Source organism: Tachypleus tridentatus, chromosome 10, assembly GCF_004210375.1.
Source record: "Tachypleus tridentatus isolate NWPU-2018 chromosome 10, ASM421037v1, whole genome shotgun sequence".
In the NCBI taxonomy this organism is placed as follows: domain Eukaryota; kingdom Metazoa; phylum Arthropoda; class Merostomata; order Xiphosura; family Limulidae; genus Tachypleus; species Tachypleus tridentatus.
The window spans coordinates 178,321,364-178,453,823 of record NC_134834.1 but is presented as its reverse complement, the minus strand read 5'-3'; the positions used below and the strand labels follow the sequence as shown (position 1 = coordinate 178,453,823).

At 33.8% G+C, this 132,460-nt stretch overlaps 2 protein-coding genes and 1 long non-coding RNA gene across 8 annotated transcripts; all 3 read right to left on the bottom strand.

Moving 5' to 3' along the window:
* Positions 1 to 21,324: 21,324 nt before the first annotated feature.
* On the bottom strand, positions 21,325 to 32,008 carry LOC143231024 (uncharacterized). Of its 5 annotated transcripts, none has more exons than XR_013016754.1 (4): positions 31,926 to 32,008; positions 31,133 to 31,255; positions 29,410 to 29,516; positions 21,325 to 25,339 (listed from the first exon to the last, which is right to left on the bottom strand). It is a non-coding gene; the product is annotated as an uncharacterized LOC143231024 (long non-coding RNA). The 5 variants fall into 5 exon arrangements; XR_013016756.1 differs by lacking the exon at positions 31,926 to 32,008 and adding an exon at positions 31,758 to 31,910 and having other exon boundaries at positions 31,066 to 31,255; XR_013016753.1 differs by lacking the exon at positions 31,926 to 32,008 and adding an exon at positions 31,758 to 31,907.
* Positions 32,009 to 42,147: 10,139 nt separating this feature from the next.
* On the bottom strand, positions 42,148 to 98,690 carry LOC143231022 (uncharacterized). Of its 2 annotated transcripts, XM_076465490.1 has the most exons (8): positions 98,339 to 98,681; positions 71,034 to 71,067; positions 69,080 to 69,223; positions 67,995 to 68,237; positions 52,826 to 53,022; positions 52,639 to 52,741; positions 51,784 to 51,947; positions 42,148 to 42,651 (listed from the first exon to the last, which is right to left on the bottom strand). In XM_076465490.1, exons 1-8 carry the CDS (start codon positions 98,339 to 98,341, stop codon positions 42,529 to 42,531), a joined length of 1,011 nt encoding a protein of 336 aa, XP_076321605.1. In that variant the 5' UTR covers positions 98,342 to 98,681; the 3' UTR covers positions 42,148 to 42,528. The 2 variants fall into 2 exon arrangements, with proteins under 2 accessions (XP_076321605.1, XP_076321606.1); XM_076465491.1 differs by lacking the exon at positions 51,784 to 51,947 and having other exon boundaries at positions 98,339 to 98,690.
* Positions 98,691 to 102,396: 3,706 nt separating this feature from the next.
* On the bottom strand, positions 102,397 to 130,603 carry LOC143231020 (uncharacterized). The gene is made up of 11 exons (XM_076465489.1): positions 130,375 to 130,603; positions 127,392 to 127,618; positions 126,394 to 126,509; positions 121,945 to 122,113; positions 119,962 to 120,170; positions 117,388 to 117,474; positions 111,068 to 111,156; positions 107,487 to 107,709; positions 106,882 to 107,004; positions 103,199 to 103,373; positions 102,397 to 102,905 (listed from the first exon to the last, which is right to left on the bottom strand). Exons 1-11 carry the CDS (start codon positions 130,477 to 130,479, stop codon positions 102,713 to 102,715), a joined length of 1,716 nt encoding a protein of 571 aa, XP_076321604.1. The 5' UTR covers positions 130,480 to 130,603; the 3' UTR covers positions 102,397 to 102,712.
* Between the last annotated feature and the right edge of the window lie 1,857 nt (positions 130,604 to 132,460).

The window sequence follows — 132,460 nt, the reverse complement described above, 5'->3', positions numbered from 1 at the left end:
CAAAAACATTAAAATTGACGAATGTCTTGTACTTAGATTTTGGCGAAAAAACAATTATTTGTGAAGAATCTCTTAATATGTACACAGACATCAAGTTGTTTTACAACATATTAGTAGTAAAGGGCATCGAATAATTTTGTAATAGACTATAGGCAGAGGCGTTAAGTCCTTTTGTGATATATTATAGACAGGGATATTACGTTGTTTTATACTAAATCATATTAAGGGACATTACACCTTATATTACATGTATCGGATTTTAAATATCATGTATTTATTTTAATAACTATGTTTGTTTCAGTTAAATATATATTTAGAAAATGCATGTTACTTATATCGTTAAATGTGTATTGCGAAAGTCCCGCCTATTCTCTAAATTTGTAGAATAATCTCGAGTGTAAAAATCAGTAATATATATTTTACGAAAGTGCTAGCGTGCCTTCAAATGTTGTTGCCAGCTGAAATTTCTAGAAAATCTTCTCTCAAAGGTAACCAACGTAACTCGAAGGAACTTTATAATATTGTTAGTATGCTACAGTTAATATACTATAAACCTCGGAAGCTATAACTGTGATAAATGCTTATTAATATTTTTCCAAGAACGTTTATAGATTTCGAACATTACAAACCGTTTAACTTTAGTAAATTAACTTCAAACGTTAGTACTTATACCAGGACATTAGATATTTTTGTTGGAAAAAAACCCAAGTGTGAACAAGTTAGTTAGCTTCCCGTCAAGTGAGGCGTACCTGTGTATCAACATAGAATTAATTCGTTCACCATGAACCGTCGGTAAAACATTGAGTTCCAGACCAGATAGAAGATTCAGTATTATTTGTAAAACTTTTGTATATAAAATATTATCTGTAATAACCGTTATTATAAATTATATTGTAGTTTGTATATTAAAATATATTTGTGTTAAGATAGAAAGCTGTGTATATCAATCTTGCGAGCAAATATAAATAAATTTAATACATATTAACATCTAATTAACTCCTAAATTAAAATCTGAGGCTATTTTAAATTGTAATACGTAACATTATAAATCGGAGACTCGTTCGAAATAAGTTATAATATGTAACATACATTGTAGAAAGGGACATTAACTCTTTAATATTATATTATAGTGATATGTAATAAGTCATTTCATAATATATTACAGGAAAGGATATTAACTATTTTTATAAACAGCAACTTTAGCTCATTTTATAATACACTATAGGCAAAGACAATAAGAATTTTTATAAGATGAGGAAGTACATTAAGTTTATTATAATACTTGTATATTATACAAAGGGATTTGTTTTGTTTTTTATAATATAATATATGTACGGATGTAAAATCTTTTTTACTGTAGACAAGAAAGTCGCGTTGTATGTAACCTACAAATATATATGTATTATAGACAAGTATATTAATTCGTTTTGCAACATACGTTCTAGAAACAAAGACAATAAGTCATTTCATAATATTCTTGGTATACAAAAGGACAATAAAGTGACTTTTTAAGTATGTGATATTAAGATGGACATCAGGCTCTTTAATAATATTCATATTATAGACGTTACGTTGTTTATGAAAATCACACTATGTATGTGTTTAAATACAAATTTTGTCCGAAATAACGTATATTTATATAATATATATTTACAGACTTCATTTAATAATTATCAATTTTATGTCACATAAATATAAAAAATAAGTTTTAAGAAGTGTTGAGTTAATAAACATATTGTTGGTTTGAACGTGCTTTATAGTCATGAGAAAATGTGTTCGATGCTTTTCATTACCCTATGTAACACAAATGTTGTTCCTGGATAGTATGTGTTATTTCTTAATTGCTAATGTTGTAAAAGTACAGAAAATGGCCATTATTCCCTTCAAACTTTGCTTTTGTGACCTGGATAATGAAATTTATAAATTAAGCTACTTTCTATGTAAAAAACGTGCGAATTTGCACATTTTCATTTACATAATGTCTGAATAGAACAATGTATGAATCAAGAGTTACATGTATTTATATTAAAGTTATACAAAAATGTTTAGAAGTGAGTAGGTTTTCGAGATTTGCGACTGTAATGTAAATCACTTTCACGTATCAGCCCCCAAATATAGTCTCGCATCATGTTTTTGTTATACGTTCCCAGGTCACAGAAACGTTTCAGAGAAAAAAATGTCTTTTCCATTTACTTTAGGCATAAACAATTGGGAAATAACACTTTCTGTCCAGGAACAAGAAAAAGTAGAAATTGCATTACATAGTGTTATGATTTTAGTGCAGCTTATCTGTCTTTGGTTAACTTGTGTTTAGGGTTACTGATGAGAAGTGGAATTCTGCAAAACTAGTATAACACATTAACACACGTTGATCAAAGGTTAAACTGGACTTTCCTTGAACATAATCATTGAGATTAAACAGTTTTTGGAATACTGAGTTTGTCTATTATTGGGTTAATACATCAAATGCGACACTGGTATAAATCCAGATCACTAAAGACAATCGTAGTAGGTGTTGAAAATGCTTCATTTTTTAGGAATGATCCAACTGTACGTCATCATTAATATAGTGTTCAGTTAACGCGCTGTCCGTGATAGCTCTTATAAAGATTATTTGAGAACTGACAGTGACTGGACCACCCATGGATATCTGCTTAAGCATTCCCCACCAACGAAAGTTTCTCGGTGATGTACGCCATTTTCTGCAGTTATCGGAAACAGATTACGACGAAAGTTTTTTTTATATTTATGTATACGTTTGTACGAAGTTGAAAAGTTGACCGTACAGATATTAGTGTCTGTTTTCTTGAATACGACAAATGATAAAAAGGAACAAAATTACCTTTCAACAATTATGTAATACGAAACATTCTGAACAATATCAGCTTTTGTGTCTACATTCTGCATATAACCCTTAATTTAAAAATGAGTTCTTTTTCCCAGTTTATGTAAAGATTTGTTTGTGAAAATTCATCTCTTTTTTTCGTAGTTTTACCTATAGAAGACCTGCTTTTAATGTTAAACTAGTTTCTCCCAAAGGGGGACGAAGGCCACCTACAGGAGTTATCTGTTTTAACCACTCGTAATGAGTTGTCTGTCAGTTAGTCAGTAGACACTAAAATGGCGTCACATGAAGAACACTTGACGTTGCAATTTTTACTGTCGTGACGTCAGTAAAACGTGCGCATGCCATGAATCAAGAGAAGAATTATGCATTCTGTGGGCTACAACAAAGCATGGCATGTAAACTTCAAAAGCAAGAAATAAAAAATATTTGTTGCTCTTAATTTTCGTTTAGTTTACTCTTGGAACAGAAGACTTTCGGGAAAGTGGAGAAGTACATCTAGTCAATATACACGAAGATAATGTCTGAAAAGGCATGTTTACTCAAGTCTCAGTTGTACGTGTAAAGTTGGAAAGTTTACAGTTTACAAAAAATGCAAAAGCTGCGGATGCTGCCTCGTTGAAATTAAAGATATCAGAAAGAGATTCAAATTAAAAGGCGAGAACAAAATTGTTAAGTGAAGGTATAATAATAATAAGATACGTTGTTCCTCTCATCCTAACAACTTTCGTATAGTTTGATCGTTTAGTGACCGACAAGCTCAGCTTATTGTAACATATGAACTCGCTGTGTTGTTTGACTCATCAGTGCTTTATTTGATTTAGTGCTTATTGTAACATATGAACTCGCTGTGTTGTTTGAGTGCTTTATCAGTGCTTTGTAACATATGAACTTTGATTTAGTGCTTATTGTAACATATGAACTCACTGTGTTGTTTGACTCATCAGTGCTTTATTTGATTTAGTGCTTATTGTAACATATGAACTCACTGTGTTGTTTGACTCATCAGTGCTTTATTTGATTTAGTGCTTATTGTAACATATGAACTCACTGTGTTGTTTGACGTTATCAGTGCTTTATTTGATTTAGTGCTTATTGTAACATATATAACTCACTGTGTTGTTTGACTCATCAGTGCTTTATTTGATTTAGTGCTTATTGTAACATATGAACTCACTGTGTTGTTTGACTCATCAGTGCTTTATTTGATTTAGTGCTTATTGTAACATATGAACTCACTGTGTTGTTTGACTCATCAGTGAGTTTATTTGATTTAGTGCTTATTGTTAACATATGAACTCACTGTGTTGTTTGACCTATCAGTGCTCGTATTTATTTGACTTTATTTAAACATATGCACTGTGTTATTTTATGCAAGCGTTTAGGTAGCTTTATGTTATTTGATATAGTGCTTATTGTAACATATGAACTCGCTGTGTTGTTTGACTCATCAGTGCTTTATTTGATTTAGTGTAACTTATTGTAACATATGAACTCACTGTGTTGTTTGACTCATCAGTGCTTTATTTGATTTAGTGCTTATTGTAACATATGAACTCGCTGTGTTGTTTGACTCATCAGTGCTTTATTTGATTTAGTGCTTATTGTAACATATGAACTCGCTGTGTTGTTTGACTCATCAGTGCTTTATTTGATTTAGTGCTTATTGTAACATATGAACTCACTGTGTTGTTTGACTCATCAGTGCTTTATTTGATTTAGTGCTTATTGTAACATATGAACTCACTGTGTTGTTTGACTCATCAGTGCTTTATTTGATTTAGTGCTTATTGTAACATATGAACTCACTGTGTTGTTTGACTCATCAGTGCTTTATTTGATTTAGTGCTTATTGTAACATATGAACTCACTGTGTTGTTTGACTCATCAGTGCTTTATTGTTTGATTTAGTGCTTTATTGTAACATATGAACTCACTGTGTTGTTTGACTCATCAGTGCTTTACTTGATTTAGTGCTTATTGTAACATATGAACTCACTGTGTTGTTTGACTCATCAGTGCTTTATTTGATTTAGTGCTTATTGTAACATATGAACTCACTGTGTTGTTTGACTCATCAGTGCTTTATTTGATTTAGTGCTTATTGTAACATATGAACTCACTGTGTTGTTTGACTCATCAGTGCTTTATTTGATTTAGTGCTTATTGTAACATATGAACTCACTGTGTTGTTTGACTCATCAGTGCTTTATTTGATTTAGTGCTTATTGTAACATATGAACTCGCTGTGTTGTTTGACTCATCAGTGCTTTATTTGATTTAGTGCTTATTGTAACATATGAACTCGCTGTGTTGTTTGACTCATCAGTGCTTTATTTGATTTAGTGCTTATTGTAACATATGAACTCACTGTGTTGTTTGACTCATCAGTGCTTTATTTGATTTAGTGCTTATTGTAACATATGAACTCAGTGCTGTGTTGTTTGACTCATCAGTGCTTTATTTGATTTAGTGCTTATTGTAACATATGAAAACATATGAACTCACTGTGTTGTTTGACTCATCAGTGCTTTATTTGATTTAGTGCTTATTGTAACATATGAACTCACTGTGTTGTTTGACTCATCAGTGCTTTATTTGATTTAGTGCTTATTGTAACATATGAACTCACTGTGTTGTTTGACTCATCAGTGCTTTATTTGATTTAGTGCTTATTGTAACATATGAACTCACTGTGTTGTTTGACTCATCAGTGCTTTATTTGATTTAGTGCTTATTGTAACATATGAACTCACTGTGTTGTTTGACTCATCAGTGCTTTATTTGATTTAGTGCTTATTGTAACATATGAACTCACTGTGTTGTTTGACTCATCAGTGCTTTATTTGATTTAGTGCTTATTGTAACATATGAACTCACTGTGTTGTTTGACTCATCAGTGCTTTATTTGATTTAGTGCTTATTGTAACATATGAACTCACTGTGTTGTTTGACTCATCAGTGCTTTATTTGATTTAGTGCTTATTGTAACATATGAACTCACTGTGTTGTTTGACTCATCAGTGCTTTATTTGATTTAGTGCTTATTGTAACATATGAACTCACTGTGTTGTTTGACTCATCAGTGCTTTATTTGATTTAGTGCTTATTGTAACATATGAACTCACTGTGTTGTTTGACTCATCAGTGCTTGACGTAGCTTCTCATCTCATTGTGTTGTTTGATTCAGTTTTTATAATTTTCTTCCTCACATAGCTGATGATTAACCAAGTATTCAAGCAGAAATCCTTGTTAGCATCGATGGTTTCTGAATAAGATGGTTTTTAAAGCATTATTTAAAGCACAGTTTACTAATTTACAGTACTTTGTTTATTTGCTGTCGTTTTATTTTTCCTTCCTAATTTGTTAAGGCAGTCGAGAAAACAAAAAGAATCACTGACGTTCTATATAAATTATAGTGAATGGTCTCGATTCAAGGAAGCCTAATTATCGTGTTGTGTAACCAAGCTAACGAGGAATATGTCAACATCTTATTATGTATTTTTACCCGAAGGCTCATCATTTCCCGATAGGCTGCGAGTGATATACTCTCTCGACTGATGAGCGAGCGAACACGGAGACAAGCATCTCTCCACACAGGAGAAGCTGCAGTACATGCCGTTGTCAAGTGGAGACCTGACCTCGTTGGCTAGCAACATCATGTTCGCGTTGCTACTATTAAATAAGGCTCGACTTCACACAAGTATTACGCACTGTATCCAATTGTAGGTTGGTGGCTATCAATCAGTGTATTTAACATCAGTTTGGTACGCTTACAACGTTTTTAAACAGACTAAAGGGCCACGGGAGAGATACTCACATCTGAACCGACAGGAAAAAATCATTTTTGTTCTTTTTACTCCAGAGTATTGGATGTTTTGTCAATAAACCAATAGTATGGTTCATTGAAGTAAATCAGTTTGGAAGGTTTTACAAAAGGTTTGGACATCAAAAATAAACTTATCTTTTGTTAATGTTTTCATGTTATTTTCTGATAAATTGTCGAACATAAATCATAACAATGTGAACTGTTGGTGCAATAATCCGATTAGTTAAAAAACGTTAAATTATTATACCATAAGTGTAAATGCACATTTTAGCTTTAAAATCTAGAGTAATGTAGGAAATACATTCTTTGAAAGAAAATATCATAATATTTATATCTGGCAAGTTTACAAAGTGTGATACCTCCGATCACAGAAAGCTATTGACTATAGCTAATTAACTATATCATTCGTACTTATACAGGTTAGAATGCATCGTTTCATTACTTGGATATCCTCACTGTTAAAGCCCGGCACGTTATCCGAGAATCGCGTGTTCGAATCCCCTTCACACCAAACATGCTCCCCCTTTCAGTTGTGGAGGCGTTATAATGTGATGGTCATTTCCACTATTCGTTGGTAAAAGAGTAGCCCAAGAGTTGGTGGTGGATGGTGATGACTAGCTGCTTTCCCTCTAGTCTTAGACTGCTAAATTAGGTACGGCTAGCGCAGATAGCCCTCGAGTAGCTTTGAGCGAAATATAAAACCAAACAATGCAAAATAATATCTATATAACATCTATATAAAAACTGAAATAATTAAAAATAAAAATATTTATTTGTTTGGAAATGCCCTCAGTGGTACAGCGCTATTTCTGCGGACTCCACCGTTACGAACCGGGTTTCGATACCCGTGGTAGGCAGAGCACAGATAGTCCATTGTGTAGCTTTATGCTTAATTCTAAATAATTAAATAAAATTGTTTGAAATTAAGCACAAAGTTGCAGAATGGGCTGTCTATGCTCTGCCAACACCGGATGTCCAAACCCGGTTTCTAGAGATGTGAGTCTGCAGACATACTGCTGTGCCAATGGGACGCACAAAGCACCATTAGAAAATGAATAGAGCATACTTTTTTACAGAACATATACCATGTAAAAATACCATTAAAGAATGAATAGAGCATAGTTTTCTACAGAACATATACTATGTAAAAATACCATTAAAAATGAATAGAGTATAGCTTTTTAGAGAACATATACCATGTAAAAATACCATTAAAGAATGAATAGAGCATATTGTTTTATAGAGCATACACCATGTAAAAATACCATTAAAGAGTGAATAGAGCATAGTTTTTTACAGAACATATACCATGTAACAATACCATTAAAGAATGAATAGAGTATAGTGTGTTTTTTTAATATGAATAAGCACTGTTCTATCTTTTCAAACTTTGTATTGCAGAATTTATTAAGAGACGTGATTTTGTTTTCATTTCTTACAAAACTGGGGTACAAGAACATTTTTAAAACTTTTTCTAGAAAGTTTAATTGGCGCATAAAATTTTTCACATTGCATTTCAAGGTTACAGCGTAACTTTTCATGTTACATTCCAAGGTTACATCAAAACTCGTGTTGCATTCCAAGATTAACAAAATATGTTCATTCATATTTTTGCAGGAATAATGGTCGAACCAATAAACCTTCATCCTTTGTGTTGTCAGTGAAGCGGTGAGATGGTCACACTTCACTTCTTGTTTTCCAATATTATTTTACACATTTGAAGACCCTTCAATTTTTGCGACATGATTACTAAATAAACATTTAAGCCTTTTTTTCATTACATTCTAGAATTAAACATTTCATTTCTGATGTTGCAGAGTTAATAGGTATAACAAACATTTTAACCAAGTCTGTCCTTTGTGTTCCAGAGACAATTTGTACAAACGCATCATTACAGCTATTCCATTAATATTCTAGAGCATTTGTTTACAGAAGTCTACAGAAATAATAAAAATACAAGAATAATATTTAAAGGTTTGTGAGGCACACAATTAAACTAAAAACAATGATTGGGATAACGTGTTAAAATTGTTATTGGAAAGGCATACTTCACTTAAAATTGTGCATATTTTACTCAAAATGAAGCAATTGTGCATATTCGTTTTAGTTTGTAATACACCTTTGACAAAACTGCTGTGATGAAAACCTTAAAACGTTTATTATTTCAGTTCAAAGTAGTGGTTTAATCAACACGGGTACACCGAAATGTTTTCAATTATGATAAAATATCGAGGCTTAGTAAAAAGAGGCTAGAACAGAAACGATTATCTAGGTATTCGTTTTTAAAATATTACCGATAATCCATTAGGTTTTTATGATAAACTACAAACATAGTTCATATAATGCACTATATATTCTTTTAATTCAGGTGTAATATTCAATTTTTCTTAATTTTTACATACAAACGTAGGGACGAAGTGCCTTAGTATTTAGTCTTCGATATTTCCTAGTGCTTAGTCGTAGTGTCTTTTATCAAGACACCTTGCTCCAGAGTTGCTTCCATTTACCCATCTTTAACTTTTGAGAACTTGAAGAACCATCTAAAGAGAACATGTAACCATTGTGCACTGTAACCGGAGTCAATTAATAATCACCAGTACAATGCACCTTTCAGGAACAGATTAACTCACTTAAAGTAAAATTAAGTGTGAAATATTCATCAGATACAATTAATAAACACCAGTACTATGCACCTTTCAGGAACAGATTAACCCACTTAAAGTACCATAAAGTGTGAAATCCCCGATTTTGTTTATATCTTAGAAAAACTCAAGACTTTAACGGAAAATGTTTTATAGCTCCCAAGGCTAAAAAAAAAACAATTTTATCTTATCCGGAATAAAAACAAACTTAACACTGGACTAAATTTGGAAGAAAAGTCGTAATGGTCTTTTAGATTAAGAAATTTTGATTGAAAACTCCAGTTTCTGAAGCCTTTCTATTTTTTGTCTTTTCTTCACGAGTAAAGTAAATATCAAAGTTAGGCAGAATATTCATAACAAATCTCACTTTACCTGTACACTTCTTAATTTGTGTATTATTACATGGATACCTTTTAATCAATATATTGGTAATTAAGAAGGTAATAACTTCACAACGAGGGGAATCAAACCCCTCATTTTAGTGTTGTAAATCCGAAGACTTACCGCTGTCCCACTGGGGAACAAGGTGACATGAGAAACGTAAATATATAAAGCGCCAACTGCTTGTTATAAACCCGTGAGAATATAAGAAAGTATTTGTTAAATTAAAAGCAACTTCTTACCATATGGTGTGAACTTTTCATTGTATTTCTGTTTAAAGTGGGTATCGAAAACCTCTTTAATCAAAAGCCACGTTCTTTCCAATTACTGGTTAACCGTCAGATATAACCCTTGAGGAAAATACGGTAACCATACTCTTAAAGCTTCCACATTTTTAATAATGTTTATTCCAACTTAACACAAATGCTATCGTTACTTGCTTTGTATTATTCATAATTTTCAGATACTTGGAACAATAGTTTTTCCACATTTGTTTTCATAATACTCACGTTTTCAACATAGTTCCATAAAATCAACGTTTTATCTCGTGATACCAAACAATTTAATAAACTGAAAGCACATATACACATATATTGAGCACATTTACAGTAATAAAATAAACTTTGATAACTATCTCATGCAACAATTTGAATAAGACTTACAATCGACACAATATACTCAAATAAAGCGTCCTTTTGTGTAATCGATGGAATCCAAAGGACTGATGATAAATGTGAGATTTAATTATGTCTAAAATTCAAATAGACTCAAATAAATGGAAGGCAAAGATGTATATTAAGGCACGAGAATAACTATTAGCGATTGTTGTAATTTTTTTACGAGTTTCTTGAGTTGTTCTAATATAATATCGTTTAACAACGTCTGAAGACGGTTGCTGAAACCGTGAGTAAAAGTTACTGGAATCAATAAGACAGTAGTATAACAAAACAAATCACGCGTTTATGTGCTAATACACGTTTTAGATATCAGTACTATATTTCTGTATGCTCGTGATGTTCAGAAGCACACAGGATCAAAACGAATAACAGCGAAAACAAAGTTCCACCAAAGAAACACTATAATAACCCAAGAGTTTTCAGAAAGTGTACTTTCTATCGTCTGGGATAGGTGGCAGAACTACCCACTGTGAAAGAAAGTTCTCTTTCCGAAAATGCTCAGGTTATTCTGATATACCTTTGATATTTGTTTCAAGTCAATTACCACGATACTCAACGAGTTATCTGTGATCTGACCATCACGGGTATTGAAGCCCAGTTTCTAACGTTGTAAATCTACAGACATACTGCTGTGCCACTGTGGCACATATTTGATTTCTGTCTGAACATACAAAAGGTATTTAAGTGCACAATATAATTGTATGTATGTATGCATAATAATTTCACGAATATTTTTGTTTAAATATTGAAATATTATATATATGCATATGTATAAGAATTATGCGAAATTTTTTAATAAGTAATATTATTGACGAGTAAACTGGAAAGAAATAAACTGCCTGTCGTTAAAATACATGTGTAGAGGGCGCTGTTTCGAAAGTCTTCCATCTTCAGGTCAGTGGGTAAAGATGTTGTAGGTCTTTATAGTAACCTGACGGAATGTGAAGGATGTGTTATGATTGGTTTGTTTATCCATGGTTCTGATTGGTGGAAATACTGCATGAGATATTCACCAGCGGTAGCCGTAGATTGCTCACCTCTAATCTAGAATCTTTGTTTAATGAAAGTTTTATTGTGTTAACGTATAAAGATTATTTAATTTTTCATGTTTTCCTAATTTGTGTGCGTCAATGATTTCAGTTTTATCCCAGTTTATTTTGTGATCAGTTGTATGGTGTATGGTGGTTCAGTAATGGTTAAATAGTTTATTTTCACGAGTCTTGTGCTTTCTTCGTGTTGGCCTGGCATGGCCTATCGCGTTAAGGCGTGCGCTTTGTAATTTGAAGGTCGCGGGTTCGCGCCAAACATGCTCGCCCTCTCAGCCGTGGGGGCGTTATAATGGGACGGTCAATCCCACTATTCGTTGGTAAAAGAGTAGCCCAAGAGTTGGCAGTGGGTGGTGATGACTAGCTGCCTTCCCTCTAGTCTTACACTGCTAAATTAGGGACGGCTAGCACAGATAGCCCTCGAGTAGCTTTGTGCGAAATTCAAAAACAAACAAACAATTCTTTGTGTTACTTTTTTCTTACTCTAACACTTCTTTCCGTTGCTGCAATGTATGTTTCATTGCATGAGCACAGAATTCCATAGTTGAATATGTTTGGGTTCTTCATTGGTAGATTTATGTTTGCCTTTCACTAAACTGGATTTTATTGCCTTCTAAGATTTCCACCAGACATCTGTGTTGAACGTCTTATCTATGAGTTTTAAGTTTTTTCACAGAAATTCTGCATGTATGGAAAGTAACTGGCAGTAGTGGTGATGTTTTTATATTCCTGTTCTCTTCTTCAGGGAGTTTTTGAAGAAGGTAGGCGTGTAACTGTTCTGTTTAAAACACACTATGATATTTGGCGTTTTGTATTGAGGAATATCTCGTTTAAAATATTTTCTGCACTCTTATTAAGGTATTAAATAATACCATGTTTCACCGTTGTTGGATGATGTAACTGGAAGTGTAAACATCCATCAGTGTGAGTGAGTTGTCTGTTCATTTTCCTTTTTTATCTGCTGATGAGTATGTAAAAAAAGGGAACGTTGTTTTGTCGCTCTGTAAAGACCTGTATCATCTTATACCCTGACCTGAAAAAGAAAGACTTTCGAAACGTCGTCTTCTTATATATTTTTAATCACTCTAAACAATCTATCAGAGAATGAGTAACATATTTATTATACAATTTATTTTGGTAGATGGTGCCACTTATACCTATTTACTCTTGTTTGCTTTAAACGTACTCACTTCTCTTTTGGTTGTTATTAGGTGCAAAGCTCCATAATAACATCTGGTATTGAAGCCGACTGATGTTAAGAATTATAAGCCACAAGACGTGCCACTGACCCACCGTGTTTGTGATAATACAAGCATTGAAACAAATTTTATGTAAAAATACGGTCAAAAGATTTTAAAAACAAACCATTCATACAGTCACTAGTTCGTGTTTTGCACTTTTCAATTGCAACTTTTTCCTAAAATGGTCATGGAATTTTCCAAACCTAACTAACTTTTAAATAAGCAAAGGAATTTTACCATTGTAGGACAGTCAGTGATGTTTGTTTGACAATAATAAAACAACTACGAAGGAGGCAATTATAATAAATCTACAGCATTTGTCAGATGTATTTATATAATGATATATAAATCGATTATTTCAACCCCCCACTAGTACAGTGGTATGTCTCCGGATTTACAACGCTAAAATCAGGGGTTCAATTTCCCTCGGTGGGCTCAGCCCGATGTGGCTTTGTTATAAGAAAACACGTGATTATTTTAATATTAAAAGATTTTTATTTTAAATAAGTATTATTTTGGTTTGACAGATATTAAGCTCTAAAGGATTTTATAATTTTGCCCTTTACACTAGTTTTTTTTAAAGGTTTCCCACTCTCTTTTTTTTTTAGTATTCTTTTTATTGATGGAAGACGCCAGATGGCGCTGGTAAAATGCTCCACTTTCAGTAGAAGTTTTCTTGCCAGGCTTTAGGTTCGGCAGAGTGGTAGATCAAGTGTCGTACTTCAGTTATCGGAGTCTCTGCTCCTAACTAAAATAATTCTACACCCACAGCCTCGGAGACATTCGAGATTAGAAATCTCTTTAATCAGTCACGTGTTTAGGTTTTTAGGAAAAAAGACATTAAACCATTTATTTAGTCACTGTCTTCAAGCTACACGTACACAGAAACGTCTTGTTAATTAGGGTGGTTTCACGTATTTCCATATAAAAGTAACGCATTGAAGAATTGGTCTAAATATACAGAGAAAGATCACTTCGATAATTAACAATATGAAATTTCACCAACTTTGTTAAACAAAGGGTTTCATTAAATCTACTATGTATTCGTGTTCTTAAAAAGATGTCAAAATAATGTTTTTTTGTTAAACCGTTTACAAGCTCAACATAGTGTGTTATCTGTTATCTTCTTTAACGCGTACTTTAATCATTATGTTTCATATACCATCGATTCTAAATACGAAACGCGCATATGTGGTCATTACTACCACAATGATTATTGACGGTAAGTTAATTTCTTCATTATAAAACATCTTGTAATACTTGCTGGAGATTAAATGTTAAGGTTTCTTATCGTATGAAGTTATATTAAAAGCATGGTAGCAATAAAATGTCCATTTCCCCAAATATTATACAGATCGACTTTTTTTCTTTTCTATTACTATTAAACAACAGTCTTAATTTGTCAGGATTATGCTAATTATAGTAACATTTTAAATGCACTAGTTTTTAAGTTGTTATTCATGTCTAATACTAATCTAAATTAAAAGTTTATTTTTAGCCACTTTATTTGTGGTAAATTGCAATTTGTTACTTTTATAGTTACACCAATAGGTGAGTGAGCGGAGTTTTGTACTAGGTAATTTCAGTTTTATTCATCCAGTGTTTCTCATCTAATAATAAAAAAAAAAGGTTTGAAATTACATTAATTTGTTTACATTCATAAATGAGCTCTATACAAGATTAATTCTTAGTATTGATTATATGCTGCTGAACGTTATGTATACAAAATACAAGGAAACGTAATACTATAATGCTTTGTTAAACGATTTTACCTTCAAATACATTACTTTTGGACACATTATCTCATCTCAAAACATATAGTGTCAATATGTTAGTTACAATTTTAAAATTATTTGGTATTAAACACAAAACTACACAAAGGGGTATCTGTGCTCTGCTCACCACGGGTATCGAAACCCGATTTTTAGTGGTGTGAATCCGCTATTGGGGGAGGATATGACTTCTGAAATAGGTGATTACTTATAAGTCTTCAGAACTGCTACGTTCATGTTTACATTTATCTAAATTTAACCCCATAATATAGAATTTCTGTTTAATTAAAGATATCTCGCAGGCAGCATTAATTAAAGATCTCATATATTTCCCAGTGACAGAGCGGTATGTTTACAGATTTACAACACTAGAATCCGGGTTTCGATACCCGTGGTGGGCAGAACACAGATAGTCCATTGTGTAGCTTTGAGCTTAACTTCCAACAAACAGAAAACAAAAATTTTCTTATTTTTGATGCTTATAATCAAACTTAACGTGGATGTCGAGCGTCAGACGAGATAAAACATGGTGGTAGATGAATTAATCAGACCTTTATTTTAATATGCCGTGACGCCACAAGTAGTTAAGTGAAAAAAGAAAAAGTACCTTTGGTCATGCCCTAGATTTGCCTCTTCTCTATCAGTTTACTAGGGTTAAACTTAATAACATCGTAGAATGAATCTCGAACACTAAAGAACAAATTGCTCTGGGCCTTCTTTTGATCAACCGTGGTTGTCGCACATTGCATGCTTTATCTATCGTAAGTTGGAAATGGAAAATCAGTTCCAGCCTGGAAGCTTCGTGACAAACGCAGATTAATAAGCCAGTTTCTAAAGTGCACTCGAAAACCAGGCTTAAAGTTGGGTCACCAACGGCTCTTCAAAACGCTTTGTTGACGAAGATGTCTAGCCTAAATGGATCGGATTGAAGAGTGGTTTGCAATTATACTGTGATTGAAATGGGAAGATTACGTTTTTTATTTCAACTGCTTATTCTTATCCATTTGTAAAGAGTTGTTCACTGTAAATTTGTGGCATCGTGCATGTCAACTACATTTTGCCACGTTTGTATAAAAAAATGACTATTTTGAACAGTCCTGTTAGACAGCCTTCAATAAAGTAATTTCTCGAAATAAAACTGAAACTCGTTATACCAGAATTAATGTTATATCAACTTCAGCCAAATGTCATCAACCATAAAAATACTAATAACAACAAAAATCACAACTGCTAAGCGTTTTATAATGCTGTACCGTAAATATTAATGTGTTTTTCTTATAGCAAAGCCACATCGGGCTATCTACTGAGCCCACCGAGGGGAATCGAACCCCTGATTTTAGCGTTGTAAATCTATAGACTTACCGCTACATTAGCGGGGGCGTAAATATTACTAAACAAATAAATTATCAGACTGTATGATCAGAGTCAGGGATTCAATAAACACAATAACTGTATCATATATGTTGCTTATCGTTCTAACGACAATATATATTGTATTTTTCACAAGCTGAAAACAAAATAACCCAGAGAAAAATAACAGAAGAAACCTGACATTTGTGATTATGAAATGCATAAATCGTGGATAATTCTGTAGTTTCAACAGAAACACGGTATTAAAACATTTTGGACCCTCGCAATGTGTCTACACCATGTTACATGATCGGTGATGTTCTATCCGACGATAGTGCATCTTGACATATTTTCAGTTAGAAAATGCTTCGTTGTAAAACTTTCATGTCGAAAGGACACTACTTATTCCTGTTTTCCTTTCATAATCCACCAAGTTTGCAAGGTCGAATATTTTACGTTTGAATGGGCAGTTACATACGTTTTCCAAAAGCAATATATTTTGGCCTCATTATACTATCTAAAAACTACCAATGTCAAATTTTAGTTCCGTTACATAATGTTCCATCCAAAATGATATTAAAACAATGCTAGAGCCTTACATAGTCTTTGCAGTCTAAGTCACATCATCATTATTATTATTTCTGACGATAGTACATTTTGACAGCATATTTTCCATTTTAAAAGGCTTCGTTGTAAGGTTGCCATGTTGAAAGCGCACCACTTCTCTTTGCTTTCTTTCCATAATCCATCTGGTTCGTAAGGTCGAGGACTTCCCAGTACTTATTTTTACATTTCGATCACGTTGTATCTACCGACTTTAACATGTCATTTTTATAGAATTGAATGAATGTCTCTTTCATTTTCCAGCTGTTTGAGGTATGTGAAGGTGTAATAAATATTAATATTATGACACATTAAATGGTGATCCTTCTTGATTACTTTGCACGAGTAACGTGAATGGATTATGTCACTAACCTTTGGTTCGTGAATTCTCACCTATTCAAGACGCCACACTTTGCTTATTGCAGTTAGGGCATGACTTCTTTGAGGTATCTTTCTAGATGGCCCTAATACCCGAAATTGATCCACATTCCATTTTTCCAATGCTGTTGAATACAGAGGATATTCTTGTGTTGGAAATTTTAAATACCAAATCTTTATTATTTGAGTGTGTGAATATTTTGCGTCTCAATGAAAAGTTACCTTTTCCAAAAGAAACATATTTTTGGCTGGTTCACACTATCTTTAAAAACACACACCAAAGTCAACATTTTGTTCCGATATATACTGTTCCATCGCAACTTTATTTAGGCAGTACGTGACGTACTGATTTGCACACACGAAGTAGTTTTAATATACTCAACGCTTTATATATTTTAAACTAATAAATAAAAATGTATATATGAAATATAGTCATTGAGTTCCACAAAGCTACACAACGAGCTATCTGTGCTCTGCCTACCACGTGTATCAAAACCCGGTTTCTAGTGTTTTAAGTCCGTCGACATATAGCTGTGTCACTGGGATGCAAAACAGACGGTTATGTTTTCCAGTTCTTGAAGACCAGACGTAAAAAAAAGACAATTTTATATATTCTAAAGGGAAAACAAGAAAAGCATTTGAATAATTTACATTATTAAAGATTTCGTGACCTGCACAATAAAAATGTTTGTATACAAGTAAAAATCGCAGTCCAAAAGGATAGACATAAAGAGAATGATGTAAAACCTGAACATCATGTATTTGAATGTTTGATGTAAGACGTGAATTAATATTGTGAAAGGCTTGTAATTATTATTGAGCGTTGTGTGGTTTATTTTCGGTTCGTTCAAGAATCTTCAGAATACACAGCAGAACAGCACATCTCTGCTTACACAGACACATTTTCTTTAGTGATCTAATGTTACTTTTGATAGCGTAAAGAAAATCGTAATAGATTTCTAAAGGAAAACAGTTACAGTCTATCAGGGAAGAAGAGTTCACGTGCGGTCGGATAATTAAACTGTACATATTGTACGATTATTTAGGTAAAGCTTAAAGAAACGGAGATTCTATTCAACCTGAACACGCGCGCCCGAGGAAGGAAAGGCCTACAAGAGCCTCAGTTATATGAGCTCAAGTTCCAGCCAAACTGATGTTCTTCAACTTGTACCCCAAAACTAAAACGAGTCTCATTCGCCTAACACCACCATTAATAATAGTTGAACAGATAACTTTGAACGAGATTTACCTTCAAAGATAGGCGAGGTATCTTTCGTAAAGTCGTCACATTGATTTTCTATGGATAATAGGCTATCGAGACCTAAGTAGAAGTCGGGTATGAAATAAAACTCCGAAACACGAATAGATTTACGCTACTCGGAGGTCGAACGTAAAAACAACGCCATAATTCATTCAGTGTTAGAATGGAAAAACAAACTGCAGAATAAATGACAGTTATTAATATATCTGAACCTCGCGCTAGATTTCAACCTAATTTTCACTAGTTATTTTTTAATCAGGAAATTATTTACTTGTGTAAGAATACTTCAATTTCAAAACTCTGGTCCCCAAGAATGTCAACGGGAAGTTTATGAACTTATAACGCTAAATTACGAGGTTCGAGTCCTCACTGTAAACAAAGCGTAAACTATAACGTATATATTGCCCATTTCAAGGTACAATTAATTCACAACTGTCTATTATTGTTGTGTCATTGTTCCAGATACTGGTTCGCCCGCCATTAGGCCAACTGTCTGTATACGCCAAAAACCTAAACGCCAAAATCAGGGTTTCGATACCCGTGGTGGGAAAAGCAGATAGCCCTTTATGCTTCAACTACAAACAAATATAATGGTTGAAACTGCAGGTTCGAATTCCGTCATAGAAATAGCTCACCTATGGGGAAGATATATTACGGTCAATCCTACTTGTTGGTAAAGTGTAGCCAAAAGTTGACGGTGGGTGATGTTGAATAGCAGCCTTCCCTCTAGTTTATCACTTGTAAAATACGGATGTTAGAACAGGCAGACAGAGATAGTTTGTGTGAAATTTAAGAAATATTAGACAATACGATTTTAAACTTTGATTTACGCCAGGATTATTTCAATATTATATTTTGCAAGAAAATGTTAATACAATATTATTTCCAACTATACCCATGTTTACCCTTGTATTTATCCTGAATGAAATTTCTTGCTCTTTTAAACATTCGAAGCAATATATTAATTTTCATTGGGATTTTAAATCTTCATTCTTATTTTTCTAAGAAACAGGGAGAGTTGGATATTTCACACTTTGCTTTGCTTTAAATTATGCGAATTTTGTTTTTGTTCTTTAAAAAATATTTTCTTTTTTATCAAAACTATCAAAAACTTGATATTCTTTAAAATTTCGGAACATTTCTATTTTGATATTATTGGACTATAAAGATGATCTCAATGTATACTTTTCAAAACCGAACTCTTTTTACGAAAGCGATCAATATTTTAGCCTTGACTTGTGAAATGTCCCAACGAATATCTTTGCTTTACTATATTTGTCAAGAAAAAGAAGTTAATACAAGATCTTTAAAAAAGTTATTTTCAATACATTTCCTGAATCAGTAAGATTATTACAGCTATTTTTCCAAATTTATCCATCTTTACCTTTCTATTTATTCTCAATAAGATAAATGTTTTTGTAACTTTTCAAGGATATAATATTTTTAACTCTCCATATTCGAGTTTTTCTAAGAGGAATATTTGCAATGAAAGTTTTCTAAAACTAAATTGTATGTTCAATTTTTAAATAAATGACCTTAGTATTTATAGTGATCTTATTTGTATTTACCTTCATATTTAGTGTGAATAAAGTTTCAGAGCATTTGGGATAATTTTATGTTTACCATGACCCCATGGATTTACATAGCAGTAGAAATAATAGCATTAAGTGACCTCTCAGTGGTTGTCCAATGAAGGTGAAATTTTGAATTCAATGTTATATTGTATCAATGATAGATTGTAAAATATTACAAGGAAACATGAAGGAAATTCATATTTTTGATTTTGAGGACCACACCTGATACATATATACAAAGCAAATAAACACACTTGAGAATAAAAATAATATTTAACGATACACAAGAGTAAACATAATATGCAATATACATGCGACATATACATGATACACAACACAGAACATATGGAATACGTTTTTTTCTTCCAGAAATGGAATCTAACATTGAGAAATAAAGCAAATGAGCTGGAGAAGGAAAAATCTGTTAATAAAGATCCAATTTCTGTTAAATGAGTCAGATTTATTTGATGAAGGGATTCTGTCAAAGAAATTTGTTAAGAAAGTTTTGATAAGATTTCAATGCTTCTGACAGAATCTCTGTACTAAAAAACCAGATGGCTGCAAATTTAGAACCAGCTCTTCTTGATTCAGTATTATGGACAGATCAGGAAGTAGCTGGTGAAAGTTCATCAAATGAAGATGTCATACAATCACCCAAGTCAGGTACAACAAGGCAACCTACATCACCATGGAAGAGCAGAGCTAGAGTGTCAACTAGGACTGCTCCTTCAAAACAGAAGAAACCTCTCACCTACAGTGATACCTAGAACTGAGTGCACATCACCAAATAGGAACCTCCCCATTTACTTCCATTCAGTAGAGATGAACCTGTGTTCCCACAGATTGCCTCTATAGATGAAGTTAACTTTTTAAACTTTTATACTGAAATTGTAAACTGTACTCTTATTAAAACAAATTGATTTGCATAGTCTGAACAGCCACTGCAAGAAGGTGAGCCACAAGGAAAACACAGTAAAACAAACTGATGTGACTTGTAAAGATTATAGCATGTTTTGGATTAACAAGGGCTGCAAAGCTCAAGCCTTACCTTTTTCTTTCTCACAAATAACTTACCTATCTTCCTTTTCACACTTAGTGGTTGCTAGTACTCTTTCCAGAACTGACTAACTATGACAGGCATTTTAAGGTTAAACCTATCATAGACCATCTACTAAAATTGTTTCCCATTACTTACTTAGTAACAATGAACTAACTATACATGAATAGATATAAGGGACAAGTGGTAAAAATTGTTTTTCAGCATTTACCAAATACTAGGAGCCACCCTTGAAGTACATCAACAAATTACAGAAGCAAGAGGTTATTTTATATTTAGTGTATATATATATCTTAAGTACAAGTTTCTAATTTGTTTACCACTATATTTTTTGTATGACAAGCATAATAAATGTAAATTGATTAATAAGACAAAGAGCATGTTATGTGAAACACAAGAATTTATATTTAGCAGTTGCTTTGTATTTACTTTTAAATTAAGAAATTAAAACATAATACTAAAATTTAAATTGTAAACAGTTTTGATGCCAACTTTGATATAAATAGTAATGAAGTTACTTAATAGATGTTGATTACATTTCTCCAAAATTTCATATGTGCACTTTAACCTATCTGGAATGAAAGGGTAATCTGTTACGTTAATACTAATAGAGAAAAGTATCATTGAGAAATGAATTTAAATCACAAAAATGATTCAGTCACTCAGTATTTTGATGATAAATTGTATCAGTTTTAATTTTAACAAAAAATAAACATACAACGTATGTTAAATAAATTTTTCACTTTAATACCAACATTTCTTAATGTGCAAGTAATACATTGAATATACTTAACAATACCAACTAGCAGCTTTATGACAAACAGGTTTTTTCCATACACATGTCAAAGGTTATCTACGTAGCAGTCTCTTACAAAAAAAAGAAGTTTTGACATTGCTATAGGTGAAAATAAATTACAAGTTAAATTATTTAAGAAAGAAATCAATGATAAATTTGCAGCAAATAAGGCAAGAAAAATAGTTTGGAGTTAGTTTATCTTAAGTTATTGTGATCAGATATTTATATCACTTTTGTATTTTCTTCTGTACACCTTGATAATGTGTTAATGTTACATTCTTCAATTTTCATTTCCAAATAAAAAGGTAGTTATGTATTTTTGATTTAGTTTTATTTTTCTAAATTTTTCCGTGTTACATATTGAATAGTTATGCAACAGGTGGAGGTTAAAAATGTGTTTGACTAGAGGCCCCAAGAGTTTGAACATGGCACTGTTCTAACATCTCACAAAACTACTGCAAATTTTTACAAATTACTTTCTTCTTATATTAAAGGCTTTTTTCTCCATGTTGGACAGTCTCCTTTTACTTCTGATGTTGTGCAGTGAGAAGGCATCTAAACAAATACCTGGATTTATTACAAAAGTGGTAGTGTTGTACACTTTTGTTACTTATTAGCTATACTGGGTTGTTTTACTTGTTGTGAGAACAGGAAATATACTATATAGTTTAAATAAAAGTGGAGAGTTACAGACTAAGTAAATTATTTTTGCTTTTCATTTGTTTAACTTTGGCAAAGTTTCAATCACTCTTGTCTATCATTATGGTAATTGTCATCTACAAGACAAACCATTAGATTACTTCAAAAAACTGGGTGATAATTTCCAAATGAGGACAACAGTAAAATGAATGATGAGTGAAAGAGCACCTGCAGCAGACAAAGGTTTACTTACATTCTCCAAGACTTCCAAATCAATAGCAAAGGCTGGCACCAGCCACATAATACAAGTGAATCTTTGATTTTGCTAACAGTGTCCGTTATAATTTCAACTGTCATGAATCAAAGTGCTCATGAAAGTACTCAAATCATTCCTTTGAGCAACTCATCAATAAAGGTGTATCAACGAAATAACAATGTTGAAAAACAACTAATTAACAATTACAAGTTAGAGTTTACTCTGCAAATTAATGAATCTTGTTTACAGGATAATAAAGCCCTACTGATATGTTTGGTTTTTGGATGATAATCAGCTTAGAGGAAATTATTTTTGCTTGAAAGCTTACAGACAACAAAGGTGAAACAATCTTTGAAAAAGTGAAAGTTATTTTAAAGAAAACAATATTGCTCTTGAAAATATAATGGCTTGTGCAACTGATAGTGCTGTTTCAATGGTAGGTAGATACAGAGGATTCTATTGCTCATTTAAAAAATGTTGTGCCTTACACTGCATGGTTTGCCAACAACATTTGGTTTCAAAGAACTTGAAAGGACATTTGGATGACTCTTGGCTAATAGAGGCTGTTGACTATCAAATTTCGTGCACTTCAAGATAGTCTTTTCCAACAACTTTGTGAAGAAAAAGTTGTTTGAACACCTAGTAATGCATACACTTGGTTATCAAAGAGAAATTGTCTTTGCCATGCTGTTGCACTCTGGGACAGTATTGTATCATTTTTAAGTGATAAGCAGCTTGGAGAAAAGATAACTTCTATTAAGTGTAACATATTGTATCTGTCGTATTTTTGAAAAGCTGAATCTGTTTAACAAACAATTACAAGGAAAAAACCGTAATCTTATATCCTACCAAGAGATTATTACTGCTCTCCTTGAAAAGCAAAAGCTGTATTGGAGTAATATAAGATGTTGCAAGTTCACAATTTCCTTCTTTATTCACTGTTGATTGGCATTAAACTGCAAGATGGCCTTTTTGTGTACGTGTAACATTTAAAACATTTATATGGTGATATGCAAGTTCAGTTCAGTGACCTGCTGGATATGAATATTCTGGATTGGGTGGTGGATTCATTTGGGGTGAATGCAGTTCATGTTGACAGTAGATTACAAGAATGTCTCATCTAACTGCAGAGTGATATAACAGCCCAAGCTAGATTCAAATGTGATAATTATGTCTGGATAAGTAGTGAATTAGCTAATAAGTTTCCACAGCTATGGTAGAAGGGAAAGTTGTATTTTATCACTTTTCCCACATATTATCTGGTAAAACTTTGTTTTAGTCATGCGACTTATTTACTATCAAAAATATGTAACCGGTTACCTTGATGTTACGAAGAGAAGCTATCTTCACTTATCACTGACCACACTTTAATCACACATTCAAAAGCTTTAACGTGTTCATCAGGCCCAAGGATCACACTGAATAAAATGTCGATCATTAACAGAATATTTTTACTTGTGCAAGTAAATAACACGATATAAAACAAAACATATGGTGTAATGGCATCTACAAAGGATGGGGCCAAAGAGAAATGAAACTCAAAAGGGGGCCCACAAGCAAAAAAAAAAAAGGTTGAGAAACACCGAGTTACATGATGGTCATGTGCAGTCCAAATATTGTAATACAGTCAGACAAATATAAAACCAAAATAAACAATTCACTCAAAAGTTGTAATTTGCTTTTTTACTTCTTTGGTGACCCACGTAGTAGTGAAAGCTTTTTTGTTATCAGAGTGGTGACCTTGATGTCATACATTAATTATTTAACAGTTAATTTACTGTTACTACTTAAAAGGCAAAACAGGATTGTAAAGTATGTTCAATAGTATTTTGTAGTTATGATGGTAGAATGTCTTACTGGATACTCAATTTGTTCATCCATGAATATAGAGATGTAAAGTTCATGTACAGGATTATCCCTTACATCACACACAAGTCATGTTCCAGTGACTTTCTCCCTCCGTGTGTATCTTTATATGTATATAGACAAACACACGTAGAAGGCATTTTATATATCCAAAACAGGGAATTACAATGTTGCTAAGTGTTTTTGAAACTGATAATGGAATTAGGAAAAAATATTTTTCAAAACTTTAATTCAAATTTATTTTTGCATTACCATATTTAAATTTTCACTATGTCAATCATTTTAAGTACTGTACAGATGCCATCTAGTATAGTGATAAATTTTCTTGTAAAATACTAAACTTTCTATTACCTTCATTTATCTAGTATTAGAATGAATGTTTTCACTGAATTATGTACACGATCTATCACACACTGTAGTAAGAATCTGAAAACAATTATTTTGAATGAGAAATTAGTTTATTCTCTTAGTTTAATAAAAGATATCCCAGTTCTCTTTAAAAATGCTTCACTTTTTTCAATAACTTTCTTTGATAATAATTAAGATATAGGATTATTACCAAACTACTCTTTTCTCAACTTTACTGGTTCTAATTGGTAATGCAACATTTTTTATACAGCATAACACCCAATAAAACCTGAGAATGCAATGTTTAATGTTTGATATATTTTTGATTTATAAACAATGTCACCATATGTTTATTTTTTTTACCAACAAAATTTCAGTAGTTATATTGGTGTGATAAGTCTGTAGAGGAATGCAAGAAATGGTATTAACTGTATTTGCAGGTTGTTATAGATTTATTTCATTGTAGATATAGGTTCATGCACAATAGTTTAGAATTCAAAAATTAACTTAATCCTAAAGATGCCCATTATATTAAATGAAGGGTAGCTTCAAACTTGAAAATGACTTTAAAAACTAAAACTAAGTTTAAAATATTAATACATCAATAATTTTACTACAAGATTAAAAAAAAAATCTGTACATCAACTTATTGGTAATAAAAAGATAATTTCATGGCATCATTTATTTCAAAACTGTATTAAATCTTACATTATAATCAACTTCTTCCGTAACTACAGCACTCTATTGCAAAACAAGTGTCCTGAATTAATAATGAAACCTGCAAAAAGAAAATGCACTGTAATGGACTAGTTTAGATATGTTAAGGCAAAAATTAATTTTTGATATGCATTAGTTACTGTGTTTCTAAACAGAGAATGCCATCAGATATCACATTTAGTCATAAATAAAATGTCCTGGGTTACCTTTAAGGAACTTTTAAAGCTTTCTTAATTCCTTCTAAAACTCCCAAGGAATTTCATCTTTATTTCTGCCCTTCTAAAAATTTCTGCTTGTAACTTGTAGGCAGAATATTTCTAGATGGGCAATTAAGTCATGTATAAAGATAGTAAATAACTTTATATTAAGTGATATGTAAAAACAATCCTGTTTCCAGGGTGTGCCACAGACATCTCCTATGAGTAAGATTATCATCATTGACATTCTCAACAGATTTCACTGAATTTTCTGGAATAAGAACACTAATACATTTTAATTACTAAAGTACTGACAAGTTGACAAAAATGGTTTTCAGTTACCATTATACATTTTTTTGCTACAATAAAGAACAAATTATCATAAATATTGATGTAATCTCATGTAGGATGTCATTATGAATAATTTTAATCTAAGTATTCTTGTTTTCATCACTAATATATTCTTTTATTTCAATATGTGAATACTATTTAACAACTTGCGTTTTTAATGCAAGATCACAACACGGTATCCTTTAGCATATCTACCCAAACAATTTTCACTTTATATTACAAATATTGTGGGGCAATTAGCAGATTTGATAATTAATCACTGGGTTTATTAATCACCTGCTTACAACTAGTCAATTATTACTCAAACAAAATTAGTTGAATAATCAGAAATGGTAATACAAATTTTGGTACCACTATAGCATCTGGTCTACACAGATGCTATCACCATTTCAATGGTTCACTAAAACATACTTTCTTGTTAAATTTATATCTACATTTTTTAGCTCAGCAAATAATTTAATAAATTGTGTTTCATGAGAGAACCTTAATTTTATAACTAGTTTTGATTGTTGGAATTTATTCCATTACAATTACACTTGGTCCAAAAAAAAAAAAAAGGTATTTTGCGTTTTATTAGTTTAAAAGCATTATTTATAATAAATGGTGCTAACTGCAAATAAATGGAAGTTAATACAGCAATGATGATAGTACCTACAAAGACTGCACACCTTTTATTAATTATCTTTAAGTTGTGACAAATAACCTAAGCAATCTGGAATTCATCAAAAATACAAAAAATTATAAAAAGGAAATATTCCAATCAAGTGGATAGTTGGAATAATCAGAATAACTTTATTTTCATAACAATATTCAATGCTCATGGGTAATTGATTAATTACCCAGCTTTAAGTATTTGAGATTGTAGCCCAATTATATTGAAAATTTTATCAAATAAATTTATTTTTCATGTTAACATACAGCAGTTAACATTCAAGACTCAAATCACAGATTTTGACAGTTACAAACCTTAATATAAAAACTGCTGATAAAGTTTGTAAATAGAGTAGCTTTGTAAAAAACCAGAAGGCAGACAAATTCTAGCCACTACATTCTAACAACCTTCTATAAAATTTACCTGAACAAGGAACTGCAATTATATTACAGTTATGATCTTTTATTACCAATGTTTTCATAACACCTCTATTAATTGGCAAGTTCAAACAGAAAATCATATAACATTACCAACAACTAGACCTGGGTAATTAGTGAAATTTGCTAATCAATTACGTTTTAACCTACCATTCTCACAAACTAATCTTCCTAATTTTGGCTTGCTGCAGGTTTGTTTAGACATTTTTAAACTACTCTTAACATAATACAACAGAAATCTTTAGCAACAACAACTTAAGATTCTTTAATACTAAACTGTTGTACACAAAAATGTATCATGTACGTAATGTAATACAAAACCTGCAATATTAATTTTGTCCTGGGGATTTCTCCATACTCATTTTCAGAACACTATTTAAACCAATTCTTTGTTTAAAATACTTGTCCTAAAATTTTCTGTGATAAAACTAGCAAAATTCTTCTCAATGTGCAATAAATAAAATGTAGTTCTGTTAAAACATTCACAATCTTAGAAATACACATAGGGTAAACTATTTACAGTTTGCCAAGAAACCTTGTGATACAAGAACTTGTAAAGATTAAAATGATTCATAAAATGGAAATTTGCTGTGTAAAAGAATATTAAACGTCACAGAAATATGAATAATCTTCAATTACAAACATTTCTCAATTTTGTTTCCTATCTTTATAATCAGTTACAAATTTGAAATAATTAACTTTACAAATATAAAACGTCATAAGCTTTACAGAGAAAAGTAGTTAATATGGAATGAGGATTTGAAAGAACAGAAAATTGTGTTTTGGTTTTACATTATAGGCTAGAAGAAACTTGTGTTAATGTTGTTTATTTCATGTTAAGCACAAAGCTACACAATAGGTTACCCATAAAGTGAGCAACAGGTATTAAAACCCAATTTTTATTGTTACAAGTTTATAGAGACTTACTACTGAGCCATTCAGAGGTTTAGAAAAATGAATAAAGTTAAATAAAGCTTACAGTACTAGACACTAAGTAACATGACATCAGTCACATTTGTTTCCCATTTGTTTTTCCTATATAGCTAGAGCTAGACATTAGACACATTTGGGTAAATAGCTTAACAATATTACATATTCTTAGCCTATCACTAGTCCTCATCTTCCAGCTTCTTGTGAGCAAGTTATTCAGTAATTACATATTTCTGAGCTAATAATGAACAACAAGTACAAGCTTGTCCAACTACTTTATAAGAGGATTTTTACCAGAGGTAAGTTATATTTTTATCTTTTAACAAGGTAATATATTAATGCCAAAATCATTATTTAGATTTACAAGTTAAACATGAAAAATAATTACTATGGCTATCTTTGTACTCTAAGGCTACTAGGTGACAAACTTATGAACCGTGTACAAGTAGAATGCATCTATACTGCTCCACACACTCATACCATGACAGAACTAGTAAAGACTAATATTTCAAATGCATGAACAGTTAGTTTCGATTTAGTTTTATTTTTCTATCTTTAATTAATTGAAAATTTTTTTTACAAGTCTTGACACTAATCAATTAAGTTAATAGCTTTAAACTAAAAAATAACAATGACAAAACCATAATGAAAATATAATTACTTGAATAATTCGAATAATCAAAAATAGTTTTGATTAAATGATTGTTAACAGGGTGTTGAGTGATTTAGTTGGAATTTCAATTAAGAGATTTTAGATAACAGTAAATTATACTCATAGGTAATCAACCCTCATAAGAACCCATTCCTTTCCAAGAAAAAATACAAAACTGCATACAAAAATTTATAAATCAAGATTCATTAAGTGATTAATATTTCTTCTACATAATTTAATATTTTAGATATCCTTACTGGACAATTAACTTTTGTTAAAGATAAAATAAAAACACATCAGGAGTGTTAATGGTGGATTTTGCTCAAATGACTAAACACTAAAAATATACAAGTCAAATATTAAGAAACCCACAGTTCCTCAGAGTACCTTTCATTGCAAAACTTCCCACTTCTGTCATATGGCATTATTGACAGATGGTGATGTTATTTTCTTTAACCTTGTTTTACTTGCAGTTCTTAGGTTTAGCTACAACACATCCAGTTGCTTCTTGATATATGAAACATTTTACCAGACAAGTTTGTGAGCTATGTTTTGGCAATAAAATCCATATTTGGATAGGCAATAAAATCAATTTCAGAAGGAAGTGTCCCACTCTGAATACTCTTAGAGGAAAAAAAAAAAAATGGTCCAACATGATTTAACCCCCTTATATAAAAGACTAATTATGCAAATTTTGTTACTGTATAAATCATGGTTACTAGTTGTTTTTACAAAGCTTGAGATGTTTAAGAGCAAAACCTTGGATTTTTCAATAATAGTGACTAACAGTCCTGAAATAGTTTAAAACACATTTACATACACTAAAAAATCCATTATTCACTACATTGTTTTAAAACCATTGATAAATATTTTAAAAACTTGTATGTTAAGATGAAATTGAAATAAACTCACCTAAGTTGTCTTTAACCAATTTAAAAAAACAAAAAAACAATATATATTCACTTTCATCAGCTGAGCAAGTTTTGAAATTTCAATTCCTGTAACAGTCCAGTGACCACCTAGGACAACATAACATTAGCAGAAAGAAAAGTTACCATTTAATATCTTTCTCAATTTTACAGGTAAAATTTAAAGAAATGTATATAATGAGAAACCAAACTAACATTGAGGTAATAAGAAAATATGACAATTTATTACTTTTACCATTTCTGACTGGGAAAAAACAAACAAACTAGAATGTCCTGTAACCCTTGTTTTGATCTTTAACTCCTTAGTAAGCTAAGCAAAATACACACAATACTTGACAGAAGGGTTGCTCACTTTTCAGATATTCAAAAGTGAAAAAAAATAACCCATCACAATTCAAATCACTTATACACAAAGCTAACTATCCAAGTTTAATAAAAAGAATGACACATGCTACATCTTTTAGACTTAATCCCCAAATCACATTGAGCTAGGCTAAATGCCTAACACTTCCAAATAGCAGAGAGGATACCCCTGTGAGTATTCATAAAGAAATAAAATGGCCCAAAATGATACAACTCTAAGTGTAAAAAAAATAAATTGACATGGGAACTTAAGACTGAATAAGACGCTAAGCATATAGGATGCTAACTTAATCTTAATATTACAACTACAAGGCTCTAACTTTATGAACAGCACCAAAGAACACGGCACAAGGTTACCTCTACTAGTTCTACTACCACTAGCTAATAGCAATACTTTTAGTTTTACTCCTGAATAAAATTACACAAGTTCAAATCTTGAGTCATTTTACATAGCTTAAAAGTTAAATGTTTTAATTACAAATATGAATCATTATAAGTTGTGGTCAAATATTATTAGTAACCTTTCTTAGGCTCTAGAACAAAAACTTAGTTTCAAACTTAATGTTCCGTATATGCTGAAGATTTGAAACCTTATTAAAAGTTACAACTTAACAGTACTAGTTTAAGATCTCTTTTCCGTTTGCACTAAAATTCTTGGCTTAACGATATTACTATTACAGCATTAGCACTACTATCCTAAGCCTAAAAGTGTAAAATACTTAAGCTTTAGTTTCAATTATGAAATTCTTTGCGCCTAATATTACATCGCTTTGACAAGCTCAAATTACTATTATTAGTACTAATCTTAGTATTAGTAAAACCACGACCCGTAAATTTTATTTTACTTTTACATTATTCGCGACTACTATTCAGTAGCAACGTACCATTTTGCTATAGCAGAATTAGCGTAATATTAATAAGACAAACAATAATGTGAAGTAATGTTACTAAAAGGAATATATCAATCATACGTTTTTGCTTCATAAATCAAGTAAATATCAACATCCAATAAATACATTTACATTATACGTCAACCGTAAAATAAAAGAACACAATTTCACTTCTCAGTTCACTACTTTCTACTTTCGAGCTTCAAGAGTTCGCTATAAGCGTACGAGCGCAAAAAAAATTTTTTTTAAAGGATACCCGATAGATTACTTAAGCTCGATTAGGCCGGGACCAAAGTAGAAAGAAAAGATACAATTCGTGATGACGAGAAATCAACTTAAAGTAAAACTGTATATAGGAACGGCTGGTATGGATGTTTCACTTTTACCAAAATAAAGCAGAGAATAACGTTTCCACCTTCTTAAATCCACAAAGACAGAGTACATGTAACTTACCATTCCCGATCACTAGTCTTACGAACGAGAATGTTAGCGGGTACGTTGTTGTAGAGGGCGTCACAATCAGTAATCAGTTTTTTTCATCCGCGTTAACTCTACACTTCCCAACATTAAGTTCACCTGTGAACAGTAAAAAAAAAAAAATTAACCAAATAGCATTTCTCAACCTCAAGATCACAATAACCAATACACAATTCAAAACAGAAATCCACAGAAAAGTCACCCGTACCGGACTATACATTTGCTGGAACTCAGCACATGAAATAAAATAAAAACTCAACAGATTAAAGAAACCAAATAAACACAACCACAAAACTTTGCTCGCCCGATAAAATTAGCAATGAAATCAACAAAATAAAAGAACACATCATCAACAAATTTCTTCCAAAAACTGTTGAAAACATTACACGCACACACCTAGATCAATAACAAACAAACGATAATATACCCCAAGATACAACAAACTACAAAACCTTACACTGCTTCATACCATACCTTCCCGACATAATCGAAAAATAACCAACATTTAGAAAAATTTATAGAAAAACATAACATTCCAGCAAACAACAAATTTATTCAAAAACCATGTACAAAACTAAAGCCCATACTGTAAAAAACCTACATGACAAACACAACACCAGCATTATTTGCAAAATACAGCGCAACTGCCACAATTTCTATACTGAAGCAATAAGCAGAAAAATGGAAAATAGGTTCAATGAAACAAAAAGAGATTAAAACAAACTTAGCACGCTTTTAAACATTGCAAATCAAATAAACACAACATAACCATAAAGAGCACGCAGGCACTAAGTAGGGAAGCAAATGCAAAATCGAACATGCTGCACTTATACTACAACTAACACCAAAATTAAAGCAATATAAAAGAACACTTTTATTTATACCTGTACTAATTAATAATCTAACATCTTACTGCAACTCCCCCCATAATCCCGTACCCGATTTCAATATCGTCCTTAACAAATTCGACCGGTAGGTGTCGGGTGTAAACTCTTTTGTTAATTAAAGATGATATAAAAAGAATGTTCTCTGCTTCATTTATCTTAGATGTGAAAGTGAGTTTTGTAGGCTGTTATCGTTTCCCACCACCCTCACAGCAAAATTTCCTTGATTGGATCCAATAGATCCCAACCCTGAAAACGACTATCTCAAGTAAATGTAAACTTAAGTAAAAGTAAAGTTAACCAGTTTAAGCTTAAATAGCAATCTGCTTACCCGTTTATCTTTATATCCTTTACTTCTTTTTCTAACTAAGCAGACGTACACATCCTGCATCTCGATGAACTTTAACCAAAGATATGAATGTTATCACTAAATCTCTACGAATCAATTGAACCTAAAAATCATTCGTCGCTAGTGGGGCGAAGAGAAACAGAAGTTTCTGGCCGCCCCTGGTTGTTTTTCATTCTTTTTCGGGGACTAAAAGCATAATTCAACCAAAATCACACCAAGCCTTCGGCTGCGGCTCTGCTTTATTTTGATAAAAGTATTAATACCCAGAAAAAGTAAAATATTATTTTCCTAATTGTATCTCCAATCTGTGCAGTAGAGGCCCGATATTCTAAATGTTATTGTTTTATTTTTGTTCCTAATTAAGCACAAAGCTAAACAATGAGTTATCTGTGCTCTTCCCACAATGGGTATCGAAACTCTGTTTCTAGGATAGCAAGTCCGCAGACATACCGCTGAATATGTTTAAAGATGAATAATTTTTTGTAAATGTTCAGATGATCGATTATTTTTAATTTTGATATTAATTATCTACTATTTTATCTTAACATAATTTCTTACAATAAAAATTGCTCTAGACCTATAATGATAATAACTTAAAAAGATGAGTAATTGTGAGGGACACACCCGCCGACAAGACTGGAAACACATATGATATAAAAAATGCATCTTAGAACGGCTGGTATGGGTATTAACGCTCTTTTTGATAAGCAAAAAACAACGTTTCGACCTTCCTAGGACATTTTAAGTTAGTTGTTACTTTAGACGATCCTGTGCAGAGATAAACATACTTTCCAATAAAATTTTGTAACCCATTTTAAGCTAATTTGGATGCACTGCATTCAAATATTTAACTTATTAAAGTTTAAGTTATTCAGCAAAGGCCCAGAATGGAGAGGCAAAATACGACAGTCTTTCTTCCGTAAATTTAAGAATTACGTTGACAAAGTAAATATGTTTGTTTTCTTTCATAAAACCTGGAAAAATATGTTTGATATACACGTTTTATCTTCCGGTATTTGAAGCATAAATTTGCTTTTACCTTATAATACTTCCCTATGTAGAAATGTGTTTAACAGGAATAATTGGGTTGGTGAAAAATTAGAAAACATCATTGTTAATTGAATTAGTTTAAGCATTTACATGGAAGAGATACATTTGACATTCAAGAAGTTGGAAAGAGTACTGTTTCTACTAGGGTAAAATGAAGTGAATTTAGTTATAATGAATCTACTCTTTTGAGCTAAAAATTTTAGCCCTTGGTTTCTACAAATGAGGAACTATTGGAGAGAAGGAAAACAAAAGCGTCAGAGAAAGATTTGGATAAGGATGTTTTAGGTGATTCCTTGACAAGGTGTGAGGATAGAATAGTCTGTGAAGTAAATATGGAGAAAAGAATCACATTATACCAAGCAGAGGCACATAAAACATATAACTGACAGAGCAGAAGGTATAATAAAGGAGGCTGACAGAGATGTAGTTTTGTGGTGCATGTAGGGGGTTATGATGTTGATAGAGGTAGATCAGAAGGCCTAATTAATAAGCACAAAGGTTTGTTAAAGGCATTTAAAGAAAAAGGCCATAACATAATTTTTTCAGGGCTACTGTCCAAAATTAACTGTAGGGAAGAAGTTTAGTTAGTTACTAGAGCTAAATGTTAGGCTTAGGTTAGTTGGACTTGCATAATTGGTGCTGTGGAAGAAAGGGGCATTTTGGGATGGATGATTTACATTTAGATAGGGTAGGAGCTAGCTTGTTTGCCACTTACTGCTATTTTTTGTCAGCCCTTGAACAGTGGGCAGGTACCAGAGAATTGGAAGCTAGGTAAACTCTTATTTTCAAGGAAGGTGATAAATTTTGTCCAATAAATATAAAACCCATTAGTCTTGCGTCACTTGTGGGAAAAGTTTTGGAATGTCTGCTAAAAGATGCTTTATAAAGTCAGTTTAACAAAGTTCAGAATTTTATTGGATAGTCAACATGGTTTTAAGAAGAGAAAATCTTGCCTTAAATCTTTTGGCATGCTTTGAAAATGTTATTGCATATGTAGGTGAGGGTAGATTTAATGTATCTGTATTTCCAGAAAGCATTTGACAAGGTGCTACATAAAAGACCTAAACATATTGGTTCTATAGGTGTGGAGAATAAGCAGATTGGATAGAAGAGTGGCTGTACGAGAGACAGCATATAATGTTATAAATGGAATTCAGTGAAACTGGATTAACGTTTCAAGTGGGGTATTTCAGAGCTCAGTCTTGGGACCATTGCTCTTTTTGGTTTACATCAATGATTCAGATGGAGGAATGATTAATGAATTATTTAAATTTATTGATAATATTAAGGTATTGGATTTTGCTAGTTGTTAAGAGGATGCAGCTGATTTACAAAAGGATTTAGATCAATTATTGAATTGAGCAAATAAACAGCAGATGGGTTTCAGTTAAAAAAAAAAAAAAAAGCAAGATGTTGCATGTGGGATATCATAATTTGAATCATGAGTATAATTTTGATTGAAATAACCCTAACAGTGCCAGGAAAGAAAAATATCTTGGTGTAATAGTTAATCAGTCTCTAAAGCCATCCAATCAGTGTGCTGTTGCCAGTGGTAGGGTGAATAGGATTTTAGGTTGTACATACTAAAACATTAAATACAAGTTCAGAGATGTTACTTTCATTGTACATGTTGCTGGTTAGGCCATATTTGGAATATTATGTTTATTTTTGGGCTCTTTACCTTCAGAAAGACATTGAATTGTTGGGAAAAGGGTTTACAGAATGGTTACTAGAATAGTGCCTATGATGGAGAGATTGTCACATGAGGACAAGCTGAAATCTCCGATTGTTTTTTCTTGAAAAAAGAGAGGGGGGGATATGACTAAGATGTTTGAGACAAGGGAATTGACAGTATTGATGCATTTTTTTTTCATATTTAACAGTGAGAATAGTAGAACTAGGGGACACAAGTATAAATTTTGGCAGGGGAAGAGTAATCTTCAGCTAAGAAAATTTTATTTTTCTAATGAACTGGTTGGCTTTTGGAATGGGTTGCTTTTAAATGTAGAGGCAGTAAATTTAAATGAGTGTCAGAAAATGTTTATGTATATGAAAGATAATGGCTCGCTTTTAGTTTGTTTGTTTAAATTTATTTTAGAGTGTGGGATGGCCAAAATGGACTAATAGGTCTTGTATTCTCCCCAAAACGTTGTTGTTGTAGCTGTTAAGTAACACATTACACAAGTAGCTATCTGTGGTGTGCCAAACATGGTTATCGAAACCCAAATTTTTGGTATTATAAACCTGCACACTTATTACTGAACCACTGGGAGACAATTAGAATTCCCTCAACACTATTAAATTACAACCTTAGATGTACTTAGGAACATATCAAATAAAGTATTTATACAGAGGAGGAAATGAAGTAAACTAAAATTTAACACAATTAGCATATTAGGCTTAATTTATTAATGTAGTGTGGTTAAGTACTATGATAACTGTAAATTTTGGATCTGGTGAACAGGTTTGAATCTGTAGTACTACAAAATATTCTCTTAGCATGGACAATGGATTGCAGGTTATTTATTCATTGTTTGTTTTTGAATTTCGTGCAAAGCTACACAAGGGATATCTGTGTTAACTGTCCATAATTTAGCAGTGTAAGGCTAGTAGGAAAGCAGCTAGTCATCACCATCAACCACCAACTCTTGGGCTACTATTTTACTAATGAACAGTGGGATTGACTGTCAAATTATAATTGCTGAAAGGAGAGCATCTTTGGTGCAACAGGGATTCAAACCTGTACCCCTCAGATTGATAGTTGAGCATCCAAACCACCTGGCCAGGCCTTTATTTATTCATTCAGATACCCAATATTATTCTCATGTTTCTGGCATTTATATGGTCCAGTACAACAGAGGTAATATTTCTTGTATTCATAGCATAGTGTTCCAGAACTTTACACTGACAGATTATGAACTACAAACAGTTGACTAGAAAAATGTGCTTTCTGCATCATGTTACCCTCTAGTGGTACTGCAATATGTCTGCAGACTTGTATTGGTAGAAACCATGTTTCAGTACTTGTGGTGGATAGAACACAGCCCACTGTGCAGCTCTAAGTACAAACAAATAGAACATGCAACATAATTATGCAATTTTTATTTCTACTTCATGGTGTTAACTACATAATACAATAATAGCAGCATCTCAGTATTGTACAAATATACTTTATAAGGATATAGATCTGGAAAAAGCTAAGAGGCAAAATTTCAACCTGTGAGCAGAGTTAGATTAAGGGGTCAATTACACCTTGAGATCTTGGATCGAAGGGTTGAATGTTTTGAATTTTGCAGAAAGCTACACGAGGACTATGTGCACTAGCTGCCTCTAATGTAGCAGTGTAAGGCAGCTAGTCATAACCACTAACTGCCAACTCTTGGGCTACTATTTTACCAATGAATAGTGGTATTGACCATCACATTATAATGTCTGCACAGCTAAAAAGGCAAGCATGTTTGGTATAATGGGAGTTGAACCAGCAACTCTCATATTACAAGTTATGCACCCTAACCACATGGCCATGTCAGGCCTTAGAAGTGCTTTGTTGTCTTGGTAAGGCATGATTTGCAAAACCAGGTTAATTTAGTAGGTTTTTAGCTTTCTGATTAAGAAATGCTTTGCTAACTTGTCAGTAGCGTTTTATCCATTATGGAGTAACATGTTATGAAAAGTGAATATTTCGAAATTAATATTGAAATAATTAGAGCAAATATACTAAATGCTTGATTGAGTTTATAGCTTGATGGCAGGAATCTATGAAACGTAATAGCATGTTTTGAGTAAGCATTAAGGTAAGGAAGAAATAGCAAACCCCTGAGAGTTTGGAACAACTACAGGCTAGCCTGTAAGTCCCTACCCATCCATATGTTATTATGTTATATTCAATTATGCATGTATTATAAATTTTTCTTTTTTTTTTTTGAGAGAGATATGACTGATGTAAGCCCATTTACACTTGTAGAGCATATTGTGACAAGTACATGGGTACATGAGCACAAGAATACTGGTGACAGCACACAGATACACTGGATACACAAGATATATGGATGGGTAGGGACTTACGGGCCACCCTGTACATATGAAAATATTTCCCCCTAATGATCAGTAGTAAGTTTATGGACTCCCAACACTCTATCTAGGGGAATCAAACCTCAAATTTTAAAGAGTGCAGATAGGCTTTTGTGTACCTTTGTGCTAAAATAAACAGACATCTAAAAATGAAAGGAAATGATTTCCTTCAGTTTCATTAACCTATCTGTTAATTTCATTGTCTTGAGTCTCTGAATTCACAAAGATTGTAAATGTTCTTTGAAATGAACTTTTAAAACATTGTCATCAGTGTCCTTGTAAATTATTGGTTTGAATTCTAAAGGGCAGGGAGTGAACAAGGTTTATTCATATAGAAACGCATTAACAAATAAGAGACAGGCATATTTACTTGTAGGTAAAACGTTATTTGGTTAAACAAGAAGTGCTTTGTTTGTGTTTGAATTTTTGCGAAAAGCTACACAAGCCGTTCCTAATTTAGCAGTATAAGACTAGAGGAAAGACAGCTAGTCATCACTATTTACTGCTTACTTTTGGGCTATTCTTTTACCAATGAGTTGTGGGATTGACCATCACATAAATAATGTCCACACGGCTAAAAGAGCAAGCATGTTTGGTGTAACGGGAGTTAAACTACAACTCTCATACTGTGAATCGAGAGACCTAACCACCTAGTTACGCCAGGTCATATCGAAGGGAGCCTCGAGTAAGAGTAATATAGATAATCAAATACTTGGTGTCTTATTGCTGAATACATTTTTGTAACTATAACAATATCAACTTTATTTATTTCATATGAACCTATTGTAAAGTTTCATTAACATGATTTTCATCCCACACGGGTACAACGGTAAGTCTATGGATTTACAACGCTAAAATTAGGGGTTCATAGCAGATAGCCCGAAGTGGCTTTGCTATAAAAAAAAAACATGCATGTAACGCATTCTTACAGCTTGACCACTCGTTCTTTCATAAATATATGGTCAGTCAGTTAAAAAAAATCACATTATGTGATGGTTGGTAATTTAATAGTAACCGTGTGGGTGCTACGCCAACATATAACTTGTAGAATATACATGTCTTGTCAACTTTAAATGAAAATTAGAAGCCTTTAGAAAAAAAGTTTGTTCACCTAAATTTTGAAATTTGGCCGACTCAAAGAATAAGCTAACAACTTTTATCTAAAAATGTCACTACCTGCTTTGTCTAACTTCCTTTTCTGGCTTGTTCGTTAAACCACGGTTGCTTAGCGATAGAATATGAGTTTATAACACCGAAAATTAGGTTTGATACCTGCGGTGCACCTAACTTATTATTTTGCTTTATACTTAAAATAAATAAAATGCACAAAATTACTAGAATGAGTGTTAACCTTTCTCTTGCAATATAAGAATCTATTTGCCAGTAATAATTTTTCCTGGTTGCTATCATGCATTCCAATAATTTGTATTAAGTAAATATAGAAACTTCGTAGCTGAATAAGGTCACGTGTTTTTGCATAAAGTCTCGCATGTTTAAAATATTTCAACATGCGCCAGTCACAGGTGATGTAGTTAGCTAGGTTTATCTTGATTCTCTGTAGCCAGTTTGTTGTGCAATAATTGTAGGTGGGATGGAGTTTAGTAACTGTCTTTTTTGCAAATTGAGCATCAAATGGTCCACGATGAAGCTGTTGGTAGTCCCCATCTACAGTCACAATGAAGGAAACGGCTAATGTTTTGGGATCTTATTGCTGACCTAGATATTCTGATTCACTTTAATCAAGTGAGTTATAGTAAATGGATCTAACTACTGGTGATTGGCTTTTAAATAAAATAATTCTTGTCTTTGAAAGCTTAAGTATAAAAACTCACAGTTGAAGTAAGCTCTTTGTACTATGCTCAGCATGTATAATGACTGACTAGTTAGTGAAAGTTATGTTTCTGGAAAATATTTTGGGTCTGTGAAATGTTGCCAGATAGCATGGTGGTCTTGTGCATTAAGTGGTATTTGAATGTTTAAGGTGTTTTGCACTTTATTATACCCTTGCTTAAGTCTACTATTACTTGTGAAAGTGGTCTTTTTGTTGAGTATGCTTTGCTGTTCCAGAGGCATGGGTCATACCCATACCTTAGTCAAGCTTTATAGAAATTTGTATGAGTTTGAGGTTAATTCCTTTCCGTCTCTGGTATAGAAAAATATTATTACGTCATGCATATATTAGCTGAAATAGCCGCAGCTCGTTTTTATGTGAAATCATAAGCTGGACAACAACTCATGAAATTTGTGCAATAAATAATTATTTGTTTGTTTATTTTACATTCGTATTTGAGTATTTATTTTGTTGTTCATAATAAAGTTAATATATCCTAAACAAGTTTTCCGCCCCCCGCCAGTACAGCGGTATATATACGGATTTACAACGCTAAAATCAGGAATTCGATTCCCCTCGGTGAGCTCATAAGATAGCCCGATGTGGCTTTGCAATGAGAAAAACAATTTTTTCGAAAGTTCCCAGAAGGGCCAGCATAACCAGATGGTTAAAGCACTCGACTCGTAATCTGAGGATCGCAGGCTCGAATTCCGTCACACCAAACATGCTTGCTCTCTCAGCCGTTATAATGTGATGGTTAATTCCACTATTCATTGGTAAAAGAGTAGTCCAAGAGGTGGTGGTGGATTTGATAACTAGCTGCTTTTCCCCTAGTTTTACACTGCTAAATTAGCCCTCGTGTAGCGTTGCGCAAAATTCAAAGAACAAAGAAGTTTCCCATATTGCAGGCTTAAAAATTGGCTAGTTTTAGCTGACAATATCAAACATAAGATTCTCATATTTTTTTAAGAATCTTAAGAATTCTGTTTAAGAATCTGTTAAGCTGAGCGCTTATACTTTTGTGAATTCACTGAATGAAATTTGTTAAGGAGGTGAATGGAAAGAACTTCATATTTGAGAGATTAGACTTAAACGTATCTCCAATATACAAAAAAATATATATACATTTTTCTATACATGATAGTGTTTTGGAGCTCAAAAATGTTTATGTTGTGACCAACTGTACGTGCTTGTGTGTGTGTGTGTATATATATAGTCACCTCCAAAACCTAGGATACATTTTATAATCCCACGTTGTAGCTTATACCTTAGGATTCTTTTTTTAAAAAAATATGCAGCGTATTTTTTTTCATGTTAATGTGTTTTGTTTATGACTTAAAAGTTTATGGTTATAAACTTGTATATATTGGATATTCATTTTAATATACGCAACATACATAATTAAATTTTAATTTTATTCTAAAATATGTCTAAAAATTGAATAGTCAAATATTGACATAAAATCTACAGATGTATGCAGTATTTTTATATTGTGAGAGTTACATTTCTTGATCATGTTTTTTATTCTTTTTAGTAAACCCACTTTGGGCTATTGCTTGTTTCCACCGCGGGAATCAAACTCATGATTTTAGCATTGTAAATCCTTAAACTTACCTTTGTCTACTAGGGGACTCTTGTTTATGAAAGTAGTATAGTATACGTCATTACAGGTATGGCGAATCGCAGTCTATGTTAACGCTTTCGTTGATGAATACAAACTTTGATATATCGTTTAGTATAACAAGATAATAAGCCTTAGAACAATAAGATGTTTTGTATAACATTCTACTACAATTATATCATGAAAATCACTATCGCACAAAATAAAGTTGTTTTACAGCTAGTATAACAACGTATGGAACTCGAGAGCTGAATGTACAGGGCTTAAAGCTATAGTTTAATTGTGTGATTTATGTCAGTCAGAACATTGGATAGATCATTACAATGGGACTATTTTATCGTTTCACGGCCATTTTGTACCGTTAATTTGAATCTCAATAAATAAGCACAGACAGGTCAAACACTAGAGGTATTCAACCGTGAATGAAACATAAACAGTTCTTCTTGTAAATGTAAATAGCTTAATTTTACTTTCATTTAAACTCGTTTTAAACATTGGGTTTGAATCAACTTGTTTTGAATTTCGCGCAAAATTACAAAAGGGCTATTTGCGCTAGCCGTCCCTAATGTATCAATGATTGACTATACAGGAAAAGCGGCTCGTCAACAACATCCACCATCGCTAATTCTTTGGCTTCTCTTTTACCAACGAATAGTTGTATTGACCGTCACACTGTAACACCTCCGTGACTTAAAGGGCGAGCATGTTTTGTGGGACGGCAATTCGAATCTGTGATCCATAATTACCTCTACAAGGATAAAAATGTCTGTGATGTTTCTTGGTACAGTTTGTCATAGATCATAACAAAATTTGTTTGTGCACTTTTCAGATACCGCGAAGACTAAAAAAAAATTGACTCTGAGCACACAGCTCGTGACCCCCTAGAAACCTGCTTGCAACCCCTAAAAGGATCGCGACCCACCGTTTAAGAAACATTGGAGTAGAGGGAAAGGCAGTTAGTGAACAAGACTCACAACCGATTCTTGGTCTACTTGAATTGAATAGTGGTATCAGACTACTACTTTGATAACACATTCGCTGTCTCAACGTCAGGATCCGGATTTTGCAACAGTTACGTCACTCGGATTTAATTTACAGTGTAGCACGTAGCCACCGGGCAACACCTGGCCAATTTCAAAATGAAACTATAGTATGTGTTTTTAATAGATTTACTTGATACGAACTACAAGTTATGCACATTTATTTTGGTTAAGAGTAAATATACATTTTCAGGAATTCTGATATGCAAATATTTTAGCTTTATTTTGTTCGCTTGCAGTAAATTCTTAGTATGCAATTAGGAATTTATATATTTATAAGAATATCGAAATAATTCTGAAAGTAAATTCTTTGATTGAAATCTAATCAAAACTAACAATAAACAAAACCAAGGATTGTATTTCTTGAACGTCATTGTTTTACAAAACACGAGTATAAAAAATTAGAACTCGGGTCGAATCTTCATTTCTGTTCTCTTAAGAGATAGGTCCCAACTGTTTCTTAATTGATACCAGTATATTCCTTGACCAACTGGTTTGACAAGCCCATCAGACTGGTAGATTCCGTTCAAAAGACACTTGGTACAATCTTTAAACCACCATGCTGCTTGGTGAGTGTTAGAACATTGGTTATTATGGAACTTGTCTTTTGTTGAAAAGTAAGTGTCGTTATGGTAGGACAAGGAGTCCCCTGAAATTAATAGCGTTAGAAATATAAGTTGAATTAGTTTTTAGAAGTCAAAATTCTGTTTTTTGTACAGTTTTTAATGCAACTTAACATTTATTTAATAATAATAAAAATAATTTAAAATTAAATAACGTTTAAACCACAAAATACTAAATATCTGCATAAACTTGTGATTATAGTACAATATCATTGTAATTGAATACATTTGAGAACAAATGAATCTTAATATTAAATAAAATAAGTATTTTTAAAATGACTAAGTTTTTTCTCCGAGAAACATTTGATGATTTCAAAACGTTAAAAAAAGGTCATCTAACTTCTTAAGCTCAGGTTTATTTTTTATTTATATATAAAGGCCCGGCATGACCAAGTAGTTAAGGCACTTGTAATCTGATTGTGCGGGTTCGAATCCCCGTCACACCAAATATGCTCGCTCTTTCAGTCGTGGGGTGTTATAATGTTACTGTCAATCCCACTATTCGTTGGTAAAAGAGTAGCCCAAGAGTTGGTAATGGGTGGTGATGACTAGCTACCTTCCCTCTACGGTGTAGATTCTTGTACGTGACGAGGACACTTCCAGGGAATGTTCTGTTCTTTTAGTTTACCTCCTCTGGGGTCTAAATATCCACCCACGTGTTTGCCGTGCGTGGCGACCCGTGAAGGGAAGGAGAGGATCCTGGTGGTTGAAGGGTCCAACCCTAACACACCACTTTGGCCTTGAATTCCTGTATACGGGCGGCCCCTTGGGTCAATCGGCTGGTCTATTTGGGCTAGGTTAAACAAATACAAGTGTTGGATGTTCTCAACAGGTGTTGTGGACATTGTATCTGATGCTGATGTTTGGTATAGTGCTCACGAAACCCTAGCATTGCCGCAGTGTTCTGGTTTGACATTGTAGTGCGTCCCCTCGTTGGGCTCCATGGAGGGTGGATTCAGTGGGCACCAAAATATTCCTTTTTTGTTATGGATCCTCCAAATAAAATAGTGAAAAACAGTTCATAGGTAAACGACTATGTCTTGAAGATTCTGACCAGCAATCTTCAACATCTGTAACACCTGTTGTACCTCGTTTTCTTATCCTACATTCTCTTGCAGACAAAGCTTTAGGGCAATTGTCTCCCTTTTTCATTAAGAAGGGACATGCTGCTTTTCGAAAGGCTGTAAAGAAGTTTCGATCTATTGACATATTGGTGGACTTCTCTTGCATTCAAAGGTGATTGGGGATATACCTATTTAGGTTACACCTCATGCTACTTTGAATTAATCATGAGGAGTTATTCTTGAGAGGAATTTGAAAAACATCCCTGAGCCAGAGATTCTCGCTAGTTTCTCCACTCGAGGAGTTTCTTCAGTGAGGTATCTCCACTCGCAAAGATGGAATTACAGTTACGACAGAAAGTGTTCGTATCCCTGCGTCGTGAGTAGTTTATTCCTCATAACTTAAAAAAGTATCACGATTAGGATAATGAAATTACAGTATATTATAAATACTATACTAACACACATATAACATATACATGAATTTCTATGTAAATTGAACGACAAATAAACTGTTTATAAACAAATAACCAAACATAGGAGGGCAGAAAGTGTTCGTGCGTCTACTTTAATGGTCAGTTGTGTAGCCTTTCAGGTGAATTACTTGGCGCAATCTCTCCTTATAGCCCTCCATGATCGTTTGACAGTACTCGACTGGTATTTTCTTACATTCTTCTTTATAGAAGGCACCCAACTCTTGCAAGTTTTTCGGGTGACGCTGATGAACCCTGGTCTTCAACTCATACCAAACGTTTTCGATTTGGTTGAGATCGGGTGACTGCGATGGCCACTCCAGACCACTTATGTGGTTCCTTGGTGTGTGCTCGTTGTGGTGGCAAGGACCATGATGCTTATGAGTGTAAAATGGATCCTCATTGCGTCAATTGCAATGGCTCTCACCCGTCCTACTTTCGTTCTTGCCCTAAATGGTTGGAATAAAAAGAGGTGCAACGTTTGAAAACGATTCATAACATTACTTATTCTGAGGCTCGAAAGTTGCTGTCCATCACTTCATCTTGGACTTGTGCTGCTGCACTTCGTTCCACTACTATAGTGGGAGTACAGACGTATCTCTCTGTGACTCCAAAAGAACCGTTCTCAAAACAAATGAAAAGTCTTTTGACCTTCATGGTTGAAAAAGTTATGAATCAACTTGGACACCTATATCTGTCCCTTACATACACATGCCAACAACTCCTAAGATTCACTTCCTTTGGTTCTGGGTACAGGCATTTCCTCGGATAAATATTCCTCTCCCACCCCAAGATACAAAACGATTTTTCGTTCACGTCCTCATTCACTAGAATCCTCTTCCAACAGCAAATACCTGCCCAATTGATCAAGGGCAGGATCCATGGAGGTCGATAGACCTCCCTGGAATAAAGAGAGAAAAGAAAAAAGACGTAGTCGTAAACAGAAGGATTCTCCTCCACATAAATAAAAATGGCCACCTTGATAGAATGGAACTTTCGAGGTTTACGTTCTAATCTGGATGATATAAAAACACTGATTGCTTCCTACCATCCTGTATGTCTTTCCTTACAGGAAACATTTCTGAAACGTGTTTTCTCTGTACAGAAATGACAGGCTGTGTGATGGACGAGTACATGGAGGGGTGGCACTGTTGGTTGATCAGCATGTGCCCACCCTGTCTTTGTCGCTCAACACACTCTTGGAGGCCATAGCCATCCGTGTTTCCTTGGATCATACCATCACTGTTTGTTCTCTTTACCTGGAGAGACATATGATCAATCAGACCTCAATGCTCTCATTGAACAGTTGCTGTCTCCTTTTCTAATCCTGGAAGACTTTAATGGACATCATCCTCTCTGGGGAAGTGCTGTTATTGATGGGAGGGGTAGCTCTGTAGAGTGTATGCTCTCTGATCACAACCTTTCTCTTTTCGATACTGGTTTTTCCACTTATTTTCACGCACCTAGTCAGTCCTTTACTGCTACTGATCTCTTAGTTTGCTCCCCTTCATTATTCTCCCATTTTTCGTGGAGGGTTGACAATAATCCATGAGGCAGTGATAATTTTCCTATACTTTTGAGAGAGACTGGCCGTGGTCGATGCCACCCGACCCGCGTGCCCTGATGGAAGCTGGATCAGGCAAATTGGCCCTCTTTCACTGCTGTCGCAGAACTTGATCCTGCCATCATCTGTAAGCCATCTATATACGACTGTGTGGCAGCGGTAACTGACTGTAATATATAAGCAGCTGCTCAATGTATTCCTAAAACCTCGACGCGTTTTCCACTATATTCTCGTCCATGGTGGAATCCTGCCTGCCACATGGCACAGAAGGCTGAAAAACGAGCATGGGATACTTTCCGTAGATATCCCACACTCTCGAACCATATTGCTGTCCAGTGGGCCCGTGCACATGCTCGATGGGTAAGACATCAAAGGCAGAAGGAATCTTGGATTAAGTTCACAACTAGCATATCTTCTACCACCAGTTCCAAAGTTGTTTGGGACAGCATTCGAAAGGTCAGTGGGCAATATAATTCTGTCTTCCTTTTGATCTTGCTTTCTGATGGCCAGGAAGTAGCTGATACTCGGACTATCGCCGATACTCTAGGTGAAAGCTTTTGCCAGGTATCTAGCACTTCTGCTTCTTTTTCTACCTTCTTAGCCATCAAGACTCGGGAAGAGCAATCAACTCTTTCCTTTCGCGCTCATTGTCTCTGTGACTATAATCGTCCCTTTACACTGGTGGAACTCAAACTCGCCCTTCATCAGTCTGGCAGTACATTGCTTGGACCTGATGATATACACTGAGATGCTGCACCGTCTATCTTCTGCTTCTCTTGCTATTCTTCTGATTGTTTTTAACCGGATCTGGCAGAGGAATGTTTTTCCTGATATCTGGTGCCAGGCTATTGTCTTATCTTTCTCCAAGCCTGGGAAGGATCCCAAGATTTCTTCAAACTGCCGTCCAATTGCTTTGACGAGCTGTCTCTGTAAGACCTTAGAGAGGATAGTTAATGCTTGTCTTGTTTGATTCCTCGAACCCATCCAGTGTGGGTTCTGACCACAGCGCCCACTGCAGACCACCTGATTCGACTTGATACGTCAATCAGAGAAGCTTTTCTCAAATGACATCTTGTACCAGTATTCTTTGACATTGAGAAGGCTTATGATAGAATATGGAGGAATGGTATTTTGCGAGACGTCCATATATATGGGTTACGTGGCCATTTGCCCATTTTTGTTAAAAATGTTGTAATGGACAGGATATTCCAAGTTCGTGTAAGTTCGACACTTTCCCTTTCTTTTCTACAGGAGCCTGGAGTCTCTTAGGGCAGTGTTTTGAATGTCATACTTTTCATTATAAAGATTAGTGCTATCACTAAACAACTCTTTCTCACTGTTGCAAACAGGACCTATGTTGACGACTTTCACATTTCATGTCAGTCGTCGAACATGAGGTATATTGAACAGTAGCTGCAGACTGCCCTCAATCATTTACTGAAGTGGATCACAGCAAACGGCTTTAACTTCTCTCTCTCTCTCTAAAACCATTTGCATGCACTTTTGCTGCCAATGTAGTATTCACCCTGATCCTGAACTCTGTATCTGTGAAGTTGTGCTGCCTGTGGTCTCTGAGACCAAGTTCCTGGGGCTTATCTTTGACTGTAAGCTGACCTTTATACCACACATCAATGAGCTACGAGTCAAATGTACAAGAGCACTGAGCATCCTCTGTGTCCTATGCTAAAGACATATCATGCTCTTATTCGATCGAAACACGACTATGGATCACTGGTCTATGGCTCTGCCAGAACCTCAACCTTAAAGATGCTAGACCCCGTTCATCATTAAGGACATTGGCTCTGCACTGGGGTTTTCTGCACTTCACAGTCAGAGCTTATACATAGTGTCATGAGCCTTCTCTGCACCTCTGCTGTTTGCAACTGTCTTTACTATATGCTTCAAAACTTCGTTCCTCACCAAAGCATTCCGCCTGGGGTTGTTTTCCTTCCTCGGTGGGCCGTACATTTTCAGAACAGAAGATCTGCCATTACTCCTTTTGGCCTTCGTGTCCAGGCGCAGTTGGATGAATTGGGTTTGTCCTTGGATAACATTGCTGTATCTACTGGTCAACCCATCCCACCATGGCTTCTTACAGTCCCCAAATGTGATTTATCTTTAAGTCATCTGAGAAAAGCAGACACTCCCGATTGGAAATAATGTCTGTTATTTGCTGAACATCTTTCGAACCATCCTTCCATTCCTATTTATACAGATGGTTCGAAATCAGGTGACTGTGTTTATTGTGGCTCGGTGATTGTGCACAAAATCCCCTCTACAGCTTCTGTGTTCATTGCTGAACTGTACGCCATTTCTCTTGCCCTGGATCACATAGAAGCTAAGCAGTACTCAAACTGACTCGCTTAATTCTCTGGAATCGCTTCATGTTAGTTCACACCATGTTCTCGCCGATATTCAAAACCGGCTGGCCTATTTCTCTTTAGCATCTACTTCTATCCAGTTTTTTTTATATACCGGGCCACGTTGGTATTCGCGGGAACGAGCTCGCCGACACAGCAGCTAAATGTATCTGCTCTGGCACTATACCCCGGTGTCTATTCCATAAATGAAATGTGGTCCTGTATTCAAGGCTCGGCCGTGCCAGCTGATAGTCGACTTGGAGTGAGCAACGTGAAAACAAGCTTTTCCAAATAAAGCCCTATATTGGACTTCGGCTGTCTTGCTTCCGTAAGGGTCGGAAAGAGAAAGTTGTTCTAACTAGACTACGCATTGGTCACAGTTTTTTTAACTCATCGTTTTCTTTTATCTGGTACTGATACACCAATATGTTGTCTGTGTAACACTCAGGTCACAATAAGCCACATTTTACTGTCTTGTCAATGTTACGACTCTCAACGACAGCACCATTTTATGTTTTGTCCCAAGGTTTATTCGTAATGTTAAACAGTGTTATTGGCGATGGTGACACTGTCCATCTAAGAAATGTTTTTAGTTTTTTAAAGGCCATTAATCTTTTTAATGCTATTTAAGTTTTTTAATTTATACATTATACCTTTTTTTAATGTGATTTCCTTTTAAGAATCAAAATACATTTAGCTTGATTTGAAATTAGAAAAATGGCGTAATGTCAAATAACTCGAAACCAGGACTGAAAAGGTCAACTTCAGGTGACTAACGCCACTGTTTGAACTACCCGCTAGTCATCCTGGCGAGTTATAATAATTTAAATCTTACTACAAGTCGTTTAAAATTTGCATTACTTTATTTTCTGAAAATGTTCATAACGTCAAATAACTCGGAACCAGGACTGAAAAGGTCAACTTCAGGTGACTAACGCCACTGTTTGAACTACCCGCTAGTCATCCTGGCGAGTTATAATAATTTAAATCTTACTACAAGTCGTTTAAAATTTGCATTACTTTATTTTCTGAAAATGTTCATAACGTCAAATAACTCGGAACCAGGACTGGAAAGGCCAAATTCAGGTGACTGACGGTGGTTTTTGTCTTCCTGGCGAGTTATGATAATTACAATTATGCTACAGAAAGTCCTTTACAGCTTGTATTACTGTAGTTTATCTCTTAACGGTGTAGACTAGATGTAAACATTGGTTTTATGCTATTTATGTTTTTTTTAAACTTTGTTTCACTTTACCTTAAATTTCATTTTATGAATTTTATTAAATTGTCTTTAATTTTAACTTTAACTTTTTACCGGATGTTTGGCGCAGATAACCTAGCTACTTTGTGCCATAAAACATCAAATCAACCAACCTTCCTTCTAGTTTTACACTGCTAAATTAGGAACGGCTAGCGCAGATAGCCCTCGAGTAGCTTTACGCGAAATTCAAAACAAACAATTAATATATAAACCATATCAGATCTTTCTTATAAAATGATAAAAACCATGTAATCCATCTTTCTTCTAATTGGCGTATCCCTTTCTAAAGGACTATGGTATAAACAAAGTTAAATGGATAAACTTAACATACATGAAAGATACATCTGATTGAAGAAAAAAATACCAGTTGGTATCACAAAATATACATAACCACTACTTGAACTATACCTAGATGGAATGCAGCTTATAATGAACCAATGGAAAGCTCTTGCATGTGATATTTTGGTTCATAGACAAGTTCTGATTTGAAGGCTTAGCTGCGAGATGAATGTGACAGCTAAGTGTTTTTACTATTTTTACACAAAGCTATATATAATAAGGGTTATCTGTACATAGCCTTCTCGTATTTTGAAGTGATAGACTAGAGGGAATGCAATTAGTCGATATTACACTCTACTTAATCTTGAGTTACTTTTGTATGGCTTACAGTGGGATTCGATTATCACTCTTATACCACATCCTCCATAACCCCAAGATGAAATAGCAATTGGACATAAGCTCTCGGATTTATGGTTCGGGCACATTAATCAGTAGACCAAGCCCAGCCTAACTCGTGAGGGACAAAGTTAAAATGGTGCGTTACTTGATGCTCAACATAAACGTGAATTATGCATAAGGTGTTGAATAAAGTGAAAACAGGAAGAATAATGAAATCAAGTAACTGAAATTAAAAATCATAGTTAGTAAAACAAAACTACTTAAAGTGAGAAAACTAGTGGAAGCTTAAACCAAGGAAAAAGTCATTTTATAATAAGTTGATGAAGGACTAAACGGGAACATTTTCTAAGCCGGTATTTAAAAAAGTGAAAAAATAAATAAGTGTATTAAAATAAATAATATTGTATTATCAATTCCTTCCTGGAAACCTGACTTGTAAATTATTTAAATAACGTTGATAATCATAATTCACGTGTGTAATAGTCTGGTTCACAAACTAAAATGAAATTTGACAACATATATAAAGCGTCTAGGCCACCACTATATCGTATCTCAGCTGACTTGATGAGTTCTGGTGTTATATGAAAATCCTCGTCGCACTGGGTAAGCAGATGTAGTATGGTTGGCTGATTATAAAGTATTATCCTTTACTTCCGCTTATTGGTTCTTAGAATTTAATAGTTTGAGTCAGAAATATAGCTATCAATATGTATGAATACTCAAGAGGCAATTTCTCTGTAGTTTGACAAACAATGAATTAGTTTGCTAACTGCGTTAGAGCCAATATTTGATATGGTTTTAATATAAAGAAGCAAATATTAAGTGTAACCACTTGTTTATATTACTAATGTTTATAGAAAGCTGGAGGTTTGGATATAAAGTTATCAAATGCACCGGATGGAATGTTATTACCAGTTGTTTTGTTTTTGGCTTTTTTTTTTTTTTCGCGTTGAAATTTATTTTTAATCATGGGCATCGTAGTTACCTCTCGTTTATAACCTGAATGGTGACACCCGTGAGGTATATTGTCACAAGTTTCAAATGGTCGATATGCTTCTAAAAATCTGTTTAATGTAAACAAACAACAACAAAACACGTTATATGTCTATTATAAGATATGCATGTAGTATTATGCCATAAAAAAATAAACTTGAAATGATCTCCACTAACTGTAGTGAAAATCTTATCATGATATAATACAACATATACGTGAACACATAAGTAACGATACGTGTTGATTACATACAATAAGTGACTATAAATATATAAATAATTGTACTCATATGAAACATATAAACAGATAAAATTACTGTTAATCACATATTTCACGTTTATGAGATGCATTAAAAATAGACACAGTATTTATTTAGATTACGATAGTAGTGTTCGAGTAAATTGTAAATTACTACAATCTTATAAACGTTCAAAGCCTTGGATACTTCCCTCACCCAGAGTTGCTGTTAAAATTTTCTTCATTTGCCGTACTAATTTCTTCGTGGAGGGAAGTATCTAAAGAATAGCTTCCTACACTGTTGAAGTACTGATTTTAGAACATTAGTTAAGCCTTCTTGGATAGCTTAGGCTTAAGTTATCATGGAATTATAAAAAATAGATCATCTAAGACCAATATTATACACTTTTATCATTTACAGCATTTTCTAAACGAGAGGTAAATAGTTTCTTTATTTTTGTACTATTTTGAGTTATAAAACGGTAACTTGTTATATATTTTATTTTCACTCTTGCTTGTTTCGTTTTTACCTGCAGTTCCGTGATAAGCTCCAAGTAGCAATTTGTAAAAATCTCTCTCGCCACGAACATGAATCCTCCATACTCAGCATAAGCCTTTTCTCTGTCGAATGTTTCAAGGTCTACCCGCAGCACCATGTTTTCTTTATTTGTTAAAGCAAATATAATATCATTTCCTGTTAAAATAAGCAAACCTTATGTATACGGAGGCTTCTTACCATAAAAATATAACTCGTAGAAAGTACAAGCAAGCTCCACGCTCCTAAACAAAGCGAAAATTTATAAAATGTTAATAAATTGTAAATTCGATACAAATATTTTACAAACCAACGTAACAAAATAAACGTTGAAACGATCTTGTTATAAAATTTGCCCACGATGTAAAGAAAAGCTAATGTTCATGAAACACTAGATAACTTGAGGTTTAAAATAAAGTTGCTTATCCCCAAATATATCGATAGTTCAATGTAGTGTTTGCTTGTAGACCAACATTTCTAGACTTTCAATTTCTAAAATTATGCTTAAAGAATGAGTTTAAATATAACCGTGTTTTTCAACCATTGAGCTTTGTAGGATGTAATATATAAGTGAACAAATGTTTCCTTTACAACCTAAAGATCGTATCGCAAAGTGCATATAGTTTTTAAATATAACCTTGTAGTTTTTTTAAATATTCAGTTTTGTTGGGTATAATATAGAAGTGAACGTATATATTTCTCTTACACTGTACAGATCGTATTACAAAGTGTATACACATATGCTACACCTTAGTGTCATAATATTATTAGCATATTATATTGTAGATATTATATTTTATAATCAGTAAGAAAGATTCTCGTACATGCCAAAAAACAATTAATTTTCTACCTATCCAAAATTCTCCCGTTATGTTCCCAAAACCATGTTTATAGCTGGTCCAGGGGAGGTTGAAATCTTGTCTGGGTTCTATATCATCTCTTCTCTGGATGACCTGGAATACGAAAAGAAATTGCATGAAATGGAACGTTTTAAATAAAAATTATTTTAAAACACTAATCAAGAGCAGATGTCTGACCGTCCATCCTCCTCCTTTTGTCACCATGTCACAGAATACTTTAACAGGCTGGTTGAAGAACCGAGGCCAAATTATGTACACTCCACTCTGGAAGAATCCCTGACGTCGGACATCGTAGCAGTCGTTGGGTTTGCAGTTTTCCTTAATATCTAAGGAAAAGCTTGCTTTGACAAGGAGGAGATTCGATAAGAAGGCAACTGGAATAGGAAAAAACATTGTTGTTTATGTCGTACTAGTGAAACTACTATCAACATTTATAATTCTCCAAAATATTACGAATGTCAGTATAAACAAGTAGGCTAATATATTACGGCACATGAACATTTCAGCTACTTACTATGTTTTGATGCAAGTGAAATAAATTCATTCTTTTTATGTCTTCAAACATTAAGAATGCAAACAGTATATATATAATAAACTTTATTGTAATGAAAAGACGTTTCAAATTTCGGTAGTTTCATATAAATAACGCACACACTTAAGTTTGAAAAATGAGCATGTTTAAAGTAATTAACGCTGTTTCCTTTATGAAATCTATAGTTCTTAACAACATGTTTTGTTTATCAAAAGATCGCTGTTTCTTTTACAATCACGCTTTATTCAGTTCTTATCATGAAAGGAAACCAAAACCCTATTCTGCGCAGAACAAAACGCTACTTGTCAACCACCGAACTTCTCATACTTGTCACAAAGCCCCTTTAACAACATTCTTGAATTAGTAGCTTTAAATACTTTCCCTTAAATAAGCTAAAGCCACAGTCATAATTTCCACTTTTTCTCCTCGAATCAGATGAGTAGTTTGTCTTTCCCTTTCGGAGTGTTCTTTTAATATCGGGACAGGTCAAGTAATTTTAAAGCAAGCTAGCATATAGATATTTGAAAAACCCTTTTATTAGAAATTTAGTGCAAGGTGGAAAATGAACTTTAGTGGCTAAAGTTATGCATTTAAAACCCACCATCTAATTTACGTGAAAAGTGTGAAGATTTTTTTAAAAAATCTTTAGGAATTTCTACACATCAGCGTTTTATCCAGCCCCTCTTTACTGTGATTAACTTTCACAGAATACTATTTCATGTTGAAAATCACTTGTATATTTTGTCAAATGATTGATCCCAACAACAAATATATTATTACGAAGTGAAAGAAGATTCAATCTACAGAATAAAAAACAAAACAAAAACGTATACGCACGAAAAGGCACAAGACAGTTAGATATTCATAACTTTAAATCGGATTTGAAGTTATATCCACTGTTTTTTATGTTTTACAATAAAAATAAGTACTATTAAAGGATTTTGGGTTCGGTTATGTTATATCGGTTGTTGTTATTTTGGGTTTTGCGCAGAACTACTTGAGGATTATCTGCGATGGCCGTCCCTAATTTTCAAGTGATAAACTAAAAAGAAACACATCACCTACCGTCAGCTTGTGAGCTATTCTAATCCAGCAGTAGGATTTAAGCGTCACCTTTATAGTATATCCAAAGTGTGGAGTTCTGTTTGTTTCAGGTTTTTACGGGCACGAATCCGATATTAACAGCCCGGCACTCTAATCACAGCCTACACGTGTTGTGACTTTGTGATATCAGGCTATTCTACGGGTTTTCCATTACTTTTAGTTTCAGTGTAAAGTTTACGCCTACTATAAATCCCTGGTAATAATATAGCATTCTTCATGCAGCTTTCCAGCTTCAACTTTCGAGAAGTTGTCGGCAAATTTTACATAGTTTTACATATAGTTTTAAAGATGTTTGACATATTTTACCAGACTTTAAACAGAGCTTAACTTAGAATTCTAGGAGAGTTCTACATTGATGATTGCAAGTTTTGTTACTAGGTTTCTGCGGGCTACCTAAAGAGATCTTAGTGAAAACTTTAATAAAAGTTCTCTGGGGTTAATATCTACTTTTATGTGTATGGGAAGTTGGGATGTCCATAAGTTTAGTTTATTGAGTAAGAATATAAGTTTCCCTTTGAGTGAACAGGGAATTTGTTTACCGTATTTATCATCATCATCATTATTTTGTATTATAGTTGGTTCTACACATTTATAATTACTTGGGAACACTCTCTTATAGGGTAAGACCAAGTTGTATGATAGTCTAGGATACAAGATGAAACACGCTAGCAAGAGCTTCTGGTTTAAAAATCTTCAAAGTTCTGACTGGTCACGTTGCATTCTTGAGACGGCTGGTATGGGAAGTAAAACTTCAATTGAAATAAGGATAACCTAAGAAGGTAGAAACGTTTTTTTGTACTTTATTTTAATTAAAGTTTCAATACCCATACCTAGGGCTGGATTATTTATTAGGCACAGTGCTTAGGGCCTACATAGACTATGGGTCCATTGTCCTTAAAAGTTAGACTTAAGGAGCCAAAAAATAATAAACATGAATATACTTTTCTACATAAGTATTAGTTTGTGTACTCACATTCACATAACTATACAGCCAATATTTAACTACAGTGTATTAATACACATAAACAGCAATTATCCATTATACGCAGATAAATACTTAAATTTCAAACCAGAATTTATATGACTATAATTTACCTAATTTTTGGTGTAACTGATACAGTTGGCAGGGCCTACGAACAGAAGGTGCCTAGATCCCACACTGCCCATACCAGCCGTCTTGAGAATACATTTTCACTACAAGTGGGTATTTCGTCATCATGAATGGCTAGTCACACTGTTCTGATGTTGTTTGCACTTACAGTATCACTTGCAATGCTGTAACCTATGGTATTACTTTCAATTGTGTATTGTTGTTTGTATTGTAAACGGTTGTAACTTTCATTAAACATTTGTATTCTGTGTGAAACCTGTCTCTTATTTGTGATCCATCTGTAGCATCTGTTGGAAATTAAACACCCACATACGAGATTCTATAGCACCCTGTTATTTGCAGGTTTAACTCTTTTGTTCACGAATAGTGGGATTGACCGTAACATTATAACGCCCCCAGGCTGCAAGGGCGAGCATGTTTGGCGCGACGGGGATGCGAACGCGCGACCCTCAGATTACGAGTCGCACGCCTTAACACACATGGCCATGGTAACACGGGCCCCTCAGATATACTAAACTGGTTCAGTAAAAATATTTTTGGCCGTCTTTAAAATAATATTTCAAACATTGTGTTTTGTTAATTGTTAATCTTGAAGTATAGCATTATTTCAATATTTTCGAACAAGTCCTAAGAAGAAAACCTCGTGAAATAGACGTTAGTAGTTAATCCTCAAAACTGTGTAAAAAGAACCTCAAAAAACAATTATATATATAAGTTATTACTCATACATGTTTTAAAAAAAAAGTTAACCTGACCTAGTGAATGAGTTAGATTTAGTTAAATAGTAATACTGCCATCGGTGCGGTTGTTGTGACGTCACGATTCCCGTCAATCCTTTCTACTGGCTAAGTTACTTCTTGTGACAATAATTATAAAGGGTAAAACCACCAATTTATGCGCAACATCACCACACCTATTTTAACAAGTTTTAAGAGCACAGTTATCAATTTTTTCCAGAATGTTTTTAACAAGACGAGAAATTTTATAAATAACAAAAAGCACATTCAGTTACCATTCTTTCAACATCCAAGTTTGCTTACTGAATATTTTGTTATTTTTTAAAGTTAAGCACAAAGTTTCATAATGGGTTGTTTGTGATCTGCCCACCGCAGATATCGAAACCCGCTTTCTAGGGTGGAAAATCGGCAAACATACCGCTGTGCCATTGGAAGGGAGCTTTAAAAAAGTTCAGCAATATGAAAAATACGAATTTTGTATTTTTTCCTATGTTGATGAAGCTGTTATTACATTTGGATATCATTGTATGGTGTTGTGGAAACATTTATTTTGATGGTATGCGCACATCTTGAGCAAGAAGTTTATCGGAGAGTGAAAAAACTCCTTTTTTGTATGCAAAACGTATTACAACATAACTATATTGAAAATTGAGTCTTATAGAATTTGATAGATAATCTGAAAAACTAGTTTATTATTGTATGGATAAGGAAATATTTTGTTTGTTATTAAGCGCAAAACTGCACAATGGTCTGTTTGTGTTCTGCCGACCACAGGTATCAAAACCCGATGATAGCGTTATAAAAGCCCTAAGAGGGGCATAAGTAAATCTAACTACAACGAATTACACTGATTTTGTTTGAAGTACTGGTATGTGACGTAACTCTTAACCTTGATGCGGCAGATTTAGTTCCATTACCACGTGATTACAAAAACGAGAATTATTCATAAGTACCGTAGCACTCAGCTGAAATGTTTATGTTTCAAGCAGCTTTGAGAAGGAGTCTGACGTTCTGGAGATGAACACAGAAATGGTTTTATCTTCCATATTGTTCTAATTTCTCTCTCTTTTTCTTTCTTTACTTTGCAGTTGATTAGTAGTTAAAGAAGACCGTTAATAGCTACACTAAAGCTTTCTTATCCATATTTAGAATAGAATTATATTCAAATTATTCACCTATTCATGTGACTTATTCCTTACTCTATTATAAATATATTTACCAAAATTGTTGTTATGAATTCTATGTTATTTTATTTCTGCGGTTGTAATACACTGACAAGCTGCATTTATTTTGTTTTCCTTCGAATGTTTAAACTTCTTCAAGAAAGTAAATGTAATGAATGGCTGCTGGTTTTATTAAGCAAACTTCAAATAGCAGTGTAAAGATGGCGCCATGATATATTCTGCAATATCCACTTATCCATCACAGTTACTTTAAAAGTTTTGGATTAAAAAAAATTAAAATTCTCATCAGTTTAGTCTAGCTTTTACTCGAAATAAATTAACGATTATTAAAAATTGTAAATTCAAATATTTCACGAAAAATAGCATTTGTTTGGTTGCCCAACGTAGAAGGAAAGCATAAAACTTTTACAGTAAATAAATTGAAAACAACAACAAAATGTTCGATAAAGACAATAATACAATAGATAAAATAAATTAGTTTCGCATATAAACAACAGTGAAAAGGGGGCAGTCATGACATTTCAAGAAATATGAGAAATTTTATAAATAAATATGTTACTTTAACACCTGGACCTTCCAGGCCCATCAATAAATAAATCTTATTTGTGTGTCTCAGAGCAAGAATAAAATGATAAAATTATAAAAGGTACAAAAATTGGGCTTGTAACAAAATAAAAATACATTTACACCTAAATATTGCACTAAAACTCATGAAAACTGGTCTGTAGTAGTAACATTATGGTTAGATTTTAGGAAAAGTGAAAATCCACAGTGAACTAAAATATTTCTAATGGTTTGGAAGCTTCAGATATTTAAACCGTAACTTTTAATGTGTTATACTGCATAAATAGCTTTTGTTTGTTGTTGTTTTTAATTTCGCGCAAAGCTACTCAAGGCTATCTGTGCTAGCCGTCCCTAATTTAGCAGTGTAAGACTAGAGGGAAGACGGGCTAACCATCACCACCCACCGCCAACTTTTGGGCTACTCTTTTACTAACAAATAGTGGGAATAACCATAACGTTATAACGCTCCCAGGGCTGAAAGGGCGAGCATGTTTGGTGCGACGGGGATTTGAACCCGCGACCCTCACATTACGAGTTGAACGCCTTAACCCACCTGGCTATGTCGGGCCAATTAACGTTCGAGTGAAACTTTATTTTTCATCGTCCAGCCGCCTCCCCCGCTAGTACAGGTACAGGTCTACGGATTTACAACGCTACAATCAGGGGTTCGATTTCCTTCGGTGGGCTCAGCAGATAGCCCGATGTGGCTGTGCTATAAGAAAAACACACTCATCGTCCAACCAGCCCAACAGTTGCTGGTGTTTCAGTGCTAATCTAAAAGCAGTAACTTGCGTGAGAAAGGCAGATCTAAAATGACAAGTGAAATAATCGATCTGAAATGGTATAATGGTTTGTCTGTTTGTTTTTGAATTTCTTGCAAAGCTACACGAGTACTATCTGCGCTGAAATGGTATAGTGACAAACTTCTTATTTTGAATCCGAAATGCACAAATTAGGAAGAATATGAAGATGCAAAAAACAAGCATCTGCAGTTTACGAGATTTTAACTGAAATTTGTAAGCTTTGGTCTTATATCATCTCATAAAATGGCTTACTTACTTACGTTGTTAGCAGCTGTGTTTGAGATTATATTAACCAAAGAGTACATTTTTTCGGTAAGTTAAGAGGATGCTTTTAATTTTGTAACATGTACATATGGCTATTCACTAGCAATTTCAGAATCTGTTTCGACCAAATTAGTGATTTCAAAACAGACCAGACCTTCATTAGATCAATAACAAGTTCTCTTTGGCCTGGATGTCGTTACTCACAAAATATTTGTATTGTTTTTTTTTTTTTTAAAGTGAATAACAAGAAGTAGGTCCTGCATGGCCAGGTGGTTAAGGCACTCGACTCGTAATCCGAAGGTCGCGGGTTCGAATCCTCGTCACACCAAACATGCCTGCCCTTTCAGCCGTGGAGGTGTTACAATATTTCGATCAATTCCACTCTTCGATGGTAAAAGAGTAGCCCAAGAGTTGGCGGTGGGTAGTGATGACTAGCTGCCTTCACTCTAGAGTCTTCCACTGCTGAATTAGAGACGACTAGCGCAGATAGCGCTCGAGTAGCTTTGCTCGAAATTAAAAAAAACAACAAACAAGAAGTGTATCAAGTGAACGTGAAAGAATAGTCGGTCATCACATGACTGAACGGATGTTCGTCAGACTTCTTCCTTCCTTGTGAATTCATGTTTCATAAACTCAGACATGGGTTCTAGCACACGAAATGCTCTAAAATTCCTCATTTCGCTACTATGTAAAAATTAAACATCAGTTAGAGAGCTTTGAGTCAATACAATCTATTTGTTTATGAATTTTGCGCAAAGCTTCACGAGGGTTACCTGCTTTAGTCGTCCCTTGTTTAGCAGTGAAAGACTAGAGGGAAGCCAGCTAGTTATCACCACCCACTGCCAACTCTTGTGCTACTCTTTCACCAACGAATAATGGGATGGACCGTAAAGTTATAATGTCCCCATGGATGAAAGAGCGAGCATGTATGGTGTGATGGGGATTCGAACCTGTGACCCTCAGATTGCGAGGCGAGAGCGTCCTAACCACCTGGTCATACCTGACCAAATAAATTATAGAGATTCGTGAACAGTACATAAAGTTCAACATCCTGTTTTGAAAATGTTTCAATTATAAAATCCGGACTATTTAGCACCAACATTTTAAACTGTTTTACAAAGAAATATGTATTACGTAGTAGAAAAATTACAATAACCATTTATGGCCATAATAAACGTTTATTTAAAAATGAATAACAATTACAAATGTGAGAAACTACATTTATGAGGATGTTTATACATAAATTGAGAACAAATTGAGGAAGTACAAAGAGTGATTAAGAATGGTTAACAAAATTTTATGTTAAGGAATTAATTAATTATCGGATTTGTTCACGACTCAAAATTAAAATGAAAAGAAATAAAAGCAAACTATACAAGGTCATCGCTTTCAGACACATTTCTTTAATGTATATATAAAAAAGACAGTTTGAACGTATTTAAATGCGAGGTCTTATATCCTACAATTTTTGAGTTGATAATTGAAAATAATTTGAGAATAGTATTGGCCGTGAACATTACTGTTACTATTTGCAGGATGACAAAACTTATAATTTCATTCATTTATTATTGATTGGTGATCACTTGGTGCTGGAATTAATTTTTCATTAATCTGCATTGATTCTATAATTCTACACTACATACATTATTTATATCTTGCATTATAAATATATCACTACACAAGGTGAGATTTACAATAGTGATAACTGGTATTACGTCTAAGTATTGTTTTAGCTACATCATATTTGCCCACATCTCTTCTATATTTCTAGTAGAGCTGACATAATTTTATTAATGTAAAGTATGTTAATTTGGAATACTACCGAGTCATTCCATGTCAAATCATTCAGATTTTGGAAAATTTTCCAGGTGACCCTCCCTCAGAATGCCTTGAAAAAATTCACATGTGCTCATCTACCCATATAATGAAAAATTGCCAAAGATTAGATCAATATCTCTAATAGTTTCTGATTTACAGCCATATAAAATTTAGGTAGTTTTTTTTATTTTTGACAAATTCATTTTCAGCAACTATGGCTGCTTAAAGCTGCAAGAGTAATGGTGGTAGAAGGCTGAAATTTGCTACAATGACTGAATTAATCTCACAGAATTCAAAAATGATCTCAAACCAAGTTTATCTCTCATAGGATTTTCATAGTGAGGTTGTAAAATCACCTGAAAACCCCCCCAAAAAAACAAAAACACAGCTCTAAGACTTAATATGATACAAAGCTGAATTTTATTTTCAAATTTCTTATAACATATCAGTTGATAAATCAGCAACTGTTGTACTTAAGTCTGTTAGACCTGTAAAAAAATTTAGCTGCATGCAACTTTTTATGATTTAACTAAAAATAGCCCTACTTCAGGCCACAGTTTGACCATGTCACCAGTAATTCAGCCTTTTCAGATTTTTACCATTGTTTTTTACATCTCTGAATATGGTCTACAAAAAAAATCAAGATGGTGTTCAACCTAATTTTTGAGTTATAAATTTTTAAAGTATCCTCCGACCATACGTTTTTTACTTGAAACAAAAAAACTTCAATTCAGGTGTGTTACTGTGTGCAAATATATCCATACAATTTTGAAATAAGTTATGAATCCCATTGAAATATTCTAATCAGCCTTTGCCACATATTCTTACATCTCTGAACATGATCCTCAAAAAATGCAAGGTTGTGTAAAATAATAAATTATCACTTTGTGTCTCTGATATGTACCATTGGGCAAAGGACCACATTCAGTTCTTTCTTGTCAATCAGGAATCAGTCCTGCAGAATTGTGTAAAGTTTGATCTACTGGAGCACTATGAAAAACACAAAACTGTGGCAGGTATTAGGTCACATCATAGCTTTATTCTACCAACACATTCTATATGAGAAGGCTATCAGATGATGATGTGTACACAGTTGTAACTGTTGGTAGTAGCAGTGAAAGTGATGCTGCAGCAGCTCAAATAGAGTCTAATGATAACAATGATAATTATCAGCCAGGAAAATATGTGGCATGCATATACAATCATGAATGGTATGTGGGAAACATAAAAAATAGATCAGATGAACATTCCGATGTGTTGGTGTCATTTATGAAGAAGTCGAGAAACAAATTGTTCTCATGGCCTGCAAGGGCATGTAAAAATGAAAGCTGGATTCCTTTCCAACATGTTCTTTGTCTGATAAGTGCACCTGCTGTGCAAGGCAGTAGTGCTCACCACTATGTTCTAAGTCAAAGTGATCTCAACATAATCAAACTCTTATTTCAGATATTTATTCAAGCTGTCTGCACACAGCAATGCTTATTTGATGTTGTTAAGGCTAATTTATTGCCAAAGCAATTTTTGAAACTTTTCACTGTCACGATTATTGCAGTTTGGTGTGACTATAATCTTTCTCAGTTATGCACTGTTGCAGCACTGTGCTTTTTGTGTCTGATTTACATTTGTATTTATTATATTATGAATCTTAAACTCAGCCATATCTACATAACTGTAATGCATACACAAAATATTTGCATTGCCATGTGATCTAACTAGTTATGCCAATAAACTTGTTCAGAAATGAATTAATTCTTTCTTGTTTCTTACAACTTCATTATTTAACATTGTGAAAGGCTGGTTAGAATATTTCAGCAGGATTCATAATATTCTGACAGGTATTTTTCAAAATTGTATGGATATATTTGCACACAGTAACACACTTGAACTGAATTGCTTTTCAATAAAAATCGTATGGTCAATTATAACTCAAAAAGTAGGTTGGACACAATCCTGATTTTTTTTGTAGATTATATTCAGAGATGTAAAAATATATGGTAAAAATCTAAAAAGGCTGAATAACTGGTGACATGGTCAAACTGTGGCCTTAAGTAGGGCTATTTTTAGCTAAATCATAAAAAGTTGCATGCAACTACATTGTTTTACAGGAGATATAATAGACTTAATTATAACAACTGCTGATTTATCAACTGATGTTATAGGAAATTTGAAAACAAAATTCAGCTTTGTATTATATCAAGTCTTAGAGCTATGTTTTTTTACGATTTTGGGTTTTGAGGTGATTTTACTGCCTCACTATGCAAATCCTAAGAGAGATAAACTTGGTTTGAGACCATTTTTGAATTCTGTGAGATTAATTCAGTCAGTGTAGCAATTTTCAGCGTTCTACCACCATTACTCTTGCTGCTTTAAGCAGCCAAAGTTGCCTGAAAATGAATTCGCAAAAAAAACAACAAAAACAAACTAAATTTCACAGGGCTGTAAATCAGAAACTATTAGAGATATTGATCTAATCTTTCGCAATTTTTCATTATATGGGCAGATGAGCACATGTGAATTTTTTTCAAGGCATTCTGTGGGGGTCACCTGCAGCCCCCTGGATGATTTGACATGCTTTTCATGAAGGGGGAAAGGTGGGTTAACCTGCATTAAATCCATGTCGCTGGTCTTATGAGTTCACAATATTATTAATCTGCTCTAAGTGTATATCATTAAATTTCTGGTTGGTGGTTTCATTAAGTATTCACCTGTCTTGTATTTTTATGCTTCACTAATACGTTAATTTAATATTTCCAAGATTACAAGCTCTCAAAATCCTATAATTTAGGGATTTTTTTTGTTAATATTTCAGATCAAAACGGAAGCAAAATAAAACATGAACAATCTCATTTTTATGAACGATGCATTTTTTTTTAAACAGAACACTTGAATATTTGCACTATTTACAATATCAAATGATTGCCATTTTTCAGAACAGAATGTATTATTTAACTATAATACCATTAATATACCTTTTGTTATATACATGGACACTGAAAGGAAATTACATGTCAAAAACAATTCGTTTTAAACGGCGCTGCTGACAAAACACATTATCCCTGAAGAAAACATTTCATAACCGTTCTGTGTTGGACTCCAACAATATTCTTTTTTGCTTTTTTTTTTAAAACTATGGTTATTAGTGACCCTTATTATACGATGGCCAAAGAATTTTCTTTCGTTTTATAATAATAATGAACACAATCTAAAATTAATCGTTAATTTCTTTCTTAATGCCTCTATATTTTCTTTATGATGTATGACAGAAATGAGGAAAACAAAGACAATTGTAGGCCTCGCAAACATTTCATATATTACAACCATAGTCTCGCCAACAGTGATTTCATGTGACTTCGATCTACACGTAATAATACTTTTACTAGCGAAAAGAACAAAATCAAAAAAACGTTATCGTAGTAAATGGAATATTACCGAGGCCTAGAGTAATCTTTCTTTTTTCAATTCAGTAATTATGGAGTTTTACCAAGAACCACTAGCTTCACGTATAAGTTATATAATTTTCTTCGTTGTATATCGGTAACACACTTTTCGAGACATTTTAAATTTATCAAAATGGAAACCATCAATCAACTACAACTTATTAACTTTTCTGACAACAATTAAAACCGAATAAAAAGCAGTGCAACTTTACATGGTTAAACTGTCCGATTTACATATTTCGACTTCGAAAAAAATATTTACTGTGTTTTTTGAACTATCGCAAAGTTATCAGACTTGTGGTAAATGTGATCAAAACATAAATCATGAACTTCGTTACTGATCAAAATCTATCAAATCTCAATCTAACAGTACATGTTATCATTGTACCATACTCTAACTTTATTTTTTCTGTATCGATAAAAGTTTGTCTGTTTTTTTTGAATTTCGCGCAAAGCTACAGCAGGACTATCCGAGCTAGCCGTTCCTAATTTTGCAGTGTAAGACTAGTGGGAAGGCAACTAGTCATCACCACCCACCGCCAACTCTTGGGCTACTCTTTTACCAACGAACAGTGGGATTGACCGTAACTATATAACGCCCCCACGGTTGAAAGGGCGGGCATATTTGATTTGACGAGGATTCAAACCCGCCACCCTCGGATTATGAGTCGAGTGCCTTAACCACCTGGCCATGCCGGGCCATTGATAAAACAAACATATAAATTATTAAAGTAACAATATAGAAGACTATAAACACACCATTTACTGAGTTAGTTTCTAAAGGTATCAAACACACAAAAGAAATTTTTTGTTACTAGAACAATTTTTATGTGTTAATTCACAAAACTCGCAAAAATAAAAATCATCACAACAACACTGTGGAAAGGCTTTGCTTATATGTTTAAAAATATTACCATAAAAGTTAATAGTAAAAAGATACTAAAAAGTTAAATACTGCCGAAACGTGACTGTCTTAAAATAGTTAGAGTCTTGAAACCATGTAACGAGCGAAACGTCGAAGGTACACTAAAACACGCCAATGTTAGGAACGATTTTGGTTTCAAGTGAGTCGACCCACAGTTTCTTATTTCGAAGAGGTGAGAATTGTGACAAATTCTGAAACACAGATAGAATATTTAGAAGTTAGTAACACAATCTGAGTACAAAATCAAAACATTATAGATGGAAAAACGATTAAGCCATCGTACAGCTTCATACTTTGTTATACAATAAGGGTTAACATACTTAAAATATGCAGGAGTTGTAAACGTTAAAAAAATCACCCATTTCTTGCATAAATTAATGAACATATGTACGTATATAAACTTTTAGCCTAATCGACTTAGATGCCAAAATCAGTTCCCTGTCAGCTTAACTTACATCTAACATATTTTTTCAATAATACGTATATACACATGTAAACGAAACACTAGGGAATCTTCAATAGCTACGGCACATGAAATTCGTTTCAACAAGATAAGAGCAAATTAATTTGAGACGTTTTTTCCCCTTTTTATTGGCTATATTTCGTGCACTAGCAATACCAAGCTTGAGGCTCGCGTATACCCGATTCGATTGTTCATCAGGGCCTCTAAGAGCCAACACTAAAACTGAACTTCTTTTAAACAGGATTAGAGTAAATTATCCTACGAAATCTTAAACGTGGTCAAATACACAAGTGGAAAATGTTTGAACTGCTGAGTCCAAAACAGTAATTAGATTTCATATCGATCAAGAGATGACGCAACTATGAACTAAAAGATTGTAATTGTAAAACTGAAAGCCGCGGCGAAAACTTCAGAAGTTTAAAACGACCAAATAACAATGAATGTTTGACAGAACGTTAAAGGTCCTAATACCTTCCAAAGGGAAATTATCCATTTGTGTTTATACGTTATAAATACCTATTATTAGCAAAGCATAGCGAAATACATTACTGATTTTATTAAAATTTTAAAACTATTAATTAATACCTCAAAAAATAAGTATGATATCAGATCAAGGTTCTTGCGTTGAAAGAAAGAAAAAAACAACTAAGTGGTTTCCCAGTGGGGCAGTGGTAGGTTTACAGACTTATAATGCTAAACTCAAGGGTTCGATTCTCTGCGGTGGACAAAGCAGATATTTCAATATGTCTTTACTTTAAAACAAACTAAGGAATAAGTGTTTGTACCTTACAATGTTGATTGTTAGGCGTAACAAACTGATGAGTAAATTTGCACTCGGAAAGAAATCGTAGATTAACTTTCAAGTTAAAATTTTGGGCGTACGTATTTACTTTAAAAGTTTATAAAGTAAATAAGCCACAAATTATGAATATAGAAATTGTATTTTGTATAATTCATTAAACAAACACGAATCAATGGGAAATGAAGAACATGCTTGTGAAATTTATTTTTTAAAAATGATTTACAAAAAAGTTATATTATTCGAGCGAAAAACACATTTACTATGGTGACTAGAAGCATATAAAACCATCTGAGCAATAGATTGATGCAATTTTAATAACGCTATTTTAAGAAATGAAAATAATTTTCTTCTATTCAAAAGATTTTTCCGAGCTCAATAAAATACTTTTAATTTACGTTTTGCAAAACAAATAGACTACGTGTTAGTAATCTCAAACGTATACTCACTCATACGATCAATAGATTTGATTGTTACTCTTTAAGCAGTCACTTCGCAACTGATAATGTCAGTTCTCGAAGTTTCTGCAATCAAAATGGTAAACCTAATACAAAGCGTGTTACGTCCGTGTCGTGTCACTGTAGTTCAAACAAGATAAGGTACTTCTAATCAAAAAAGGCCACCATTAATGAAGCGCTTTCAATCAAGGATAGGGAAAATTATTTCATAAACCACTTAATGTGAAATGTTGAAGTTAAAAAACGTAATTTAATGATCATTTTTACTTGAAATTCGACACAATATTTAAATAAACAACAAGATATATTCCACTATACGGTTAACTGAATATTTTTCAATATTAAAATAAAAATATTTTGACAAACATATATATAGAATTGTTAGCTCATTATTTTACATCTTATTTCAACGTTTCGTTTCTTTTCGAATTCACGCGTTATGACACACAAAATTTGGATATCAAGCATAGGTAATTCGAATGTAGTAAATTTGAGAAGTTAGGCAGTAAATATAAAATATTTAAATTAAATTATTTAAGAGCTTGTATTGAAAATAAAGCTGCAGTCCAATATAAACGATGATTATAATGTAAATACTTTATTCTGGTAGATTAGGGAACAGATTTCTGTCTTCTAAACCCTGTGTTTGATTGTTGTTAAATTCAAAGCTAAAGAATGGACTATCTTTGCTGTTGTCACCTTGAGCATCAAAACCCAGTTTTTAGAGTTATAAACCTTCAGACATTCTACTGAGGAGCAAAGCGTAGAGTTATAATGACCATAAAAATCTAATGTTCGTAATGTATTTTTGATTAGAAACGTTTGTGGTAGTTTGTGTATACGTTTTTGTTTGTTTGTTTGTTTTTTGCGTAAAATTACACAACCGAATATTTGCGTTCTGTCCACTACGGAGAGTCGAACTCCTGATTTTAGCGTTGCAAGTCCAGGGGATTTGTCAGGAAGTTGAAGTAAAATTACTCTGAAATTTTGTTATTGTTATCACTGTTTCTTTGATTGTCCGTTCCTGTAACACAAATCTAATACAGGCTTTTAGCAAGTTCACTTCAATTTAGATATTTGTTAAACAAGCGCTGGATAATAACGTTTTAAGGCTATAATTACTTAAAGTTTATCTTATACAACTCACCTTCATAATTCACTCGCCCATCACCGTCTACGTCGGCCTCCTTGATCATGTCTTCTACGTCATCCTCTGTGAGCTTCTCGCCAAGATTAATCATCACGTGACTTAGTTCTGCTGAACTAATGTAACCGTCCCCATCCCTATCAAACACCCTAAAAGCCTCGCGCAGCTCTTCCTCGCGATCAGACTCTTTCATCTTCTTCGACATCATAAAAAGGAATTCGTTAAACTCGATTGTTCCGTTACCTATATATATACACGCACACACACACATACACAAGGAAGAAACGTATTAACTATTATATTTAACGTCAAAACCATATTATTAAATTATATGTAATGTACAACGTTTAATGAGTTACTTTTACATCTGGAATTCCCAACATTAAAAACATCCTTTTAAAACTAGATGAAGCAGAAAACCTCAATCTCAAATATTATCATTGTGCATTGTAGTTTGTAGTATCGTGTAGCAAATATCTTAAGTTTTGCATAATGTTTGTTTGTAATTAAGCACGAAGTTACACAGTGGGTTATCTGTATAGAAACCAAATCTTAGAGTTGCAAGTCCGCTGACATGTTGCTGTGCCACTGGAGATTTTCTGTACAATGGTTTGAATTTTGCGCAAAACTATACGAGGGCTATCTGCGCTAACCGTACCTAATTCTGCAGTGTAAAACTAGAGGGAAGGCAGCTAGTCATCATTATCACTCACTATCAACTCTTGAGCTACTCTTTTACCAACGAATAGTGGAATTAACCATCACATTATAACGCCCTAACGGCTGAAAGGGCGAGGATATTTGGTGTGATGGGGATTCGAACCCGCAACCTTCAGATTACGAGTCGAGTGCCTTATCCACTTGGCCATGTCTCTATAATAACGGTGAATAATATAACTGGTGTATACACATACAATTAACACAAAATTAAGAGAATGTTTGTGATTTAGTATCTATTAATTTAACTAGTTATAAAATAAGCTCAATTTTCTAGGAAATCGAAACAAGTGTGTGTTCATTATTAAGATACTCTTTATACTAAATAATTTTCAAAATTTGTTGTTATCGATCACAGCGCCACCTACCGTCTTGATCAACCATTTCAACCATGTTACACAGGTCCTTTTCTGTTGGCTTTTGTCCAAGGGACCTCATGACAACTCCTAGCTCTGTGGCTGTTATCCGACCGTCAGAGTCCTTGTCGAACAGCATGTAAGCCTCTCTAAATTCTAATAGAACATAAAATAAAGTGCTTTATCTTAATACTATTAATATTAGACACTGGTAATGCTCAAATAATTTAATACTTCCATGTGTTTGTTACCATGGAGTTAAAGTTTAAAATATGGCTTTAAGAAAACTCAATTCGATGTATTCTTTGCACCACGAATGACAAACTTCAAGATATCCGTTTCTTGTTGTTATATGTAAATTTTTAATATGTACAAAAGTGGGTGTTATCGTACAATGTTTCACAAATCTTAAGCTTTTTAATTTCGTGAAGTCTCGTTCGTGGTGGAATTTCACGTGAACTTGATTTTGTTTTGATCCTTTTTGGTAAGAATTAATATGGTGGTTGTGGTTTGTTTTTAATGTAATGTGTTTGTCAAGCCAGAATTCATAAGAATACTTTGTACATTTACTTTACAAAATCTCTGTTTCGCAAGAACAGCGAAATGAAAAGAAACTCACTTTAATTGTCACGTGTTCACATCCAACAATGTAATACGTGATCACACTCTAACACTGCAATATGGGAGGCCCGGCATGGCCAAGCGTGTTAAGGCGTGCGACCCGTAATCTGAGGGTTGCGGGTTCGCATCCCCGTCGCGCCAAAAATGCTCGCCCTTTCAGCTGTGGGGGCTTTATATTGTGACGGTCAATCCCACTATTCGTTGGTAAAAGAGTAGCCCAAGAGTTGGCGGTGGGTGGTGATGACTAGCTGCCTTCCCTCTAGGGACGGCTTGCACAGATAGCCCTCGAGTAGCTTCGCGCGAAATAAAAAAATCCAAACAAACAAGCAATATGGGAATACACATTTAACTGTCACGTAATCGTTCTAACGGTATAATATCTGAATTCATATGAAACAGTCACGTAATAGTTTCTAATAGTACAATATGAGAATATACGTTTAATTGTCACGCAACTACCCCTATAATGTGACGTGTGAACACGCATTTAACTGTCACTTAATCACTCTTAGCAATGCAATATGTAAAGAAACATTTAATTATTACGTGATCAACCGTGATAGTGCAATATGTAAAACAGAATCATAACATAACGAGTTGACCTCCAACAGCTGACTTTTTAACAACGATCTCAAAGGAAGCCATATTCCACAGTTTTAAAACTGGACCCGCTTATAACGTTGCTTGGGCACTACTTTGACAAGGTACCAGCTTTGTCTGCGTTGTAATATTTCAAAATATTTTTAAAAGTAAAATTAAAGTTTTGCGTTTTTATTTATCAACTCTTCCCCTTTTTAAGTAAGTCTGCATAAATTAGAAGAGGTAACAACTAAAATTTATGCAGTCGAAATGTTTTATCGATTAAACATTCGAACATCCTGTATATAAAATGTAAACACATGTGATTCAATCAAATATTTTAAATATTATACACAATAATATATATTTACATCTGCGTCATAAAAGACAGACGTTCCTACTGATCGTTAGGATAGTTGGTTTGGTTTATTATGAATTTTGCGCAAAGCTACACGAGGACTATTTGTGCTTGCTGTCCTTAATTTAGCAGTGTAAGACTAGAGGGAAGACAGCTAGTCATCACCACCCACCGTCAACTCTTGGGCTACTCTGTTACCAACGAATAGTGGGATTGACCGTAACATTATAACGCCCTCATGGCTGAAAGGGCGAGCATGTTTGGCGTAAGGGGATTTGAACCCGTGACCCTCAGATTACGAGTCGAGTGCCTTAACCACCTGGCCATGCCAAGCCACTAGGATAGTGACTTCTGAAATAATATTTAGAGTTTCTACAATTTTATCAAATATGAAATTATTGTTCATACCTGCAATTTGCTCGTCTGTCAGTCCGTATTCTGCCTGGAAAAAAACAAAAGAGCAACAAAAACGAGTCATCAATAAAAAATAACCTGCACAAAGACATTACTTACATTATTACCACACAAGCCTAATTCACATCATATGACGGGAAATTATTAATTCTTTTTTCTCAAAATGATATCTAAGTAAATGTTCTACGAAAATATTTTCTAAAAAAAAAGACATTTTAATCAAGGACCAACATATCTTTAGTATTTCAGGAAAACGACATTTTTTATTTATATCTGGTCATCTCTACCAAGTATTGCTCGATTAATTCGTGATGACGTGAAACCCACTTTAAGTAAAAATTTATCTCATAACGGCTGGTATGGATATTAACACTTACTAATAAAGCAGAAAACCACGTTTCAACTTTCTTAGGTCTTCATCAGGCTAAAAAAGAGGTTTGTTGATCAAAAGATGACCTAAGAAGATCGAAACATTGTTCTGTACTTTATTACAAGTTCCAAAATCGATACCAGCCGTCTTTAGAATACATTTTTCCTAAATGCTCATTGTTTCTCCTTTCAACCAATAATTCATTTTGACTTCTGTATATTCTTAAGTTATATTCAAATGTTCTTATTTATAAATCCTTATATATTGAAACATACGAGATAAAATGATTCTCGAAGACATATTCTTACTTGGTTAACTGTGCGAGCCTACAAATTATTAATTGCTATTGTAAAGGCAGTGAATTTTATTTCGAATTTCGGAGCCTTCCTGAATTTGCCTTTGTTACACTGCTGAGCTGCAGAAGTGCGCTTTAATTTGGGCATTTTGAAAATTTAAATGTGCCGCGGGTAATTATAGAGTTGCAACTGAAGATTCCGATTGGACAAAATTTTGTGATGTTGCGTTAATATGTCGCCTTGACAACCAACTAAAAGTGATGGGAAATTTCAATCAATTATAATGATTTGTTGTGCAATACTCGACTTTACTACTCATAACGATCTCTACCAATCTACCCTCAAATCTAATTATATGACCAAAATATCGCATCATCCATTTATATATGAATGGAATAATTTTAAAAAGATACTTTTGCTTGTCGTGGCAGAAAGTGCTATCTTTCTTAGTATGTTGCGTGTCGATCTGTATCGCAACGGCTGAGATATCAGTGGCTTTTCGTCTTTATATAGTAGATATTCAAAATTCCCACAGCTTTAGGTTAACGCTTTAACAATTAGGTATATAATATATGATGCATTGTATAATTATTCTAGACATTCGAGGATTATTTAGATTCAATTAAAAATTCTTGTTCTGTCTTATATTATCTTATTTTTTCATTGTTTGTTTGTATCAGTCCAAAACTATACCAAAGGGAATAGCGTTATTCCCTTTGCAATTTAGCGTTACAAATCTCTAAACTTACTGCTAACCCATTATAGTGTGTTCGTACACGATGATATGTGTTGAAATTTTCTTCGAATTGGGTTCTTACTCAGGATTCTACTTGTCGAGTAGGGTTTATTTTCGAAGGTTGCGTCTCCATTTCATTAGTCTGCATGAAAGCATGTTAATCAACCACGCCATTCCACATGAGGAAATGTTGCAAAGAGACTGGTGTTTGATTTTGTACTTGTAATTAGAATTTACAAGTGATTATATACAGTGATTAAATGATTTAGCTGGTTAGCATATAATTATTCTCAAGTCTGTTATGGTTTTGACTAAAGACAATAAACTAGTTTTGTAATTAGTACGGGTTAGTTCCAACGTTTTTGTAAAAATGTAGTTTACATTTAATGGCAAAGCTACTAAGGCTATCTGCCACCGTCCCTATGTTTGACCTACTGACCAAAGAGAAATAACGTTATTAGTCAGGAGTATCTTACCTCTCACCATCTAAGATGAGACTTTGATTCTCATAGCTGTAAAGAAAATATTTTGTAGCCTTTCTGAAGGAGTTTATTAAATTCAAAGTTTACACTTCTTGTTGGCTTTCTTCAATCGATATTTCACAAATTATGCAGAAAATTTTTTCCCTAAACATTCGCATACATATTTACTTTTATTGGCCGTACCAGAAAAACACATCGTGTGCTTATTTACTGTTATTTACTTTGTCGGAAAAACTTCGTATGTGACTAAGAAATGTAATTAGTGATGAACTTCTAATTACACGTTGAGATCACGAAGCCATTACACAAGATGAAAGATAACATGTAGGTCAGAGTAGTTCAATAGAATATCACTAGGGGATATTACTCCACGATTATTATTGTGAGGTCAAATAAGTTAAATAAGATTTGGCAAGAAAGCGAAATGGTGATAAGATAACACGTACTTTGTTTAATTCAGAAGGTTATATTGGAAAACATTTGTAAAAAATATGATCTCTGTTTTGGAATTAATCACAAAGTTCTACCATGGGCTATCTGTGCTCTGCCGAACACAGATATCGAAACCCGATTTCTGGCTGTGTGACAACAAACTGTTGATAACCCTACATGATATTTGTTATGGCCATTGAATGGCTAGATTTGAATCTCTGTAGACGTTACCATGACTGAAAAAGAAATTCACGCAGACAAAATCTAAGTATAAACTTCGTTTCGAAGAAACGCTATAAAATACCTTACGTTTCAGATTATATATATATATACACACATACAGTACGTTTCTTAAATATGAGCTCTACCGATAACTTTCTGTGAACTTGGTTATGGACTTGTTTGCCAAAACTGGTTTTGGTTTGGTTGGATGTTCGCTCAAAACTACACGAGGGATATTAGTGCCAGCCATCACTAAGTTGGCAGTGAAAGACCATAGGAGAGGTAGCTAGCCTTCTCCAGCCTCCAATTTTCGGGCTACTCTTTCAACAAATACTAGCGAGATTGAGTGTTACATTATAACACCTCCACAGTTAAAAGGACGGGCATGTTTGGTATAACGGGGATTCGAACATACGGGTTCAAGTCGAGCGCCCTAACCATTTATGCCAGGCCTTTGTTAAAATTGTAAATCGGTTACACTATGTAACAAAATTTTTACTTTTTCTTGTACCTGGGCAGAAAGCGTCATTTCCCAATTGCTTATGCCTAAAGTAAACGGAAAAAGACCTATTTTTCTCTTCAAACTTTGTTTTTGTGACCTGGGAGCGTATAACAAAAACATGATGGGAGACTGTTTGGAGGCTGATACGTGAAAGTGATTTACATTACAGTCGCAAATCTCGAAAAACTACTCACTTCTAAACAGTTTTGTATAACTTTAGTATAAATACATGTAACTCTTGATTCATATATTGTTCTATTCAGACCTTATGTAAATGAAAATGTGCAAATTTGCCCGTTTTTACTTAGAAAATAGGTTAATTTCTAAATTTCATTATCCAGGTCACAAAAGCAAAATTTGAAGGTAATAATGGCCATTTTCTGTACTTTTACAACAGAAGCAATTACGAACTAACACATACTATCAAGGAACAAAATATGTATTACATAGTGTTACATTCATCGTGATTCGTTTCCCTGAATTAATACCAGAGTTATTAATAATCAAAAAGTAATAGTCGTATTATTTTGTGCATGTGTGTGTTCAGTAATGTCACACTAAAACCGATCTTATGGGTTTACATAAATAGTTGTGGACAAAAACACAAACTGTTATTCTTTACCTAATTAGATGAAGTCTCTTTACAGTTGATGAATATGTGTGCATCATCTACAAACCATTCGCTCTTCAAATATCTAATAAAGAAAAGTAGGTTTATACCTAGAGTATATAGGTGGAAAACACACCAGCTATGTTGGTGTTTCAGTACTTTATATTTAAAAATGTCAATGTAATATTTTTGGCCTGGCAAAGCGGCTCATAGAACGGCTTTGAGTTTTTGTTTAGAAGCACACACTTAGTTCATAACTCCATCATTTCTTGATCAATTTTAGATCCAACTGCAATTTTTGACTTAGGAGCCGAACTCTCTCGACTGATGTATTTAAGCACGCCAAAAATCTTACTGATTTATTTACTCTGATACTAAAGTACATTAATATTATAAGAATAAATGATTCTGATCTACATCGATAGTTTTCGATATTTCTCAGTTTTTTGTTTAGCTTGCTTGTCATGAAAAAAAGTTACGAGCATTAGAAATATGCCATATTGAGGGCTCAAGCTTTAAACAGGGTAATAAATATCCTTGTTTAACACTATGCTACAAGACGGGTTCAGAATTCATATACATCTGAAACGCTTTTAATTCTTCTCAAATCTGTTATGGTTCAGGCTAAAGACACTAACCTAGTTTTTGTTGTTTTGTACTAAGTACGGGTCAGTTCCAACGTTTCTGGAAAAATGTTGTTTACATTTAATGGCAAAGTTACTAAGGCTATCTGCCATCGTCCCTATATTTGACCGACTGACCAGAGGAAAATAATGTAGTCAGCAGTATCTTACCTCTCACCATCTAAGATAATACTTTGATAATATTGTACAGAAGGCTCGGCATGGCCAGGCGGTTAAGGCACTCGAATCGTAATCTGAGGGTCGCAGATTCGAATCTCCGTCGCACCAAATATGCTCGTCCTTTCAGCCGTGGGGGCGTGATAATGTAACGATCAATCCCACTATTCGTTGGTAAAAATGTAGCCCAAGAGTTGGCGGTGGGTGGTGAGGGCTAGCTGTCGTCCCTCTAGTCATATAGTGTACAGGGCCCGGAGTTGTAATCCGAGGGTCGCGGGTTCGCATCCCCGTCGCGCCAAACATGCTCGCCCTTTCAGCCGTGGGGGCGTTATAAAGTGACGGTCAATCCCACTATTTGTTGGTAAAAGAGTAGCCCAAGAGTTGGCGGTGGGTGGTGATGACTAGCTTCCTTCCCTCCAGTCTTACACTGCTAAATTAGGGACGGCTAGCACAGATAGCCCTCGAGAAGCTTTGTGCGAAATTAAAACAAACAAACTTATAGTGTACAGAAAATATTTTGTAGCCTTTCTGAAGGAGTTTACTAACTTCAAAGTTTTTACTTTCGCTGGTTTTCTTGAATCAATATTTTATAAATTATGTAAAAAATTATCTCTCTAAACACACGCGTAAATATTTACTTTTATCGACCGTGCCATAAAAACACCAAATACGTATTTATTGTTAGTTATTAACTGTGTCAGGCTCTTCGAATACTTATTTAATGTTATTGCGTCAGAGAAACTTCGAGTACTTATTCAGTGTTACTGAACGTATCACAGAAACCTCGATTACTGATTTACTAATGTGTACCATGTCAGGGAAATTACGAATACAGTAAACTCTCATTGTTTCGAAGTCGCTAGAACCGAATATATCACTTGTATCGAAGTTGGTGACTGGTCCGGCCAACTGTCCATATAAATACATAGTAACAAAAGCCCCTTGAACCGAACTGCATGTATCGAAGTGTCGGCTTGTAACGATGTATAATTATAGTCCCTAGGGTGTGAAAAGCATCAATATTACATCCTTTGTATCGAACCAGGTACGAAGATATTTATTTTTCTCATTTCCCTAAATTAATTGTCACTGCTGCCGACCACCCGCTACGCCGCTAGCAAGGGCAATTAGTCAGTCTCCGCGCAACAATGTGTGGTGCCACCATCAAAATCTTACACTTGAGAAATAGCGGACTGCAGATGGGGTAGTAGATTAGCCTAGCAATGTTTTTACAACAATTATAGTCAATAACACTTTAAACCCCTGCCCGCCCCAACTCACCCGCCCTCCCACCAAAAATTAGCTTAGATATAAAATTTTCAGATTATGGCTTGAGTAGATTATGCCTGGGCAGCCTGCACGCTGTGGCCTATAAAAGGCTAATCACAGTCAAATTAAACAGATCATTAATCATTGATCATGGCGAAGCGCAAGCTTGTATCGATAGAAACTAAAATTGCAGCAATAGAAGAAGTTGAAAAAAAAGTTAAAACAAAAACAGAAATAGCAAAAGCATTTGATGTGCCTCTGAACACTTTGTCAACATGGTTGAAAAATAAAGAGGCCATATTGTCTTCTCGAGACAACTTTTGTCCCAATAGAAAACGCATGCGAACTGCAAAACATTCTGACCTAGAAGCGGCATTGCTTCTGTGGTTCAAAAATGCTAGGTCAGAGAATGTTCCTATCTCTGGGCCTGTTATGCAAGCAAAGGCAAAAATACTTGCTGATCAAATGGGAATCACTGACTTTTGCATGAATGATGGGTGGTTAACCCGAGACTGCTGATAATGATCTGATCACTAGCGCGCCCCTGACAGACAGTGATATTGTGGCCATGGTGCAAAATAAACAGACACCAGAAAATGACAGTGAAAGTGAAGATGACGACAATGAGGAACCCACCATCCCAACACATTCTGCAGCTCGTGAGATGTGCCTGCAACTTCAGAGATATCTTGAACTCCAGGCTAACGCAGGACAGTTTATCTCTCAATTAAACATGATGGAGCGTTTTGTGACCAAGTGCCAGAGGGACAGCAGTTCGCAAAAAAACATTGTGCAGTATTTCAAATGACTCCAGTTAGACGTTCTTGCTGGTGTTTGTATCCTGTACATTATAATTACAAATGTCTATATTATGAATGTTATTTTTTTTATTTTTTTTTTTTTACAAGTGCTGTTAATTGTCCTTTTGAATTTCATTAAATGTGTTTTAAGTGTTTACACACGTGTGACTTCCGAGTCTTTAATCCAATTACCGGTACTGCACCAGCCGTCAGTTATAGGGCCTACCATTACCAGACTTGGCTAGTGAATGAAAAAAAAATCCTTTTTAACGAACTTCTTTTGTAACGAACAATTCTATTTGGTCCCTACGACTTCGTTACAACGAGAGTTTACTGTACTTTTCTTTTATTGAGGTGCCAGAGAAACTTCGACTACTTGTTGTATTCTTATTGACTAATTGTGTCTACGAGTGCTTTACTTTTATTGTTTGTTTTTTGAATTTCGCGCAAAACTACTCGTGAGCTATCTGCGCTAGCTGTCCCTAATTTAGCAGTGTAAGACTAGAGGGAAGGCAACTAGTCATCACCACCCACCGCCAACTCTTGGGCTACTCTTACCAACGAATAGTGGGATTGACCGCACATTATAACGCCCCGCGGCTGAAAGGGCGAGCATGTTTGGTGCGACCGGGATTCGAACCTGCGACCCTCGGATTACGAGTCGAACGCCTTAACCCATTTGGTCATGCCGGGCCTACTTTTACTGAGTAATTGCGCCTGAAAGTGCTTCTACCATGACTGAAGTTATAAAATAACTATCCCAACAACATCGACTACGAAGTGAGTAAAGCGCCACCTATAGGACGTCAGGCAAGCTTCTGCTGTGCTGTCTCTCGTAACCACTCGATAGATGAGCTATCAACTCCTAAAGTTCTCAGCAAAAAACGCAATCAACATTTGCTATATATTAATTACAATTAATACTCACTGTAATTTTGCCGCAACAGACAACGTAATTTTCTAATTTCTAACCAACGTAATAGTATTTAAAACACAGTTTATTCTAGTAATGTGGTTTACGGTATTATAATAACATTCAATATACATTATTATTTAAACTTATACTAATACATTAACATTTTTGTTTTACAAGATGTCACTGTCACGACAACAGTTTAAAATACATCCTTTGTAAGCTTACACTGTTGAAAGAGTTAATACATAGTCAGGGTTACCTTGGTACACAAAAAAATTGAAAATAAAGGTTTACTATCAATTCGTACTTATATATTAGACTTAAGATACAGCTTTAACAAGTTCTCACTGGTATCAATCATTCGAAATACTAAGTTTATATTGAACATTTAAAACCATCCTTGCTACATTTACACTGACAGAAAAACATTTAAAGCCACATGTAACGAGTTTATACCGATGTAGCAACATCTATAAACAGCACTGATGCGACAATATACTGCACATTGTTGCTAAGTTTCACTCGTAAGCCAGCTTTAGGAACATAGCTTAATGTGTTACAAAAAGTAATACGATAGTACTGTAAATACAGCTTTACAAAGTTTAAATTAATATAAATATTCTAAGTAGGCATTTTTATTAGGTTAAAACTGTTATAATAATAATTAAGACAATTTTATAAGATTTTCACAGGTATGCTAACATTTAAGGGATAGTGTAAACTTATTAATGTTCCACCCATAACATTTAAAACCTAAGCTTTTAGGTTTAGAGATGATAGGTATTTGTATTTTTTAAGCTCAGCATTATTAACTTTAATCCGATACGATAGTATTTTAAGCATACGTCTCGAGAATAATCGAACCCTGCATTTTGGCATTTATAAGTTAGTAAACTTACCTATATCCGACCGGGGGAAATTTACAAAGTGATTTCATAGTAGAACAAATTCAGGTCTATTGATTTCAAATTACTTTTTATTCTCTTAGAAAATTGCAGTTATTTCTCAGAAACTTAAACCATATTTCCCATAAGAACTTTATGACCACAACACATAGCCGGTTCTTTTTAAGTTATATCTTTCGTAAAAACCATAGCTCATATACGAAACAGAGCTGTGGCAATATTTGGCAAGAAACAAAGTTTAAAATCCATAATAGACTCTAGTATTCAGTTGGTCGAAAAACGAGGTAACTCACATCTCCAATCTACATACGAGTTTCTTCGTAACGTAAGATCTACTATATATTCTAGCCTAATCTTCAAATATTGATTATTTAATGCACTTTATATTTTATTAAAGACTTCATTAAACAAACCTTCGTGGGCTTTTCTTTAATAGTTTGAAGAACAACTCGTTCAGAGTTTTTGGTGTTGTTTGTAGATGAGATATTACTTTTGACTATAGGACTAGTACTTTCAAGAACATGATATCAGAACACAATTGCGTGCACGAAACGTTCACGTCTGTCACGAAAGTTTCAGTACAAAACACGAAACTCCATTAGGAACCATAATGTACTTTGAATGATGTCACGGCTTGCAAGCTTCTCATTAAAGAAGCCACTCTGAATCACCGTATTAGGATACAATTAAACTTTCCTAAAAAGGTAAATATGAAGCCATGACAACATAATTATAAATTTAAAAGGGCCCATATAGCCCTTTTTGGTAATAAGTCATTTTATAAATACATTGCTTTAAAGCGTTTGTAGACATAGTTGATTTCAAGAACTTATCCGTTAGACAATGGTTTGTTTGGAGAACATTTTGAATAATTATATCCGAATTCATAAGTTTATCTGCTGTAAACGACATTTGGGATAAATTTTTCTCAGTGGTTCTGTTCGTCAATATACCTTCTCTGCACACAGTTCTCATTCCGCACATCTATCCGTTTCAGGGCCTGGCATGGCCAAGCGCGTAAGGCGTGCGACTCGTAATCCGAGGGTCGCGGGTTCGCGCCCGAGTCGCGCTAAACATGCTCGCCCTCCCAGCCGTGGGGGCGTATAATGTGACGGTCAATCCCACTATTCGTTGGTAAAAGAGTAGCCCAAGAGTTGGCGGTGGGTGGTGATGACTAGCTGCCTTCCCTCTAGTCTTACACTGCTAAATTAGGGACGGCTAGCATAGATAGCCCTCGAGTAGCTTTGTGCGAAATTCCAAAACAAACAAACAAACAAACAAACTATCCGTTTCAGAAATCTGTCAAGGAAGTTTAAAGTTAAAGGCAAAAATTATCTTGAATGTTGTTTATGGAATTCAAATAACTGATTGGACGTTATTTCACTGTTTATAATAAGGATGATCTGCTAAATAACTTTCCTATGAAACATGCCTCGTTTGCAAAATCCTAATATCACCTGATATTTCAGGATATATGACACTAATTAAAATGTGTCAAACATTTTCATTTAATCTTAGCTTATGTTACTCCCTTTTTATCTTTATTAGCGTTAGTTCCAAAAAACGTAGTCCCTTCACTGTTTCGAAATCTACATCTTTAACGAAGGATTATATTCAATAATTGAATCCAAAGTTGTGTGTATGTTGCTTATGAAACATTTTATTTTACAGCTACTCTACTTATAAGCGTTTCTCTCCATTCCACAAGTACTTTCACACCCATAATTAAAATTTTAATCGTTTCAAATATACTCTAGTTATACTAATCTTTAACAATTTGATTATTAATACTTCTGTAGTTGCCAATCTTCTAGATACGTTGTCTCCAACCTAGATTAACTAGCAAGTCAGTATTTTATTCAGTTCAGTAGTTAATTCCCTTATCATACCATTTTATTATTCTTTCCAAAGATATCGAATAAATTCTCTTTCCACTTTCCTATTTTTTCTGCTTCAGAAAATACAAGTATAGACGGTGAAGATGTCCACTGGTAACGATCGCAGAATGATGTGTTCACAGGCCTTCTTTCATCATCATCAGGGTTCTGTATGACGGTCTGTGTTCACAGGCCTTCTTTCATCATCATTAGGGTTCTGTATGACGGTCTGTGTTCACAGGCCTTCTTTCACCATCATCAGGGTTCTGTATGACGGTCTGTGTTCACAGGCCTTCTTTCATCATCATCAGGGTTCTGTATGACGGTCTGTGTTCACAGGTCTTCTTTCATCATCATCAGGGTTCTGTATGACGGTCTGTGTTCACAGGCCTTCTTTCACCATCATCAGGGTTCTGTATGACGGTCTGTGTTCACAGGTCTTCTTTCATCATCATCAGGGTTCTGTATGACGGTCTGTGTTCACAGGCCTTCTTTCACCATCATCAGGGTTCTGTATGACGGTCTGTGTTCACAGGCCTTCTTTCATCATCATCAGGGTTCTGTATGACGGTCTGTGTTCACAGGTCTTCTTTCATCATCATCAGGGTTCTGTATGACGGTCTGTGTTCACAGGTCTTCTTTCATCATCATCAGGGTTCTGTATGACGGTCTGTGTTCACAGGCCTTCTTTCATCATCATCAGGGTTCTGTATGACGGTCTGTGTTCACAGGCCTTCTTTCACCATCATCAGGGTTCTGTATGACGGTCTGTGTTCACAGGTCTTCTTTCATCATCATCAGGGTTCTGTATGACGGTCTGTGTTAACAGGCCTTCTTTCATCATCATCAGGGTTCTGTATGACGGTCTGTGTTCACAGGCCTTCTTTCATCATCATCAGGGTTCTGTATGACGGTCTGTGTTCACAGGCCTTCTTTCATCATCATCAGGGTTCTGTATGACGGTCTGTGTTCACAGGTCTTCTTTCATCATCATCAGGGTTCTGTATGACGGTCTGTGTTCACAGGTCTTCTTTCATCATCATCAGGGTTCTGTATGACGGTCTGTGTTCACAGGTCTTCTTTCATCATCATCAGGGTTCTGTATGACGGTCTGTGTTCACAGGCCTTCTTTCATCATCATCAGGGTTCTGTATGACGGTCTGTGTTCACAGGCCTTCTTTCATCATCATCAGGGTTCTGTATGACGGTCTGTGTTCACAGGCCTTCTTTCATCATCATCAGGGTTCTGTATGACGGTCTGTGTTCACAGGCCTTCTTTCACCATCATCAGGGTTCTGTATGACGGTCTGTGTTCACAGGCCTTCTTTCACCATCATCAGGGTTCTGTATGACGGTCTGTGTTCACAGGCCTTCTTTCACCATCATCAGGGTTCTGTATGACGGTCTGTGTTCACAGGCCTTCTTTCACCATCATCAGGGTTCTGTATGACGGTCTGTGTTCACAGGCCTTCTTTCACCATCATCAGGGTTCTGTATGACGGTCTGTGTTCACAGGCCTTCTTTCACCATCATCAGGGTTCTGTATGACGGTCTGTGTTCACAGGCCTTCTTTCACCATCATCAGGGTTCTGTATGACGGTCTGTGTTCACAGGCCTTCTTTCACCATCATCAGGGTTCTGTATGACGGTCTGTGTTCACAGGCCTTCTTTCACCATCATCAGGGTTCTGTATGACGGTCTGTGTTCACAGGCCTTCTTTCACCATCATCAGGGTTCTGTATGACGGTCTGTGTTCACAGGCCTTCTTTCATCATCATCAGGGTTCTGTATGACGGTCTGTGTTCACAGGCCTTCTTTCACCATCATCAGGGTTCTGTATGACGGTCTGTGTTCACAGGCCTTCTTTCACCATCATCAGGGTTCTGTATGATGGTCTGTGTTCACAGGCCTTCTTTCACCATCATCAGGGTTCTGTATGACGGTCTGTGTTCACAGGCCTTCTTTCACCATCATCAGGGCTCTGTATGACGGTCGTGATTTGTAGATTATTGTTCTGCAGGAAGTTTTCCATAATATCGTAAAGTTAATGTTCTGACACTCTTCGTTACATGCTTTTTAAACTCTTTCAACTATCTGCTGCTGACAACTCGTGAAGCTTCATTTGAACAATTTAAATAAAGGCATAAAGTCCAAAGAAGACACGTCTGGCCATTTAAATGGATTGGTCTGTAAATGGTATAACTCGAATTCCTATTGGTACTTGCATTTGTAAAGTAAATCGGACGTTGACTTGGAAGTATGGCTGGACACTATCTCGGTGTAATAATATTTTATCATTCATTCCATATAAAGATATTTCCTCATAGTATCAGAACGTAAGCCTGATAGCATCTCGAATATGTTTTGACATTTTCTTCAACTTTCTGGAATTTTCTAACTTAATCTGTACCATTTTGGAAATGTCACACCACTCTCAAATAATAAATCGCTGGGATTTTGTTGTATCAATTTAGGTAGACATATGTTCCGTCCAATATGGCGACATACTTCCATTTTACACATGCCAAATGTCACTTAGAGCTTTTAAAAGTTATACTTTGGAATAAGTTTGTAAATATGGTTCTTATATTGCTCTTATAACCCTAAACCCACGTGATTTATCTCTTAATTTTCTAAGAGATGCTCCATCTTGAACTGCAAAGGACTGCTGAGGTCTTGGGTTACTGTTGGTGAGACAATCTCACAAATTTTCTTTACTACTTCCAAAGTGCAACTGGTAGTTGTGAAATACCCGTTTTATCACCCTCTATAATCATATAACCAATACGATTTAACTCTGCAACTATCCCTTTCTACGGAAAGCTAAAATTCTGTGTATTGCATTCATTCATAACATCGGAATAGGCAAACATCATATCGAAAATCCCTGTAGAACAACCTTTCCAGAAAAGGCCATCTGCGTTTGGAAATTGTTTCATAAACCTATAATCATTGTGTAAAGAGTTTCTGGTGATCCCTATCAAGACATAAGAATCCAATTCAAAAAAGTAAACACAGTGAAGAATGACGAAGGATATCTAATTATTTTCAATATTGTATAAAATGATTCTGTTACTTCTGATACACAAGTGGTGTTTTTCTCCATAAAGTATCATACAAAACAAAGATACTACTATTGTCCATATACGTAGATATGACAGTTTCCAGGTATCGTATTAACACTTAAGATTAAGTAGTATTTTATGTTTCACTGATGTTTCTTACAAAAATTGGGTAAGAACCACAAAAAAAGGGGGGCTGGCTCACCACAAAATCCTTTACAAAATCTTATCGCTCCAGCCATGGCAGAGTTCAAAGAAAAGTAACAATTTGAACACATTGCGAAACGTAGTGAAATACTATTTGTTTCAGTCAAATCACAAAGTTAAATACAGATCTATTGTGTGGTTTCTTTATTGGCTGTTTCTCTAAACTTGCTACAATTTGTAATTATATGAACTAGATTGAAAAAATACGACATTATATACTTATAAACAATGCCTGCAAATTACGATATACTACATCAACTGGTCATCACTTAACGTACTAATGGAAAAGATCGAGGGCTTTCTATAATGTTCTCTACGTTATTACAATGTTTCTTAGTAGAAAGTGCAGTGACAGCCTAGTGTATGACCTACTTACATAAGTAGCTACGGTAAGAGTAACAATGGCTTTTTTGACCAACATTCTACATTAAAACTATATACATAACATGTGGAGGAGTTTAGAAACATTTTACATTAGCTAATAGAAAACACATGGTATACCTGCATAACATTCCTTTCTCTCCCCTTTACCTTTACTGTGAAGGATGATTCTGACACCTCAACAAATGGTCTTCCTCCCACGTGTAAAGTTTCAAGGCCACTAGTTCCAGCTGCTCGTTACAGCAATTGGTGTTACAGCTATTATCTGTTAATGCTATTTTATTACAGTTCGATGTGTGAAGGGCATCTCGAATTTTTCCGAACATTGACTCTGGGTCCTAGACCATTTTACTGGAAGCAGAGTAGCAACCTACACCATGCCCCACTGATATCTGATGTTACCATAGTCCTCTTACTAATGTGGCTGGGTAAATGTTGCCATGGCAGACATTCTCAGTGCTTAGAAGATATCGCCAAAAACTATTTACACAAAGGTTTTCTTGTAGCAATATTTATGGTAATTCTATCACAAGTGTACTGATTGGTTCATTGGTGGTTTTGACAGAATATCTTCTGATAAGAGACTACGTGATTTCCCTTCAGCTTTCAAGCATTCCTAGTAGCTATAGGTTAACAGGTTTTGAGGTGGGCTATGGTGTCGTTATCATTGGTGAAATGGTGAGCTGTGAATCAACATCCGTTCAGCTGTGTACACGGTCAGGGAATTACTCTCTACTGATGGCTTAATGATCATCAGCTGGTCAGTAGTCAGTTGAGTGATTTTTGGAACTTAAGAGTGAGCTCACTAGCAGCAACAGTAAGTTATGTCAAAAGTATCGTCCAACAAGAATCTTCATTTATGGGTTATACTGAGTTGAAGCTGATCTCCAGTGTTTTTGGCATAGTATAATATATATAAACGCTCCTTTAGACTACGAACCAAAAACTTTTACTGTACCCTCATTCCATTTTGGTGCAAAAACGCAGGTAATGTTAAAACAATATTGAAGAAGGTATTCGTGAAACATTGAAAATATAATGTGAAACCAAGGAAATTTTGGACTTCTCATTTAGTTTGGATTAAAATCAATTTCAATTTTACAGAGTCAATAGAGACTGAATTTCTTCTTACAATATAACTTAAAAATCCGACCTGCATGGAAGTTCTCTGTTTTCAAACTTGTTAGTATTATCAGTTGTAGTACCATACATAGAATATGAGTAGCAAATTGGAACGTGTGGCCAAACACCAAAGACACAGCTCAGGTATCTATACTACTGCAGTCCCTCAGTGTTAGCTTCTTTAGCATTTCAAAAGCAGTGAATGACATTATCTCTATTGACATTTTCACTGACGTAATAAGCGCTCAGAGTTACTGTGAGTTTGATTAGTTCCTTTCACAGTAGCAGAAACTTTTCGGTTTAACTGAAACAGACTTTATTAATAATTCTTAATTTTTTCAGTAGCTTTCCTATTTCAAACAATGTTTTTATATATTATCCTAATTTAAATATATTATGATTTTTATAAATATGAGTTTGCTCAACATCATTTCAGTATGAAAATGAGAATTTTCCAATATTATATTTTTTGTATTCACATCAGGAAAGGTTTTGAAGTCAAAGATGAGAGATTCAAAGTACCATATTATTAATGTTCCTTTGAACTGAAACCGTGTTTGTGCATTTAATAAAATAAGGCGTTGCATAATAATGCCAATAGCAAAAAAAACAAAAACGTATCCACATCGTGTTACTGCAACGACATAAGTAATATATTTAAAACAATAAACAGGCTCAGCCACACTTCATAAAATGATTTACTAATTTTATGTAGATACAATTCGTTGTACCATGGGCGACAATTTTAGCTGTATATCATAATTTGTTATGAATTGCGCTCGAGGCTACACAAGGGCTAGCTTCCTTAACTAACAGTGATAGATTAGAAGAAAAGCAGCTAGTCAATACCATCCGCCATCTCTTGGACCACCATTGTACTAACAAATAATGGAATTGACCGTGTATTATAACGGAATCCACGACTGAAAGGATAAGCATGTTCGATGACTGGAATTCGAACCCGCAGATTGCGAATCGAGCACACTAATAAAGCCATATATTTAGTTATCCGCCAATATTCGGCCACTCGACGATACAATGCCACTGGTTTAGCTTATAACTGGAGATAACGTCAAAGTTATTCCTATGGAAAGGTATTCCGAAAGTTAAGATTGCTTAGCGATATGACAATAACAGACAACAGTTCGAAGAACGGAACGGAACCGGAAATCTTCTCCATTAATAGAAAAGCGAAATCTCGCATTTCATTGTTCAATACAAAAATGAGGTGGGAAACCTCACATTTGTGTGTTTAGAACAAAACTGGTTCCGAAACTACGTCCACCTATTTCCGAGCATTGACCTCATCTGCAAAGTAAAAGATGTGGTTATCATTGTGAAATCTTCAAACAAAAATGTCATTGCAATGATTTTAGGATATATTTATATACAGCACACGTTCCCTGAAACTGTGTGAAGATAACATGCATCCTCTGACATCATGTGCAAACACATCTTCAAGGTTGTATGTACAGATAGCATCCGTTTTCTGAAACTATGTGAAGGTAATATGTATCTTCTGATGTCATACGCAGTTGGTGTTTACCCTCCATTTGAAAACATAAACAACTATACCATATGGAACATGCAAACATATTTGATGTCATGCACAGACAATACGTTTTCCCGAATATATGTATATAAAAAACACATACATTCCAATCATCATTTATACAAAGTGATACCATGATGACAAAAGGATGAAGGCCCAGCATGGCCATGTGGTATTACAGCACTAGACTCGTAACCTGAGGGTAGTGGGTTCGAACCTTCGTCACTCCACATATGCTCGCCCTTTCAACCCTGAGGGCGTTATAATGTTACGGTCAATCCCACTTTTCGTTGGCAAAAAAGTAGCCCAAGAGTTGGCGGTGGGTGGTGATGACTAATTGCCTTCCCTCTAGTATCACACTGCTATTAGTGACGGCTAGCGGAGATAGCCCTTGTGTAGCTTTGTGTGAAACTTAAAAAAAACAACAACAAAAGAGTGAAATTCTTTCATTAAAGCAGAATGCAAGATAAACTTAACAAATATTGTAGAAAATGTATCCAAGTTACTTTTGCCAGAAGCAATTTTAAATTGTAAATCCATGTTTTGTTCCTAATTTTAGATGATACAATGTTGTTTTTAGCGCAGCCCATGAAATACCATCTTTCTTTATCACATCCGAAAAATAATTCTATTTTTGAATTTATGGCAAAGCTACAAAGGTTTTCTGCTACCGTTCCTAATCCTGAACTATTGACCAGAAGGGAAACATTCAGTGACCAGTATCCAACCACTCTCCTCCCTCTATGCTAAAGGATCGATTGTCATCCTTATAACGCATCCACAATTTAAACTGTAAGACATATTTCATGGGATCGTGAATCGTATGGATATGACAAGTAACAAAGTGTCAGCAGGTTTATCTTCTATGTTGTAATATCATTTAGTGACAATGTTCTCCACTATAAAATCATTTATCGGCGATGTTCTTCACCATGTAATATAATGTGATGTCCTCCAACGAGTGATTTATTAGATGATATGCTTGTCAAAACGTCTGTAATAAAGATTTACTTATCACTAAATCAAGCAGTTTTTAAACTTTATTTTCTAAAAAAGCGCGGATTTCGTCATCAAACCATCGCTGTAACTCTATGAAGGATATGTAAGTAGCAAGCGAAGCTTACGACGGACCCAACCGATTGGTAAATGCTTGTTTCTTTAAAGTAGTACTTTCTTATCAGCAAGTGAATATTTCTAATTGCAAGCAAATAAAACTGTCCAAGGTCCCAGCCATTTGGGACAGGCTTAATTTTATATTATCGTTTCCCAGCCTATTATTCACTGTCGAACAAATCAAATGAGCAGACGAGAAACAAGTGCTTTTTTAAACTGAAAATGGCGTAATTGGAATTTGATTTATTCCTACATGGGGCAGATTGAACCATTACTTGAGTAACAAACACAATTTGTTGTGGACAAAGTTCCAAAACTTTTTAATATCAGTGAAAAGATTAGGTTTTGTTTAAGAGTTGTGTACACTTCTGCAAATCGATTAATAATATATTGATCAATCGTCTATATATTCACAGAAGTAGTTTATTATAGCTTTCTTTCAAGTCTTCCACGTAATAAAATAACTTGTTATTTCATTTTTAATCCAATCTCCAATTGCTGAAGCAGTAATTTTGGTTTTCTTCTTTAGGCCCGAACTAGCATCGCCATAAGCGTGTTTCGTACTTCAGTTCAGCCTTCATGGACAGCGATAACGTGTAATTTATCACAGATGATTATTATATAGGTCGTATAGTTTCTACGATTAAACATTTCCCTAGTATGTCATTAACCACTGTCGCAGGACCTACAGTTACAACAACAAGTACAAGCGCTGTATCACGCAATATCATCGTGTGTCAAGCCATACATTCAGACAAGAAGTTTTCAGGTTTATCTTTATCTGAATGTAGTACTTGCTCTTTTCCCTTCAACTGACTGTTATTTTGGTCTTTCTCTTCAACCCCCCCTCTGCAACTTTATTACCTCATTCACTCTATTTATTAATACTTTATTTCATCTTTCTCAGTTGTATTATATGACTATATAAAATGTATTACTATTCCTTGAAGTTGTCTCCAATAATTTTAATATTACATCGTGTATAGTTTTCTTCAGTAAACCCAGTAACGAACAAAAAAAAGGTCTTAAGGAACTGCAGGTGTTCTGTGGTTTATTTTGATATTTTAATTCAAAAATATACGAACAGTCGCTTTGATTGAGTGGAACTTGAATCCTTTTGTCCACGAAGAGTATATTTTTCTACTATAATATTCTAACAATAAATTCATTCATATGTACAATATATTCATTCCTAAGAGTTAAATAATAAATTAAAAAACACCTCGCATCTAATAGCCTTTAGAGATTAAAAAAACCTTAATATCAAAATGAGGCTTAAATGTTTATATATATATCACTTGTACGTCTTATACAGAGCTGTTATAGATTAAACATTCTTATTCATCTGTCATCAAACATACTTGAAAGAGTTAACAAATTGGTATCTTAATTTACATTAGTTGTATTCGATTCAGCGAAAAGCTGCGTAATGGGATATGTACGCTCTGTCCATTAGGGAGAATCGAACTTCAGATTTTACCATTGTAAGTCCTTGTACGCAGCAATGACCCACCGTGGAACAAATTTACGTCAGATAATCTCCTACATGTATAGAATAAAAGACCTCGAAGAATTGCTTACAAATAAAGAGTGTGTGGAGGTTGGGAGCGGATCAGCTGCAAGTCAGTCATTAACAGTTTGTGAATTTATACAAAGTTATTTCAGTTGAGGTAGAGTAGGGCTCTGTTCACATGCTTTGTGTAAAACTGGTTTAAGATTTTCACAGCACCACTACTTTTGATATTAAAATATTGTTGTAATGTATTTACTTACACTAGAAACAGGTTGTACCAGATAAAGGTTTTTCTTGTGTTCCTAGTTTAAACAACGATAAGACTAAATACCATTTCACTTATTTACATGGCTTAAGAAAAACTGGATGGACGAACATTGTAATAAAACATTTATATTCGATATTTTATGTTGCTTTTTTGACAGATTGTTTTCAGGGGGGGGCTATTTTTAGTTTATCTTGTTGTTAAAATTCCCTCGTAATGAAACTTTTTAAGTAATGTTTTTAAACCGGTATGGAAGATGTCTCCTTGGACATTTTAAGATGTCAAAAAGTTTTTCAGAATTTCCGGAAGAATATCTTTGGTGTCGTTGTTTCTTTTATGTTGAAAAGGAATGTTTGTTTCCTCAAAAAGTGACCACAGACTGCCTGAATGAGTCATCAGTTTTAACCACATAAACATATTGTAGCGTGTTGCCCGCATGTCAGACAGTAGACACTAAAACTGCGCCACGAAAGGGACGCTTAACATTGCAATTTGTACTGTCGTGATGTCAGTAAAACATGCGCATGCCATGAATCACGAGAAGAATTATGCGCTCTGTAGGCTATTACACTACATAACGTATGAACTTCAAAAGCAAGAAATAAAAATATTTGTTACCATTTATTTTTATTTACTCTTGAAACAGAGATATTTGAATTTAGTAACAGTACTAGAGTGTGTATTTATTCAAAAGAAGAATTTAAAGCGCTCTCTTGTAACCAATAACTGCACCCTGATATTTAACAAAGATTACATTTAACAGGCAGAAAATATTTTAAAGAACAGATGGAAACTTAACGTGCTGCGCAAGAGTCTTATATGGTTCGTAAATAATTAAAAAAGAAACTTATGTATAGTATTTACCTTTTTTTTTTTATCTGTTTTATGCTTTTAACAGAGCTCCTAACTTAAGGTAATTATAAATATTAATGTATTCTTATGAACATTCTGTGAACGTCAGATTTTTCAGAGCACCTACTTATTTATTTTGATGTAACCTTATAAACATTTTCTAACCATGTATGTGTTCAGTACTGTTCACGTTTTCAGTAAATGTCTTTCTTATCAAAAGGTGAAATATATTAAACTGCATGTGGTCTTAGAGGCCAGGTCAGAAGCTTTTAAGAGTTCGGGTATAGGAGTCTCTAACTTAGAACTACTAAACATAGTCAGGACAGTCAGTGAACAGTACCAAACGTCACAAAGGCTTAGTTCTGCTCTTTAAAATGAATAACAGAATTCATTGTTATTGAAAGCTCGGGGCGTGGCCAGCAGCATCGTGTTTCACACATCGGACCCTTAGATCCGCAGCCGAGCGTGTTAACCATCTGTTTCGAGAGTTTAGTTTCAAGTTCATAACAGGTGAATTTCACTATTATACGTTAGATAAAAAATGGTAGTAAAAATGTACTTTAAAAAGAAAAGAGGCACAGCTTCAATCATGTACAATACAGTTCTACCGTTAATAATTAATAAGAGGGTATAATGCTATTACTGAGATACATCTCCACCTGCTTAGTTCTATACAGTTCTGTTACTAAGGGTTGTTAAGGAAATATAATTCTATTACTAAGGTATGAAATCCCTATCTGCTGAGGTACTATACAGTTCTACAGTTAAGGGTGGCTAAGGGATATAACTCTATATGCTAAAGTATCCTAATCTAACTATTCTGATAGTATATTTCCGTTACTGTTACTAAGACAATACTGCTTCATACAGTAAACTATTATGTTTCTATAACTAAATAAGGTGACTATTTACGAAGGTACTACGGTTACATTAGTAATATATTTATAACTATCCATTAAGATGTTACAAACCTTGATAACAAGCCATTACATTTCTATTACTAAAGTATTTTTTATTAAGAGTATATACTTTATATATCTACAAAGTTATTGCTGGTATTCATATTAAGGTACTAAATACTTTTGCGATACGAAGTCCCTTTACTCTGGTACTATAGCTTGATCTACCATGGTATTCAAGATCTTTGCACTTAGATACTTCTGTTCCATTTACTATGGTATGATATGATTTTGTACCAAGGTTTTGTATTGCCTAATTCACTTTAATATTACAACTTCATATACTAAAGTAGGGTGCGGATTACTTTAAACCTTACGCATTATTTATCTAATAAAATAACAGCTTTTATTTTCAAAGCACTGGTTTAGGGCTTCAAGTAGTAGAGTGAACCTAAAGTACTAAAAATGATGTCCAAATTGCACCAAATCTAGAAACTTCCAAAATCTTTTCAACACTGTCGGGTTAAGAAAACATTTTTCTACTTGAAGATTATCTTCAATGAAACTTTATTTCACTTCATTGAATTGTTTACAATCAGGTATTAAATCTTAAAGTTAAGTCGGTTTCTAATGATAGAATGAAACGTTTTGCGAGGCAGAAGCATAACAAATAATAAAAACCTTGCTTAAAAAGGTTTCATACTAATATATATATATTAGCGCTGGACTGAGCGCTTGAACGCAAGCGCCTAGCGATCATAGCCACTGGATCTTTATATATACAAATTAAACGGTATACATAGGATGCACCACTAGAAGTAAAAAATTACTTTATATAGCATAAACAATAGCTTTAGTATCTAAAAGAATAAAAGCTTTAACTCTTTCGAGCATGACAGATAAACTGAAGTAATGTTTCACTATTTTAACTTGTCTCTAATATCCAACAAAAAGGTAGACTTGTTGGAAAAGGTGAAACAATAATACTGTAGTATTTTCTCTTTACATAACTTGCTCATGATTCACACTCATTATTCCCCTGTACAATTAAAAATGTTTGTCATGAAAATTATGCACCACTAGAACAGATTTGCACAATTTCTTTACTAGCCTTGCTTTAAACGTATGTCGAGAGTTCAATTTATTTGGTTTTTGGTGACCTCAGTCGCATTACGCTTTGCAGACGTTTTTATTTTAGATTAAAAAAATATTAAGACACTTTTCTCAGTTGCTGTATGTCGCCAAACTAAAAATTCAGTGTATAAATAAAGCTACGTTCTCAGCATCATAAACTAAGCACATGCCAACGTTCCATTCTTCTGTTATCACCCTTTTATGTTAGATTTCACCTGCTGTCGGTTGTCAGTAGTAGGATGAGCAGATAGGAACAGTTTGAATGTGAATACAGGCATGATATTATACTTGACTTGTTGCATAATATCTACCAAGGTGATTCTAAATGGTTCCTCAATACCTCTGGGTATTATTAGGAAACTCCCATGCTTCTTATGTTTGACCATTAAGCTCGTGATGTGTTGTCGGATTTCAGTTACGTTATCACTTCAAATCACGTTTTACAGCCTCAACGCTAAAAAGAGTGAAATAACCTATTGTTAACCAATAAAAATGAACAAAGTTGTCAGTTCTAATTAAGAAAACTCGGATTGGATAAGGTTGTTATTTGTTTCTGACAAAAATGTCCCCCTCCTGGCTCGTGAGAGGTCTGTTCAATTTAGTCTTTCACTTCAGTGAACGAACTCGTTTGTTTTTGTTTTGAATTTCACACAAAGACACACGAGGGCTATCTGCGTTAGCCTTCCCAAATTTAGCAGTGAAAGGCTAGAGGGAAGGCAACTAGTTATCAGCACTTACTCTTTTATCAACGAATAGTGGGATTGACCGTAAAACTGTAATGCCTCCACGGCTGAAAGGCCAAGCATGTTTAGTGTGTGTCGAGGATTCGAATCTGCGACCCTCAGATTATGAGTCGAGCTACCCTAATCACCTGGCTATGCCAGGCCAAACATGAACTTGAAAAATAAATCTACCAGTAATGTCATGACTCAGTTTTAAAAGGTATTATGTTACTTGACCTCGCAATTTATTGCTTTATGTAATTACTTTCGTTGAATGAAGTAGTTGCATCATATAATAGCTATCACAAACCAACATATTTTAGGAACATCTCAGAAAATACTCAATATTCCAGTTTGGAATGAGAAGTGTGATAGAAAAACTCGATGAAATGATTATTTTCATGTAAACAAACAAAATGTTCCTGTATAAATAACACTGTACTTTCTATAGTAAGAAATGCTCATATTCTCTTACTTATTTGTACGAGTTAAGACATACAACTGATATGGAAAACCTGTTTTAATTATGATTCTATTGTTGTTGTTACTTATGAAAAACCTGTTTTAATTATGATTATATTGTTGATGTGTGTGTGTGTGTGTGTGTGTGTGTGTGTGTGTGTTCTTGTAGCAAAGCCACATTGGGCTATCTGCTGAGTCCACCAAGAGGAATCGAAACCCGGATTTTAGTGTTGTAAATCAGTAGACTTACCTCTGTACCAGAGGAGGACTTTACTATTGATACGTTAGAATTCCTTGGTAATGACTTGATGTAGTTTAATGTGATTAATATGTAACTACTTGTTTTTTGTAACATTTTTTTATTGAATATGCTTGAACATATGTAATGATTTGTTTGTTGTTAACCACAAAGCTACACAATGAGCTATCTGTATTCACAAGACGGCTGGTATGGGTATTAGCACTTAATTAACGTAAAGTACAGAACAACGTTTCGACTTTCTTAGGTCATCTTCAAGTTAATGAGCTATCTATGTAATCCCTATAAGAGGCACAGAAACCCAGTTTTTAAGAGTTATAAGCCTTCAGACAGCGTTGAACCGCTTGGTGGACAGTTATGTGGAAACAGTGGAAGTAATTTGAATATATTTGGTGTCACAAATAACCATAAAGATTCCATGAACTGCTCGACTTAAAGACGTCCTCTAGTGAGAACAATACATATTAAATTCTCTTAGGTTTGTTTTTTTCTTTCCAAATTTAGCTAACTTGAGTCTAAATCTATCTAACATTTTGGAAATGTTTTGTTTGCAACATAAAAAAAGTGTATTGTTATTATTGCACTAAGCGGAAGGTAAACAAATTTACTATTTTTATTTCGGCACCAGTGATTTATACTCTGAAGTTCACTTGTTCCATTTTAAAGACTCACTAGGTCAGTTTTTGAATTAAAGCAGTTTTAAAATCAATAATTCCACATATAATTTGTAAAGAAACAAGTCACTACACAAAATATAGCCAATTAATGGCAAAACACAGAATATTGAAGTGAAATAGATTATGATTTCTTTACAGTTTATGGTATCGTGCGCAAAACATGTTAACTCATCTAACTTGAGTTTGTGGCTCACTGGTTAGCAAATCGAACTGTGTACTTGGGTTTCGTGGTTTATGACCCATTACCGGAAAAAGACAACAACAACAACAAAAAAAAACGAACTTTGAGGATGCGTGATATGAGCGACAGTCAAATCACACTATTCGATTAAACAAGAGTAAACCAAGTATTAGAGACTGGTGGCATTGACTAGCTTACTAATATTCTTTAGACAAAACGCATTCAAACTTACTATTATATCATGTTCATCAAATCATATTTTCAGTTAAAAGAAATACTTGGGTCTGTAGAAGTCTATGATGATTTTGTTGACGTTGTAAGCAACGACCTTTATTTTGATCTTCAGTGTTTTCAATATTACGGGCCCGGCATGGCCAAGCGTGTTAAGGCGTGCGACTCGTAATCTGAGGGTCGCGGGTTCGCATCCTCGTCGCGCCAAACATGCTCGCCCTTTCAGCCGTGGGGCGTTATAATGTGACGGTCAATCCTACTATTCGTTGGTAAAAGAGTAGCCCAAGAGTTGGCGGTTTGTGGTGATGACTAGCTGCCTTCCCTCTAGTCTTACACTACTAAATTAGGGATAGCTAGCACAGATAGCCCTCGAGTAGCTTTGTGCGAAATTCAAAAACAAACAAACAATCAGTATTACGAATGATTGTTTGTCATAATCTTTAACACTTCAACTGTGGTTAACGTCATACGTTGCACGCATTTTGCGCGTAACATTGTGAATGGCCAGTCGTAAAAATTCGAAAATCTTTGCGCAAAGGGTGGTAATTAGATTTACACAAGTTCTAAACGAAGGGTTAAAAAATACGTTTTGTGACTTCTATAAATGAGTACAACTACCTAAAATGAAGTTAGAATATAGTCATAAAAAATAAACACACTTAATGAAATGATACGGTTTAAATTAGTTGCAACTTTTTCCATAATTTCCAGACGTAAACCAACAAATACGTATACCCAATTAAATTATCGCAGAAATAGATGACGCCATGAGTTACGAACAGAACTAATTTTATTTAAGATCGATACTTACCTCTTATACGATCCGACTTAAAATATTTCCTTACACGTACATTAGTGCGTACGTGAATAAACCTTAAAGTACTGTAAGGTATATGGCGCACATACATAAACGAATTGAATAAGTGTACATGTATAAAGCGTGAATCACGCGGTCGAAATAAAATACTTCTGACAACGAAATTCGATATATTAGTGATATTCGAATAAACGTTTTCTGATACAATAAAATGGATTTTAAGTAACACAAAATACGAACAGCAATGTATGTAACTCGTATTGTGGTCTTTTTACGCTATTCACGAAAAATGCGATAAGAAACGCTTGGCGTGAAATTTTATTTTTCTCATCAGTGCTGGATGATACATTTACAAAGCTTGTCTGCGCAGGTGGAAGCCAAGCTTCAACAGAATCTTTTAATTTCATGACGGAAACAATTCGATATGCGTTTCAGTAGAGCTTTAGGTAGGGTCGGCATAGTAGGTTTGAGGACTTTAAATACCTGTTGAATGGAAAGGTGACGACATTTTGGTATTTATACTGAGGCATTATTTAGGCCTCTTTCAATACAGAAACCGTGCTCGTCCTGGTCAGTTAATAGTGACTAAAGCGAAGGTACAAATGAACAGAAAAAAAAAAAAACTGGTGGTTAAGGCGCTCGACTCGTAATCTGAGGGTCGCAGGTTCGAATCCCCGTTACCCCAAATATGTTCGCCCTTTCGGTCGTGGGGGCGTTATATTGTGACGGCCAATCCCACTGTTCATTGATAAAAGATTTTGCGGTGGGTGTGGATGAGTACCTGTCTTCCCTCCAGTCTTACACTGCTAATTTAGGGACTGCTAGTGCAGATAGCTCTATTGTAGTTTTGGGCGAAATTCAAAAAACAAGCAGAGAAAGGTTAAAACATATTAAAATAGAAATATAAAGAAGTAAGCTTTAGAATTTCCACCCAGAAGATTTGATGTTAAAGATTCACAAGTCATCTCGAAACCTGAAAATTACAATTCCTCTATAAATCAGAGACTTTTTTTTTTGAGATAGTTACACTTCCACCGCTCGTTTAGAATTAGAACATTGTGGTAATTTTTTTGCGGTCATCAATAAGTCCGAGTGTTTGATTTCTTCTGTTATCCAAAACCTGAGTATCAGATTTCATCTGCAGTACAAACTGAGAATTATTGACGATGTAATCACGACCGACGGAACAGACTTGAATTGGAGAGGAGGGCTTATTTGCTACGTTACAGTTTCAGCTTTTCCTGATAAGTTGGTGGGGTGGGGGGTGTTAATGTCTTTCTCCCTTCATGGTCCCGCTGTCTACGGTTATGCTTCACCTGTTACCAAGTTCTCTGAGCTTTGGGTTTACTTTATGTTCATAGTACAGGTTTCACTAACATTCATATTAAACTTAAAGCCAGATTTATCATACCAAGACATAGAAAAAAAATTCTAAGTTTGACAAGAAAAAAAAACGACTTCAAAATTCTTCAATATAAATCATTGCTATACTTTATAATATGACAAGCATGCAATAATTTAATGTTGTAGTACAAATATAAAGTACGTATACGGAACATCTCGAGATATATTCATAACGCAGTAGTAATACTAGAAATAAAACTTGCATAGAAGAATGTTCAGACTAACTTACCATGTTCAGAATGACTTTGCTTCTGGAAACGCGATATAAAAGTGCTTCACTTTTTTCTCTGTCTCTCTTTCTTCGCCAAAGACGTGTATAACGAGTTCTACTTCACTCTGGTTAGTTTATAAACTATTAATGGTTCAAACATTTCCTAATGGAAGGTGTAATTTAAATGTAGAAGCTGATTTTTTAGCCACCAGCGACCACTGCATGAAAATCCATTCGAATTTACCCAGTGGAAAAAGCCAACCAGTAGCGAGAGAAATGATTGGTTTCTTCCTTCTGTAATATTTACGTCACCACAGGACTTAAAACTCTTCTCGCCATGTGCATGATATTGAGCCTGCTGAGAGTGGCCCTCTTGTGGTGGCTGGTGAAGTAAAACAAAAATCCGCGTAATCAGTGATGTCGAGAAAACCCACTTGTAGAGAAATATATATGCAAAAACGGCTCGTTTGGGTTGAGAAAATATTTTATGTAGTCAGGTCGAAACGTTGTTCGCTCTTCTACGTAAAATATTTTCACAACCCAAACGAGCCGTTTTTGCATATATATATAAATCTGCGTAATTCTTTCGATAAATTGTTTGAGCAGTATTTTATAAATATTTTCCTTAAGGTGTCTAAAATGTTATAATCGATAAAATATTCAGTAATACATTGTACTACAACCATTACAACACAATGAGTTTCCAAACCAAATGAGGTTATATTGCGAGTAGTAAAATGGCAAGCATCTCGATTTTTTTTCGTCTGTCGCCAGATTCGTCGCCAGGAAGAGAAACATGAGGCCAACGTACGTTTCTATTTGACAGTGCTCGTATCTGTTAGTTGGTGTCTTGACAAATCAGATCACGCTGAAACGCCTAAACTCCTACGTCGACAGACCCGATCCTCAATGTTTAGAAGTGCCTTATGGCACTTCTGTTTGTCGTGGCATATGCGCTACGATATTAAGTATTTAGTGTAACGAAAATATTTCTTACAACACATTTAGTTTTCCACTCATACATAGATTAATTTACATCATAGATACATACAAACTAGTGTTTCCACGTCACATTTACTATTTCAATCACTTTATTGTATTAAGTAATGATGTGACACAATATTGTGTATATCTGCTAAAATGTTTGATCACAAAACCACAGTCGATGGAACAAGCTAGCAGAAGGTTTGGTATTAGATTAGTTTTGACACATCACCAGCACATATTTCTCAAATTCCAAATCTTCCGACTGTTTCGACAATGATTTCTTCATCGGCTTTCTCTCTTTCTCTTTTTGATTTTGTATACTGTACCTTATTTAGTATAGAGCTATTATATGCATATTCTTTGTACAGCTAAAATATTGACATATGATCCGTATTACTTAAGTGAACGTGGTGATGTACTTGAAGCAGACACCAGAGTGCTCTATTTCGTGCTTTGTTCATTTAAAACCGACACTGTTGAGTTTTTACTAAACGTTCGCGTATTTCTTTTCAAGTTCACAATGAAAGGTATCTAAATAAAACGAACAGTATTTCTCTACAATACTAGAGCTATTTCTGATAATCTCATGCGGGGCACTGCAGGAGAAAACATTTATAGTTGCGTTAACTACAAGCTTCAACTGTAACTGTTACGCCAGGATAGTATAAAATATATATCTAACTACACGTACCAAAACTATAAAATGTAGATCACGATATATTACACAATAACCCGTATCCAGCATACGAGGTTACAAATTATATAATTTGTACTTTAGTGGCAATGGGGTTATCCAGGATCGTATGAGCTTCATTTAAAATTTGTGGTAATTCTTGGCTGCATCAGCTTCATTTAAAATTTGTGGTTATTCAGGGCTGTATCAGCTTTATTTAAAATTTGTGATTATTCAGGTCAGTATGAGCTTCACTTAAAATGTGGTTATTTAGGTCAGTATAGCTTCATATAAAATTTGTGGTTATTCAGGGCAGTGTCTGTTTCATTTAAAATTTGTGGTTATTCAGGGCAGTGTCTGTTTCATTTAAAATTTGTGGTTATTCAGGGCTGTATCAGCTTCATATAAAATTTGTAGTTATCCAGGGCAGTATCTGCTTCATTTGAAATTTGTGGTTACCCAGGACAGTATCTGCTTTATTTGAAATTTGTGGTTATCCATGGCAGTATCTGCTTCATTTGAAATTTGTTGTTATTCAGGGCAGCATCAGCTTCATTTAATCCTTTCGGCGTGTTTGATGACCATAGTCGACTCGAAGGCTCAGCGCAACACTGAATATTTCAGGGACTTTTGTTGAGTTATTGCCGAGATATCATGCTTTTAGTACTGATATCGTAATTAGTTGAAGTATCAAACATATATATTCAGCACCATGCCAAACATTAAAAGTTGTTATTCAGCACCGAAATGGTTAAAATTTGTGGTTATTCAGGACTGTATGAGCTTCATATAAAATTTGTGGACATTCAGAGCAGTATCAGCTTTATGCTAAAGTTTAAAACATCAAAATTCATCAAACAACCATTCTTGTTTTAATACTGAACAAAAGCTATTTCATGTAATAATGTTCAAGGGACTTGTAATATAAATATGATGTGGATAAGTGTGATATACATACTTGGAGGGTGTCTGCAACAAAGAAATGTGTGGTAAAAGGGGTGGGGACTTTTTCTGAAGGGCGCAAAAATCTGGATATATGTAAAAAAAGACAGAAAATGAGCTGAATTTCAATCTAAAACTGGTGAAAACAGTAAGAGCAATTGGGTGCTCATCTCTTTGGAGAACTTATGTGCACTTGTGCATCACCTCGGCACATGTCAAAAATGAGTGAACAGCAGGTTAAACACACCAGCTGGCCTCTAGTATGGTCATGCTGACAGTGTGATTAGATGTACTACCTGTGTCCAAGTGGTTGTTTAATGGAGATAATAATGAAATAGAAATCTAATAAATTGCAGTTTTTTTCCTCTGTTCCTTTAATTTTTCAATGTTTATCACATATGTTAGGCCCACTGGTCATATTAGACTGTTGAACCAGGTACTTGTGCCACAGATATACCTATTTCCACCCAAATCGAGTATCTTTTAATTTTTTGAAAGAATTGAATAAAAAACACTATTACGTGTGATTAAAAGTATTTTTACATCAAAAATAATTTCGAATGAAAACACAACACATTAGATTTATTTATTCAAATATGATATAAATGTACGTACTTAATACGTGAATTAATTATTACAAAGTTAACAACTAATTTTAGAGTAAAATTATGTGGTTAGCAGCAGTCACAAATTTTAAAGTTGGGAAGCAAACTAATTAATATCTTCTTGTTAGAGTCGTCAACACAGCCCTCTCTGTGATCTCAGGTTGTTCTTTTGGTCATGTGACCTGGGAGAATTAGGTATACCCTAGACCTCTATCTCCGACCCAGGCTGTTGGTTTAGTTTTTGGTTATCATCAATGGAACTCACATTAATTCTATGGTGTAATTTGGCCCAGCAACCAGGAAAACACGTTATTACATCATGCAGACACTGCACCATGCCATAATTGTTTGTTTGCACATGCAAGTGGCCCTCTTCAGGCTGTGTCCATGAATGTACATACTACATAGGTTTTTTTATTGTTTTGTGGTAAAATTTCATTTTGTTTTCAACTGTTATCAATATAAAGTTTAGTTCACACAAACAGTCCCATAGAAACAGATGATAAAAACACACATCACTGATCTAAATTTTATATATAAAAAACCCTTTTAAATTAAAATCACCACAATTCACCCAGTAGTAGGTAGTTATAGGCTTCTAGGAGTTTACTAGGCTCAGTGGTATATTTTCAACATGTATGATAGTTTTCTCGGGGGTTCTTGAAAGAGGTATTTTTTTAAGGTTTTTGTAAAAGTTATCTATTGATATATTTTAAAGTCCCATAATGTAAGAATGTTTGCATAATTGTGTTGGAAGCCTGTGTTTGCATATATAAAAACTCTATGGAAACAGTACTTTTGGTTCTGATAGAGCTATAGAGGAAACCTGGTCAAAAACTGACTAAGAATTAGTTAAAAACATAAAGCACTTTTTTGTTGTTATTTGTCACTTTATTTGTTTTACTCACCAACATAGATATTTATTCACTAATACTTACACAAATTAAAATAATCAAATTTTCAAAGCATATTCAGACATAATAGCCTACAATTAAAGCACAACCGAAACTGAAAGTCAACAAGAAACTTGATATAACAAAAACAGCTTAATGTATAAGTTAAATATATCTCTAAAACACTTAACACATTTCATTTTTATTTTATTTAATTATATGCTACAGAGAATGGAGAGACAATCTTACTGCCAAGTAAGGCACTTGATGAGTAACTGATACACTTTCCCAGTTATAATATGTTACACCAAGATGTCAACCAGCTGTTTCCAGACACCAATGATGCTTTCAACTGACTACTGTTTTTCACATCTAAGTCTTCATCTGTGAGCTCCGATTCTGTGTCTTCCTCTTCAGTTTGGCTAATCTCTGCTTCTTCGGATAATTTTTCAAAATAACTGCTCTTGATAGTTTCTGACATGGGACTTCAAAAGAAATACATATATGCAATTAGAAAACCTAAAGGCTACACTTGAAACAAATTAGTAGTAATGACTCATCAAAAGGTGGGGCATTAATTCTATTGATAAAGTTAGTCAATCACATGTTTCACTATTGGACAAATACAGGTTTTCTGTAAAATGTAATATATGTAAATATTGCTTCATCCACATTTTAGCTGTTGACAAAATATACCTTTTAATTATACAATAAATCTCAACTACAAAGCAGGTGGATTATTTAAAAAAATTCTTCAGAAAATATAAATTTTGTTTACCTTCTCTGTCTTTGTCTTGTATTATTGGGTAAAAAATCCCACATCAGTAGTTTGGACCCTCCCGTAACTATACGAATGTCTCCATCATAATTTGTAGTAGATGCCAAACACAAAATCCTTGAGGATGTTTCAAATGTGAAGGAAGACAGGTATTCTCCTTGAGGGAGACGAAACACTGCACAGAAATATTCCATAAAATTACTAATACCCACAAAATTCAAAGCAGGAACATTTGACAAACAGATTAGGTTACCTACTACTATAAAACTGGAATGTGAGTCAATGGATTCTACATTATATATAATTATGTAAACTTTGTAAGTTGTCATAACTTAAGATCCCCAGCAAATAAGAATAAAGTTGTCAAAAAATGTTGTCATTTAAGTTCGAAAATAAAAGTTAGTACCCCTAAAAACACTGCTACAAAGTACATTGGACAGGAAATGTTGGTGGGAAAAGGATGGTTTGACCTGCAAATATGTTTGTTATTAATGTGTCCAAAAGTGTAAAGGGTTAATCTATTGTAGTATTTGAGAATTAATGTTTACTATCATTCCAAATTTACTATGTGTTTGTCACCACTACTTCACCCTCTATGATGGATCCACACTAAATTTAGTATGAAGTTTTGTTGGATCCATGTGGAGATACAAGAAAAGTTGCAGTTTAACGTTTCAGGTTTTGCAGTTTTTATGGGCAATTTTGCATTTCTTACAATTACATTTAAGGGAAGTAACTTTTAACATCTTACAATAACCTTTCATTAATTATTCATTTACATAACTTCCACTGTTTTGTTGGTGTTTTCAGCAACCACCAGAAAGAAGACAACTTTGACAACAATTACATCAATAACCTGTCTTTCCAGGTAGAACTGAAAATATCTATTTCCCCAAACACCCCAAACCAGTATCTTAAACAACTTTTTCAAAGAATTTTCACACAAAACTATCAATATAATTTCCCAGGAAAGAAAACTAAAAATATAACCTCACACAAAAAGATATTACTTCTATAAACAACCTAAAACAAGACAAAAACATCAAAATTCTAAAACTAGATAAAGGCAATGCTATAGTTATAATGAACGCAAATGAATACATAAAAGAAATGAACATCTTATCAGGTACAAACAAATTTAAACTAATACACACAAATACAACAAAACACACGAAAACCAATTGCACAAAATACTACAAACCAACAAAATCTCAGAAAACCTTTATTCTTACCTATGCAGGACTGATTCACATACACCACAACCATATGGCACTCCCAAACCTCACAAACCCAACTGTTCACTACCACCCATAATGTCGACCTATGAATCATTTAACTACAGCCTTGGTAAATACATAGCATGGATATTTTCTAAACATGTAATATCAGCTGGCTCCTTTTTCAAAGACTCTTTTAATTTAAACTTTAAATCTATTATTAATCAGCTAAACCATAAAGCCTTAATGGCCAGTTTTGATGTAATCTTCCTCTTCACAGAAGTTCCAACAACTGAATCCTATAAGGTAGCTTTAGAACTTTATATCCAAGATTCCAACCCATTGAAACACATTCCTAGCAACCAATTAGCAACCCTTATAGAATTCACTACCACCAAAACTAACTTTATGTTCAAAAACCAAAACTACTCACGAATAAATGGCCTAAGTATGGGGAATCCTGCATCACTAGTTTTAGCCAACATTTTTATGACATAGATTGAATCACAAGCAATCAATTCAGCCTTACACCCACCACTATACTGGTACATGTATGTTGATGATACAATTGCTGGATTCACATCTACAGAACACTTGCTTAGTTTTTCAATCACATTAACTCAATACACCCCAACATTAAGTTCACCTGTAAACAGGAAAAACTAACCAAATAGCATTTAACCTCAAATCACTAGAACTGATATGGAATTCAAAACAGAAATCCACAGAAAAAATCACCCATACTGGATTATACATTCTCTGGGACTCATCACATAACACAAAACAAAAACTCAACATACTAAGAAACCAAATAAACACAGCCATAAAACTATGTTCACCTGATAAAATTAATGATGAATCAACAAAAATAAAACAATACTTCATCAACGTCAACAAATTTCCTGAAAAAACTGTTGAACAAATTACACACACACCTAGATCAACAACAAACAAGTGATAATAAATCCCAAGACACAATGAAGTACAAAACTTTACACTGCTTCATACCATAAATTCCTGAGATCAGTGAAAAAATAAACATTAAAAAAATTAATAATAAAACATAAAATTCCAGCAAACACCAAATTTATTCAAAAATCAAGTACAAAACTAAAGTCCATACTATGGAAAAACTACACTAACAAACACAATACCAACATTATTTACAAAATACAATGTAACAACTGCCACAACTCAGTTGATGAGTTGACATGCAAGAACATGCTGGGTTTCTTTTTAAAAAACAACAAAGATCTTGAACTCTTTGTCAAGAATGTCTCTGACCCTGAGTGGAGCTGTTACCTGAAGATACAAATTGAGGCAGCTCTATCAGGGTACAAGGAATTTTATAAATTGAAAAAAGAAGCAAACAATCATGAATAACTCAGTTTTACAAAGAAAGAAGAGGAAGCATTATACTGTGTAATATAAATTACCTTTTGTTATATGCAGGACATTTAATTATGCTGTTGAAGTTCAACTCCAAACTAGACCATCAAACTAATGAATGATAATGGGGAATTGGCTCCCCAGTAATTGCAGTTCTCAAGAACGTAGCTAGGGGAGTTAATGAAGGGGGGGTCAACTTCACTTTCTTTATCACATTTTATAGTTTTTCACTCAAAAACTATTTATTTTAGCTACCACTCTAAGGCATTGTAAGTTTCAGTGAAATTTCTCACATTGTGTATATCCTCAAGCTAAACTGTAAATATGTAGCAAGAAACACTTTTGCTTTATGGAAATATAAGCAATAACATAAAGGCCACATGTTATGCATCTCCACAGACCATTCTTATTTCAAAACTTGTTATAAATCCTCTCAGGTGTGTGCTATTGTATTATTTGTAACCATCAGAAGGCAAAGATTTCAATTAACTGACAGCTATGGAATCTAAAGGCCTTGTACTAAGCAGTTTTGAACGTTTGGTATCATGTTATTTGAATATCACTATTGTAGCTCTGCTTGACCTACAAGAATTATTTTAAGCTATTTCTATTACAGAGAGCAAGATATATTATACAAGTTTTAGGGCATTTTATTCCGTATGCATAGAAATATTTCATACTTGTATAACTCAATTTCTAAAAAAAAATAAAAAACGCTTTTTGAATTAGGGTTATTGTATTTGATGCCAACCTGAATTGTAAAAGTTCAAAATCTTGATGAAAACAAAATTTATTATATAAGTACTAAATATATTTCATTTACTGCTCAATAGAACATCCACTTTGTTAGGGCCTAGCCGAGTAGCCCACATTCCAGAACACATCTTACAGGACAGTATGCACAACCTATTGATCCAGATATACACAAAGGTCATTGAAACTGTCTACCACCAGGATGTATGGATATGGACAAAATTATGTGTCAGGGCACTTACAATGGGGCAGTGCTTGTTTTGTAAGTACTGTGTTGTTGTTTGCAAACTAATAAATTTATCTACTACTACTTTTCTAACTTACGGTTGATTGAAGATGTGCCCATATCCAAATTATAGCTGGATGCCAGAAGCAGGTTTCCTGTTACACAGAGAGCATCAGTAGAACCATGTTGTTGAACACTGTTCCTCAAACGATCCATTCTACCTGAAAGACAATGGAGAGACAATATCTTAGTGCTTGGTAAAATCATCACATATTAACTATGCTCAACCTCTTCTACCAAATTCATTTTAGATTAAGTTAAAACAACTTAGAATTCTTTATAATATCATATTAAGTAAAACTGATGTATTCGCAATTTTTTTAAACACTGAAGAATATCGAAGAACAAATTTATTTTGATGTTTTTCTTAAAGGAAAGCTACCCAATTAGCTATCTGCACTTTGTTCACCACAAGAAAGTGAACACCAAATTTTAGCACAGTAAGTCCACAAAAATATTCAGTTTGTTAAAAGCACCAAAAGCGAAAATATTTTTGGTAAAAAATGCTATTTTTTTAATAAAAAAAAGAAAAGAAAAGTCAAAATAAATAGGAAATCACTAATACTAATATGTGTGACTTTTTCTCCACAAAGATTAAATGAATATTAAATTTTAAATATACATACAATTTATGATTCCATACCATTCCTCCAGTCTAGAATCTTAATGCTAACACTGTCATCTCCCAGGTATAGCTTGTCTAAATAGGAAACTACAGTCTTTAGACTGTGGCGTAAGGGTCGAGTTAAAGCTCGAGATGACTCTTCTTCTAGGGCATATAATAGCTGAAGGTGTCTCAATTTTACATTCCACACCTTCAATACACCATCTACTGATGTTGTAAACACTTGGTTAGCACCATCTGTCTGAAAATAACACACAAATAGAAATGAATATGATAAAGTTTGGGCCTCAAGGTATAGGATGCTACCTAATAATACATTTTATTATACAAGTGAAAAGCTGTTTCTTTAAGATGACCACACTGCAAAAGAATAATAACAACTGAAATAAAAAAAATGTCTCACAAGAATCAGTAGAGAATTTATTATTACTTTTATTACTTACAGAAAAATAAACATGGAATAAATAATATCATATACTATAATCCTTTACATTACACTATCACAAGTACATAATACGCAAAAATAGTGCACAAAGAACCTGAACATTTTAAATCAATTATTACTGGCAATTTGAAATAAAAAACATGCACAATAAGGATTAATTGTACTTAAAACAAATGTTATTTCCAAATATTCTAACTTTCCATTGCAACAAACTTCTGAGATCAAACATGTTACTTTTCACAGAACCTCCACTGCAAAAGTGTGATCGTGGAAATCTAAAACGGTCCATGGGCACAAAATATCATTAGAGATCCACTATGATATCACAGGCACATAGGTTTTTGTCATGAAATCAGCTAGTGCATGACTCTGAGGTGTGGCTCAAAGTTTAAGAACTTTCATCATCAACTTCAAAATATTTTTTTTGTTATTATTTTCTAAATACTAGAAGATATTCCAAGTTTCACTGCAATGAAATTTGGTAGTTAGAGGTTCTCTACTGTAACTGGGCAGCAGTAGTTTGAAATGTACAGGTTTCTCCACTTCCATAAAGGACGATCGAGACTCTCTTCAAAATACTTTCTATTGGATAAACATAGTTTTTCAATATATATATATATATTAGGGTGCATCAGCAGATAAAGGATAAAGGATAAAATTAAAATGTCCCAATTTTTTTGCTCAGTTGTGCCACTGCATGAGAAAATAACATAGACAAAGTTTCATTTCAATCACTAAGTATTTAGGGGTCGCGCATCCCTCGCAAAGTTCACTATTTTCCTTAAATTTACCCTACATTATATTGTTAATGGTAATTAAATTATTTAAAGAAATTATTTAATATTTATTGATTATACAATTAGCAAAAACATAAAAACTTGAAAGAAAAATTTATTTCATTAAAGTTTTATCTTGCCTGCCCCCTTCGCATTATGTTCGCCGATGTTCTTCTGCCACCTGAATCATATACTGAAATTGATCTTTGTTCTTGGTGCAGCCCTTTGCCATAAACTGTTGAATTAAAGCTACTCCTCTTTCAGCTGTGTCATTTGTCACAAAAAGTTTATTTACTCTGTCCTTTCCTTGTTTGTACTCTTCAGAGGCACTCCACTCTTTCGGTGGTAATGATAAAAATGCGCTACTAATATCCAGATGGTAGAAATTTTTTTCGTTGCCGAGGTAAAAAAATCTGGAAGTTTTCTGGAAACAGCATTGCTTGCAGCATCAACTGTTAAACGTGGAGTTGGCCAAGGAGATCCTTTCACGGTATTCATATTTGAGACCATCTTGAGTTTGTCGCTATTCGTTACACCGTCATCAAAGAGCGCAAGCCCAACTGCAACCTCAGATAAATACCATAAATGCCGATTCATTGCCTTTGTACCAACTTCCTTAATCATATGATTTTCATGCAATGCAAGTTCCTTGAGTAGTGTAAGGTCCCTTTGAGCTGCCACGGAAGCATCCTTAGCTGTAAACCATGAGAGCAAGTAATGTTTAGTTATAAAGACACACAAATCGCCAAGTTTGCTGCAGAAATGTGCGTCCAAATGAAACAGGAGATGAAGCAGGCCGTGGTTGCAGTCTACCAAACTCCTCTTGGAACATCCAAATTTTTTTTAGAGAATATATTGCTAGAGCCATCCATCGTGCACGATGTACAGCACCAGAAGTACGGAAAGAAACTGAAGAACGTCCGTGTGGAAGAGATCCAAGAAAATGACAGCTAATTCCAAGAGCTCTTTATAATCGTCCGTGGTTGATGAGATTGAAGGAGATTCTGACAAAATTGAATAATATCATCCTTCCAAGGCTGTATTCGAGTGGCATTGCTTCTACTGCTGTTATGTACTTAGTTTTATTAATTTTAGGCCAACAATCTCTAAAGTTTAAAAACAAAGTAATATCTGGACTTTTTGATGTCTATCACGAGAGTAGAGAATACAGCGCTCAGAAGAATCTTCAAAATGTGATGTCTACAGGCAAGGTGCAAGAGCTCACGTTCAAGTAACATTTCAATTCTCAGACAGACGCCAGATTTGGATCCTGTATTGGTCACCTTGGTGTCAAAGCAAAGCGATTTATTCTGTCTTTTACATTCCATTCTACTAAAACTGATCGGATCTCAGAAGCTACTGAATTTACATCCCCACTATCAATCTTGGGCACTGAAAGAATCTTCTCTACACCTTCACCTGAAACTAAAATTGCCAAACGTTCGATCTTCTCTCTGCCAACCAAGTCAGGCATCAGCTTACCATCCCAATGTAATGTCAAAGGAACGTTTGGAGAAAAACTTTCCTTCAATTCAGCTGCTAGAAGAGTATGGTTAGTAATTCGTTTCCTCCTTATGGAACTTGGGCTAATGGCAAGATCCTCGATACTATGTCCAATATGAGCTGCAAAAGGAAGCAAAATTTGCGCAGCTTTTTTGGTCACTGATCTGGGTTCTGTCTAAAGCCGAAGCTAGCCTTTCACTAATGCTAACTTTTCGTTTGGTTCCGGAAGCACATTGTTATTTTGTGCGCATTGCGCAACCCCTAAATATTAATGTATTGGATTGATTTTTACGCTAGCATATTTTTTTCATTGAATGGAATCAAATTATAAGCGAGCGACTGAGTGTCACAACTTTTTGTTTTTTGATGCACCCTAATATATATATATACATACACACACACATACATGACCATTTTTAAAATGGGTTGTGACAAGTATCCTCAGAAATAAGACTAGCAGTGGAGGTGATGCAATGTTGAATGGCCCAGATTTTGCTGTAAACCAAACATGCCACTCATGCAGGTAACAGTTTGCACCTATGGCAAAATCCCACTGCATTAGCACATAGAGATCAATTTATAAAGTACAATTAACCCTCTGTATATTTATGTTAACATACAATGTGAAAAACGTAACATCACTTATTAACTTCAGTTCATTACACTTAATGTCATCATTTTGAAAATGATTATTAATTTTATTTACAAAATTCATGTGAACATGTGGCCAGATATTTAATTTTTAGCATTCTATGTTTGAGATAAAGCATATAAAACTGGGAAATTTAGAGTTATAGTGTTACAAAATTACACACAATTTCATCTTCTGAGGATGACTGAACGAAACCTAAATTATTTTATATCCAGACACTCACTGCAATAGAAGTGACATTTTCCTCATGACCGTGAATAGAATGTTGGACTTCTCCACTAACAACATCCCAGAGTTCAACTTTACCACCATCTGTAAAAAAGTAAAGTGATGAAACATTACTATGAATTCTGAATAAACTTTATAGTATATTTGTTGAACATTTTCAAATCATACGAAGATCTTGCTTCTTGTTGTGGATTAAATAATTGTAAAAAATATTGAAATATATAAAGATTTTGTATTTCATACAGATACTTTTATTAAAAAACCAAAGAGATAAACTTTCAAACTACATTAATTCAACTAAACATGAAAGAAAGTGCTGCATCAAAACATTATGATAAAGCAGAATCTATATTCAGAATAATATTACATAAACGTTGATCACAATTTTTCTCACAAAAAATTTCACAAAGCTAACTGTTTATTTTGATAATTGTGAAATGACACTTGTTATTGTAAATGTTCTATCATAACAATAACAAGAACATTTGCTTAATCTTGAACATTTTTCTGAAGTCCAAACAGTTTGAATGAATTGAATTTTAAGCATTTATGTGTATTTCTTAACTGTTGAATTAACAATTAACTACTATACATGGAAGAAGGCAGTATGGTGTTTATTCAGAGATTTGGATTTTATGAATCACCATGCAATGTAAGGTGGAGATTGTTTCCATGTAAGGATATTTAGTTTTATATCAACTGTCTATTTTTACCAGAAATCAATATTAGAGGTCTTTCCAAAACTAAGGCAATAAATATGTGCCTTTCTAAAAGTTTTGAAGCTTTTAACCACTGTTAAAACAACTTAAAAAAATAGATTGAGTCATGTCTGAATGAATGCATTAGCTTATTCAATGTAACTAAAGTAAATAAGACAAAGGAGGTAAGCATACAAAACAGGTAAAATGTAAAGAATAAATACTGTTCACACATAACTTGATACTGCTAACAAGTGTTACCAAACAACAGACAAATACAACACGTCTATGGTGAAGAAAAAGCTTGTTTTACACGTAAACGAGCACTCTCTAAGACACAAAATGCCTTTTAAAATAAGAAAATGATATACAGATCACATAACCCTTGCACAATTACTCTCTGATGTTAAACTGAAAAACAAACAACCAAGAGGGAAAAAACATCAGTAAATTCCCTAAGATATTAACTGTACACATACAGATGGAGATCAAAGTACAGACACCATGATTTATTACAGAATTCACGTAACATGCTCTTATGTACCTGACATCAGAATTATCAACTATCTGTTTAACTCGACATTGCTGATTTAACAACAGTTCAAGGAAGGAGAGTAAATACCAGATACAACACAGAGGAATACCGAATACTGTAGGTATGCATTTTGGAGGTCCTAGATGTTATGCAAATGTAGTATGCAAACTGTACAATGGATAAAGTAATTGTATTCTTCACATGAACATCAATTTGCACTTTGACTTATCAGAGTCTGAGTCACATTGATAGAGTTGATTCACAGAAGTACTTCATGTATAAATACTTTTGTAACACATCTGATTATTTTGTGTGCAAAAAAATTTCATATTTTTCTAAAAGCTTTCAGCATTTCATTTAGATACATGAAATATATTTAAAATTATAAATAACATTTCTTCTCCAATACAGAGTCAGTCTAATGGATAAAATATCTAAAATTTGATGAATGCATTAAGTTCATTCACAGATTTATATGAAATTTCTAAAAACCAATCCTGCTACCCCTAAAACCAAGTACTGCATTTAAGAGTCACCAAGGTAACAGAAATCTTGTCTGTTAAAATATGTTACCAACAGTAAGAATCTTTTAACTACATTTAATTTAAAGCTCATAACCTTTATAACTGATAGTTTTGAATAAAGCATTTCTTTTTTCAGTAAATACAGTAGCAAACAAAATAGTTTTTCATTGGTAGTTACTAGTATTTCTGAACACTCTCTGTTTTTAATCATATAGAAACCTTCTTATGGTGAAGCTTCATATAAGTTAGTTATACAAAAATATTCTTATAGAAACAAAAATTACATGTTTCTATATAATCATATAGAAACATTCTATTTGTAAAGAAGCTTCATAAAATTTAGTTATTCAAAAATATTCTTATAGAAACAAAAATTACGTGTTTCTCTATGTCGTTTTTTAACCATTATACATTTCACATATAATTTTCAAATACTGACATGAGCAAGGTATTTGAGGCATCATAATTGCTCGGATAATTAGTGACAGTTGGTTTTGAGGTCCATGTTGGTTCAAAGTTCCCTAACCACTATTCAAAGTCATTGTTTCTTGTTTCATTTTATACAAAATTTTACTTATATCGCCACATGTCATGCTTCAAAATTCTGTTGTTGTCATTGTGTGTTTATTTGCCCATACCACATGCAACAAAAACTGGATACAAATGTTTAGAACTTTAGAAGATTTACAGCACACAAGGAAACACATAAACACTATATCTTTCTATCTGATTATAAACATAATGAGCTGCAGCAGTAATCTTAGCTGTCAGTTTGCATGAATTATTTAATGTATTCTGTCCTGAAATAAAGGACTGATTTATATCCTATTTGACTTTTAATGCACCAGTTAGTAAATAAAATTCAACACAAAGAAACATGTGGAATTACTTAATCCTGTGACCTGTGTCAGCTCTACAATGTGACATCAATATTTCTTATACTTTGTATACTCTTTACGTTAAAACAGTTAACCCTTTACTATAGGGAGGTCAATGTGTGCATGTCACAAATCTTTAGTTACATTCTAAACTTACTTGAACTAGTTTATTTTCAAGTTATAAGAATAAACTTCACATAAAGTTGTAGTTACTGAATCAAAATTTAATATCATATAACTTATAAGTTTTAATTTCTTAAAGAAATATTCTTAAAAAGGCTCAATCTCAGCCTAGTATGAGAATTGGGATACTTATTCTCCAGGTATTCACTCTTCCCTAATTTATATACCACCCCTCCAAGAAGTACAGAATCTAATGTAAATTACTCATTATAATATTATCATCTCTTATACAAAGCATAATTGTTATTTCCTTCAATATATTTGGTTACAGGGCCAATAAATCAAAAATTGGATCCTTCTTGCCATGCCTGTCTGTAACATCCTCTCTTTCACAAATTGCCAATACTTATTTCTGATGTTTAATATTACATCATTTATAACTAAATAAAGCTAGTCTGAATCTATCAAATGATGTATTATATAGAATTATACACAGACTCTTCTTTACATTAAAGTACTTTTCTTTGTTTATGAGTTTTCGACCCTCTTACAGGAGCCTTCATCAGATAACAATATACTGAGCAATAAAAAGTCATTAAACTGTGGAATACTGCTTTAAAATAGTAACAGTCATAACAATAACTAATATCAGATATTAAAAGCTATTAAATGTGTAGAATTATGATGAATATACAATATACATCGACTGCTATGAGATAAAAAACATAAGAAAAACACAATTATGGGTTTTATACAGAGATAAAAAAAAGAAAGAAATTTTTCAACTTTAAATAATACATTGTAAAATTAAAGTTTTAATTTTGCACTGAAATCACAAAAATAGCATTATTTATGTTTTTATTAGTGGAGGCCATGCAGAACTGAGTACTCATTGGCTGTTGTTTTGTTGATACCAACTACCTTGGGCTTGGATGGTAATGGCTTCCTTGAAACTGTCTGTGATGAGTGATTTCTACTCTATTATATTTGGATGTCTTAGGTCTATTATATGGTTATTTTCCTGAGCATGAAAAGCTATAGGTGATGTTGTTATAGCATGGTTAAATTTATTTCTTATTATACCACATTTTTCTCCTGGGCCTGGTACATAAGGAAGAAATGTCTTTTTCTTCTCAATGCGATTCATTGGTAGTTAGAAGTATGAACCATATAACACAAGTTGTATCATTTTATTTTGACAAACGTTATTCCTGAAAATCTTTTCAAGATCTTGAAGTTCATCTAAGTAAAATGAGGAGCACATACTTGAAGCTTTAGATTTTTGTGTTTTGGTAACTCCAGTTTTGACAGATGTTGTATGGCATGAGAAGATATTCAGTTCATTTATTTGCTTGAGTCTTCTCCTATTAAACAGTAGTGTTGAACTTCTCCAAACTTGTATCCATGTGAACCAAAACATAAAGGAATGCAAAAAGGTTACTGACTTCAAGTTCTGTGGAAAATTGTATGATAACAAATTTGTTGTTTAGATAAGTATGAAAGGATTTGATTTCTTCCTCTCTACGGGTCTATAAAATAAATGTATTTTCAACATGTCTTACCCACATACAAGGTTGATGAAGATATGGTGTTAAAATGGTGTGATCAAAATGTGCATGAATATTTTTGCTAATAGAGATGATAAAGGTGAACCTAAGAGAGTAATGTCTAACATCTTATAAAACTGGTCATTCCAATGAAAGTAACTTATATCAAGACAGATGTGCAGTAAGATCATGATGTTTCAAATGCTGATGGACATTCTGGTTGAAAGTGAGATGTCATCACTTAATCCCTGTGTATTATTTCCATGGTGTCTTTAGCAGGTATCGTGGTGAAAAGTGAAACTATGTCAAGGCTGGCCATGATATTGGCTTTGGATATTATTTAGTCAGAAATGTGGTTAATGAATTTTCCTGAGTGTCTAACTGAATAAGCTAGGTCTATTGTTAGAGGTTTCAACATGCTTGAAATAAATTTGGCTGTTTTGTAAGTTGTAGATCCTATATAAGATACAATAGGTTGCATGGGTACATCAGGTTTATATATCTTGGACAAACTACAAAGCTGTGGGGAGACTGAATGATGCACAGATAATCTTTTTGCAGGGTCATGTTTATTTCATTTTTATTTGTAATATTCCAAAATCGTTTATTTAGCTTTTTTTTATATTGGGTTGGATCCTAAGATAGTTTTTGGTAAATTGCATCCATTAACAATTCTTCTGTTTTTTACTCATAATAATCTTGGTTTAAGAGAACTATAACATTTCCCTTACAGACAGGTAATATAACAGTGTCTCTGTCTTTAAGATACTGATAGCTTGGTGCTCTTCTTTAGTTTGGTTGTCTTGAGGTTTAATTGTAAATGATTTTTGGACTTCTTGAACTTGGAAACACAATTCACTAGCAGTTGTGAGTTCTGACTGTATTAGAGACTTTTTTTTTTTTTTAGTGGAAGTAATGATGTCAGCATAGGGTACTTGTTTTAGGGTATGGACTAAATTAAGTCCAAGAGATAGTACAGTTATTTAATTATCATAAGACTTAAGTTTACTGCCATATGTTTACTTATCTCTATTCTCTGGTCCCTATCACATTTAGATAACAATAACAATGTTTGACCTTGTGATATTCTAATCAGCACAGATTCCAATAATTCTCACGATATCTTTGTGTAACAGTGAACAGTAATTATGGACTTGATTGTGACATTTACATTTTGTTGCTGACCCTGAAAAAAACTTTTTCTCCCTGTTTGAAGATATTACTGCACAAAGAATTACTTCTTCTGAATGTTATAAGATAGTGGAGATGTGCTTGTTCACAATATAAAAAGAGATTTTTAGTCTATTAGGTATCATGTTATAAGTACAACATCTATTGAGGAACTTTAAATGGTTTTTACTCTTAAATAGTGTAATGTTCATATTTTCTAATACCTTAAGACATACAATCTGCCATCCTTAGTAGGTTGATAATTGTTGTAGCAAGAGAGTTAACTCTGGTAATAAGTTAGTTCAAGTTAATTAGAAACAATCAGGAAATTTTCAAACAGTGACACCCTCACTATACATGACTGTACAAAATTAACTTGTAAATATTCAGTTCTGCTGAACCCAGTCGTTTACATAGATCTTGCTCTCAGCTTTTACCCAACTATTTAACACTTGTATTGTCATCATTTTCATAAAACAACAAAAAAATGTTTTTACTGTTTTCATTTTATATAATACTTTTCACTTAATACATTTTCACAAAATAATATGTATGCTGTAAGCATTTGCAATATCAAATAAAACAGAACATCAACATATAGACAACTTGTCATCACACTCATTCATATTGCATAACTTGTAAACTAGTAAATGAAATTATAACTATTGAAGGAACATGACACACTACATATATGAAAGATAAAACAATTTGTCTAGTGGTTCACACAAATATGAAATATTTCCAGTTAGTATCACTATGAGAAATGTTTCTCATTCAGTACTATGGTTATGCTTGTTTACAAACTCTTAAAATCTTGCAAATACAGCATCAAGTCCTCACCTGTTCCAGTCACAAATAGCTCATCATTCTCAGTAAAACCCACAGCTGTTATACCATTATAGGTATAAACCGATTTTAGCAACTGACCTGAAGAGGAAATCATCACAAAAGATAATGTTACTGTACACTTCATTTCCAGATGAATAGAAAGACTTTTAAAAACTAAAAGTACAAGTTAAATGATTGGTCAATGGTATCAACAAAAACTTGCATATAGTTATTGCTGTTATGATTATAATTCTCATTACAAAGTAAATGTGAGAAAAAGTCATGGGAATTACAACAAGCACAGAAAGAAAAACTATACATACACATGCTGTTAATGTATACACACATGTGCTGTTAATGCATGTGCCTAGCTATGCTGTTGCTTTTCCAATAACAATTGGTTGTTTAGTAGAATTAAATTACACCTGACATTAATGAAAAATACAAATATTTGGGCAATTTACATTCCACAGAATAACTTGTTTTAATAAATGTAAAGTACCCAGTATATCAAGCTTGTTTCTACTTTATTTTCTTTAACTACATAAAATGTAGTGCATTTTATAAATTTCAGACACACATCAAAACATGCAAGGTTCAAATCCACAGTTAGTTAAGTAATCTTATGTAATCCAGAAAACTGAATTAAGTTTTCTGACTTCAGTTGTTTATGTCTGAATTTGAATCAAAGTTGCTATGCACAGGTGTGATTAAACCAATTGCAAGAATGAGATATGTTGATGACATGTTCCTAGTATGTTGATACATTAACAAATTTCAACAAGAAGATGAATTTAGTAATTAGTGCAATAAAATTTACTGTAAAAACAGAATACGAAAAATGCTTCAATTTTTTAAATACTTTAATTAAAATAAAGGAAAAGATACAGGTTGCTTGGGCTGTTGTAGGCTTGAGCACCCACATCTTGCTCTCCTAATTTCTTTTTGAAATTCTGTATCTATTGCTATTTTTATTTCTTACGTAAGACAGGTGAATGGAGGTTAAGACTAATAGATGGTGTATCCCCACCACTATGTGGATCCTACTTCTCCAGTCATCTCCAAAACCTAGGGTACATTTTATAATCCCACATTGTAGCTTGTACCTTGGGATCTTTTCAGTTGATGCAGCATTTTTTGTTTAATTTGTTTTAGTTTCGGCTTGTTTTTGAGTTAAAATAACAAATTATATACACATATATATACACACACATACGTACATACATGCATAGCTTTAAACATTTGTTCATAAAACAAGTGTTAATCTTTTTCCAACAGGGACATCATTAAACACCTTTTTATGCACGTCACTATGTTACATTCAAAATTTAATCAAAGACCTTTACTAACACTGTATGTGAATGAAATTAATATTATAAAGAATGCCATGATTTGAAGTTTTGTCTTAAGTCCTTTCTTTTTTAAAAACCTATATAAAAAACTACTTAAATATTTCCAAAACGACAGTAGATTCACTACATAGTAAGTGTGTATTACTTATATGACAGATTAATGATACATGTGGTCATCATTCATGTTCATCACCTAGGTTACAACTGACAATAATATTGTGAAGATACTTAATCACGTTTGTTCAGTCACATTCCTTCCATTAACACACCTTTAAGCTGTAAGTCTTTTGTTTTGAAGACACTTTAGTTAAAATATTTTTTTATATTTGTGATTGCTCTGTCTTTACTACTTTTAATTTAAATTTTCTAAAAAATTTGAAATTAAACTCTGATGAAATCACCTATTTTCTTAACTTTCATAACCCTCACAATTTTTCCTTTCTAACTGTATAAGTATGAATCATTGAAAATGTCAATCAGTGCTTACAAAGGAACATATTTTAAAAAAATAACACTGCACAACAAAGGTTTTGCTTCTTGAACACTGTTGGGTGTTCCTTATAGATGTTTGCCTGCTGATAACGAAAATCACATCCAAATTTGCCCATCACGTTCCGTTTCTTTGAAATCTTCAGTTTTGCTACAATCGAAAAACAATATCAGGGCAACTGGAATCCGTCAATGCTTGCTGAAACTGCAACGTGATGCACTGGACATTGAATACAAACAAAAATCAGGAGCAAAACACTTTTAATTATGTTGAACTTAATAGTGTATTAGAAACATAAACGCAATTAAATACGTTATCGCCAGTAAACAGTTAACTGTTTACTTCTCAGAGTTCCTATGTGACGAAGCAAAACCAAAACTATATTTGTACCTGTCACAATTAGCAAAAACTTTTCAGGAAGCAAAACTTTTCAAAAAAATTTTTATGCAGTGTAATCAGTAAAATATGAGTATCTGTCTTTAAATAATGGTTTTTTGGATTAAAGTTTCTAAAGTTCACAATTCTATAAAACTGAGAAAGTGCTTTAAACTGATAAGATAAATACAACAATGGTCCTTATTCTGAAAGTTATGTACCTTCACTAAAAATATATAACTCAAAATAATAACAAGACCTATAGAAACCCAGACTTTAATGGTTTAAATGGCAGATACATTTATACTCATTCTTATGTAAACACCAACATGAACTACAGTGCTAGAAAACAATAGTAGAGTTACATACCATTAGGAATTGACCACACTATTATGTAACAATCTAAAGCACAGCTGACAGCCAGTTGCTGAAAACTTGGACAGTCTAATCTTACAGCCAAAGCTGCACTTGACTGTTGACACAGGAGAAGTACTCCAGTTACGGAACTGGTATGACCTCTGAGATTACTCAATTCTTCACCTTTGGTTGCATCCCATACTCTCACAGTTGTATCTCGACTACCACAAAACAAAGAAAAATGTTTTGATTAATAACATTAATATTCAAGTACCAGACACACTAAAATGATTTGTGGACTCTATAATTAAATTAAAAGTATGTAATGATTCAAAATAAAACAAAACTAATAATAATATATATTTTCTATCCCAGAAGACCTACTTATTACTTCTATAATATTTTACTCTTTCTTAAATAGTGTTGAATATTTATTTGAACACATTTAATAACTGTTTTCAAAATTTTCATGCAGGTGTTCTCATATTCTTATAAACTGGATCAGACTTAATGCTAGATTTTTTGACCTATATTTTCTACAAAGTAGCACAGGTTTTAACTTTTGTTCCCATTCAGTACATGATAAATATATACACAAAAACTACACAAAATGCAAATGCAATGCTAATACAGAACATAGCACAGGTGCACTATTATTGCACATACCACATGCACCATATATAGGTTCTGTGTAAACCATGTAATATAAGTCAATCAAATTGAGCTACACAAAAGTAGTTGGTGAGCTTATTTTTTTGTGATCATTGTGGGTTATTGCTTGCATGAATTTTGTGCATGGCAATGATGCACCTGAATTTACAAAACACAATTACTGCCGTGAGGTCATCATAGTTTTTGAAGTATTGGAGAAGCTTTACAAGATGTTTTTCTGTATTTCTATATCTGCAAGTAGCAACATCTGCATTTTGAGCAAACAATCTGCTTGAAAATGCAGAATATATATACATGTGAGGTTTGCAGATCTAACAAGGTTGTAAAAATACAGAATCCTCTTATACAGGGAATGTTTGTTACAAAAAATGTCCCACAAAATGTTTACCAGCTTGACAGCCAGTATCTGAGTCTACTCCCTTGACGAACCATTTCATGGGTACACACAGTTATTTTTCTATTAAGTTGGTATCAACGAAGGGTTCTCTCCTTTATAATAGAACACAAAGACTACAAACTTGCTTTCACCTTGTGTCAAAAGTTGCAGAAGAGTAGCTTAGACAAGTTCCATTTTTTAAGAGCAGGAGATTACCTTTAAGAAGCTAGTATATGTTACAACTTTTGCTGACATCTATAGCATTTGTTCATGATAAAGTGAATAATCATAAAACAAATGAACTCCAGCCAACATTTAAAAACTAGAGTAAGGCATATGATTAAATTTATGAATACATTATATTTTTTTACACCTAATTAATAGAATAACTACAAAACATAGTGCATCTTGTAACTAATATTAGTAAATATTAAAAAAGAAAAAAAGAGTTCAACCTGTTAAACCCTTATGTAGTAATTAACTCATACAGCACTGTAGAAAACATGAGCAATCATTATGACGATACAAGTATAGTATTACTTCAAATACATATACACTAGGTTAACCTTATATTTAGTAACACAAACATACAAGTCACTGTTTGTCATAAATTCCTTTTCTACACTCATCATATCATTTCTTAGGCTAAAAATGTTTGTAATTAAAACAGAATCACAGCATTTCTTTTATTTTGTTCACATGTTCCAAATGTGGTAAATTATTTATACTTTAATATAAAAAAAATTCACAAAGCCAAAAATAATTTATATTCTAGAGTTAAAACTGACCTGTCAAAATCATGAGCTATAACTAAATATAAAAATCTTAAATAAAGCAACAGTTTTCACTTTCACTGAAGGAGTTCGTTTCACATTTTATTTAATTGTTCTGCACTCACAGTTAAAAACAAAACACATGGATGGAATATAAAAAGTTTACAAGCATACCTTGCTGAAAGTATGAAGTTATTATCAACAGCAACTGACCATATGATGTCACTGTGTCCCTCTAAAGAGGTCACAAGAAACTTCGAATTGACTAGTTTTCTATACCCTTCTTCCTGTTCAGATGCAGATGGTCCTGGTAGTACCGTTGACTGGAGAGTCAATGAATAATCTATATCACATATAATGATAAAACCAGATATTATAAAAACAATATAACTGTCTTTTATGATCATTACTGTACTTTTTTACTCCATTACTGTCATTTAATTTTTGAAATCTAAGTATATTCAGATATATTTTGCTGTAATTAAAAGACTAAAGGGTAGTAAATAGATGACCATAAAATTAGAAAATATGTTTCTTAACTGTCACGCACACCCTCTGAGGTCCATACTTATCCATACTGATGCACACTTGGGGCCCAGTAAGACTCACCTTGAAATCAGGTATTATAATTCAACCATAATTTTAATTAATTCCCTGAGACAAGAATATGATTGTTCCAAACTGTTTTCTTGCAGAAGAACAAAAATGTTTGCTTTTACTGTATCTGGATCTGAAACAAAGTTTACACCATGTTTCTTGGAAGGTGGGGCAGATTTAGCAGAACCTTTACACGCACAATCAATTTCTGTGCCTCCATTTTCAAACAGAATGGATTTGATGAATGATGGATATATTTTGATATTCTGGCTTTTATAACTTCTTCACAAGTTCCAGTCACAACTCAATAAGAACTATACTTCAATTGCGTTTGTTTTGTTTTTTTCTCACCCTAATTTGGATCGATAGGTAACCATATGATGAAACATATTACACTCAAAGGCTTATGCTCGGTCACCTTTTTGGTAAAGTAAGTGCAAAAAAGTTTATCACATTGGCTTGCACATCTATTGTTTTGTTGTAACACAATGATTTGTGGCCTCTTAAAATCAGCAGTAGACACCAACTTGTCCTTACAGGGAATATGTTCTTCCTCTTTTTAGTGGTCTTCCCTTTCCCTCTTCTTCAAAAATCAGTCTGTTCCTTTTCCAGTAAGTGCACTAGCTTCACTCTTTTAAGATATGAAACTTTCAGTGGCACAGTGTGTCACTATTGTTGACTAAATCTTTATCCATAACTTCCTCATCAACTTTGACTGTTTCTGAGAGAGAAGACTGACCTCCATCGGTCAGGCACACTTACTTCTTCTAAAATCTTCAGTTTTTTACTCTCAGTTAGTTGTTTTGAAGACACATTTCCACTAACAATGATGGTTTTTACTACAACTTGGTAGCCATTTGCATTGTTTATGCAAGAGAAAAGCTAAACAAATTTGTAAAATATTTTGTAATTAAATCTTGAGGGTTGTTTGACCCCAGGTGTTCATCACTAGGTTAGTGAGTATAGTAAATTTACTACTGAATTTCTTTTCTTCACATTTGGCAAATACATGCAATGATATGATAAATGTTTAAAGAAACCAACTGTTGCACCGTAGCCTCAAAATTGGCTTTCCAAGTTTCAGGAACTAAAGCTGTATTATCTCCAATGTCAACAAGCAGCGAAACACCTACAACTCAATACTTCTCCATCACAACATTGCTTCCAAGAGTCAGTCCAAATCTAATGCAAAAATGTTTCATTAACCTCTTTTATCTGGTGTAATGCTCTACAGTAATAATAATTATTAACCTCCTATCCAATATTGAATTTCCCTAATCTCCAGCTTCACATCCTCCATTTCAATAAGGTGCAACTCATTATTTTATATAAAAAGCTATTCCATGACCTCTTCAAGTTAAATAACCTATCACTATTAAAAACATACATCCTGAACTGTGTAAAAAGTTTGTCATCACTGATGTCTAAATCTGCATTTTAATTATTGACATTATATCAAAATAATTCCTTAAAACCAGAGCCCCAAGTTCATTTATTTTACTCCTAATGCTCTCAACAATAAAGTAATATCTATTCCCGTCCTCCTTAAACCCCTTCTTAAAAACATTAACCCTTTCTTCAGTTTTTTATTATTCTTAAGCTCACATCATTTTCAAATTCTAAACTATTATCTCCCACCAAAATAGCAATGGTACAACTTTCAAATGCACTCCCTTTTGGCCAATCTCCATCAAAAATATTTTCTGACCTATTGTGTGTTCTGCAATTGCTATTACACATATTAAAACCTTCATTATGCATGTCATTTTCCATCCACTTCACATGCAATTCTCATAAGTACTCCTTTTCTAGGACAAAATATGTCAACCTGACATATTTTCTCTACCTTACATGTGGTCTTATGTTTAACCTTGTTCACCTGTGTTGCTCTACGATAATATACCAATCCTACAAAAGACTTTATCCCCATTCTTAGCAAAAGAATATCCAACTATCAAAATCAAACATTCTGTGAAGTGACTCTCACTTTATCCTGAGTCATTTTGGTTACTTTCTTTTTAGCTTCTCTAACTATACTTGTTGCCATTCTAAGAACTTGATATTCCTTTTTACTCTATTGTGAATTTTTAAATTTAATTAACTTTTCCCTTCCTCATATCCTTTAAATTGTGCAATACATATTCCTCCAGGCCTCACTCACTTCCTCAGTACCCCAAACATACTGATCAAGAATATCAAACTATCTGCTCAAAAATATTTTCCCATTCTGCTGCTTGTATCTTCTTGAATCTCCTATAACTATGGTAAATCCATGATCATAAGCACCAAGTTGTGTGGTAATTCAATGTTACATCTGCATACACTTACCTAATCTCTGCACAAATAAGAGATCTGGGATTTAATATTCAGAAAGTAATGTGTAGTAATCTGTGACAGGTGATGTAAGAGACAAAACATGGTGTTGAAGTTGAAATAAAAGTAAAATGAAAACTTATTTGCTGAAATATGAGTAAAAAATTAAAAGTAAATCACAAACCAAATTGAAGAACACAAAGTACACATGATCAGAAGTTTAAAATGTGTTATGCACAATCACATAACTTTCACAACACATCTTCACTCTTTTATGGTTAGAGCCAAGTCTAATATCAAAACTACATCCAAAATGCACCTTCTCCTTGCAGCTAATCAACCACAAAATGGCACCACAATGTGAAAATATATGTGCTTCACATGACAGTCAAACAGTATACTCCAAACACAAAGTTGGACATAACTATCCCATGAAACTGTACACAAGTTTTTCACCAGTCAAGCTACAAACCACAACAACTTGGTTTAAATTTTTTTTATGACCTCTACCACATCTAGAGTTCTACAAAATCAGAACAGAGATAAATTTAAGAATTCTGTAAATACAAAATGTACATTATGTACAATCACTATAAGCACTATTTTATTAATAAAGTATTACAAATATTTATAGGAATCCACAACTCACAATTTCTCAGATACACCAACTCCAATCTAAAAACCCCAAACTTTCCATTTAAAATTCTATATTTCCTTACTTAATTTTTAATCACCCTCACATCAAATTCTCAACAAATGCAACTCTCTCTAAAGCAAACTCTAAATTCTTCTAAAGCACTTCACTTATTTTTTTGGGCCTCTTTAGAGCTTCAACACAATACTATATTTCTTAACGAAATTTACCTAAACAGCAGACACAACTCTGGATTTTCAGAAAACGTTTCTTCTCAGTTCATTGTGTGTATTGTAAAAATCGTGCAGGTTAGTCATGTGATTTATTGGAGTTTAAAACTGTGTTCTTACAGCTTGAACAAAAATGTTTTACTTACATATTGAGCAATACCTATATCACTAATCTGGATAAACAAGAAGTCAAGGATTTTCAAACCATTAATTTTAGAAATTCCATTAAAAACTCGAGAAAGCTCAGAACATTATAATAGATGCTAAATATCGTTGTAAACATGAAAATTTATCACACTGCAACACACTGAATGTTCCTAACCAGAAGATTATGATTAGACATCTACTTTCTGTTTGTCTTGTTTATCCATCTGTTTATAATGTTATTTGGGATGTGTCTAAGAAACATTATGAACAGCACTGATGTATTCCAAATACTCACAGGAACTACCACAATGGCTGAACAAACAAAGATAACATGTTGTTACATTGATGACAGAGAATGATTAACAAAAGCTGCAATTAACATTTACAATCATTGCACATGAGCTATAATAGTTCAAAAGTCAATTAAAATTATTAAGGCCATGTCAAAATCTTATTTAAAAAAACTCAAATGTTTTGAGTTGCAGCATAGGATCATAAAAAAAGATAAACAAATGATTATTATTCTTCACACCTGTGGATGCCTCAGGAATTTCTACACATTCAGCTTTCAGTGTCGAAAGGAAGATTCTGGGCAAATGATATGCTGAGATATCCTCGTAATAGAAGTCGTAATAGTTTATCAGATTTCTGTTCTGATAAAACCTTAATATGATACTCTTAAAAGATCAAACAAGTTCTTACCATTGGTTAATGTGACCTGTGATGAAACTGTTGACTGTTCACTGTCTTCTGGAAGAACTTCTGTCGAAATCCTGGATCTCTTATCTTCATCATCTCTATTCTGATTTTCTTCTAACCTGTACAGTTAAACAAAAAAATACATTTTTTATTAAATATTACACCAAAGCTAAATATATTATAAACCTGTTTTTATATTTAAGAAACATAATATCAATAACTATTACATTATACATTAAATAAAGTTATGATAAAATGTATGAAATCCACTGCAATGTTACACATTTGAAATAAATCAGTTGTGTATGAAGTGTTAATATAAAATATATGTGCACATAACATTCATTTGTAAACTGACTGCAGCATTAATATTATAATTAAATGTTTTGTAATAATACCGTAAAACTGGTTATACATGTGTGTATTAATTTATAACTTTTAAAATAGATGCATTTGACTAGGAAGAAATGTTCTGAATTTTGTGAACCTCAAAATGTTAATCACACAGTTATGTCAGCAATACATTATCATGATTATGTATCCTTTCTGAATGCAATGTAACATGAGAATTTTTGCAAAAGTTCACCACATTTAAAAAAATGGTATGTGTAATTCAGCTCTCATATTCAAGTATTCACTAAATAGCACCTAATCAAATAAACATAATTATGCTATTTTGTTATCAAAAACTAAAATAACCTAAAGCCACAATAAATGCTAAGTTAGTAACAAGAATTTTTTTGTACCAATTTCTTTTCTCTGGCATTATATAAATCTTATATTTTTTGTTCTCATTTGAAAGAAAGGTTACAATGGCAGCTTTAAGTCAGTTAATAAATTTATGAAATACATAACTTTTTCTGCTTGTTTTCTTCTTCAATATAACTATATTTTTAAAGAAATTACTTTATTGTATGGTACAGAGAATACAACAGAAAACAAATGATTCAAATCATACACAATACTAAAAGTATTTATGTTCTACTTAGAGGAATCAGTACCTTTCACACTTTATTATATTACTTGAAGAACTAGCTGTCTCAAGCTGTTCTAGATCTGCAGGATCAGTGGCTGAAGGTTGAGATAAAGCAGGAATACTTTCTGGACTACTCCTTGAAACTGAGTTAGTTATGTTTGATGTCAACTTGCAAGAACTCCCACCAGTCTCATCTAAGATTTTTGTAAGCAAGTCTTTCAGTTCTAATCTGGAACTTTCTTTTTTAGTGATCTGTGTATAAGACAAACATTTTGTTTCAAAAATTCATTTATTTATTACACACACAAGTAAATGAATTAATATGAACAAAATATTCCTTTCAAAGGTATACTGTTAGTAATTTATTTAATGTTACACAGTGTGAAAACTTTCAAGCTAATAAATGAAAACTTTGTGCATAAACAATCCTGACTTTAGACAGAATAATTTTTTTCAAAGTATCCGAGAAGTTCTGATAAACATTTGGAAGGATGACATTTCAGTTAAAACTGTTAATCTTAACTTTACAAAAAACACTTTGATGAGGTGATTCAAATATTTCAAAAATGTTTAAGTATTAAATTAGATGCTTAAAACTGTTAGTAAAATTTAGAAACATTAAGTGGTTAACAAACAGTTATATATATCCAGTCAAAATATATCAGGATCACAGCCAGCACTACAATGTGTATGTAGGTCTATTAACAGGAATTTGGACCTTTTTGTATACAAAAAGAATTTAGATGATTTACCTATGCCTAAATGAACCTTGTAAAGCAACATAAAATTTAAAAGAGCCAAAATCAAATCAAGTGTCCATTAAAAAGATCCCACGAGAGTTGATCTCTTACACCTTTAAACATTAGGGTGGTTATTTACTACTCCCTGGTAAATCTTCTGTGCATGAACCCAAATGAACTCTAATAAAAATTATTTTTGATGAATTAAATTCAGACAAATAAGCTTTATGATTTAACAAAAGTCCAAAGAAGTCCAACTGGACCAAATGTCAAAGTTAATTCAAAATACAAGAAAACTAGAAAGGTTCTATATCTTTGTTATTTATTAGACTGTTTTATTCAAATATGGCTCATTTAAACAAAATGTAATTTTGCTTCTTATGTGAAATTGTAAAAGTGAAAGCAGTTGATGATCTAAGTTTTGCAATAAAACCTAGTTCTTAAACAAAAACTACAGATGTGATGAATGGAATGTGTAAAAAATAAATCCATCAATTTTTAACTAATCAAGTTTGGTTTAGGATGGTTTTCTATAACAAAGAAACAATCAGAGGCAATGCCATTATCCTTTTACTGTTAACCAATTATGAAGAAACAGTTATAAGAGTTGAAACTCTGAAACACTTGCAAAAGAATGGTCAGTGCATAATCAGGTTTGATGTTTTGCTACGTGTTGACCACGTTTTAGTGCCTAATTTTAGGAAACCAATTTTGAGGTCAAGAGACAAGATTTATCGTTAGGGAACTGGGATATACAAGTTAAAATGATATGCAAGGCAGATCTTGGAACTTCTTTTAATACATAAAATGCTTTTAATTCAAGATAGATACTTCACTTTCCTAAAATATTTAAAAAATTACACTTTGAAAAATAAAGTCAAAATAAAAACCAATAAAATGATATCTGGCTTAAGGTATTAGACTTATAAGTACATAATAACTTCCAATCATAATAGTTTATGTACTTAACATTCTGTAGTGGGTTACCCATGAAACAGAAAAGCTACATCAATGGCAAATAATCTTGATTGTGAAATAGGTCATGAACCACAACATAAACAGAATGCTATTTTAGTATATAATAACAGCTTCAAATCAGAATGAGCTATGTAATTAGTTTTTAAACTGGCCTTCTCATAAAACAAGAACTGTATCAATAGAAAGCTAATAGTTCTAAAGTTCTGAACTCTACCCCCACTTTTGTATCCAGAAGACTTAACTGTGACTAGAAATTGATGTTTATAAGGGGTTTAGACAATCTATGGGTAAACTGTTTAAGTGACAAAATGAAAATTCAAAAATGTATCTCCAATATTAGGAACAATATTTTCCATTTTGGAAGCTTGCATACAGCATTGTTTTTAGAAAAAATTATTTGTTTGATAGTTACAAATTCAATATTTCTGTTGTACTCTTAGACCACAGACAGTACACGCTTAGTTAAATGATTAACAACCAATAACTTTTCCAAAGCCTCCTCACTTCTCAGTACCTGTTTGTTTGTTGTTAAGTATAAAGCTACATAGTGGGCTATCTGTGCTGTGCCCACCACAGGTATCAAAGCTCTTTAGCACCTAACATTTATCTACATAATAGACGTCAGCTTCAAAAAGATGCATCAGACTATAAGGGAATCTCACATTTTCCTTAATGCCTTCTTGAACATAATATTTCTGAACTTTGCACTCCACATATTTTATTTTTAAGCTTTATATATACCTAAATCAGGCTAAATGAATGTAAAGAGCTACTTTAATAAGTTTTGATTCATGGTTGTTTGTGGAGAATTTATCTCAAATATTCTCAGTATACTCATGGTTATTCTACTACACAGATTTTTAAAAGTTTAATCTTTAGATTGAATTTTGTAACATTGGTTTCCTAAAATATACGGTTTATACTGTTAATGTTATTATACACACTCATTTTATTAGTAACGAGAACTGACCTACATAATTTACAAATTACCATGTGACTAAAGTAAAACTATAATAGGAAGTACCATGTCAATTGTTGGTATTGCATCCTATTTTGTATTGGTCAATTTGACCCGTAGTTAGGTGATGAACTTAATATCTCAGTTAGCTTTTTTTTTTTTTTTTAATTCTAAATGTAAAGTAAAATCACAGTAATTTAGTATTACAACGTACTACTTGCATCCATGTCTCAGAACTTGACAGAAGTATTATAGGCTAAGCTACAGAGTGTAGTACTATACCTGTAAGTTGCAATAACTGAGAATTTACACTGTATTAATGTGCATCTTACTTTCAGTTTTTCTTCAGTGGTTAATGGTCGTTTAAGAGATTCTAAATGTTCTATTTGTCGTATTTTTTTCCTACATTTTCTTATCTGAGCTTCGACAGACGCCATTGAAAAACCAACTAAACGTTTTCACGTCAGAACCTCATTCAGCCATAATAAAATCGCCTTACTCGTGGCAAAAAATATCTGTTGACGAAGTTGCGACTTTTTTTTTTAAGCCTATGGATATTCTTAATCTCAAAATGAACTAAATTTCTATTATAAACAAAGCGGTTGAATATTAATTTGGCATATGCCTGATATCGAACATAACTCACAATACAATGCATATTTAATAATAAAGTTCATACGCTAGTAGTGTATTACTTATAAAGCATGATTATAAAAGTATCTTTGTTGATTCTATTACAGGTAGCCAATACTTTTGCATCTAAATCATAGAACACTATTCAATCACAAAATGTATTTATGTATATATGGTTCTTTTTTAAAATGTTAAATGCTTCACAAATTATGCCTAATACGAAATACTTTGGTAAATAAGCTGGGTGAGCGGACAGAAATAAAATAAACAGCAATTAAATAATAAGTATAACTACTTTCACAATTTAACAAAGTCAATTATAAATAAAATTGATAAATTATAATGACGAAACGATGGATGAAAGCTTATACCGTATGTGGAAGTTGGGCCTGGCATGGCCAAGCGCGTAAGGCGTGCGACTCGTAATCCGAGGGTCGCGGGTTTGCGCCCGCGTCGCGCTAAACATGCTCGCACTCCCAGCATTGGGGGCGTATAATGTTACGTTCAATCCCACTATTCGTTGGTAAAAGAGTAGCCCAAGAGTTGGCGGTGGGTGGTGATGACTAGCTGCCTTCCCTCTAGTCTTACACTGCTAAATTAGGGACGGCTAGCACAGATAGCCCTCGAGTAGCTTTGTGCGAAATTCCAAAACAAACAAACAAACAAACAAACAAATGTGGAAGTTTAGAGTCAACTCATTGCTCTTAGCACTACAAAACAGATTCGTATAATCTTTATTTGTATGTTTGATATAAAGCGCAACGCTACACTATGAGCGATCTGTATTTTGCCCATCGTGGGTATCGAAACCCAATTTTAACATTATCATTTCGCAAAATGACAAGAAATTTGGCCCGGCATGTTAAGGCGCGCGACTCGTAATCTGAGGGTCGCGGGTTCGCATCCCTATCGCGTCAAACATGCTCGCACTTTCAGCCGTGGGGGCATTATAATGTGACGGTCAATCCCACTATTCGTTGGTAAAATCATAGCCCAAGAGTTGGCGGTGGGTGGTGATGACAAGCTGCTTTCTCTCACACTGCTAACTTAGGGACGGCTAGCACAGATAGCCCTCGAGTAGCTTTGTGCGAAATTCAAAAACAAACAAACACAAACAACAGACAAGAAATTCGACCAATATATTTATTGGAAAGTAAATATGAGCTCATGAAAAATCATTGAAAAGGTTGTAAACAATTATAAAATAAATATTATTTATTTAGATCACAAACACAACAAGCATATTTACAGTTTTCCTTTACTGGAAAATTAGGTCAAAAACTCAAGTTTGTTTTAAATTAACACACACACACCATACGATAATTAGTAGAACTGTTGGCATAAGAATAAGGGTTACCCATATGACTTCTCATTTCTAATAAAATAAGAGAGTTTATAGTCTGACTTAATATTGGAGAAATTGTTTGTTTTGAATTTCGCACAAAGCTACTCGAGGGCTATCTGTGCTAGCGGTGTAAGAGTAGAGGGAAGGCAGCTGGTCATCACCGCTCACCACCAACTCTTGGGCTACTCTTTTACCAACGAATAGTGTGATTGACCGTAACATTATAACGCCCCCACGGCTTAAAGGGCGAGCATGTTTGGCGCGACGGGGATGCGAACCCGCGACCCTCAGATTACGAGTCGCACGCCTTAACACGCTTGGCCATGCCGAGCCTATTGGAGGAATCTGCTTACTACTTTCATATCCAAGGTATATCTTTACAGCTTTCTCTCGCACGGAAAGACCAAATAATATATCATAGGAGGTATACAGAACGGTAG

Coding starts and splice junctions, on each gene's coding strand:
- LOC143231022 (XM_076465490.1), bottom strand. Junction 69,224..71,033: donor GACAGACGAGCAAATTGCAG/GTATGAACAATA, acceptor ATGTTCTATTAG/AATTTAGAGAGGCTTACATG. Junction 53,023..67,994: donor TGGGCGAGTGAATTATGAAG/GTGAGTTGTATA, acceptor TTCCTATTCCAG/TTGCCTTCTTATCGAATCTC.
- LOC143231020 (XM_076465489.1), bottom strand. CDS start 130,479: ATGGCGTCTGTCGAAGCTCAGATAAGAAAATGTAGGAAAAAAATACGA. Junction 126,510..127,391: donor AATATAATAAAGTGTGAAAG/GTACTGATTCCT, acceptor TTAACTGTACAG/GTTAGAAGAAAATCAGAATA. Junction 122,114..126,393: donor ACAGGTCACATTAACCAATG/GTAAGAACTTGT, acceptor TATGTGATATAG/ATTATTCATTGACTCTCCAG.